Source organism: Macaca fascicularis, chromosome 9 (assembly GCF_037993035.2).
Source record: "Macaca fascicularis isolate 582-1 chromosome 9, T2T-MFA8v1.1".
Lineage (NCBI taxonomy): Eukaryota > Metazoa > Chordata > Mammalia > Primates > Cercopithecidae > Macaca > Macaca fascicularis.
The window spans coordinates 75,112,176-75,254,437 of NC_088383.1; the positions used below are offsets into that span (position 1 = coordinate 75,112,176).

The following is a 142,262-nucleotide window of genomic DNA, read 5'->3' on the forward strand; positions in this document are numbered from 1 at the left end:
TCTCGAGGCGGGGCAGCTAGAGGGACCCTTCCCATCTTCCTGCCCCCACACACTCTATTGGTACCATCTCAGGGTGTGTGGTACCAGCTATGTGAATTCACTTTGTATTCTGTGAGCTGCTTGGGGGCTGAGTCCAGGCCTGATGTATCCCCTTCCCCCAGTGCTGGGCCCATCTGGGGATTAGAGCAGTATTTATTGAATTTCTAGGTATTGAGGACCCTCATGTTGAGGAAGCCTTTTAAGTTGAGGAACTAGGCTGTGCAGATTCGAGCCAGCCCCAGTGGGCCTGGATGCCCAGCCCCTCCTGATTGCAGGAAAGCAGGAACTCATTGGTGCCCCTCCCCAGATTCCCCAGCTCCTGGGTTGGGGTCACTGAGAGGACATCAACTAACATTCATATAAACAGGCGCGAGTAGGGCCTGTGACCATCTGAGCACCTCTGGCAGACAGCAGCCTTCACGTCTAGCCTGCTAAAGGGACATCAGCATCTTTTCTTAGTAAGAAGGGTTTTTTGTTGTTTTTTTTAGAGAGAGGGTCTCACTCTGTCACCCAGGCTAGAATGCAGTGACCCCATTCAGGAGTCACTGCATGTTGAAGTTGCAGCCTTCAACTCCTGGACTCAAGGGATCTTGTTGCCTCAGCCTCCCAAATAGCTGGGATTACAGGTGTGTGACACCTGGCAATTTTTTAAAACTTTTTGTATAGAGATGGAGTCTCACTGTGTTGTCCAGGCTGGTCTCCAACTACTGGCCTCAAGCAAGCCTCCTGCCTCGGCTTCTCAAAGTGCTGGGATTACAGGTGTAAGCCACCACACCCAGCCAAGAAGTTTCATGAAAGAAAGCTATTGTAAACTTTTGCCTACAAGTGTCTCCCACAAAATGCATACCTGAGAAGCTGTGCCTCAGGGAAACCAACCCCAGTGTTGGAAAATATCATCTCTTCCAGAAAGCCTTTCTGGACCCCCAGGCTTTGTCAGGAGTCCCTCTGAGCTTCCAAAGCCCCTCACTCCTCTTTTGATTGTAGCCTCCCAAGGGCATTTTGTGCAACTTTTGTCCTTTACCCTGGAGGTGACCAATGCAATTGGCTGAATGGGTTGTTGAACCAGAGCATGGTTGTCCCCTAAACTATTTGTGTTTTGAAAAATCAGGACTTGGGCCGGGCGCAGTGGCTCACACCTGTAATCCCAGCACTTTGAGAGGCCAAGGCAGGTGGATCACGAGGTCAGGAGTTCAAGACCAGCCTGGCCAACATGGTGAAATGCTGTCTCTACTAAAAATACAAAAATTAGCTGGGCAGTCACCTGTAATCCCAGCTACTCAGGAGGCTGAGGCAGGAGAATCGTTTGAACCTGGGAGGCGGAGGTTGCAGTGAGCCAAGATTGCACTACTGCACTCTAGCCTGGACGACAGGGCAAGACTCCATCTCAGAAAAAAAAAAAAAAAAAAAAGAAAGAGAAAAGAAAAATCAGGACTTGGGAAGTCCTCATCTCCAGGTCCGCCTGTCCCTGGAATGTTCTATGCAGGGCAGGTGTTATGGTAGAAATAGCATCTTGCTGGCCGGGCATGGTGGCTCACATCTGTAATCCCAGCACTTTGGGAAGCCAAGGCTGGTGGATCATCTGAGGTCAGGAGTTCAAGACCAGCCTGACCAACATGGTGAAACCCTGTTTCTACTAAAAATACAAAAATTAGCTGGGTGTGGTGGCGGGGACCTGTAATCCCAGCTACTCAGGAGGCTGAGGCTGGAGAATCGCTTGAACTCTGAGAGGCAGAGGTTGCAGTGAGCTGAGATCATGGCACTGCACTCTAGCCTGGGCAACAGAGCAAGACTCCGTATCAACAACAACAACAACAAAAAAAAAAAAAAAGAAGAAAAAAAGAAAAAAAAAAAAGAAAAGAGACAGCGTCTTGTTGATAACAAACAGTCACTGGATTCTCCAGGCCCAGTTCTAGGGAGGCTGGGGTCTTGGTGTGAGATGCCCGTGCTGGTGCAGGAGACAGAAGCGTTTTGATGGCAGCTTTTCCTATCAAATGATGAAGGAGGGAGACATCGCTGTTGAGAGAGGGGGAGGCAGGCAGCCCCAGCCTTCAGGGGCCTGCACTGGGGCTCTCGGAGAGCTTTAGTTAAAGGTGATGATGGAGTTCCAGGATAGTCTGGTTGAGCCTTAGCAACAAAATGAGACCGTCTTAGTAACAGCAAGCAAGGGAAAAGCCAGGGACCTCCATGTGCCGTTAAGGGAGCCTTCTAGCTAGTGGGATGGACGGCGTCAACAAAATGAATTTCCAAGCAGTTACTGGAAAAATAAAACTGTTTCATGTTTATACCTCAAGGGTTTGAGGCTTCTGGATCAAACCCATTATATTTAAATAATTACACCTACAAATATGTGTTTGTATATGCACAGATCTTCCTAGGAGGCTACAGAAGAATTGTAGCAATTGCCTCTCTGGGAGTGGGGTGGGGACTAGGGACGGGGCGGAGAGGGAAACAAAGTGGAGACAGAGGAAGGAGGGAAATCTACTTTTCACTGATTCTGTTGTCCCTCTTGATTTCTTTTTTTAAAATGGTAGGCTGTATCATTTTCAATTAAAATGGACAAAGGTTTTGCAACTTTGCTGGGCAGTACTAGATGAGGTTTTCCTGTCTGACCTCAAGCTGTCAGCTGGAGTTGGAGTGGATTTCCTCTTCTTAGGGTCCCTAGTGGAGAAGGGGGCACACCTTCACGAGTGACAGGCCTGCAGTGTGCTGGCTGTGACAGGCTGGCAGGTTGGGAGGGTTCTTGTGCCACTGGCTCTGGCCCCTCACTGGGCACCCACACAGCCCCAGGCTGCAACCAGCCCCTTTGCTGCCTTCTCCTGGTTGTCCCTCAACCATTCCCTGGGCTTGGCACAGAAAGGAGGTTTCAAGGGGTGTGGCTGTCACACTCCTGCCTGGAGCCAGGACCCTGACCCCTGCCCCGCCAATTACAGAATTACACCAGCCAGAGGGCTCTCACAGGGTAGCAGGTTTATACCCCACATTTCACAGATGCGGAAACTGAGTCTCAGGGAAGGATAGTGACTCCACAGCATCAGGGCTGGGACCCAGGTTCCCAACCTTCAGGACCAGAACTCTTTGCACCCCACCTGCTGCCCAACCTGATTTTAGGTGAGCTTCTAAGGGACAGTGGCAGGTAGAGAATGAAGGAATTTAAATGGGTCCCCTTGACTCCTGGGGGACCCCAGACTGTCTGCCTGCTTGTGGGGGCTACTTGCATGAAATAGCTGCCTCACGCCTGGCTCTGCCCACTCCTTAGCTGGGCTGCTGCCCGCCCCCTGTATCCCTCCCTTCACCCCCCATCCTCATGAAGCTGTCCCTTTCCTCTTCTTCTCCCTTATAAATCCTTACCCCCAAATCATCTCTGCTAGGAAGGGCATGCTGAATGTGACCGTTCCAGGTCCTCTGGGTCCCCAGGGAAAGATGATGATCTGAGCCTGGGGGTCTGCATGCAGGTGGGTGCCACTGTGCCCTGCCTGCCCCACCTCCTCTGCCAGAGGACAGACGTGGGTTTTCTCGTCTTGGTAACTTTCAGTCTCAGACCGAGCCCACAGGTGTTCCCCATTCCCAGGGGGACAGCTAGGTGATACAGCCACATAGAACCCAGAGCCACAGGTCCCAGAAAGTCAGGGCTGGCAGGGCCTATAGGCACCACATACTCAGGTTGTGAAAACAAGTTCCAAGGTCAAATATATCTGGGATCTCCATTAATATGAGGAGACCCGCTTCTTCTTGCAGGGCCTTTCAGAGCCTTTAACATGCTGATGGGCAACATGACTGTCCAAGATGGGGCCAGAGGGTGCTGTCACCCCAGATTTAAAGAACCTACTCATGGAGCAGGCAATCCATGCTGGGAAATGCTCAGGCCAGACTCAACTCACAAAAGGAAAGACTTGAGGTCCACAGGCCAGAGGGGACCAGCTTGAAATGGGGCCGCTGCTAGTCTTCTTACAACACTTCTGTGCACATTAGAACAACCTCTCCTCGATAGCAAGGTACTCCTTTTATTAGCACAAAACCCCTTTACTGCCATCTGCTGGAAACATCTCAGCAAATACACAAATCTACAACATACATGGGAATGGAGCCACCCTCCCCTTTAGATATGGTACTCTTGCCCAGTGCGTTACCTGCCCAACCATGCCTGGCAGCCTGGGGTGGAGTCATATGATCCCAACCTGCCCATCACTTCCTTTCAGCCTGCACAATAGTCATATATCCTAGGTGAGGTTTCTGAACTGACCCCGCAGCCTCAGCACCCTTGGGGATACTCCCTTCTGAACTCCTCAGAGACGGTCAGGGATGCTGGGGCTTCATCTCTGTGTCATCCCTCTCACCCATTACCTAGCCCCTGGCAGACTCACACGACGAACTCCTGAACAGATCTGGACGCACAGGGACCGGGATCCAGATGCACCACGGGCTCCTCCTTGCTGTGTGACTCTAGGGAAGTCCTCACACCTCTCTGAGTCAGTTTTCCCTTCTATAAAATGAGGCAGTTGGGCTTGCTCATCTCCTGGGGGTCAGATAGCTCTGAACTGACAATGACACCTCCACCTTCCATGGAATTTTGAGAAGAGCAACACAGTCATTCCCAATTACCAACAGGAAGACAGCCAAATGCAACCCAGATTTTATTAGACTAGGAAATATAATTTATTTCATAAAAATTAATTTTGTTACAATAGGAATGCTAAAGGTTATTTATAGGTTGTAGTTTACAGAATAAACAGAGGTGGGGTTGGGGGCCATCCCTGGGGCCCTGCACCCGCCCCTCCCGGGCATATAACCATGTCCACGGACCTGGCAGGGGTCCAGCCCTTTGCCCCACCAAGAGCTCCCTGCACCGAAGCTGCTGGTCACCTCCCCTAAGAGACCCGGCTCAGCTGCCTGGGAGCTGGGGAATAGGGACCAGAGTGCCCTGGAGGGTCCAGGAGATGAGGAGGGTCCCCTGCACCTTCAGGAGAACCCCTACCCCTGAGCTCTGGAGCCGGGGGCACTGTGAGAGAAGGCAGAGGGAGAGGCACGTAGAAGATACACTGACTGACCCTGTGGGCTCAGGGAGGGCGGAAGACAGGCACACCAACCTCCAGACGTCCAAACCTGGGACGCAGAGGAGCACACACACACGCTTGCTCAGGTGGGGACACGTGCACGTGTTCTCGGAGGGACACCCTGATGTGCTCACAGAGAACAGCACAGGCACACACACGCGCACGCACACGTACGCACACGCGCACCCCAGAGAGGAGAGAGAGAGAAACACCTGCGTAAGGGCCCTGCAACCCCCAATGGTACCTGAGCTGCTGCCCACCAGGTACACGCCCTCTGGGGCTACCTCTCGGGTCTGAATTGGAGGAGAAACCACCGATCCCACCCCGGAGGCAGACAGCCTCCACAGACGGATGGAGTCGGCAAATTCTTTCTGGGCATTTCTCGTAGAGCTGGACAGTTTGAACCCTCCCAGGAGGCTCCAGTCAATGGGTCTGTGCTCTATAGGACATGGTGCACATTTCCAGAAGTCAGACTGGAAACGGCACCTGGGTGGCTGGCTGCACCTCATCCGTCAAGCTCCTGTCTTGGGGGCAGAGCAAGCAGCTTCTGAGGGTGGGGCGGGGAGGACAGAAAAGAACAGGGAGGAGGGGCATGGCAGATCACAGGGTCCCCTACGGAAGCCTACAACGGTGTGTCTGAACCCAAAGAGCCTCAGACTGCAGCATTCTAGGTATGAAAAGGACACTGAAGCCCAGAGAAGGCAGTGATATGCCGGAAGTCGCACAGCAGTTTAATGGCAGATTTGCAACTCGATTCCTGGTCTTTGGACGGCCAGGCTACATGTGGACATGTCAGAGCCTGCAAGGGGAATGGCACCCCCTGTCACGGCACGTGTGGTCTAGCCTGGTCAGACTGCCCTCAAAGCCACGTGACCGAGGCCCACACGTGTGCATGGGCTACAGTGACCAGTGAGGCTGAGCCCATGGGATGGGCACTTCGGCAGGGAAAGTGCCCGTCATCTGGCACTTTCCTTCATCCGAGGCAGCATCCTGGTGCCTGGAGGCACCAGGGTTGAGAGCCTTAGTCTCAGCCTCCAGACCCAGTCAGGGTCCAGCCCCTGATGCAGACCTGGCCCTCAGCAGCCCTGGTAGAAGGAATCCTCTCTCAAATCTCCAGGCAAGTCCTCCTCTGCCCACAGCCAGGCCACACCCCAGGGGGCTGGTGGGTGGTAAGAAGCCCCGCGAGCTGCCGAGTCCATGGCAGAGAAGCCAAGCTGCGGACGCTGGCTGGAACTGCAGCCCTAAAACCTGCCCTCCTCTCAGGATATCAGACTTTCAAAGGCCAGGATGTGCTGAGACGGGTCCCAGTGTCTGCTCAGAGGCCTGCTGGGGCACGCCCTAGGGTCACTGCCCGGAAGTGTTGGGGAAGCTGGCACTTGCCCTGCCTGGAGTGCCAAGAGGGAGAGGCCTTTGATGAGGCCTCTGTGCTGGCTGCAAGATCCTTGTCCCAGCCACTGCCAGGCAGTTGCACAGGGCAGAGACTCATCCTGCACCATGCAGGGCCCCTGGAACAGGTTGGGTGGGGGAAGTGTGTGCCGTCCCCTCTACCCTGGCAACCCCACCCACTGGGAAAGGTTATTTCAGATCTCCCAGACCGTGGTGGGGTGGGTAAGAGGAGGGTTATAGGAGGTGCCTGTGGAGATCAGAGCTGGGAAACCAGCTTCTCAGCCTCCTCCTCCACTCCTGGGCATGCAAAGCACAGCCAGGGCACCCGCCTCCCAGCCTCCCACACTGCAGGGTTGACTGACACTGGGAAGCTCCGGCTTCTGGAGCTAGAAAGGACCTCTCAGCCATCACTCTGCTTTACAGAAGGAGAAACCAAGGCTCGGGAAGGGCAGATTCTGGATTCCTGGCCATCAAGAGAGCGTCACCCTGCTCCAGAGGCTGCTGGGCTGAGGATGGGATGAGGGTGTCAGGGCTGGCCCCACCTTAGGGTAAAGCTATCCAGCCCCCAGGAGAGAGATGTCTGTAGAAGACTTTCCTCCCCCACTTCGTCTCTCTGTTTGAGTCCCACTTCTGAGCCACATCCCTTTCTAGGAGCTACCAGACCAAAACCAGACTGGAACATTCTCCCTGGCTCACAGCCGGCCTCCTCTTTCATCCCAACTTTCTTAATCCAGATTCCCAGGAGCCCAGAGGTATCTCCCTGGGGCTGTGGGAGGGAGGGCCCACCCACTCCAGCCCTTAGCACTCCTTGGCTTTACGGATTCAGCATCTGCTTAAGATTTTAGAGGGAAATCTAGCCAGCTAAATCTAGACAGTGAAAACCCTGTCTGACTACTCTCTGCACAACTGGGGAAACTGAGGCCTTGTCAGAATTCAGTCCAAGATGGATTTGTTAGCAGCAAAGTACTCTCTGTTCAGTCTCTCTCTCCCCAATGCACACGCGTACATGTACACACACACACACAAACACACACACACACACACACACACACACACACACACAAACACACACACACACACAAAAACACACACACACAAACACACACACACAAACACACACACACACACACACAAACACACACACACACACACACAAACACACACACACACACAAAGGCACATTCACTCCTGGCCAGAAGTGTGAGTGTGCCCATTCTCATCCACGCTCAAGAAAAGAGTTTTCTATTTTTTTGTGTTGTTTTTCATTTTCTTTTTTTTTTTTTCTTAAAAAGGACTTATCCAAATAATCTGGATAATAAATCATTAGCGTTTCCTAAGAAACTGGGTTTTTCTTTTCCCTTGTGGTTTTGGTGTTTTTCTTCTTCTTTGAGCCTTACTAGCGGTCTGAAGCTTTCTTTCTTTCCTTTACCTTTTTGCTTTTGGACAGGAGAAAGCAGTTTGTCTGAATCGTACTTGACTCTTCAAAGAGGAAAAGGGCGTGGAAGCAGAAGGGGGCTTAGGGAGAAAGGATAACTCAATAAGGGAGGAAGAAAACAAAGAACGGAACTAAAACCCATGGAACTCAGAAGTTGCCAGGCTGAGGGTAGGAGGGTGGAGGGACAGCCTCCTGCCTGCCCCAACCGCCTCCAGAGGCTTCAGCCCCATCTTGGTTCCCGCACGGAGATCTCAGGCCAACAGACAGAGAACGGGGATGGAGAAGGAACTCTGGGCCCTCTAACAACAGAGTACATGGATTTTCTAAGGCTGGTTGTGGTCTGGGGGTTGGGGAAGAGGAGGAGGAGAGGCAACTCTGGCTGCGAACTGGGAGGAAGCAGAGGCCAAACATCCTCATCAGGAGGCTCCCGCAGGCCTCCCTGCACCTGCCACCTGTCAGTCCCTGCCAGCCTGCCGTCCCAGGAGGCTCAGCAGTCCCCGTCAGTGGCCACAGCCACCAGCATCTCACTCTTGCCCATCTCTTCCAAGGCACTCGCCAGGCTGTTGAGGTCCCCATCGTCCTGCTGCAGAGCTTCCCAGAGGTCCAGGATCACACCCGTGGGGCTCGCTTTGGTGGCAAAGTAATTCAGGTACCTGGCAGAGAGAAGGAGGGCACTGAGGTCCCCAAGCACTTAGCTCCTTCCTGGAGCCTGGGGGTGAAGGGGCACAAGGGGAAGTGGGAAGGCTGTGAGCTTTGGTGTCCTACTGTCCTGGGTCTGAATTCCAGCTACTGTGTTGCGGTCTGTGTGGCTCTGGGCAAGTCAGAACCTAGAGCTCAGAATCTTAGTCTCCTTGTCTCTAAAATTAGAACAATGCCAGTTACCTCTCAACAAGATCCAAGATCATATAAAGTAAGGGTCTAGCATTGTCTCTAGCATGTAACTATCTTGTTCATCATCATCGTTATTATCATTGAAAGACACTGGCCCCAAGACAGAATGACCACGTGTAGCATGTGCTCATTCCTCCCACCTGTGTTACCTCCTGCTCCCATGAACTCCCCTGATAGGAGGAACAAAGCCTTAGCCATCTTTGTAAGTCCTACTCATTTCTAGTAAATGTCTTATCTAAAGCATCTGCTCAACGCAAGTTTATTACACATCTTTCAATACATATACTTATTATCATTGGCTTTATATTCATTTATCCAGCATTTGAAGTTCTCCAAAAGAGTTTTGACACCAAAGTGTATCTCAGCCAGTCAGCAAGCATCTCCGGAGCACCTTCTCTGTCCTAGACACCAGGTGCTGACAATGACGGCACCAAGCTGATGCCCTGGCTTTGAGTCTCCTGCTGTTCTGTGAGATGGGCAGGTGGAGCGTTATCCCCTCACAATGGGAAAACAGCAGGGCCTGAGAGTCTGCCCGGCTCGAGGACCAGTGCTCTGAGCATGATGCTCCTTGAGGGAGCAGTACTCTTGAACTTTGCACATCCAATCCCAAGTTCCTGATTTGCCACAAATGGTGGCAAAAGGGTGGCTGGTCTGGGAGCTGGTCTTGGCTGTCAGGCTGCCTGCCCTGCCTGCCCCTGTGAGACCTTGAGGACGAAGGCAGATGGGGGTGGGCTGTGGTTTGGGATACTCACCGGTCCATAGAAAGCTTCTGCGCCAACATTCGCCAGTCATTGCCCCGTGAGTTGGGGGCATCTAGGCTGTTGCATATCTTCTGGCGGATGGACAGCGGGATCTTGAAGGCGTAAGGTCCCAGCTGGGTGGTGACGGCGCTGCCAGGGGCAGAGCAGAGTGTGTCCAGGGAGCCAGCAGGTGTCTGCAAGGGTGGGGACCAAGAGTGAGAGGGGCACAGCGCTGGGCACTGCTCTCCAGCCTCCCTCCCCTTGGACTGTGAGCTCATTGAGCCTTGAGTCACTCCCACCTCCTCTGGACAGGCTCCCACTGTTCAGGCAGGGGCTTCTCCCTTGAAGGGTCGGTTCCCAAGGGCAAGGCCTGCATGGACATCCTCCAGGCCTCAGGGGATGCACCATGCTTACCTAAGGCCCCAGGCAAATGCAGATGCAGCCTCATAGTTAGGAAGCCCCAAGGAGCCCCAGCCACAGTCTAATCCACATGCACCCATTTGTACAGGTGGAAAGTGAAGTCTAGAAAAGGGGAGTGGCCTGCTCATGGCCACATGCCAAGTTAGTGGCAGACCTGGGTCCAGACCTGTATCCAGTGCTCTTCACAATGCCCCACGAGGAGGATCTAGTGCTGTCACCCTGGGTGGCCTGGGATTTAATCTCAATCCAGGTTTATAACGGTTGAGAACCATAGGCCTGGTCCTTGCATCAACCTGGGTTCAAATCCAGTCTTGCCATTGGTGCATAGTGTGCAAATCCTTGCCCTTCCTAAAACCTACGTTCTCACCTCCCAGGTGGGGATCATATCTGTCATGCATCTCCTGGTGCTCGTGAAGATTTAGTGAGATCATGTAAGTTTTCTGGTATATGCCAAGCATGTGAATGACACTCAATCAATACATGATGCTTGTTAGCAAAACATGACCAAATGTCTGCTCAGACTTGGGAGGTGAGAGGGAACTACAGGGGTCTGCGTGCTGCAGCCCAGCCCCAAACCCTAGAGGTGTCCTCTGGCCCTCACCTCCATCAGCATGGTGTGCAGCTGGAATATCTGGCCCCCCTTCCCTCACCTCCGCCAGTGTGGTGTGCAGCTGGAATATCTGGCCATCCTTCCCTCACCTCTGCCAGAGTGGTGTGCAGCTGGAATATCTGGCCCCCCTTCCCTCACCTCCGCCAGTGTGGTGTGCAGCTGGAATATCTGGCCCCCCTTCCCTCACCTCCGCCAGAGTGGTGTGCAGCTGGAATATCTGGCCCTCCCCTTCCACTTGCCGAACGCAGATCTTGCAGGTGAGCTCTGTGGAGGCCAAGCTGTGCCTCTCCAGGGTGAAAGTGCAGTGGAGGGCCTTCTGGCTGCCGCTCCAGATGTGATAGAAGGGGATCTCCTGCAGGAGGAGGGGGTCAGGACCAGGCAGGCAAGGCCAGCCTGCCCTGTCCTCATGGAAATGGAGACGCAGGGAGAGCTCAGGGAGCTTCGGTGGGCAGTTCAGGTCTCTCCACCCAGATGGGGAGAGGTCAAGTGCCCTAAGCTAGCCAGCTGAGTTGGTGTCAGACCCTCAGTTCCAGAAGGGAGCTGAGGCGGGGTACGTGAGGGAAGGAAAGGCACAGGTGTGTGTGTTGGGGGCTGGGGGGCCTCATGGTCTCAGGTGCTGCTGCGTGGGCAGCAGCAGGCTGTGGCTGTCACAGATGAGATGGACAGTCTGCCAGGAGGGCATGCCCTGAAGGGTGGGGAGCCTCTGTGAGGATGAAGGGCACAGGCGTCTGTGCGTGTAGGGATGTGACAGGGCAGAAGTGTTCATGTGGACCCACTGCCCTGAATTTGGGGATGTGCTTGGGGATGGCTGGGAGCCTGGAGACTGGGCTGGGAGAAGACAGAGACAGTGAGAGACCCAGGGAGGCTGCAGGGCAGAGCCGGGAGGCAGAGCCCAGGAGGGAGCTGGTCTTCCCAGGCAGCCCTTAAGTGTTGCCCCTCCCCACCCATCAGCCCAGCCCTCACCTGGTATTTGGCCAGCAGCTTGCTCCTCCAATGGGCGTGGGGGAGGTCATGGAGGGAGAGGCGCAGGTTGTGGTAACTGTCTTTGAACATCAAGGGTTTCGGCTCCTCCACCAAGTAGCCACCCAGAGTCCGCTCCAGGTCCAGCACCTCCTGTGGGCCAGGGGGCATGGGGAAGGGGAACCCATCACACTTGGCCAATGGGCCTCTTCTGCTGCACTCTGCAGGGCAGGAGGCAGGGGCCCATCTGAGTGCGTGGCTGGGCATTTGCAAGAGCTCACAGAGGGCTTATGGTGTGAGAAGATGAATGGATGATAGATGGATGGACAGACAGCGGGAAAGATGACTAGATGAATGAATCCACAGATGATCGTATGGCTAGAGGGACTAATAAATGGACAGATGGATGGATAAACAGATCGATGGCTAGAAAGATAGACAGATGAATATACAGATGGATGTACAAGGATGGGTGTATGAATAGAAAGATGGAAGAAAAGATAAATGAATAGATAGAAGAGTAATGAATAGGTAAACAGATGGGCTGCTGACTGAATGGGTATATGGTCAGATGAACAGAAAGATGGATGGATGGATGAACAGATGGACAGATGGATGGATAATGGATGGAGGGTTGAATAAACAAAGAATGCCATCAGGCCAAAACCTGGTAACTTCCCTCTTGATTTCTATAGCACTCTCTGGCCAAAGCTGGCCATTAGCCAATGCCCCAGGACCAAGAGATCCAGCTGCAGGAGCACTTCCCAGGCACCTCCCACCCATCGCAGGACCACTGACATCTCAAGCCAGTGTCCTCCCAGCAAGGGACACTCCTTCTCCCATGGGCCTCTTTCACCTATGCTGTCTGCAGTGTGGGCTTTGGGACAAGTCCCATGAGTCTGGGAGATGAAGGAGCTGGATGGGGCCAGGGAGCAGAAATGGGAGGTGCATGGAGCCATGGGAAAGGACCATGAGGCACTGAGGAGGGCAGATGGGAGGTGGGAGGGGAACGGGCTCACACACAGCCAAGTATCTGTATGCTTCCAGGGTTACATCAGGATGAGCCTGAGCTCCTGAGAATGGGGGAATGCACAAGGGCTCTAAGGCTGGCAGGGAATAGTGGTGCTAACACAGGGCTCCATACCTGCCATCATCAGGCTCTCAGTACTATAAGACCCTCCCCTCTGCTTCCCTCCCTCCTGTCCCGACCACCCCTCATCTGCACGACCCTTCCTTCACTTGGGGCATGGCTCTCCATCCTTCTACACATGCTAGGAGCCTGGCTGTCAGCCTTAACTTCCCCTCCCACTGCCCATCCCATCAGTCTGTCCATTCCACTGAGCACACACAGCATCCAGCCCCGCCTCTCCTGGCTGCTGTCACTCCCTGTGGCCCAGGGTCCAGCCCCTCTCATCTACCCACCCCAAGTATAGCCACAGGGGCTTTCTAAAGAGCACCTGTGAACAGGTGTCTACCAGGTCCATTCCCCTTCCTGCCGCGTGGATTCCAAATTCCTTGGCACAGGCTCCTGGGAGGCTGAGCCCTGCCCATCTCTCCTGCCCTCACATTCACACATGCCCTATGCCTTTCAGCTGAAACTCATATGAAACGCAGTCATTTCTGTCAGTCTGGAATGCCCTTCCCTCCTCTCTGCTGAAACTCCTACATGTCAGCCTTCCCAGAGACCCTCCCCACCAGCCCAAGCCCCTCCTGGTCTCATGCTCCCTCGGTCCTGGGGCAGACCCCATCAGAGCCTTCAGGGATCCCTGGTCTGCCTCCCACCTCTAACCTGGATCTTGGTGAGACAGGCCCTGTGCCCAAGGCTGTTTCAGTGTGTGAGGGCCGCATGCGTGACCTAATACGGCTGGTGGTGGGGAAGGGTTCCTGGGAGGGCCCATGAGCCTGGGGAGGGGGATGCTGGCAGGGATCATGCAGCTGGCCGGCCAGGGCTGTGTGGGCACCTGCAGCTGGCCCTACCTTCAGTGCTACAGGTGTGTCCTCCAGGCAGTAGACCCGGAGGCTGTACTCCAGGGAGGTGCAGAGGGCGGGGGCGAAGACGGCCAGCTGGAGCCGCTTGACTGCTGAGCGGGAATAGGACTCGCCCGTGAACACATAGGTGCCCAGCTGGTCCAGCAGGATATGGCAGGCCCTGGGCTCCAGCTGGCAGTAGCAGGGTGTGTTCAGGGTCTCCTCATCCAGGGTCACCACCTCCTGTAGGGGACAGCAAGGGTGGGGTAGTGGTCACAGTTATTGAGGCTGGGCCAGAGGAAAAGGGCTTTCTTTTTGCCTCCCTGGGAAGGTTGGGAGAGCTGGGCCAACCTTCACCCTGGCTCCTCACCTCCCAGTGGCCCTGGTGGGCCTGGGTCTTGAGCTGAAAGATCCAGTCACCGACACTGACTTTGGCACAGTGGGGCACGGTGAGGATGACGGGGCGGCACAGCAGGAGGCCTGTGGGTCCGCAGGTCACCGAGGGGCTCAATACTGTCTGGGTCCCTTCTGAAAGCGGGCTGGGGGAGGACACAGGGTAGGAGGGAGGCAGTGAAGAGCTCGGCAAAGGTGCAGGCTCCTGCTGGGCTCCCAAGCCTGCCCAGGGCCCGGGAGGTGGAGGGCAGCTCTTTGCCACTCAGGACTCTGCATTCCCAGAGGTCATGGGGGCAAAGGAGGCAAAGAAAATGGCATGAATCTTGAGGTTGTTTCCAGATTTTTGCTGTTTCACTGCAACATTATCATAGCTCAGAATTCCTTGCTTACATTTTCCAAGGTTGTGTAATCTTGGAAGGTATTCAATAGGTTACGCTAAAGTGCCCTCCAGAGAGCTGGTTCCAATCTCTACTCCCGCCCACGTGCCACAGAAGGCCATGTTCCCACCCTCTTGCCAGCAAGAGGGTATTATCATTTGGAAAAAGGTCCTTGCAAATTCCTTAATAATAATAATAACAATAATAATAAAATCCCAATATACTTCATGTTTTTTTTCATTAGTTTTCTCTGACCGCAAATTAGACTGAACATTTTCTCATAACCTACTGGCCAGTGTGTTTGTGAGACAGTGTGTGTGTGAATCACTTGTTCATATCCTTTGCCCATTTTCACAGTGAGATGTTTACTTTTTCTTATTGATCTACAAAGTCTCTTTACATAGTAAGGATATTCAGCCCTTTGTCATACTTGTAGCCAGCTTGTCAATTGCCTTTGAGTTTTATGATTTATGGTATTGGTTCTGCAAGTTTTAAATATGGACCCAGTAAGATTAATGCTTTCCTTGGAAGACTGTTTGGTCTTAGCACCAGGTTTAGAAGGGGCGCCAGGTGTGGGCATGCAGCAAGGGATGGGAGGAAGAAAAAGGAGCAGGGGCTGGGGCTCTACTCACAGGGTGCTTTCTGCCTTGTTGATGAGTAGATACATCTCGTAGAACTTGCCCTGGGGAATGGCTCCATTGGGCACCAGTAGGCTGACCCCTAGGGAGAGAGGGAGGTCAGCAGGGAGTCCAGGAGCTCAGGAGAACAAGGGTTTGGGAAATCGGCCCCAGTTTGGGGCTGGGAGAGAAAGATATCTCCTGAGCTCCAGGTGGTCACCAGCCAGGGGTGGGAGGGGGTCTGGGGACTGGATGCAAGCAGAGGCCAGGCCACTGACCAGTGCTGGCTTGTCTAGGAAGACAGGGGTCTCTGACATTGCTATGGGGTCTGGAGGTCCAAGTGCCAGCCCTACTCCTAGCTTAGTGTACGGTGTTGGGAAGCTGTTAATTGCTGGCTTTGCAAACTAAGATGGGCGCCCCTGCCCCTCTGCTGCTAGTTCTAGGACAGTGCTTTGTAGGTCTGCTGAACTACATAGTACTATTCTCTCTCACACAACAGAGACACTGAAGGTGGCTGGCCCAAGGTTCCTCTGCCCTAGTGAGGGCAGGCCTGAAGCCTAGCTTTTCTAGTCAGACCTCTCTATTTTATACTCACTTCCTGCCACCAGGCCTCCCTTTCCCCATCTGTGATATGGGATTAGGGCAGCCCTGTCTTCTGCTGGATGGGTGTGGGGGCAGTCCGCAGAGGAGGTGCTGAGGCCAGGCCGACACACAAGCAGAGCAGGGGCTCACCTGTGCCAGGGATGCTGAGCCTCCCACCCAGGCAGCCAAAGGTGCCGCTGACGCTGCTCCCCGGGTCTCGGGGCAGGCCCAAGAGCTGCTGGGAACCAAGGCTGGCGCTGCGCAGGTGCAGGAGGTGGGTGTCCCGGGTGAAATCACTAGGGTATGTGCCCGGCGGCAGGACCCCCAGCAGGTCAGCCCCGTCTGCCAGGCCTGGCCCAGAGCCTGTGGTGCTGGAGCTGTAGACCTTGACCTTCAGGCTGGGTAAGGGGTCCAGCAGAGGAGAGTTGGTCATGGGGATCTTGTCGGTGGAGTCCTGCAGGGCATACACGGGTCCACGGTAGATGCCGGCACTGGCTGTCAGGTCAGGAGGCACAGAGGGGTGTAGGAGCTGCGGGTTGTCTGCAGGAGTGGGGGCTATAGTCAGACCCAGCTGTGCCCCATCTCACTGGCCCAGCTCCCACTGCAAAATCCCACCCAAATGTCCAGCTGTGAAAGGCTCAATTGCTGCCAGCTGCAGGAAGCTTTGGGAATCCCGCAGCCTGGGTCACTCCCTTCCTTCTCTGTAGTTCTCTAATCCATACCCATCCACATAGTTATCTCTATGGAAAAACCCCGGGAGGGAGTCAGGAGCCTGGCTCTGGTCTGGGTACCACCAGAGCCCTCTGGGTATCCTGCCTCTGCCAACCACCCCAGACATCCTCAGGTTCTTACTGGGCCTGGCCGTCTTGAAGTTGACAGGGTGGAAACCACCAGTCAGGGCGGCAGATGAGTCAGTGATGTCTGTGTCGAAGTCACGGCAGTTGCGGCGGTACACCACCACCCCCACCGCCATGAGGATTGCCACGACCACGAAGACAGCCACCACGAGCCCCGCGTACAGCGCCGCGTCCCCTGAGGCCTCCAGCACTGCAGGGACAGGAAGACCACATAAGGGGCAGCACAGACACCAGGCCCTGGGGGAGTCAGGGAGGCCCTGGGTCCCTGGAAAGGGCAGGGCCCAGGGCCAACCAGCACGGTGCTGAGTTCCAGTCTGAGCCCCACCTACACAGGCCGGCAACCTCAGGCTAGCCTTGAACCTCTCTATCAGTAAAATGGGCTCGAAGTCCCTGCCTTACTGCCCTTCTAGTTGTGGCATGAGAAGAAAAGAACAAACATGTTCATGCCATGTGTTAACTTGTTGCTCGCTGCTGAGGAGACAGGGTCTGTGGCTCGGGGCCATGCGGCAACATAATTTGCCCTGTGAGCGCTGGGGTTGAAACCTCTGAGTCTGCAGCAATTTCCATAGGACCAAAGGCCCTGGCTCTGTTAGCTTGGTACGTGGATAAGCTCTTCTGGCTCTGTTATCTTTGTAAGTAGCTGTTCTGAACTCTTCTTCCATTCCATGCTCTGAGGGTGGGAGGTAGAGGGATGGGGAGCTGAAGGAGTGGAATGAGATGCACAGCAATGTGGTGGAGAAGAGGTGGGCATGTGGGGAGAAGGATGGGCCCAGCGAGGTAACCCATGGCCACACTTTCCTCCCCCAGGCAAACATGGCCAGGCAGGAAGCCTCAAGGTCAAAGTGGCAGGGTCTGAAGTAGGGCTCTCTGGTGGGGCTTTCTATAGTGGTGGAATATCCTATGTCTGCAGTATCCGGTATGCAGCCACTAGTCACGTATGGCTCTTGAATAACTCAAATGTGGCCAGTACCACTGAGGAACTGCATTTAAAAAAATTATTTAATTTTAATTAAGCTAAATAAAAGTTTAAACGGCCAAACGTGGCTGGTGGCTTCCACACTGGACAGTTCAGGGAGAGCAAAATTGGCAGCCAAGATGGCTGCTCTTCCCCTTGCTTCCTTCGGGAGCTCCAGCAAGCACCTGTCCACGCACTCCCACCCTGGGGGGCCCTCAGAGAAGTAGGCCTGCTTCCTCTGCCTGGAGTCCTCCACACCCTGCACTTGGGGTCAGCCTGAGGCTTTCAGCAAGGCAGGGCATGGCTCCCAGCCCCGGATGTCTGCCCACTTCCAACTTCTGTCCCCCAGTATCTCTCCTCAGCAGCCCTCACTCTTGGGCTCCCCCTCAGGGCTGGGCTCCTGGCTCAGCAAAGAAATGGCTCCCCCAGCTTGGCTCTGCCTCCTGTTGCCCTCACTAACACTGGGGCCACTTGCCTGGTGATTTACACTCGAATCATCCCCAGCCCGAGCCCCAGTGAGCTCGGCCAAGGGCCTCACTGATTTTATGATTCCAGAACTATCTGGAAATTGTGGTTTAATTACCATGGGCCAATCTGCTCAAGTGGCTTTGCTGCTCTGGTATGACTGCAGTGGCGGTGCAGCCTCTGGGGCTGGAGAGCACGCCCCCCGGAGCTGACGCAGGGCAGCGGGCATCACAGACCATTTGGGAGGCTTGGCCCAGCTGCTGGGGCGGAGGTACAGCAAGGGGCGTGAGGGGGAACTGCAGTGGTGATGCCCCGGCCCTGGTCCAGAGAGGAGGGCCAAGGGCATATGGTTAAGAACACCAGCTTTGGCTATAAAAATATTTGGGTTCAAATCTTTACTCTGCTACTTCTTGCCTGTGTCTCTGGCCAAGTCCCTTCTTCTCTCTGAGACTCAGTTTCCCCTCCTATGAGAGGAAGCTCAGTAGGGTGTCCTAGGGCCTTTCTTTTCTGTCAGCCAAGGGTTTGCCTGTCTGCCGGTGATGGAGATGCAGACACATGCAGTGTCAGGTGTAGATGGTCCCATGGAGGGTGGGTAGGGCGGCACCTTCAGCTCTCCCTGCCCTGCACCCTGATCCCGGGAAAAGCCAGCCAAAGAGAACCAGGGATCCCCCAGAGGAAAGAGGACAGCCATGAAAGGGGACTTACGGTGGCTGTTGGGGTCGCTTAGAGTTTTCTTATCTGTCAAGGGAAATAAAGGGAAAGACAATGACATAGGTGACAGGGAAATAGTGGCAGAGAAGGCAATGGGAAGGATGAGATGAGATGATGGATGTGGTGGGGGGACAGAGGCCCTGAGGACTGCCATGCTGCAGGCTGGGCACTGAGGCATGGAGCCGGGTTTGGGGGACCCTTACATGGCTCCAGAGTCCCCACCCCCAGGGCCCCACCTTCCCTGTGACTCACTTTGCATACACAGGCCATCTGTGCAGTTCTTAGAGTCGAGCAGCGTCCCGCTGCAGTCACGGCCTCCGTTCTGGGGTGGGGGCGCCATGCACTCGCGGCTACGCCAGTGGGCACACTCAGTGCTGCAGGCTGACCACTTGCTCCACTCCGTCCACGCCCCATCAACTGTAAGAGCAGGGCATACAGGAGTATGTGCACGCACAGACATGTGCACGCAGGGACATGTGCACACATAATTACGTGTGCAGAACACAGCAATGCGCCAACACACATGCATGCGTACACACTGTGGAAGGAAATGAGGAACCCAGGACACATGTGTGCCACACAGAGAAATCCACATGATATCCACATAGCCCCATGCCAATGAACAGCCAGATGCACCTGGCAGGTGGACAAAGAGGGTACAGATAGATGCATAAGGTCATCAACACGATACAGCCCAGTGCACAATTTACACACAAAGACACAAACCCAGGGTAAAGAAAAACAGTGTAGGCACAAACATACAACCCAAGGGAGAGAACACAGCACATGTGTGGGGGTAGGGGAGCAGAGGGGCTGCACAGAGAGAGGAATAGGAGGATGGCTGTCAGTGTGAATAGGGTCTGTGGCCACGGTGTGTCTTAACAGTTAGGGGCAAGAGGCTGTCCCTGAGGCTGCCCCTCTGAAACCTTGGCCTGGGGCTGACACACTGACACTGAGAACCCTCAGCTTGGAGGACAGAAGGCCCAGGCTAGAGGGTCAGGGAGAAGGGGCCACCACTCAGACCCTCTGCCTCTATCTCACCAGCAGCCCAGGGCAGCATAAGTCAGAGATCAGAGCATCTCGTCAGCCTGGGCAGCCAGCTGTGGGCTTGGGACAAGCACCTTCTGCTCTCCATGCTAGGGACAGAACGGCTGTCCTGGCTCTGGCACACAATACAGAAGTGGGACAGGGTTCAGGGTGGGGCTGGGCATGGACAAGGCACCTTACCTGGGCAGATGGTGGTGCAGGCGGTCTTCTGGAAGGCCTGGCCCTCGCAGAAGGCCCCTCCGTTGAGTGGGGTGGGGTTGGTGCAGGTCCGGGTGCGCTTCTGCCAGCCTCGGCCACAGCGGTTGGAGCAGGGCGACCACTCTGCCCAGCTGGACCAGCCACCATTCACTGCAAGGCGGCAGCTGTCACCTGGTTGGCCTGGCTCTGGAACCCTCTGCCCTCCCCCAAACCCATCCCTCACCCTGACAAGGCCCCTCTGCCGAAGCCTGGCCTCTCTGGTGAGACCCCATCTGCCTACAGTGTGAGAGACTCAGAAGTGGCAGGCAGAGCTGGGCTGCAACCATCAGCACCAGAGGGGACCCGGGAAGTCACTGTCTATGCCCCACCTTGTTGTAAGATGGCAAGGAAGGTCCAGAAAGGGCTGCCAGTTGCCTAGGGTCATCCCGGGAGTAATGGGGGCCTGGGACTGTGCCTGGAGCTGGAACCTAGTACAGGGCTCTTTCTAGAACTCTGTAAAGTCACCTCAGCTGTGGCTCCACTCCTCCCACCCACAGGGCCCAAGGGAGAAGCAGAGAACAGCTCACAAGCCTGGGCATTGGTCCCTAACTCTACAAGGACAACAGGCCTCTGGGCGTACTGACTGGGTCCTGCCTCAGCCCCCAGACTTGGAGAGAGTTGGTTTTTCTCCTTCAGAGTTAGGCAAGGCATCCTGAGAACTGGGGAGTGCTCCTGGCTGGGAACCCAGGAATGCCCAACTTGGCCATGAATTTTGCTGTGTTGTGACCTTGGTCAATTCACTTCCCCTCTCTGGGCTGCATCCTCCCTACCAAGCCAGGGGTCCCACCTAGCCCCAGGCTCTCCTCCCTCCCTTGACCGTGTCTGCCCCTCCCACTCTGAGAGGCCCGCACCGTAGACGATGACGGTGGCAGTGGTGCTCCGGCGTTTGGCCACGATGTTCTTGGCCACGCAAGTATAGTTGGCAGTGTCTGACAACCGGGCCTGGCGGATGATGAGGTTGTGGTCAATGGTGAGCAGGAAGTTGGTGTCCTGGGTAGGGTCGATGACATCCTCATTCTTGAGCCATTCCACCTGCAAGAGTGGGAGTGAGGGGGCAGTGAGGGCCCAGGGCAGGTCTGACCATAAACAGAAGAAGGGCAGTTCTACCTGGGTCCACACCACGGTCATGGCAGTGAGGCAGGGCCTCGGTGGGACTGGACACTGTACAGCTCCAGGGTTAAGAGCGCCATTTGCCAGCTGGGTGGTCTTGGGAGGGGACTTACCACTCAGGGCCTCAATTTCATCGACTGCAAGATGGAACTGAATAGCACCTACCCCACAGGGATCCATCGTGAGGATTACACGAGTTAGAATGTGTAAGGTGCCGAGAACAGTACTCAGAGTAAGTTGAGTTAAGCTAACTAAATAAGCGCTAGCCAGGAGTATCTGTCTTTATCATTGACTCCTCCCGGCTCTACTAGCCAGGATAAAAAGCCTGGAAGGTCATAGGAAGAACGTCCCCGGGTCTGGCAGACCTGGGTACAAACCCCAGCTCTGCCACTCACCAGCTACCTCACCCTAGGTGGCCACTGGGCCCCTCCCAGCCCTGCTTCCCTGCTGTAGGATAGAATGGTAACATCAGTTTGCAGGGCTGCTGCAGAGACCAGCATGCCAAGTGCCTAGCATATATGGCTAGGGATGTTTGTCTGAGCCCACTGTGCAGAGGAGGGTTTGGGCTGGGAGAGGCTGAGCAATGAGTGCACGGTTTTGGGATCAGACAGGGCTGATCCCAGGCTGGAAGTCAGGCTCCTGACTACCCCAACCGTCCACCCCACTGGGCAAAGCTGAGATGCAGCTCTACTCCCTGGACCACCAGTGCAGGGAGTATGTCTGGAACAGAGGTAAGGATAGCGAGAGAGGACAGGCAATCCAAAGACTGTGTGGTTTCAGGAAGGGGTGACCAGCTCGTTCAGGAAGGGGTGACCAGCTCGTGGGGGAGAACACACTCATACACATGCAGGATAGGACCCTTTGGCATCCAGAAAGCTGGGGCCTTGGGTTCCGGGTGGGGCAGAAGATCGAGACCGAGCTGGAGGTCCACCTAAGGAGCTCCTGAGTTCTAGGGATTTCTGCCCTAGCCACCCCATCTTGTGGGGTTATGCCTGTGGCAGACCCAGCTGGGATCTGGCATTGCTGTATTCTGCAGAGGTGGCAGTTCTCTTCTCTTTGCCAAGCCTCGATCTCATCTGTGAAAGGGGTAGGGCTCTGGGAGACCAGCACCATGGCTGATGGTAAATACGGTGCCTGCCTGGCCTCCGCAGGCATGGCCACAGGGCTGTGCTCAGTGGTCTCTACATCCCCGCTTACCTCGGCCACGGGCACCCCCTCCGGCGGGCGGCACTGCAGGAGAACCTCATGGTCCAGGGGCACCTCCTTGCCCAGAGGCTCCTGATCGAAGTTCTTGCGCAGGTCTGGGAGAAGCGAGAGGGTCCCAAGGCAGTCAGGTGTGGGGAGAACTGGAACCTGATGTGCTACACTGTGGCCACTGGGTGGCAGTGCAGACCCAGGGAACTGTTCATGGGCCCACCTGTCCTTTGCCTGGGAAATTTCCTCTACTCCAAAGGAGGGGCTCACCAGGCAGACTTAGGGGAACAGGGTTCCCTCCATGACTCTGGGATCCTAAGCACATAGTGGCTCAGGATGGGGGAGGAAGCTGCCAGCTTCTTTTATACAGAAGTAGATGAAAAGAGGCCCAGGTTCTGGGTCTAGGAGCCCTCTCTGAGCTGGCATCCATGTGCTGGGATGTCTTTGCCACAGGCATCCTCAGCCAGGGATGCTGGAGGAGGCCCCACAGATGTGAAGTTCCCTCTCCAGCATCCTCGGGGATAGGGAAGGGTCCTGCAGGGACGGGGTGGGGGTCAGGGTGGCGTACAGGCGATGCGGACGTAGGCTCGGCGACTCTTGGTGGTGCCCGCAGAGCTCCAGGCCACGCACTGGCACCAGTAATCCTCCAGCCCAAAGAGCTCCTCCACCTGCTGCCGCGACACCTCAATCTGCACCTCGCGCACCCGCAGGCCTGGGAGGAGAAGAGAGTGCTGTCAGGGGCAGGGGCAAAGCAAGAATGTGAGGCACAGGACACCCAGGCCTTCCACCTCGGGTCCTGCTGGCTCTCTCACCCAAGTGCCCCTTTCCATCCATTCCTCCTGTCTCCACCCTGGCCCAAGCTTCATGGCCACTCACCTGCACATTGCAGTGGCTAACACAAGCCCTCTGCCCTTCCAATGCATCTTCTACCTGGCAGCTAGTGTCATCTCCAAAATGCACAAGTGGTGTGTCATTCCTCCCTGATATGAGACCCTTCATGCGGGCTCTCAGTGGCCTGTAGGGTCATCCCCAGGAGCGGCTCTGAGCTGCACTGTGCATTCACCGTCCCCACCCCACTGCAGCCTCACCCGGTGTCTTCCAGGCTCTCATGTTCCCTGGCTCTGTGGCTACAGAGCCACGGGGCCCTTGCACATCAGTCCCCTGCCTGGAACTCTTCTGTCTCCTCTGGGCCCAGTGGCCTCTCAGTCCCTGCCAGATTTCGGATCAGCCTCACTTCCCGAGGAAAGCCCCCTCCACCCTGCGCCTCCCCCACAGCTCTCCCAGCACTGCTCGGCACTCCCCCCACTGCACCCGAACTTTGTCTATGCAGCAATCACTCCCCTACCCAGCCTCGTCTCCTCCCAGCACCCACCATTAGCTGGACTCAGATTATTTATGGACGCATTCATGTGTTAAATGTCTGTCTCCTGCAGGAGAACAAGATGGGGCTTTGTCCTGCTCACTGCTGTGGCCCAGGGCTTGGCACAGAAAGGGGGCTCAGCACGTGCAGAGGTGAGACACCTGCTCTCCCTGATCACTACTCAGGCCACGTGGGCGTGGAGCTGAGGAGGTCCCTCTTCCAGGGAGCCCCTGATCTCTCAATGGCTCCCTGGTCAGGGCCTGGGAAACTTCCTACATAACAGGACCTACCAGCCTATACAAGGGGGTCAGTAGGATTTCAGTCAACCATCCCTCAACGAAGCCCTCCATGCTCAAGAAAGCAGGGAACCTGCCAGGAATGGGGACATTCATCTGAAGTTCCTCCCCAAAGGTTATAGAGGCTTCTTCCTCCTCCAGGAAGCCTCCCTGACTGCCTTGTGTCTCAGAATTGCTAAAGCTGCTCTTCCCTGCCACAATGTGTCCTATCTCATCCTCTCATTGCACCATGGATTGTTAAGGTACGCACAGCCGGTGGCATGGTGGGTAAGGACAGGGTTGGATGGCTGGACAGGTTTGCGTCCTGGCCCCACCCTCAAACCCCAGCTGGGTGACCTTTGCGAAGTTACTCAGTCTCTCTGAGCCTCGGTTCCCTCATCATAGTAAACTCTCAAGGTAAACTCTAAACAAGTTATGGTGACTACTCCGCCACAGCGCCCAGCCCGGGCCAGACACAAATATACTCTGGCAGGTCATCTGGATCTCAACCAGCTTCTTCTGTTACCTTTGAAGAAACTGAGGCCCAGAGAGGGTAGGTGGCAGGCACCAAGTCCCCCAGCAAGCTGCTGCAGAGCGGTCAGCTCCCTGGCGTCTTTCCCAGGTTAGAGCTTCGTCCCCTCACCCACAACTCCTCTCTGGACCTCTCCTGATGAAGTCACTGCTGTAACTCTCCTATTGTTGAGGAGGATTGGGTCCTTGTGCAGGGAGTCCAGACAGGGGGGACAGCCCCGTCCTGATGGCCAAGGATCTAAATGGGAGGCGGCTAGGGGTTTGCCATCCAGGGAGGAGACTGCTTCAGGGGTGGGTGGCAGTGCCTGCCTGCCATGGCTGCCCGGGGGCTGGCTCCACAGTCAATGCTGCATGGCCCAGGGAGCAGAGCCCTGCCCCTTGCTTACCAGACTGTGAACCTGGAAGACTGGGCCCTTTTAAGGGGGTCATCCATGCAAGGTTTCAGCAGCACCAATAGCTGGACAGAAGGAAACCACCACCAGGGAGGAGGCGCGACACCTCGTCCATGATCACCAGCAAGCAGAGATGCAGGGAGCATAGGACGGGGATCTCCGGTGTCCCAGGCTTGAGGCCTAGCACCAGACTGCCCTCCCAAGCATAGCAATGTCTGGACCAGGACACCCAGGGTTGGGCCGCCTGCCCCGATCTGGCACAAGTTGGTGGGGGGCTGTTCTGCCTCTCCTGGCCTCCAGTCATCCTCTTCTGTTTTCAGGCCTCAGAGAGTGCTAGGGAAAGCCAGGGCTAGAAAGTAGGAGGCTGAAGTGGAATCAGGCCCCACCACTGCCAAGGAAGCTCTGCCCATTATTTGCAGCTAATGGGGACAACAGTGCCCCAATTTCTAGGGCTGGCAGGGCCTGTGTGCCTGGTGGCAGGGAAGTAAGAGCCATGCTGTTATTATTAGTAATAATCACAGGGGTATTATTACTATACTAACGGCCCGTGAGGGGCCCCAGCAGGCACACTGTTCCCTTGCCTTGTCCAGACCTCGATGGCTGACCTCTGATACAGGCCAGAGGAGCTCAGTGGGCAGAGAGGTAAGGACCGTTTGAGAGAAAGAGGCCAAGGAAAGCCCAGAAAGAGGACAGAGGAAGCAGGTGTTTATTGACTGCCTGCTGGGCCCTGGCATGCTGCTCTGTGCTATGTGTGCCACCTGGCTCTACCCTCACCAGGACCTTCAGTCAACTTCCCAGTTTACAAAGAGAAGAACTGGGGCTCAGAGAGGTCGAGTGACTTCCCCAGGGTCACTCAGTCAAAGAGTGGGGGCAGCTGGCAAATATGTGTTGTTTAGTTTCCCCTTAAAAATTCCTTTTTCTGGCTGGGTGCAGTGACTCACACCTGTAATCCCAGCACTTTGGGAGGCCGAGGCAGGAGGATCATGAGGTCAGGAGATCGAGACTATCCTGGCTAACGTGGTGAAATCCCGTGTCTACTAAAAATACAAAAAATTAACCAGGTGTGGTGGTGGGCGCCTGTAGTCCCAGTTACTCGGGAGGCTGAGGCAGGAGAATTGCTTGAACCTGGGGGGTGGAGGTTGCAGTGAGCCGAGATCATGCCACTGTACTCAAGCCTAGGTGACAGAGCGAGACTCTGTCTCAAAAAAAAAAAAAATTTCCTTTTCCATTTTTATATTTTGGGTGAGCATGGGACTCCAACTCTATTGTTTAAAATTATGTTTAAATTGTGGTAAAATACACATTCTATAAAACTTAGCATTTTAACCATTTGTAAAATACGGTTCAGTGACCTTGAGTACATTCTGGAGTATGGTTTTAAGCCTGACTGGTTCTGAAATCTGTGAGCTTTACATGACAAAACAGAAACTAAAGAAGGGGGAAAGAAGGACAGTGACACAGCACGTCAGGGAGACAGTGAGACAGAGAGAGGGGGAGGGAGAGAAAAAGAAAGAAGGAAAGCAGGCACGTAAGGAAAAGAGAGAGGGAGAAATGAGCAGGGAGAGGCAGCGAAATCAAGAGAGCCGAAGAAAGAGAAAGCAAAGGATCCAGACAGAGACGGGAAAAACAAAAAGCCAGGAAGGCTGCCCGGGAGCCCCGAGTCTGGGGTGGGTGGGCTCTGTCCGGTGACTGAAGCGGGGTCCCACCTGCCTGTCTTAAGCCCTAGGGAGGGCTTTTCACCCTGAGGGCTCTGCACTATCAACAGGGACCTGGTGGCAGTGAGCAAGAGCCCCTCACTTAGACTCAAGGGCACCCTGGGGGCAGGCTCAGTTCTGGGAGATATGGGGAACCCCAGGGCTCTGCCTCCTCCCCTGGGAGTACTGAGGGTCCCCCACACATCCGAGAAGGAAGGGACCCCACACTTCCTCGCATTTCCCAGTTTTGGCTGCTCTCCTCTCTCCCTCCAGATTTGGGCTACATCCCAGCACCACTTGAACGGTTATTTACTTAATACTCTCAACTTTTTCTTTTTAACCTAAAACAATTTATTTCGACGCAGGAAATGCCGTATCATTATTGTGAATGGAAACCAGTATCAATTTCCACAAACAGAAGGAACTGTAAAAATAACGATTGCATTGAATTCTGGGTCGGTGCCATGGGGTGCCAGGGCCTTGAGGCAGAAACCTGCCCTCTTTGTTAAACAGGGAGATTGGCAGGTGTTTGGGAGGGCTCAAAAGCCCCCACCTGACGGGAACTTGCTCCCTGACAGAAGCAGAAGGATGGAGAGAAAATGGAAAGGGAGTGAGGGCTCACGGGGCACTCCGTGCTATTGAATGCAGTGGGGATGGTCCCAAAGTCAGGCTGGGACACGTGGCCAGCATTTGGGGAAATGCTAATCCAAGGTGAAGCCCGGGGTGGGTGGTGGGGAACTGAGGACCAGGGGGCACCATGGCTGTGTGAAGTCTCACATGGAGCCAGGCCTGTGCCTCTGGGCCTGGGGTTCCTGGGGGTTCCAGGCACTGGGGTGGGCTTACCAGTGGCCTCATCCAGGCCTTCCTGTGTGACATGGTCGTTCTGGCTAACCCACTCGCCGTTGCACTTGAAGTAGATCTGCGTGGCGGGGAAGGCGCGGCAGCGGAGCTCCACAGGCTTGTTCTTCACAATGTAGGCGTCCTGTGGCTCCTGCAGGAAGTAGGGCAGCGGCTCTGCCGGCGCCGACGGGAAGGAGTCAGGGAGCGCCTCGCTGCCGGAATCAGTGCCTGCAGAGTGAGTGGAGACCTCCATGAGGCTGTGTGCTGGGAGAGCCCTGTGGCACCCCTCGCCCACCCCGGGGACCCACCGCAGATGCAGAGGGCAGGGGAGGCAGAGGTGGGGCAACCAGAGCCCTGCTGGGGACGCAATCTACAACCAGGGTCAAGTCTGGCACTCCTGCGGCCTCAGTTTCCCATCTTGCCCTGCTTTTAAGAGGCTAGGCTTTATAAAGAGCCAGTTCCCGCTCTGAGATGCTGTGTGATTGTACTTCATTACAGATGGAGAGGCCAGGGAGGTCCCGGGAGGGGAGGCAATCTGTCTGGGTGAGGATACCCCTTGGGCACCCCCCAGCGTCTGCTCCATTGTTCCTGCCCGGCCTCTATCCAGTTCCTCATGGTGACGCCACCAGATGCAATGGGCTGGAAACGGGGCTGGGGCTGGAGCTCAAACCAGGCCAGCTCTGCCCTGGAGTCACAGCTGCCCTTTGCAGCCCCGGCCAGGCTGGCAAGCAGGACAGGAGTCAGGGCTGCGGGGCAGGGGTGGGGTGAGCCGGCTGAACCAGGCCTGGACTCCATGGTGCTAGGCCCCTTGCAGGTCTCCTACCCCAGGGGAAGCCCTCCTTCCCAGAAGCCTCCCCACAGAGCTCACCTCCCATGGTCTGTGGCTCTCACCCAACCCTTGGCCTCTTCTCCCAACCCCCACCCCAGCCCTTAGCACAATGGATGAAGAGACTTCAGAGCAGACGAGGCTGTGCCTGTGGCAATCTCCTCCCACGAAGGGGGCCAAATGGAAATCCTGGCCCACCCGGTCTCCCTGGAAAGAACTGCACCTCAGGAGGTGAGACAAACAGGAAGAGGGGTGTGGCCACCGCCAGTGCCCAGAAGTCGGGAAACCGGGCCGCTGAGCTGCTGGTTTACAATCCACCTCCGAAAACGAATTTTCCAGTGCCAAATGCCAAATCATCAGGTGGCTGGGCACAAGCTGTCGGGGGCCTGTCCTCCTCTGCTGACTGCCCAGAGGACACAGTGAATGAAGCTGTGGGGTGGCGCATGGCTGCCCAGCCCCTCCAGCCAGAGGCCCCACCTACAGCCGAGGGAGTGGGGAGGGTGGTGTCCCGGGAGGCCTGTGTGGCCACTGGGATCATGCACTTGTTCTCTGGTCTAGCAGGCCATATTTGGCCCTAGGGAATCCCCCTATAGGCAGAGGGGCCAAGGGGACACCTGGTTTCCCAAGAACAGAAAGTCTGACTATGCTTTCTCTTTGTGGACCAGGAGAGCCTGCTGAGACTGGGGAACTTGGGAGAAAATGCATAAACTATCACCAGCTTGGGGCCTAGGCCCTGGCCAGTGTGTGTGGGGAGTGGGGGTGGGGGAGCTAACAAGATGACACATGACTCCAGCTCCATCCAGCATGTTCTGCAGGGCCCAGGGAGAGAACCTTAACTCCTACCTCGTTACGCCTGATGAGCACAAGAGGTGGACACCCTTCCCCTGTCTCTGGGCTGCTCTGAGGATCCCATGAGATAAACATGCATGAATGCCTAGGTGGGGCCTGGCGCACAGTAGGTACATGTTGCTGCATTGAAAGAACAACTAATGCTTACCCAGCATCAGGTGCTATGTTTGCAGGAATTTAAATTGTTAACTTATTGAATTCTGGCACCAACCCTGTAAGGTATGTTCTATTAGTCCCCAGTTTAGAGATGGGTAAATGGAGGCTCAGGGAGGTTAAGCAACTTGTCCAAGTTCACACAGCTAACAAGAGGCAGATCAAAAGTTTGAACCTGAGAAAAGATTTCACCGTTTGGGCTGTTGTCTCAGACTCCACACCACCTATCATTGATGTAGCTCTGTAACGGTGTGGTGTGTCTCCACACCCGGGAATCCTAATAGCACCCTGACAGTGACCAGAACTCCATAGTCCACAGGGCTCTCTCATCAAGGGGACAGCAAGGCTGGAACTGTCCTCATTTCAAAGCAGAGGAAACTGAAGACCATTCAAATGGTTCGCATGACTTGCCTGAGGCCACCCAGTGAGCGGGCAGCTAATGTGGGAACAGCAAGGCAGATTCCTGAGGCCAGGCCAGGCCAGGGCTCTCTGACACCTGCTTCCCACTTCCAGGTACAGGGACACGTTCACTGTAGGCAAACTGGCAGCCCCCTAGGGCTGCTTGGGGATTTGATGAGATGACACAGTGACTTGATCACAGCCCAGGGAGCTGAACACTGGCTTCCAGTGGCCTGAGAGCTGGTTGCTGTGCACACCCTGAGATGGCCACTGAGGCTTCCCTGCCAGGCCAGGCAGCTCTGGGAGAGCAGAATGGAGCCAGGAGGGCATCTGGGCAGCAGAGAACCTGCCAGACTCCATGCCCACCACTGACCACCAGCATCTTGTCTCCATCTCAGCCCTGAGGGCTGTGGGACAGAGCTCTGCCTTCAGACTCAGAGGCCCCTGGGTCTGAACCAGCCCCTTGCTGGCCTCAGGCAGCTTGTCTTTGAAAGACAAGGATTGAGCCTCCCTCTGGGGGTGGGTCACAGCCACAGGAGAAGGGGCATGGGGGCCCATGGGTGCATGTCATGTGCCTACACCCATCTCTAACAGTACCGCCCCCAGCCCCGGGGTGACAGCTGCCTCTGTGCTTTGCAGCACTGCAGGCTGTATTATGACTTTGTTTTATAACTCTAATGCAGACCATTTATAAAGTGGGTACAGACAGGACTGAGGAAAGCAAACATTAGACATCCATTAGTGCAGCAGGCCCTGCGTCTGGCAGCCCTACCGCCCCACTCTTCCCACCCTGCCCCTCCTCTCAGCCCTGGTGCAAAGATTCAGCTCTGGCCTTGGCAGGAACGCAGGCCAAGTGTCCCCTCTGTGCCTCTCTGTTGCAGCAGCACTGGATGGCTCTTGATGTAGCTGTTGCCCTCTTGCTGTGTCCCTATACCCTAGGTGTCCTGGAGGCAGAGACTGCCAGGAGATACGAAAGAATGAAAGGCCCACCTGAGGTTCCTGCCTGGAGGGACCACGAGTGGACTCTGCTGGCCAGCACACAGTGAATGCAACTTGAGTAAGGGAGTAGGCCGGGCGTGGTGGTTCATGCCTGTAATCCCAGCATTTTGGGAGCCTGAGGTGGGTGGACTGCCTGAGCTCAGGAGCTCGAGACCAGCCAGGCCAACGTGGCGGAACCCCATCTCTACTAAAAATACAAAAATTAGCTGGGCATGGTGGTGTGCACCTGTAATCCTAGCTACACGGGAGGCTGAGGTGGGAGAACTGCTTGAACGCGGGACGCAGAGGTTGCAGTGAGTGGATATTGCACCACTGTACTCCAGCCTGGGTGACAGAGTGAGACTCTGTTTCCAAAACGACAACGACAAAAAACAGTAAGGGAGTAAGTGTGGGGCATGCCAGGGCCTGTGCAGAGCCCTCACTTCTCCCTGGCCCTGGCTTGGGCCCCAGTGACTGAGGAAGGCTTGAAAGGTGGGCTAGATGAGAGCAACCCATGGCCAGGCTGCATAGGTGCCAGCTGGGTGGGAGAATAATGGGGTCTTGGGGTTCCTGGATGCTTACTCTGCCAGGCGCTGCTCAGAGGGTGGTTCATATAAACTCAATGAGCTCCACAATAACCCTAGGCAGAGATGCAGAAATGTTTTGATTTTTAGCATATCAGTAATTTTTTTAGGCTATCCCAAGGCCAAAAAGAAGTCCCTAACAGGAATGTATTAGATCGCAACAGCTTTGTAAATATTTATATTCTGAAATCTTAGGATAAATTGAAAGAAAACATATATTTTTATCCCATTCCTAAATAGCCACAAAGAATTATGAATGGGGATGTGTGCACCCGTCGGGCGCTGTACAACTTCTCAAACTTTGGAATCCGAGTGGACACCACTACTCTTATTGTTTGTCGTGGGCTACTCCCAAATGCCACAATCCCAGCTGTGCAAAGATATGGTGCCAAATAAAGGAAAGCAGAGTGATAGGACATTGAAACTGTGAGCTACTTGTTGGTGCAGTGTCTGACAGCTATCTAGCATTACTGTGTTTCCCACATTGAAAATATCCCACGGCTCCCCTGTGAGGGTGCTGAGGAACCCTGGGATAATTTGGCACACAGTTTGGGAACCACAGGCCTATGAGTTGCATATGATTATTATCCCCACAGTGCAGATGAGGAAACTGAGACCAAAAGTGTTTAAGTGACTGGTATAGAGCTATAAAGCGAGTAAGTGGCATCGCTAGGGGGCAAATTCAGGGAATCTGATACCAGAATCTGTCTTCTGAGCTCTGCTGAACTGGAAATGGGCATTTAAGTCTACTATGTGCTACTCCTCACAACTCTTCCCATTTTACAGATGAAAACGTGGGGCAACAAGGGACATGAAGGGTCACCTGGTCGATGGCAGGAAGCAAGGCTTGAGCCGCGTCTCTCAGCCCCGCCTCCCTGGCCTCTCTGCAGGACTTCCTGCCGCTCTGTCTCTACAGAGGAACCGCATCTAAGATAGGCTCCCCTAGAAGTCTTTGCCTCAGCCAGGCCGGGTCTGGGTTTCCTGCTGGCAGGAAAATTCCCACAGAAAGTGTTTTTTCCTAATAGTAGAACTCATTTGGGCCTAAGCTGCAAAAGTGCAGCCTGCCTTTAAAGCTGCATCCAAGAATGGTCCAGATATCCCGCCAAGAAGCTATGAAAGAGGACACATCCCTGCACAGATGTAACAACAAGACAGTCAAATGAAGGACAGGAAAAATCGCTGGAGGCAGAGGCCCTGGGTTTGCATCCCAGCTGGGGACTGGCACTGCTGTGTGTCTGTTCTCTCCCAGGCCCTGGAGTTTCCGTCTGTCAAATGAGGAGGTTGGCCAAGTCAGTCTCTTAAGCCCTCCTCTGCTTCTAACACTTGGAGGTTTAAAGATCCCTTAAGGGGAATCTGTTCATGTGTGAAAATGTCCAGTTGAGTAAATGTTTTTCTTCAGAAAGCACATTTGCTTAAGTTAGGGTCCCTTTCCTTGCCTTTGCTATAGGGTGGTCTTAAAGCAGAGCGTGGGTAGAACCCGGGGAAGGAGGAGGAGAAAACATTTACCCTTGGGCTCTCCTAACCATGCTCCAGCCTACCCATCCCAGGCCTTAGATCAAAATGACCACCAGCACCTGTGGATGGGACCTCCGAGGGGTGCCATTCAAACTCTCACCTCTAATTTGCCTTTACCTGCACATATGAGGTCTCTATGGAAGTTACTTAAAGGGCCATCTCATCCAATGTCTCCCATCAACTCCTCAGCCAACCTTGACTCACATACCTGTGGGGACGGGGAACTCATCACTGCTTTTCTCAGCAAGGTTCTTCTTTGGACAGACCTAATAGTTAGAAAAGCCTTCCTTACTCTCAGCTGCAATTTGAGATTCCAGCCATTGCTAGAATTCTAACTTTTTTTTTTTTTTTGAGACAGAGTCTTGCTCTGTGGCCCAGGCTGGAGTGCAGTGGCACAACCTCGGCTCACTACAACCTCTGCCTCCCGGGTTCAAGCAGTTCTCTGCCTCAGCCTCCCGAGTAGCTGGGATTACAGTCACTGCCACCACACCCAGATAATTTTTGTATTTTTAGTAGAGACGGGGTTTCACCATCTTGGCCAGGCTGGTCTTGAACTCCTGATCTCGTGATCCAGCTGCCTTGGCCTCCCAAAGTGCTGGGATTACAGGCATGAGCCACCGCACCCGGCCTAGAATTCTAACTTCTAAACTAACTAAACAGCACACTTCCAACTAAACAGTGCACTTCCCAGTCTGGAGCTTACAGCCTGGTCTCCCAGGCGATCTTATCCAAATATTCTCTAGAAGACACATTTTTGCACCCCTCACCTCCATGCTGGCTTCCTTATGGACAAGTTCCTCATGTCACCACCCATTTAAAATGCAGGAGGGTGAGGTGACCAGGCTAGGGTCTAGCGGGCACCTTCCTGCTTCTGGAAAGTCTGTTTGGAGTCAGACAGCTCAAAGGCTCCTTCGCAGTTTTGGTGGCTGCTCCTGGAGGGCAGGGAACACACTGTGCTCTTCCTGGTGTCCCCCATGGGCAACAGGGCGCCTTCTGGGAGTGGAGTGGAGCTGGTTGGACAGCAGGCCCTGTGCCCATCTGTAGGCTTCTTCCCAGGGGTTGGGCCTGTGCAGCGCCTGCTGTGGAGACACAGGCTTGTGGAAGAGGTGTCAGACTCTGACCCATCTGGATGAGGAGTGAGGGCCCAGGAGGCGAAGGGGTGAGTTCAGGACAAATGTAAAGACACTATACTGCTCAGAGGGTCTTCTGAGAGGAGGGGGCGGCTCCAACATTCCTAAGCGAGAGATTGTCACTATTCCCAGGGGAAGCCAGGGAGTGCTATGGCCCCTACCACGCCTCTGAGCCTGGGCCCAGGCTGACCCAAGAGCCAGCAGTCCTGGTTCCAAGCCTCACCCTGCACTGAGACCTTGGGAGGTTGTTTGACCTCTCAAGGCCTCAGTTTCCCCATCTATAAAGAAGTGACTAGCAGTTCCTGCTCTGTCAATTTTGGGGTATTGCTGTGAAAGGTCAACTGAGAAAACAGATGCAAATATCTTTCTTAACAAGCACTGTGGGCTGGGCGTGGTGGCTCACGCCTATAATCCCAGCACTTTGGAAGGCCAAGGCCGGCGGATCACCTGAGGTCAGGAGTTCGAGACAAGCCTGGACAACATGGCCAAACCCTGTTTCTACTAAAAATACAAAAATTAGCTGGGTGTGGTGGCCGGTGCCTGTAATCCCAGCTACACGGGGGGCTGAGGCACAAGAATTGCTTAAACCTGGGGGGCAGAAGTTGCGAGATCTCACCACTGCACTCCAGCCTGGGTGATGGAGAAAGACTCCATCTCCAAACAAACAAACAGGCAATGCAAGTGCCCGGGAGCGGCAGCAGGCAGGAGCTGTTCTCTAGCTGAACTGTGTGTGGGAGGTCAGACACCCCACAGGCCGTTTCCTTGGCCTAGCACCACCTGAGCCCGAGTAGATGAGACACATAGAAAGTCAATGTTCAGAGAGCCTGGAGCCCCTGGAGTCCTGCGTTCTACCGGCTCAGAGAGGGGAAGTGACTAATGCAACACCACACAGCAAATTAACAGCCAAGCTGGACCAGAGCCCAATTGCTGATTCAGGACTGAGGCAGGAGAGCGGGCCCAGAAAGACAGTACAGCCATGGCAGGGTTGTGGGTGAAGGCTTGGGCTCTGTGATTCCCATGCCTGGGATGGAAATTCCTGCCATCCATCTCAGCTGGGTCCACTTCCGGTCAGACCTGTTGCCCAGGGTGGAGACCTCAGAGGGAAGCTGCTGTGGTCTGGTAGGGAAGGCCTTGAAACCCCCACCGCTGGCTTTTGTCTGCAGGCCTGGGACCCCCAGGCTTACCACCAGGGGTGGGCATCTGTAGCCATGCAGGGTTGTGTGTCTCCAGGGCTGACTGGCTCAGGACAGGGAGGGCAGAAGGAGTCAGGCGGGAGGTGAGGACAGAGAAATGCCCCACGCTGGGCACATTTATCATCAGTAATCACAGTCTTTCTCTAGCCCCTGGACACTGGCTGATTCTCCCCAGACTTGACCTCCCACTGCATGGAAAATCTCTCCCATTCACTGTGTGGCTGATGTGCTCAGTGGGGAGCGGGGAGAGTTGGGGGAGAGAAGCCCATTTATTATTATGTTTTAAAAACACACAACCCCACATGGAAGGACCCCTCCCTGGACACAAAGCCCTTCCTCCATCTGGCCCTGGCTCCTTGCGGCTGTGGGGTTCAGGCTGGGGCCCCCTCGGAGGCGGTCACAATGGCCGTTACCGATGACAAATGGGGGCTGGCGGGCTCGAGGGATGCCGAGTCATTCCTAACAAAGGCGGCTCCTCACGCAGCCCTTTTCCCACACCCTCTGCACCCATCTGTGCCCTGACATCACTTCCTCTGCTGCCACAGGAAGCAGCTTCGCCAAGGTGGCCAGCTGGGGCAGGGGCCTGCATCCTGAAGAGTGTGTCCAGCTGCTCCTCTGAAACGTCTCCCTCGAAGGACTGTGGGGCAGGTGAAGGAGTGGATGGGAGGCTGGGGTCGAGGCCCCAGGGCAGGTGCAGTGCTGGGATGAGCCCGGACCCGGCTGTGGGGACCACACTGCTTACAGAGCTGGAAAGGGCACTACGGTCACTGGGTCACTGGCCACCCCGACTCCTACCCCCACCCTCCCTCCAGACCCTTCCTCTGGCTTTGGGTTCCTTTGGCTCAGGCTTGGGGCTAATTTTTGGTTCCTTTTCCAAGTTTCAGGTCTGATGGGGTCACTGTGATAGAGGCCTGGGCCCTGAGACGGGGATATTCTGTTTCCCCTTCTTTTCCCAGACAAGGAGCTCAAAGCCCTCTCATCCACGCTCCTGCGGGTAATAAGCATATTCCTGCACCTGACACTTAAAATCCTGTGTGTTCCAACGAGACAGTGCACATCATCATCAACACAATGACCCTGCAAAGCTGTTCCATTTTACAGACGCGAAACTGAGGCAGAGGAGTGAAAGGACGTGTTCAAGGTCACAGCCACCAAAACCCACAATGGCCCTGAGGGCCCAGCAGGGGCAGCTATTGTTCTGTCCTCTCAGGAGCTCACTAGTTTGCTGGAGGGGACAGGGTCTCAGTTTCCTGACTCCAGCACTTGGCTTCCCTTGCTCTGTGGACCTGCCCCTCCTAAACCGAGATCCAGGGGTAAGGCCTGGGGCCAGCCTGGCCCCCCACTTAGTGACAGGTGGCAAGCCCCCTCAGACACACACGCTCACACCAACAGGCCCACACATGCCCAGCCAGGTTACATCCACAGCTATCTCCAGGGACACCCTGAGAGCCCCGCCCAGGCTGGGACCGTGGCGCCTTTCTCAGGGTGGGCCTGTGTCAATGCTGCTGTCCCCCTAAGGCAATGGCAGGCTCCCCACCTGTGACTCAGACCTGCTATTTTAAAGGTCACCTCTCCCTGACCCAGGGTTGGCATGGGGTGAGTTTGAGCTGCAATCTTAGACTCTACCAAGTGCCCAGTTGTTCAGGTCCCATCTGGGGAGGGTGCCTGGTGGCTCCCTTTCCTTCACCCCACTTCCAGTTCGTGCTGCTGGAGGGACCTGGTGCTGCCAGATGAACCTGGAAGATATGCCTCACACTGCACGACCGCCCCCACCACCTGCTGAGGTCTCCAAGCCCAGGTCTTCCCGCCTGGACCCTTCCTCTCCCTGGGCTCCCTATCTTTCCTTTGCTCCTAAAACCCACTTTCCTCTTAACACCAGAGTGATCTCATAAGAGAGAAACCCCGCCCTCTAGTGGTGTACAGCCTCCTTCGGCTTTTCTGTGCCCCTGGAGAAAGTCCTAAGCTACCCAGAACCCTCCAACCTCATGGACTCACCAATCAATCTTCCTCCCTCCCTCCCTCCCTCCTTCCCTCCCTCCCTTCCTCCCTTCCTTCTTTCCTGCCTGCCTGCCTTCCTGCCTTCCGTCTCACTCTGTCACCCAGGCTGGAGTGCAGTGGTATGATCTCAGCTCACTGCAACCACCTGGGTTCTCCTGCCTCAGCCTCCCAAGTATCTGAGATTACAGGCCACCACGCCCACCTAATTTTTGTGTTTTTAGTAGAGAGGGGGTTTCACCATGTTGCCCAGGCTGGTCTCGAACTCCTGACCTCAGGTGATCCACCTGCCTTGGCCTCCCAAAGTGCTGGGATTACAGGAGTGAGCCTTTGCGCCTGGCCAACTCACCTATCTTTCACTGTGCTCCAAGCCCCACCAGGCGTGTTTCCCTGGGACATGCCTTGCTTGTTCCAGCCTCAGCGCCTCTGCTGGTCTCTTCTTTTGGAGCGCCTCCCCCAACCCTGCCCACACACACATATTCTCTTGGCTGGCTCTTTGTCATTGAGATCCCAACTTAAATGCTTCCTCTCCATCGAGGCCTTCCCTGACCACCCAGTGAAAATGCACTATCCTCCACCCTCCCCGTGCTCTCTCAATGCCTTTTTTCCCCTTGGCAGGCTCACCTCCCTCTGGAATGACCTTCTTTGTGTATGCATTTGTTAGCTTGCTGTCTGTTTCTGGACAAGTCAGCTTTCTGGAAGGCAAGTTCCTCGAGGGCCTGGGAATCTTGTTTGTGGTGTAGATGCGTCCACTGGGGACACAGGACAAGCACTGGGGTGGCAGGTGGAGTGGGGAGAGAGCAGTCAGAGGGGGTTTGGGCAGTGGAGGGCGGGTAAGAGGGCTGACCTGGGCTACAGAAGCCCATCCCTTGGGAAATTCCATGCTGCGGGACTCCACTAACTGATGGAACTTCAGAGACCATCTAATCGCTGCCCTCGAGGATGGAGACCAGAGAGGGTGTGGTCTGGCTTCAGATCACACAGCACCTGAGCAGCAGAGCCAGAAAGAGAAACTGTGCAGCAGACTCCCAGGAAAGGGGCAGGGGGGACTTCATTTTTCTAAACTCCTTTTTTTTTTTTTTTTAAGTGAAAACAGATTTTTGGGTTTATTCTGATTACAAAGGTAAGTAGCCTCATTGTAAACAATCTAGAAAAAAAAAAAGATGAAAATAAAAGCCACCCCATTCCCACCCCAGCTGAGTTACACTGGATGTTGATCCTCTCTGACTTTTTTAGATGCATGAATATTTAGTTACCTAAATCTGGTCTCACCATGTAAGTTGCATATCCTGTGCTTTCCCTTAAAGGCTGTTGACTGAGGACTTTTGAATCATAAGCAGAGCATGCTGGGCATCTCTCTCCGTCTCCCCACCTCCACCCCCGCACGGTCACACGTGTCAGACGGGCGAGGGCCAGCTGGGCTGCCTGCTCCTGCCACGCGTTTCAGGTTGCTGGAAGAGCTGAAGGACGCAGAGCTGGCATGGGGAGTGAGCCTGGCAATGCTGTCAAGTTGGCTGTGTGTTTGGGTTCTGGGCAGGAAGATGCCCAGTGTCCTGTCACTTTCTCCCAGAAAAGCCCAAAATGCCTTGGTACAGTCTTGGGTCTGGGGGCTGCCCGGACTAGGCCAGACAGGGTGCCTACACCCCCATGCTGCCCTGAAAGTCCACGGTTAAGGCTGTTCTTAGAGCACCCAGGGCACACAAATTTCCCCTGCCTCCCTCAGCGCCACACTCTAGAACCGAACAACCCTTCCTTGCAAAGGGGAGGCGACAGCCAAACACATTTCCAAGGGGAAAAACTGCTGCAGTCCTTGCCTGCTGCCTGCTGTCAGCACCACCACCAGGAGGCAGTTCAGACCCTGGGCTATGGGGCCCTCAATACTGCATCCAAGTCCTTCACCTCCAGTCGGGGACCCTGAGGCCAGAGAGGGGCAATGACTTGTGCAAGGGCAAACAACCAGTCTGTGGCTGCAGCGTCACTCCTATCTCGGCATCACACTGGCATAAAGGAAGTCACAGAAGGGACAGAGAACAAGGGGTGGCCAGACTCTGGCCTTTGCCGATCTGTGAAATGGGCATGAGAAGGGGAGGGCAAATGGGAGAGAGAAACAGAGGTAGAGATGGTGCCATGGGGAGAGGGAGAACTAGCCCCTGAGAGTGCCTGGCAGTGGGGGGTGAGTAGAAGGGGTCCTTGGAACTGGGTAGGGGCTTCCCCTTGGAGTTTTCTGAATCTGGAAGCCACCTGGATTCCTGCTCAGTCCCCAGGGGTGAGGGAGGAAGGCAGCCATCTCTGGCCTCTATTCCCAAGGCAGGACTGGGGCTCAGGTTCCATGGGCCGTGGGGAGGGCAGGCCTTGTAGACTCAGAGTCCCGGGAATATCCTGGGGACCTCAGAGGGGTAGCAACTTGCCTGAGGTCACACAGCAGCTAGGAGGCCAAGCCAGGACTGGAATGTGGGCATCCTGGCATGTAGGCCATGGTTCCTGTGTTTGCCTCTCTGGTCCCAGTTCTGGGAAAGACCCCGGCCCTGGGTTTGGGTAAGCAGCTGAGTTGTCAGCGGGTGAGATGTGGGGAGACAGGTGGCACTGGCCAAGGGGAAGGCCTGTGTGGCTGCGCAGGTGCACTTCGAGGGAGGCAGATGGTGAGAAAGCACTCACTCCCATTCATTCATTCATTCATTCATTCACTCATTCATCAAATACTTCCTGGGGGCCTCCTCTTGACCATTCCTGTGGTGAGGCTCAGAGAGCAATGATCAAGCTTCAGTTCCACCAGTGGAAAGCTCACAGCAAAGTTTTAAGGTTAAGAATCCAGACATTGAGACTCCTAGACCAGTGCCCAGTCTGCCTCCAGCCTACCCCCATAGCCATGTAATGGTCCCTTTGCCTGCCCACCCAGCATCAGTGCAAAAATCAATCCAAAGCTCTTTCAGTAGCTCTCTCCTCCTCAGCCAAGGAACCAGCTCACTCCCTCTAGGAAGCAGGCTTTAACTACTTCCACCTTGACGACTATACGGATTTTTCAATCTCCAGGCTTTTATAATCCCATGCGTTTCTTAAGGTGAAATGAGTTGGCGCTGTCAGTGACTCACAAGACAGCCCCGGGCAGCCACTTCCCTCTGGGCCTCAATTTTCCTTTGTGAGAAATGGGACTACTTCTACTTGCTTTGACTGACAGGGCTGTTGGAAACACCAAAGTCAGAACTACAAAAATATTTTGCCACTGGGAAGCCCTAGGCACTAGCCAACTTCTATTACAGGAGTCCCCGTATCTGTGGGGGATACATTCCAAGACCCCCCATGGATGCCTGAAAACTTGAATAGTACCAAGCTGTAGATAGACTTTTTTTTTTTTTTCGATCTGATAACAGAGATAGCCACTGAGTGAGTAAGGGGCGGGTGGTGTATACAGTGTGGACACCCTGGACAAAGGGATGGTTCCCATCCTGGCGGTGGGAGATTCCATCATGCTACTCAGAATCGCACACAATTTAAAATGTGTGAACTGCTGATTTCTGGAATGTTCTGTTTAATATATTGGTGTTGTAGTTGGCCATGGGTAACTGAACTGTGGACAGGGAGACCTTGAGTAAGTGGGGACTATTGTACTCCATTCTCGGGAAGAAACAGTGAGTGGACCTTCCAGGCTGCCGGGGCCCTGGCGAGCCCCACATCTCGCCTCCACCCCTGCCCCAGCCTCCCAGCCGCTGCCTTGGCCCACTCTGTGATGACACAGAGCTGCAAAAGGCTGATGCAAGCTAGAAGGAGGGAATGAAACAGACTCGCGTGGGGCGGATGGAGCACCATCTCCAGCCCTGAGGGACAGCCGTCCCTGCTCCTGCCTGCTTGTTTGCACCTGCTGATGTAATCGCCGGGCCGCCTTGGCTCAGGGCTCGGCCTGCTCCCCATGTCCTCTCAGTGAGCAGCAGAGGAAGGGTGCAAGGGTCAGAGGGCAGGCATCCAGCCGAGGACACCATGAGAGGGCTCCTCTGGGAGGGGCACCAGGATGCCGGGAGGATGAAGCGGAGCAAAAAGCCCAAAACCTGCAGGAGGTTAGCCAAGGAGAAGGCGCTCTGGAGTGTGTGGGACCTGCTTCAATCCCATCCTGCCGCCATTCGCTGGGGGAGCCACCCCCTGTCTCTGAGCCTGGTTCCCCTCACAGCTGCAGGATCTCATGAAATGAGCCTGGTACATGACAGGCACTCCGTTTGTCAGTTCCTTTCTAGGGATTTCTTGAGGAGGATAAGAAAGTATGAGGTAGGGGTAAAAAAAGAAAGGACAGAAGCACGACCCAGTGACAGGAAATACCAGAACACTTTTGGGCCACCCATTCAGTGGGTGACTCTGGGCCCTAGCCTTAGCTCCTGGGGCCTTGGTTCGTTTCTCTGTAGAATGGGTGCACCATCACCGTTCCCACCTCACAGAGACAGTTAGAGGCGAGAGGTGTGAAAGAAAGTGTGGCATCACACTAAGCCGTGTGGTCAGCATAGGGGACCTGGGGACAGCCAGCAGTCGAGGTGGGGTGCTTCACCAAGAGCCTGGGGCTCCCAGAGGCTGGGCAGGCCCTCACCAAGCAGTGGAAGCACAGGGAAGGTGGGGCCCGTCCGCTGTGCTCGATGCCCAGCTGGCCCAGGAGCCTCTCCTTAGGGAGGAAGGCATGGAAGAGGAGCGCACGGCTCCCCTGAGGCCTCCAAGCAGCCGTTGAAAACACATGGGTGGAGGGGAAGAGAGCAAAGACATGCTCCCAAAAGCCGCCAGGTCACAGCATGCAGCCGAGGCCCCCATGAGCCCAGGGTCTGGGGATCGCCGCATCACCACACTGTCATTCTCAGAGCTGGTTTCCCTGAGACAGTGGGGGAGAAAAGTTCTTAGTTCATGCATCTCTTTGGTTGGCATCATAAGCTCAGGGAAGACAGGGAGAGCCCCTGCTAGACAGGGCAGCCCAGGTGGGGAGGAAGTGTCCATCCCAGCCACCCCTGATGTCCTCAGTCTGCAAGGGTTACTTTTGTTACCCGGGCCTCCACTCCTGCCGGGTTGCCTTAGAGAGGAAGCTTCACTCCAGCTGGGATTAAATGGCTTCCCTGGCCACAAAGATCCACCTTTCCCTTTAGTACCTCTTCAGCGCTAGCAGGTAATTCAGGTAATGAGTTAACAGCTACCATTTACAGTGCTAACTAGCTCTCAGGTACTGTGCCAAGTACTTGGCATAATTATCTAACTGAATCCTCCCAACAACTCTTTCTGGTAGGTATTCTTACCATTAGCCCCAGTTTGCAGGCACAGAGAGGTTAAGTTACTTGCCTAATGTCACAGAGCAGGGTTGTCAGCATTTGAATCTGGGTCTCCTTGACTCTAAGTCCCATACTCTTTATTTATTTATTTTTTTTATAGAGACAGGGGTCTCACTATGTTGCCCAGGCTGGTCTCAAACTCCTGGGTTCCAGCAATCCTCCCATTTCGGTTTCCCAAAGTGCTAGGATTACAGGTATGAGCCACGGCGGCCGGCCAAGCCCATCCTCTTTAACCTTGGCGCCAGTGGTACTCAAACCATGGCCTGCACGAGGACCACCTGGAGTGCTTGGTAGAACCCAGGCTCCTGCCCCGAGGTTCTGATTCAGTCGGTGTGGGGTGCGCCTTGAGAATGTGCATTTCTAAGAAATGTCTAGGTGCTGCTGCCAGTCCACACACGGTTCTATGCTCTCTTGCCTCCCGACAGAAACATCAAACGCTTAGTGCACATAATGGTGCTTAACATATGTCAGCTTCCTTTTCCTTAACACTTCTATGATTCAGCTGGAGACTTTTCAAAAGGAGCTGAAGGAATTACACAGCAGCATGGTGCCAGGCTTTAGCTATCTGAGCCTGAATCAGGACCTGCTGTGTGGCAATAACAATAAATGATGGCCATCACCTGTGTTCCTGCAAAATTGCCTCTCCGGGCCTCCATTTCCTTCTCTGCAGAATGGGGTCATAATATTTCTAGCATGGATTAGACACGTTAATACGCACAATGAGCTTAGAGGAGTGCTGGGCATGTTAAAAAGACTTAATGAATAAAAGCGGCATTCTTGTTTTATAATTACCATTGCTAATACCTATATCTTCTATATTATCTCATTTAATTGTTGCAGCAATCCTATGAGGTTGGTATCAATAGCCATCTCTATTGTTTATCCAAAGTTGTGCAAAGTCAGACAGTTACTAAGTGGCAGAGGAAAGATTCTAAGGCAGGTTTGCCACCCCAATGGCAGGAACTGTCCACCATTAGCAAATAGGGATGCCCACACTGACTGCTTCCTCTGGAAAGGATAAAGAATTATTTTCTTATATTTCCAGCAATTCCTTCTAGTTCCACATTCCCCATTCCCTGCCACCCATTTAGCTCAGAGTATATCAGTATCACTGGTGAAGGAAGAATGTCTCAAATGGGGCAACCAGAAGCTGTGTCAGCCACCAACGCTTGGTAACCTTGGGCAGCTAGACTCCCTCCCTGTCTGTCTGTCCGTTTGTCCCCTGGTACCCTACTGGGCACCCCTGTGGCTCAAGGGTTGGCTTGGTGTTGGCTGGCCCAGCCCCTGGGAGAGGGGATGGTCATTTGCTTCTCCTGAGAAGCCCTGCCCCCAAGTCCTCTGGGATTCCAAGTTCAAAACAATAGAGGCTTCAGGTTGACCTTGATGTAAAGGTTTAGTAGGTGGCTAATTTTAGCTGAGAAATACTCGGCATTTTCCCAGCCGCCGTCACTGCCGCACTCCGTGTTGGACAAATGGCCTTGGTTTTCCTCTCTGATTGTTCTCGGCTGGGGGCTGGGGGCTGACTCTAGCTCAGGACAATTCCCTTTGTGTCTGCTTCCGGGTGGCTCTTAATAACTCAGAGAAGGGGATGGGATGTCTGGAGCTCTCAGTTCGAGCTCTCTGGCCCCCTCCCCACTGCCCTGGCTGCCTTTCAGTCATCAGGGGCATCCGGAAAAGTGGCATTTGAACAGGACTTGCTGGACTCCTCAAATCCTCAGGCTTGGAGAGGGAGGGCCAGTGGCCTGAAGGGGCCTCCCTTTGGACAGATGGGAAAACTGAGGCCCACAAAGGGTGTGACTAGCCTGAGGCCACACAGTTCTCTGGCAGAGCTGGGCCTGAGCACCAAGTCTACAGACTTAGTCCTGTGCTCTTTGTATGACAAGCAGGAGAAACCCCACTGCCTCCACCCCAGTGTGGGGACACCTCAGAACGTAGGATGCCCAGGCTGCAAGCCTCCGTGGAGACACCTGGAATACTGCCTTCCCACTCCTACCTGGCTAAACCCTGTTCCTTCTCCAGGTCTCACCTTAAAGGTCACTTCCCCAGAGAGCCCTGACTGCACCCCTCCCACCTAAACCAGCGCCCTGGCTCTTCTTCTGGCATCTCTTTTCCTTATTGCCCTCATTACCTTTTCAAGTTATATACTTATTTGTGTATTTCCTTTAAGGTTTGTGCCCCCATCGACTCTGTGGTCCCAGGGAAGAGGCTCGGTGACAGCCACACAACATTTAACCTGCGTGGGCAGCCAACAATCTGACAGGGTTCTGGGGGAGGGTCCTGGAGCCCTGCTGTGCCAAGTGAGGCCCGGGGGGTTCAGGGGAGTGACTGGGGTGACTAGAGGGTAATCAAGGCTCACAGCGGTGGCCATTTGCCATCAATGTGGACTTCTTCAGACATTCCCAGCAGCAAGACGGCTTTACTGTGCTTTCTTCCTGAACACCATTTCTGGCTGGATGGCACGTGTTTACCCACTGCTGTAACCCAGTGCCAGCCTGGCACACAGTAGATGCTTAATAAATCCTTCGTGCATGGATGAATGAATCTCCTTGGCGGGCTCCTCTAGGTCCTGTTCTCCCCAAGGAAATGGCCTGGATTGGATCTATGCCCCATCTCTCCCAACGATGACTCTGAAAGCAAGAGAAACGAGGAACCCAGGACAGCCCCCCGCCCAACCCTCGCCCTGCCCCATCCCCCCAGCCAGCTCAGAGTCCCTCTCTGCCTACACAGGCCTCCACTGTGGTCTCCCTCCCCCAGCCCACTCCAGCCGGGACCCAGTATGCTATAATTAGAGTCCTCCTTCCAGGCTCCGGTAATGAGGGGGTGTCGGGTGCCAGCCGTAATTACAGCCTGGTTAAAACGAACAGGAGCCACCTCCAAGCCAAATTACAAAGTCTACAGCCGGACTCCCTCCTGCCCCACTCCCTTTTTATGGGGCTGGTTAAAGGAAGGGACCGGGAGTTTATGGAGAAGCCAGCTCAGGCTGGGGCTGCGGTCTCTGGAGAGTTGAGAGCAAACAGTCTGGGCCTGTGTTGCTTTGAAACTATCTTCCCACCTCCCCCCTACCCCGCCCCACCCCCATCCAAATTCCCATCCAAAGCCACGGTCAGAATAGGCAAAGAAGTCAACTGAGGTCTCTCTTCTAACCCTTCTCCAATCTAAGGGCTGGGTGTTCTGTGCCAGGCCTGGGGTCACAGGCTTTACGTAGTTGTATTCAATGGGCACAGCAACCCTGTGGACAGGTACCATTACCCCTATTTTACTAACCAAGGTTCAGTGCTTAAAGTAACTTGTCCCCAGTCACACAGCCAGTAAGAGGCAGATGCAGGGCTCCAGCCAGGCCTGCACAGGGAAAGACTCCAGAGTGTAGGTACACTCCATCTTGCACCCCTCACTGCACTGTGCACAAGGAGGGGCACAAGGAAGGACTCGGTTAATACTAAGAATGATGTGGTTTGCAGGTTGAAGCAGGTCAGAGGTCCAGCTGAGTCCTTCTCTCCCTTTGAAAGATGAAGAAATTGAGGCTCAGATTTCCACTGACGTCTCAGGGAAGGATGTCCTTTGGGGAAGTCAGGGCCAGCATTTGAGAGGTCTTTTCCATGCCAGCTCGGGCCTTGTCAGCCTCAGAATCTCAGGATATTAGAGTGTGCAAGGGCTATAGAGTAAATCTAGTCTAGGGGCAAATGCACGGCCACCTGGCCAATCCTGAGGCTTTGGCAGGCATCACTAATCAAGTGTGGTACATCTGGACAAGGCTTCCTTCTCAGCACAGGACTATACTCAGCCACAACCAATCAAGTGATAAAGATATTCCACCCCCTCCCCATCTGATTAATCCCTATTCTATTCACCCTCACTTAACCCAAGGGAAAAACAGGGTCCAGAGAGTTGGGGTGACTTGCCTAAAGAACTGAGGGGCCCTTATTCCATAATGATAGCCTCTAGGTACTGCCAGCGTGCCACCCTCGGTGCAGCCCTGTCAATTATGGGCTTCCCGAATGGAAAGATTTGGACTCAAGGTCCCATCCTCTCCCTATTCCCACGCTGGCCCCTAGTAGCGAACCAGCCGGCTGCTCTGCTGCCCTCACCAGAAGGTGGTTTTCGTAAGGGCTGCGGGGGTGCAGGTTTGCTCAGCGGCGGAGGTGTCGCAGCGCAACAGCAGCAACCTCTCTGCACGGCTCCCAGCTGCCTGCCCGCCCCTTCCTGGGCCTCTTGGCTGGGCTTCCCTCCCAGCCCGAAAACCTGGCTCCAGCCACCCACTGCCCACTCACCACAATTGGCCTGCAGTGACTCAGTCTCCTTGCTACCTCCTCCTCCCGTCTTCTGGCCCTGGCGTCCCCCAGCTCTTAGGAGCCTCTTCAATAGCGCCTTTGATCCTGGCTGCCGAGGCTCTTTAATGAGGACGGCCTGCTGCCCTCAGCAAAGGGATGGCAGAGAGCAGCTTCTGGGAGCCCAGTGATGATAACAGGGTGAACACAACCCTGACGCCCCCCAGCCTCCCCCAGATGACCAAAGGTCCTGAGCCCAGAGGCCTTGCAGGGAAGGCAGGAAAGCTGCTGAGATTTTTTGGGAGGTGCCTGCCTCACCCAGCAGTGCTGGGCCTGGACTGGAGGGCATTTTCAGAAGGGCACTTTAATTAGGAAACAAGGCAGCCAGCCAGAGGGACCATGGGCCACACCCAGTGCCATTAGAGGCCTCTGTGCTCCCGGGCCCAGCCTGCCTCTCTCGCCTCCACCCACTCCACCTCCTCCCTGGGGTTGCGGGGAAAGGCGGTCCTGAGCACTCCTGCTTGCCTCCCCTATCCGGAGGCCCCTGGCAAGGAATGGAATGCCGGATTTCTCAGGTGTGGTTTCTCCAGCTGAGTTTTGGATGTCAGGCATGGAAACAGGGGCGCTGGAGGCAGCTGGCAAAAGCAGAGAAGCCAGCCCCTGGGCAGCGGCCGGAGCAGTGGCCACCCCCATGCTGGGCCACAGGAAGGAGAGGGCATCAGTGCCTCTGCTCCTGATGCTTCATGCCCCCCACCTCTCTCCATCAGGAGCTACCGTGATGAAGCTCCTGCCTGGCAGCTGGCTTGTTTGTCCCTTAAAGGCTCCAGCTCAAACCCAAACCGTGCTGTTACTGGCACTCGGAGCTGCCCCTATCCAGCCCCCCTGGCTATCTACCCCAAACTCAGGAGGTGGGCAGAACGTACCCTGGAGACCCTCAGCAAGTTGGGCAGGGACCCACGCCCACTGACCGGGCTGAGCCTAGCTATGGCTGAGCTACCGAGCTCCACCCTCTGTCCCTGTGGGGCCTGGGCAAGTCACGGGTCTATATTTCCTCCTCTATAAAATGGGACAATCCACAGGAATCTCCCAGGCCTGTCGTTATGGCAAACAGAGTCACGTATGTGAAGGTACCAAGCACAGGGCCTGACTGCAGCGTTCAGTAAACTCACATGCACCTTGTGTAGGATGAAGTCCTCCCCACAGTCTGCCTGGCTGTGTGACTGGGCTAGCCACTTCGCCTCTCTGAGCCTTGATTTCTCAGTCTTTGAATGAACAGAACACATTCTCTTATGGATGCAGAAGTGCTTCAAAAACTATGAAGGGCTGCCCAAGTCCAAGATTAGTCATTATTCTTTTTGTCTTTCCTTTTTTTTTTTTTTTTTGAGATGGAGTCTCACTGTATCACCCAGGCTGGAGTGCAGTGGCACCATCTCGGCTCACTACAACCTCTGCCTCCTGGGTTCAAACGATTCTCCTGCCTCAGCACCCCGAGTAGCTGGGATTACAGGCATGCACCACCATGCCCAGCTAGTTTTTGTATTTTTAGTAGAGACGGGGTTTTGCCATGTTGGCAAGGCTGGTCTTGAACTCCTGACCTCAGGCGATCCTACTGCCTTGGCCTCCCAAAGTGCTGGGATTATAGGTGTGAGCCACAGCACCCGGCCCAGTCATTATTTTTCTAATGAATGGCCATACTTCACCTCCCTCCACCCTGCCCATGAGGAAAGGCTGGGCCATTCTATCCCAGTTCACCCCATGGGACTCTGGTGACATTGGGCTCACGTGGCCCCACATGGGCTGCCTGCCCCGAGGCTCGGCTCTTCCCTTGTTGCCTGTCAGCTGCCTCCTGGACAGGGCAGTACCTGGCCGGCCACTGAGTGGGGAGGACGAGAGGGTCTTGGGATGCTCAGTTCTTCAGCGGGAGGGTCTTTACCCATCTGCCGGCTCCTCTGCTGGGCTGGGAATCAACTCCTCGGGAAAAGGCAATGTTGGGGCAGGGTGGGGACCTTGGTGACTCTGGGGGCAAGCGGGTGCCAGCTTCAGCAGGGTTGCTTGGGATGTCGCTAGCTGTGTGACCTTGGGCAAGTCCCTTCCCCTCTCTGGCCCTTCCTTCTCTGAAAGGATGCTGCCCAAGGCCATGGCTTGTCCTGCTGCTCTCAGGTGCTCTGGAGTGGGGGTTCCAGGAGAAGCACAGAGAGTTGGCCACACCGCTCAGGAAGGGGCCAGGCTTCCTGGAGGAGCTACAGGGCTGGCCTTGGAGGAGGAATGGGTGGTTTTGGGACCCACAAGAAACAAAAATGGCTGAGACCACTGGGTCTTCAGCCCAGAGTCTCCCAATTTGTGAGCCCTCTCTTCCTGTCCTGGGCTTGGCCAGCAGGTGGGCAGAGACAAGCATGAAGCAATACAGATTCCTCTATCCTAGGAGGGAAGTGGGGGTCTCTGCATCTGTCCTGCCCTGGCTCAGGCTGAGGGCACCCCATGTGTCACTAGAGAGTGAGGGAACCTTACTCAGTGGAAAGAGCCCAACATCCGCAGGATAGAGTCTCAGCATCAGTAACTGTGGGGGCTTCAGGCAGGCGATTTTGTCTCCCTGGCCTTGGTATGTCCACCTGTAAAATGAGCTAACAGTCCCTAGCCTAGAAGATAAGAGGATAAGTAATGCCTTAGCTCCTGTGCACCTGGCATCAGGTAAACTCTCAAAAACAGTTCCCATTGAAAGCACGTGTTTCTTGGACACGGCACTTGAAGCCACTGGCCTGTTTTCCCATCTATAAAGAGGGTATCAGAACATCGCCTACCTCCAAGAGCTCACATATATCAAAGGACTTTAGCACAGGCAGGTGCCTATGCATAGCATGGATTCTAGGTGTTTGTGGAAGCCGCTGAGCCAGATGACCTGGAAGAGTTCCCTGCACACCTGGCCACAGCCTGCACTGGTTCCAGGAGGGGACAGAGGCTCCTCTTTGCCCTACAACAGGCGCAGTTGTTTCCTCACTCCTTGTTGTCAGGCCCCAGATGGCTGCTGGGCCCCCAGCCATGGACAACATCTTCCAAGCCCACACAGCACCTCCAAGGAGCACCTGGTATGTACGTCTCTCCATGGTGAGAATTCACTCCCGGCTGGGGCAGCTCACCACTGAGGCGCTCCTCGGAGATGCTGTGTGGGCTTGGCATGCAGGAGGGAGCTCACCACCCAGCCAGGGATATGCCTTCTTGCCAGGGGCTGTGAGGGGAGCCCATTTCACAGATGGGATACACTGAGGCACTAGCAACCTATGTGACTAGTCTGTGTGAGCCTGGAGGGGAAGGGGGCAAGAGAGGTGCCAGGGGTGCTGAGACATCTGAACTGAGGTGGGCGTCTCTTCTTCACTTTGGCTTTCTCTCAATCTGAACTTCCCTATTCACTGTCTTTTTGGTGCCTCCCACTTACCCTTTGAAGAAGGCATAATAGTCCCATTTAAGAGGGCACAGAGAGAGGCTCAGGAGAGCTGAGTGGTGGGCCATGCTGGCTGGAGGACATCAGTGGAAAGGAGCAAGGTGGGATCCAGGGGTGCTCACCCCTCAGTGCCCGGCAGAGCCCCAGGAAGCACCTGCTGGCTCACAGAGGGAACCCAATGGGGCTGTGGGTTTCCAGGTCCCCCTTAACCCTCCCTTGCCAGGAGGGTCGATGCCAGCTGCTGCACCCCTTCCTCTGGGCTCTGCTGTTGGGGCTGTCCCAAGCCTCCTCCTTAATCCCTGACCCTGACTGTCGTCCCCCTGCACCTTCCCTGCTCTGTGCTCACTCTCCCGCCCGCCCTGTCCAAGGTCTTCCTCTTCACTCCACACCGGCTGCTGTGTTCTTGTAACATCCCAGGGCTCTTCTCTCAGCTCAGTAACCAACATGCTGTGTGACCCTGGACAAGTCCCTGACCCTCTCTGGGCCCCTACTTCCCCATCTGTCATTGAGGGGTTAGGTGAGAAGCTTGGATGTTCTCAGAATATCAAAACCCACACACCAAATGCACAGGCGGGTGTGCTGCTGGGCACCTGCGGCCTTGGGCTCCTGGCTCACCTCTTGGCTCTTTCTGGGGGGCCTGGAGAAGCGGGTCTGGGGACTGGGCTGCCAGGAAGTGCCACCCTCTGCATGCCCGAGTCCCCACCTGGGCTCCATCTGTTCTCAAGAGCCTTCAGCGCCTCTGTCTCTGGCCTCTGCCCAAGTCCTCTCTGTTTCTGAACCTATCCTTGCCCTGAGGCAATGGTGGTTGCCCCTGTCACTGGAACCAGCTCCTGGCAGAATTATCTCCCTCCATTCGAGCTTCCATTAGTCGGTAAGTACACTGGGCCCAGGCGGGGCACTGGGGAGACGCGGCAGCCATAAATCACCATGGCTCTCCTGAGCCCAGTTGCCAATGGCCTGAGAGCTCTGCTGGCTCAGCGGAGGGAGGCTCCCTTCCTGGAGGAGCTGGGGCCAGGGCTGGGAGTGGCTGTGTGAGTGGCAGCAGCGTAGGGGTGTGGCGGGTACTCGGCCACTTACCTGGTCACCTCTGGGGTATGACATTGTGACAGCAGTGCCCCAGCTCCATGTGCAGTGTCACCTGGAGGTCTCCCAAAGAAGGGGCTATGGTAGGGACCTTGACAAGTCATTGCGACTCAGAGCTTACAGATAATTTCCTTATCTGTAAAATGGGTGATCCTACCAATCTCGCAGGGTTCACAGAAGGATCACTGAGACCATGCCCCCGCCCAACCAAAAAAATGTCCAGCACGGAGCCTGCCAGGGAGTATGACTCAATATATAGTCGATTTCCTCCCCACCGTGGGGGCTCAGGCAGGCAGTGGGAGCTGCTTGCCTATGTTTAAAGCCACAGCTTTTACACTATGCTCGTGCCTTTTGTTTTTGGACAGAGACAGCCCTTTTAGCTTTGGATGCAAGCTGCTGGAGGCCAGACAAATCTCAGCAGAGCTTGCAGAAGTCCAGAGCCACTGTTTGGAAAGAGTGAGAATTCAGTCCGGGCTGGTGGAGTGCTTTTGGCTTCCTCCGTGAATGAAGTTTGGTTGAGAAAATTAAATGAGATCACAGGGGTGATATTAAAAGAGCAAATTACTTTAAAGGGCTTCCGCTCGTTCCAGATCTGACTGGGGATGGATGGTGCTAATTATGAACGAGGAGTGGCCTCTCAGTGAATCCTGTCCCTAAAGCCCCGGGGTGTTTCTAAGTTAGGGACCCTGGAAGTGAGAGCCCCAAGCTCCTTTTGTGTCAATTCACATTCCCTTCCCCCATCATCAGTGGGCCTGGTGACACTTGGACGTCTGGGCTGTCTAGGAAATACGTCTTACCACCCTGTGGGTCCATGAACAACTGCTAGGACTTCTGAGAATGACAACTTGGTGATGACACTTGCATCAAACCCACAAAGCAATCTAGCAGTGTGTACGAATGAGGGCGCGTCTTTTTACCTAGAATTCTACTTTTGGGAATCTCTCCCAAGGAACCCAACCAAGCTATGAGCATAGAGATGTTCAATGCAGTGCTATTTACCACAGTAAGACACCCAACAAAGGGATAACTGGTTGAATAAATTAAAGCATATCCCCAATGTGGGTTCTTCTCAGGTATTAATGGCTAATTATGAAGTCTATGTAATTATACAAGAAAGGTTCATGGAATAATGTTAAGTGTAGAGGCCTGAGCATGAAATGAAACATGTAAGTACATGATGACATCATAAAACAAACCTGGGCATGAGCCTGAAAGGAAACTCACTAATATGCAAGTAGTGGTTACATCTGGGTGGGATTAAGGGTGATTATTTTTCAGACCTTAATTCCCACCGTTTGGGGAAATATGGCAACATTATCTGAACTGTATAAACAAACAAGCCACTTCCTGGACCCAGAAATAGTGGGGAAAGGGTCAGTGCCTGGTGTTGTTTCTAAGGGCGCCAGGCTGCTGTTCTGGAAGGAGGGCCAATGGTGGAGGCTCGCCACGTGCACAGCTGGAGCCTATGGGGGCCTGGGTGGTGGTTGTCCACCCTGCTCAGTGCACCTGTTGCCACAGGAAGGCCTCTCTGGGGACGTCTCATTGTTCTCCGGCCAGGAGGAAGATGGGAGGCAGGGAGAATGGCTGGTTCCTAAGCCAGGAAATAAATCTCCTTCCCCCAACCCAGCCTCTCCATTCAGGCCAGCTTATTGATGGGGACCCAGGGGGCCCAAAGACAGTGAGCCGACTTCCCAGGACTCGTGAGAAAACCTCCCCGCGCCAGGCCCACACTGTCTTGTGGACTCTAGGGGCCTATCCGGAGGCTTCCTCTGGCCATTTCCTGGCATTGTCAGGCCTATGCCCCCCACGCCAGCAGGATGCCAGGTACCCATGGTCCCAGAGCCATTTGTGCTCCTCCTGATCTCCACAGAAGGCTGGGGCCCAGGCCCTGAGTCAGAAAGTGGGTAAAACAATGACCACGAGCCCTTTCAGAACTGACGGTCTGTGATGGGAGAAGACTCCCGCCAGCCCCAGTGGGACACACAACCCCCTCTGCTAGGTGTCGGTAGGAAGCCACAGACATTTGCATATACTTTACATGACTTTACATGACTTTACATAACCACCGGCTATAGGGGAAAGAGCACTGAACCAAGAGTCAGACCCCGGAGTCCAGTCCCAACAATACTGCTGACTGGATGTGACCTTGAGCTCATTTTTATCCTCTCTACTAGGCATCAGTTTCCCTCTGTACTGAGTTGGGAAACTGGACTGCTGGTTGGCGAGCGCGGACCTGGCTAAAGGTTGATGGAGTTGACATGATATAGTGAGCAGGAAGGACACACCTAGAACCAGAAGGGGGACCCTGGGACCCTCCACCTTGCAGCGATCCCCACCTTAGCAAATGCTCCCTGAATACTTCCTGGGAGACATGCGTGAACCAGCTTTCCTAGTGTCCTGGGGACACCTACTCCCCTACTGACCACAGGTACAGTGTCCACCTCTCACTCCCAGGCTATGGGGATCACTGGGGAGGGGGACCCTCACACCCCCACCCAGCTCTCCTGCCCCTTCTCCCCTTGGCAGCCCTGGGGAAGCCAGCAGCTTCTGACACCCTGGAAATGCTTTCAGCCAGGAACCAGGGAGCTTGGCAGGGGACAGGGAGACAAAGCTCCAGGTTGCCCTGGGACTGAGTGGACTCAGCACACAGACATACACCCCACCCCCACCGTGGCCGGAACCAAAACAATGCTGGGGAGCAGTGACATCAGATGCCCTTGGCCTTCCCTGCCAGCCTGCCCACCTGCTACAGGTATTTCCAGGGCAATGGACGAGAAGGTGGAAAGAAAGCCTCATTCCCAGGAAGCTGCACTGCTGCTGCTTCTCCTTGGGCATGGTGTCGGGTGAAGGGAAGGACATCCAAACTCAGTTACTGTCTACCCCTGGGCCTGGGCCTTGCAGTAGGGTGGCCAGCATCACTAAGACCAAGCTGTGGGGAAAGGAGGTGGTGGGCCCTGTTAATGGCAGGGCTGTGGCACTTCTGATACTCAGTGCTGGGGAGGGCTGGGCCTTTGGGGTTCCCCCTGAGGTTGGAGTCTGCAGCAAGGAAGTGTGAGAAGCAGAAGGTGCAGACCCAGAGTCCACAGGTGAGGAGGTGAAGTGTGGAAATGAGGGGAGGATTTTAGAGGTCTGAGCTGCAAGGAAGCGAAGAGCTAAGAGGGACGGGGGGAAATGCCTGGGGTCCTGGGAGATGCCCAGTGTCCTGGACATGGGTCCTGGGGCTTGTGCTGTATCTTCTCTCCTCCTGTCCCTTGAGTTCTCTAGGAAAACCCCCTCTTCTCTGCCCTAACCCCCAAGCCTCACCTCCCCATCCACCGTCTACTCTCCTGGGGAGACCTGAACAGACTGCCAGGCTGAGTCAGGTCCTGGGGGTCTCTGGGGATCCTGCTGTCACTTCCTGCCTGCTCTCTGGAATGGACTTCACTGCTACCAATACCTTCCCTCTTCTTGCAGGTGCCCTCTTGCAAGGCAGATCCCCATGAAGGGGTCTGGCCTTGGGCAAATCACTTCACCTCTCTGAGTCTGTTTCCTTCACAATAAGATGGGAGAAATGATGCCTACCTCATAGGGCTAGGGTCGTTCTGAAGAATAAATGAGGCAATGCATACGACAAGCTCGCGCAGTGCCTGGCACATAATAAAACCTGAAAAACTGCTAGTGGCTGTCATTATTAGCAACCTCTCCAAGCTCAGGTTTCTTTCCTCTTTTGTGCAATGCAATACCAGTCCCGCCTTCGCAGGGTAATTGTGAGATGAGAGGAATGAGAGATTTGAAGGCGCTCTCACAGAAGCGGGCACTGAGGCGGAGGGCGTGGCTGCTATTATCTGCAGGGCTCTGGGACTCATGGCAGGACACTTGGTAGGCAGCAGGTCAAACTCTATCCCGCCCAATACAAAGACACAAAAGGGAGCCACCCTCACAGCCTGGTGCTCTATCACACTTCCTGCTGCTCAGGCCCAAAGTCAGCCCATTTGATAGACGGCAAAACAGGCCCAGAGAGGGCAAGAGATCAGCCTACAGTCACCATGAATGATCAGCTATGTAGGGAATAGACCTGGAAAGATAAAACTTAAGATTCAGATACCACTGAAGAGTGTGTTAACTGTCCCTTCACCCCCCTTTAAAGCATGGGCATTTGGAAAAATATTGTAATATATATGTGACACTTATTTTTAACCGATATTTCAAATCACTTTTTTGTTGGAGGACGTGAAGTGGAACATTACATAGTACTTCATTTACTTACAAAGCTGTCACATCTGGTACACTTAAAGAGGCAAAGTCCTAGAAAAGCAACGTCAATTTGAGAGGAAAGAAAATGAACGGCTTGAGGTATACATCCCCAGCCTGTGGGTTTTTTCCCTGAGGGAAAACAACTTAAAGAAAAATAAATATCCTCAATTCTTCCCTGCGTGTGCTTCAGCCTGTGGCACCGAGACTCTCACAGGAGAGGAATTATCTCGGTTCATTCATTCCCCTATGTGGCAAGGGTTTCAGATATGAACAGCGCTCAGGGTCTTTGCAGGAACCGTGTACACTCTGCAACTTTAATCACTTTGTCTGCAGGCATGAGTGAAACAATCTCCAGAGACAGCCAGCATTTAAAAGCAAATTTATTAAAGTAGACACCACCTTCCTGACACAATGGCACATGATGGATTCTTATTTCCCATTGCGGAGCAAATGGAAAATTGCTCTAGCAGATGGGGAGATAAACCATGCTCTGGGGCCTGCAAGTCTGAAGTCCAGGGTGGCTGCCAGAAGAAAATCCAATTTGCCTTTAAATGTCATGTACAGTGTTTCCATTGTACCTACCACCTACTATATCAAAAGGTGAAAGTTTAAAAGTTTAAAAACTGCATGAAGACATATGAAGACTACAGCTGTAGGAACCAGTCTCAGAAAGACACATCATCAGTTTGTCTACCCAGGCTTTGAGGATTCTACCTTCCTTACCTTGACCTCTGACAGGGAAACTCCTTTGGCAGGAGTGAGGATTCTCTAATCATCCAAGCAAGCAGTGGGGTAACCTCTGACAGATTACCCACTCTGAGTCCTAGTTTCCATAAGAATATATTTGGAAGACTGAAATAAAACAGGGATAGCAATACCTTGGTACAACTACTGCCATAGCTGAGCCCATGACAGACATCACTAATCGACCCAACTGAGCCTGATCTGAGTCTCTGAATCAGCACAGCTCCTGAAAGTCATTATTGTCTGTTCAGGGTTGGTAGCAAGAGGAAACCTATTTGCCATCCCTGAACTCAGTGATCTCTAGAAATCCTTCCATCTCTAGCATGCTGTAAGTATTCCCCTCTTCAGCGTCTACTATGTATCTAGATCTATATTAGAATCTATAGGAGACAGAAGTATACTCCCATAGATTACAAATTAGAAAAGTTATAATCTATTTTGGGGTGCTGGGAGCTAGGAGGGTGATAACCCTTCAGGAAATCACTGCAGCGCAGCAACAGCACTTCAGAATTTAGCCCTGGATTTGTTTTGGCATGTGCCCCGCCTGAGAGCCACCACCTCCCCATCCCATACCACAGCAGACATCACTAATTAATGCTGACCTCTGCAAATGAGTCCAGATGTGGCCCTAGATTTCTCAACATGACACCCTGGGCAGTCACCCTCAAACTTTCAAAATAGCCACCTGAGACAAACTGTTTGCACTGCTGCCCTAGATTTTGAGGTACAGGCTATACAGGTCTGGGGAGTTTGGGACTATCAGGAAAGGATTCCTGGGAAAGTCAGGAATTAAGCTGGGACTTGAGGAAGCATCCACACACCCAAGCCAGGCCAGACAGATGAAGAGGAGGAGAGGTCAAGGCTGGGAGAAGGGCAATGATGGGGACTTCCAGGAGGGGCCTAGCTCATGCAACCCAGTAGGGAGTATCCCATTTGGACCCAGCAGAATGGCCGGGGGGTCGGGGTCATCCCTAGGCTGGGGGAAAGGGGTTCTGATGTCTCCCCGACCGGCACTGCCCCTTCATTCAAGGCATCCTGGGGAGCAGGGCCTGGGGCACCACATGGTAAAAGGCCAAGAACAGGCAGGTGGCTCCGGCCCAGAGGGGTTTGCCATGGGCTCCCAGCACCCCTGCCTGGCTCAAGAGTGGTGAGATGGCTGGTGTCATGGCAGTCTCCTGAAGAGGCACAGAGATGGGCACCTGTGGCCACGCACTTTCCACTCAGCAACTCTGGGCTATTCTCCTGAGCCTAAACATATGCTTGGGGAGAGGAACCACGTCCCCATCCCATCCCAGCCAGAACCACAGCCTGAGCACCGGAGTGGGAAGAGGGAAATCTGGGCCCCAAAAGCCCTCATGGCACTGGGATACATGGCCAGTGCCCCTAAGAGGGACCTTTCCAGAAGATTCTATAAGTAATCTATCTGTTCCATGCCCTAACCTCCTGCAGCCTTGGTTTTTCCTTCTGTATAATGGACTACCCCACCAATCAGATATCTGCACTGCCCACTGTGTTACCTGCCTTCTACCTGCTCTGTGCTTTGTGGCTGTGGGAGAGAGATGAGTGTGGTAGGAGGAGCCAGAGACCATGCCAGGGTACTCTCCTGGAGTTAGAAATGACAGCTGGAAAGCCACATGCTCAGAGATGGCTCTGGATCCCAAGGGCCTTGCCTGTATAGCATGGTCTCAGCACAGAGGTGCAAGGTACATTCCACAGGGCCAGGGGCCCATCCCAGTTTAACAAGCTTGGAAAATACACTCACACATAGGGGTATCACTCTCTGTCACTTTTGTCCCCACCCCCTGGGGAGCCCTCAGCCCTTGCAAGCTGGTGTTGGAGCAGCTGGGCCAAGTTTTGAGGGGCAGCCAGGAACTGGCAATCCCAAATGGGTTCCCTTTGGCAGCCTAGCTATGTCAGGGCAAGAGCTTAGGCCATGCCAGGTTACTAGTGCCCAGGCTGCAGGCTCTGAGAAGCCCAGAAGGACTTTGTAGCTGGTGCCAGCCCGCGGCATGTGAGCACGCTGGAGCTGTGGCCATGGTCACGTTCTCATGAGTGCGTTCAACCCTGGGGTCAGGTGCCTGTGTGGGGCTGTGCAAAAAGGGACTGAAAGCTTGGACACAGAATGTGACATATGAATGCCATGCTGGGGCCCAGTAGCCTCTTTGCCAGAGAGAGCTATGTTTGGGATCACCTGGCCAACAGATGCAAATACAAGCATATGCATACATACAGCCCACAGGAAGGAGTGGGGTCAGGTGGCAGTGGAGATGGCGGGTCCGACAGGGTGTGTTTTACATCTCTGTGTGTGTGTGTGTGTGTGTGTGTGAGAGAGAGAGAGAGAGAGAAAGAGAGAGAGGAGCCTGTACCCACTGTTTCAGTGTGCCTGCCTGTAAGTGGGTGCATGTCAATGTTCTCTATGAGTTCAGGCATCCTCTGGTGTGTACCCCTGAGCATGTACACAGGTCTGTGTAAAAGTGCATGCCTAGGAGCCACTTTGAAAACAAAGACCTTGGGCTGCAAAGAAAAATGATGACATTCTTAAGAACAGTGAGTGCGGCAGATATTAGCCGGTCTACTGGGGGTTGTTACACTAACCGTGTGTCCATTCTGCCTAATACATAAATTACTAATGTAAATTAAAGGATAATTGAAGCCCTTTAGGCCCAAATATTTAAATTATTTAACAGGCAGTCAGGAATAGGAGAAAAAGGAAGAGCTGAGTTTAACACCCAAAGAGAAAAGTGCCAACTCAAGGGAAGAAGGGGAAAGTGGGCCCCCCTTCTCCCTGCCTCCCGCTAGCTCGCTAGCTCATCCCCTTCTGGAGGTGCGGGGGGTTTTTCTCCAGGGCGCTGTGTGTATTGCCTCCCTCCTGGCCGTATAGGCTCCCAGGGCGTCCCTGCTTGGGAAAGCGCTGCCAAGGCCAGAGGCAAGGCTGACTACCTGAGAGGTGGGGGCAAGTGGGGGGAGTTCAACTCCTCTTCTGCTCCTCAGAGCCAGGACCCAGGGAGTCCCCAAGACTGCTATCAAGAGCTGAGAGCTGCTACCAGGGACCTGGGTGCAGCATCTCCTTCCCTGAGATACCACAAGCCTGGAAAGGCAGTGCTAGAAGAGAGGCTTTGGCAGAGGGGAGAGAGAAGGGGGCAACTGAGTCCACCCCTCCCCATTATACAGAGTAGGAAAGTAAAGGCCACATAGGAGGAGGTGAATCAGCAGCTTGCCAAAGGCAGATGGGGTGTTCCCATCCTTTCTCCTCTTCCCTGTGGCCTCGAGAGGGGTTTTCCAGGTCTCAAGGACACAAGTAAGACCCCCAAATCACTAGGAAGCCTTACTTCACCTGGGTCCTACATCCCAGGGCAAAGCAAATAAGGAAGCATGTCTTTCTTTAGCCCCCGGTCTGATTTCTATAGAACTTGCTGCCTGGTTTCTCTTTGTTCTATGGCACAGAACTCCCAACCATGCAGAGGTCCCAGTGTGGGTGCTGTGGCTCGCTCACATCCATGCTGGGGCCTGGGGACTGGGGGTGCACAGCTGAGGAAGGCCCAGACTCAGGTTCCCGAAACAGCCCAACTCAGCTGGGACCAGGATGCCAGGTTAAAGTGCAGAGGGTCAGGTCTGGGAGCTCAGAAGGTGAGGCCTCCAGCTGACTGCAACATCTGGGAGCCTGTCCAACTGCGAGGCCTCAGTGGGCAAGAAAGAAACAAGCCAGGCCTGCTGATTCACCTCTCCTTTCCGCATGTTAGCCAGGTAGGGGCAAGGGTGGAGGGGACTGCTGGAAGGCTGGGTAGATGAAACAGTGCCTTCCCGATAGCCATGGCCCTCTCTGTACACTCAGTGCCAATGGCACCTGCTCCAGGGAGCCTTCCCTGATATTCTGGATGTTCACTCTGCAGCCCAAGACGCTGTCACCTCTGAGTGACCTCTCTGTTCTGACTCTGTAGGCACGTTCAGGGCAGGGATAGGCCTTTACTACCTATTGTCTCAAGGAACCTCTGTGAATAAGCTGGTGGTCTATTATTGCTCAGTGACCAAGCTTCCTGGACAATGCTGCTGGGCCTGAACACGGCCCCAGTGAAAAACCCGGGCCATGCACTTCCTCATTTGGCTTGCATTGGAATCTGGGCAAAGGCTGGAAGCAGAGAGCTCCTGGCGCTGACATTCTCCAGGTAGCAGGGGCGTGATCAGACAGGTCCTGGACGGCTGCAGGGTGGGGCTCTGGTCACACAGGGAGTGGGCAAGGGAGTGTGAATGACTCAGTGCCAAGCCCTCCCTGCTTCAGGGAGCACCGTGAACCCAGAGTGTTTAAAGAAGCGATCGCCCCAGAGGGAGCCTGCCGGCTGGTCAGCCGCCCTCTGCTCCCCTCTCTGGCCTGGGGTCTAAGTCTTATTGACACTATGGATATAGTCTCAGCTTTATCTCCTTCAAAGGATGGGTGTGGGATCAAAAGAATGTGGCTGGCTCTGAAAGGGTTTTGACAGATGTGGGGCGCTGGGGTGATTATATTCATTGTTGATCCTTCCTCCTTTCCTTCCATCTACTTATCCAGCCACCCATCCAACTGTCAGTTTGTCCCTCCCTCCCTCCCTCCCTCCCTTCCCTCAACCCAGTCACTCACCAATGCTGTCCCCAATGATTATTGGTGAATGGATATTGAATATGTAGGACTCTGACCCACAGCTTGGTCCCTGTGCAGAGAGGGAGCTCAGAGAGCCCACAAGGTGCTTCCCTGATTCGGCCCTATCTCCCTCAGGTGGGCTCCCCTACCATCCTGGCCCCCCACCCAACCGTGATCTCACCTGCCCCTGGGTGTGGAGAGCCACAAAGCCATCCTTCTGGAAGGAAGCTCTCAGATCCTCTCCCCCTGGGGTCCTCCACCTTGCTGGGACCTCCATGCCCCCTCAGTGTCACACCTCTCCCAGCCTACAGTATACAGCCCCCCAGGCCACGCCAGTCTTGTTGATGAATGATTTCCTACCAGGTCTCCCTTACTGAGGGCAGCCTTCACCAACTGCAGGGCTCCTGAACTGGGGGCTGGTTTCTCCTTAGGCTTCCACAGGCGGGAGTCTTATTTCCCAGCTAAGCTACCAGCTGCCTGAGGACAGCCTGAGCCTCAGTCCTCTGGGGCCGCCCCCACCTCCACCTCCAGTCAGGTGTGCCAGGCCTTCTGCACACCCTCACTGAGACACAGAGAGGAAGGAGCCATGAAGCCCAGACATGAGGAGGGTGCTGGCGGTGTATGGAGCAGTTGCAGCCCCAAGCTCCTTGGGACTGCCCTGAGACCAACAGAGCTGACACGATTTGCTTTATTTTCACAGGAGGCAGGATGACAAGCCGGGTCACATAGGAACGGGAGGACACCAGCTTTGGCACCCCACCTGGGCACCCAGAGTGCCTACAGAATAGACAGGGAGGGCCAGACCCATTTCCAAGGGCAGCTGCGGGTGGAGCAGGGACTCACAGGAGCCCACAGAGCAGATCCAGGACGGGCCCAAACCTAGTGGCCACATGGCACGGCGAGGCTGGCATGGCACCCAGTCTGTGGCCCTGCTGGCTACCAGGGATGAGGTGGTATATTCTCTGGATGAATCCACCCCTTTGCCTCCCTACATCAGAGACTAGCTGGGCCACCTCTCTCTGCCAGCCCACCCAGAAGGGCAGTTCAGACCCCAAGCTCCGAGGGCTCGGGGCCTCTCAATCTGTACTACCAGGCCCTACCGGGATTCTGCTAAGGAAGACCTAACAGAAGGCTCCCCCCTGCCAGACTCAGCCCTTATTACCCCATCAACAAGACAGAGCTGGGCTCATGGTAATTGCGAATGTAGGTGCAAATACCCTGGGATCTTGTCAAAACGCAGACTGATTGTGGTCTGGGACAGTGCTGAGGCCTCAAATTCCTAACAAGCTTCCAGGTGATGCTGGTGGCAGAGCTCTAAGGGGCTCCCGGCTCTAAGCCCTAGCTCCCAGAGAGACAGTGTTATGGAGAGCACACACGTCATGTAGGATAAAAAGAAATCTTTTCAAAAGTGGTCCCCAGGGTTGGGGGAGAGGAGGTCAGAGAAGGGAGCCCGGGGACAATAGTGAATAGAGTTGGGATTATTTCCTGAACTCTGACTCCTCGTGGGAACGAGGTTATGAAAAGCTTTTCTTAAAATGGTTATTATTTAGTGGCCTGTCCAAAATAAACACACACATGCACTGCACGGAGCCAGGCAGGAAGTGAGGAACATCTGGGAGACATCTGGCTGCTGGAGAACTGAAAAGTGGGTTGGGGAGGGCCAGCGGGAGCTGGAGACCGTCTGCGTGCCGTGGTGGCCCACAGTCACACAAGCACGCCAGCACGCCCCCGCCGCCAGCCAGCTCGGAGCACGCAGGCATGCATACATGCACACAGGGTGTTCCCGGGACCCGCAGGACCTCGCTGGTGGCGGCGGCAGATCGCGGGTTCTCGGAAGTGGACATCCTTGCTCTCAGGATCCGCCTTCCCTCCTCCCTCTTCTCCTCTTGGAGGTTGTGATATTTATGACTTGCCTCTCTACGTATGGAAGCTGAGTGTTTTCCTTCCACCTGCTCCCCGGCTAGCCTCGGAAAGGAGCAGGGGCCTGAGTAGGGGCAAACTTAGGGCAAGTGTCCAGGCTCCTCCAGATCTGTGCCCTCTGTAAGTAGGATATGACTCTTCTGCCTGGCTCACTGCAACATTAGAGGCCATTCACCCAACTGATATTTACTGTAAACCTTCTGCAGTGCCAGGCAACATCCCAGGGGCTGGATGTCATCTTAGGAGATTATAACCAAACCTTGACACCCAAGTTTAGGGTGTCGTCATAATGTCTGAGTGGCCCCGGGGTGGGGGGCCACCCTTACCCAACAGGCACTGGCCCAGGATGTAGGGACGAAGCTGCCACCACCCTATGAAGGCCAGAGCTCAGAGTCTCACACTGATTAGGCCTGGGGGCACCCTGCATCATTTCTGTTGTGGGCGTGTTGTGCAGGGAGTTCCTCCAAGGACTCTAAGAGAGCAGGAACCTTGTGTTGCACAATTCTCTGTCCCTGAAGATGCCTGGCCCAGTACTAGATACAGCAGAATAGGTGGTGGCTAAATAAATGGAGAGACCTGGGCTTATACAAAGGGCACAGTCTCTGGAGACAGACACACCCAGGTGCAGATCCTGGCACTACCACACACCAGCTGTGTGACCTTGGGCAAGTTGCTTCACCTCTCTGGGTCTCGGTGCACTCAATTATAAAGTATGGAGAACAATGGTTAGCCCCAAGGGTTAAGCAGCCTGATACGTAAGGTCCTTCACACAGTGTGTGGTATTTGGTTAAAACTCAAGCAATGTTATTATTACAAGGCACAGAAGAGATTTTAAAAGTAGTATTCACCTAATCCCAGCACTTTGGGAGGCCGAGGTAGGCAGATCACAAGGTCAGGAGATTGAGACCATCCTGGCTAACACAGTGAAATCCCGTCTCTACTAAAAAATGCAAAAACTTAGCCAGGCGTGGTGGCGGGCGCCTGTAGTCCCAGCTACTCGGGAGGCTGAGGCAGGAGAATGGCGTGAACCCGGGAGGCGGAGCTTGCAGTGAGCCGAGATTGTGCCACTGCACTCCAGCCTGGGTGACAGAGTGAGACTCTGTCTCAAAAAAAAAAAAAAAAAAAAAAAAAAAAGGTAGTATTCACCAGTGACCTTAGGTGATCCTGTAGCTGTGGCTCTGATTTTCCTCCATGTTCCTTCCAGCCCACCCTGGACTGTCTAGTCCCTCGAACCTTGGCCATTCAGGTGGGGTGGCCTCTGAGGAGGGGATGGCGAAGGCTTCCCAAGGCCCCGGGGGAACAGGGAAGGGAAATCACCCTGGTTGAGAACCTTGGTGTTGGGCACTTGATGGATGGCATCTTCCCAGAAGCCTTCAGAGCTGTGCCATCCAACGCGGTGGCCACTAGCCATATGTGGCTGTTTAAACTTTAATTAAAATGAAAAGTTCAGTTCCTTCATCACCCTGGCCATATTTCCAGTGCTCAATAGCCATGTGTGGCTAGTGGCTACCAGACTGGGCAGTGCCGGCAGCAGACGTCCCCAGCCCTGCGAGAAGTTCCACTGCACAGTGCTGCTCTCAGGGAAGGTGTGACAGCCTCCACTGCACAGATGGGGAAACTGATCCTGAAGCCCAGGCTCTCTTTCTGCTCGGCCCTAAAGCAGCCCCCAGACTCTTTTTCTTTCTTTCTTTTTTTTTTTCCTGAGACTGAGTCTCCCTCTCTCGCCCAGGCTGGAGTGCAGTGGTGTAATCTGAGCTCACTGCAGCCTCCGCTTCCTGGGTTCAAGCAATTCTCCTGCCTCAGCCTCCGGAGTAACTGGGATTATAGGCGTGTGCCACCACGCCCGGCTAATTTTTTTTTTTTTTTTTTTTTGAGATGGAGTCTCGCTCTGTCGCCCAGGCTGGAGTGCAGTGGCCAGATCTCAGCTCGCTGCAAGCTTCGCCTCCCCGGTTTACGCCATTCTCCTGCCTCAGTCTCCCGAGTAGCTGGGACTACAGGTGCTCGCCACTTCGCCTGGTTAGTTTTTTTTTTTTGTATTTTTTAGTAGAGACGGGGTTTCACCATGTTAGCCAGGATGGTCTCGATTTCCTGACCTCGTGATCTGCCCGTCTTGGCCTCCCAAAGTGCTGGGATTACAGGCTTGAGCCACCGCGCCTGGCCAATTTTTGTATTTTTAATAGAGACGGGGTTTCATCATGGTGCCCAGGCTGGTCTTGAACTCCTGACCTCAGGTGATCCGCCCGCTTCAGCCTCCCAAAGTGCTGGGATTACAGGCGTGAGCCACCGTGCCTGGCTCCCCAGACTGTTGAGTGGGTGGGCTGAGGTCCTCATTGGGTGTTCCATAGTCTCACCTGCTGGAAGGCTGGGACACACCCAGTGCTCTGCTGCTGGCAGGGCCAAGCCCAGGACAGAAGAGTGACACCATGGCCCAGTCTCCCTCACCCAGGCACCATAAAGACACCTCCAACACGTGTGTGTGAGATTCTGTGGGCCACTGACCAAAAGTCCAGACCCAATGGTCTGCAGGAACAGATGTGGCAGGAGAGGGCACTGGGCACTCCTGGCCTGCCACGCCAGAGCGCCAACCCTCTGCAGGGACAGCCAGGGTCTCACAGGGACAATGGCTATACAAGGGCCTGAACTGTAGGGTGACCACATTCCAGCTACAAAGTGGATCCCCCTGGAATCTTGGTGTCCACAGACTGTGTTGATGTCTCTAGAGGGTGGATAGGCCCCGCCCAGGGAGGGGGGCAGACCTGACTGTATTGGTGCAGGGCCCAGATGAAGAGGAAGCTGCCCACTCAGCTGCTGGAAAGAAGCCCATGCCAGGCTCTCCTCTCCCTCAGTGGTCTTTCCTCTCTGCTGAACTAGCTCGGGGGACCTCAAAGTACCTCACAATGAGCACTACCACTTTCGGGCCATGTCGTTTTGGGCACTGTGGGCCTCAGCTTCCTCATCCCTACAAAGGAGATCATCTCGCCCAGGGGGAGGTGGGGCGAGGTTACATGTCATAGTAACAGACACAGGGTTTGGACACGCCGAAGCACGCCACAAAGCACGCCACGCAGGAAGGGAGTCACAGGGAGGGCCTGAGACAGACTGCGAGGGAATGCCACGCCCCCCCATGTCCCCTCCCCACTCCACTCCAGGGGGCTGGGGTTGGCCTAGGAAGAACGGCCTCAGGCCTCCACAAAGCTGACCAGCAAGCTGGGCCTCTGTGCAGCCTCTCTGAGCACCAGGCCATGTGTGAGCATCTCATTAGCAGCCAGGGACTGCTGGGCAAGTCTCACCTCCTCCTGCGGTGACTCTAGGCCAGCCCCACATTCCCTCCAGGCTGGAATCACATAGGAGGTGATATACAAGATAACTAACTGCTATTATCTCTATTGTTAGAAGTTTATTATTACTATTAGCCTGGCCTTTACCCACTCTAATGGCCCAGTCGCACCATGATGATCATGCGTCCTTGGGCGGCACTTGGAAGCACTGGGTCTCCACTTGGGCAACGGTAATGGGAGGCTCTTTCCAGTTCCGACAGCCTGTGATTTAAAGATAGAGATCTCCTGGGGAGGTGCCAGGCCAAGTAGAAGACAGGCCTTCTGTTGTGGTGCCAGTTACTACTGTTATTGTTCAAGTCCGGCCCATCCTCCCAGGGACAGAGCTAGATGTGCCCGATAAGCACATTTCCCCTCTCTCTGCAGCCTCCCCCTGCTCAGATAATACCTGTGTTCACCAGGGCCTCTGGCTCACTCCCGGAGCAGACCAGAGCCATGGAGACAGCACAAACCCAGGACACAAGCTAGTCCTCTGACTGGAGAGGGTTGCGTGGCAGTGGGGATATGGGGCATTTGAGGAGGTCTTTATGTGTCTTTACAAGCCAGGTGCCTGGAAGACGTTTCTGCAGGGCTCTTGCTGAAGCTGCTCAGTTACAGGCTCTCTGGGGCGGGGGGGCTTTGGCACTGGCAACCCACCAAGCTTCTCAGGGCTGCTTAGGCAACCTCTCCTCTAGCTAAAGTGAATCACAGCTGAGTCTCAAGACAGGAGCCTTGAGACGTCTGGAGCCAGGATATGAAACCCAGCTGGTTGCTTGACTTCTCTAAGCCTCAGTTTTCTCCTCTGTAAAATGGGGGCCTAGTTCTTGCCTAAAGAGGCTTTGAAGATGAATGGGATCAATACAAGTAGAGTAATCTGACCAGTTCCTGGCATACATGTAGGCTACCATGATGATGGACTCTCAGGCACATCAAGTCCAACAACAACAATAAAATTATAGAATCTTGGATTCCCAGGCTGTTAATTACAAGAAGCTCAGCAGGCCATCCTAAACTCGCCCTTCAGGCAGGAATTCCTATTAAAGTCTTCTTCTTGGCCCTTGGGGACTGGTACCAAGAAGCCTGCCCCATCTTCTTCTAAGGGTCGTCAAAGGAATCTTCTGGCTTCTTAGCCACAGGCATTCTCAGGCTAGACAGATGGACAGCCAGAAATATCAGCTACGCCTCTGCTGTTCCTGCCCCCATCCTCCCCTCAGGTCTTTTAGAAATGAGCCTGAGTAGTGGAGCGACAGTAGGGGAGGAGGAGCAGGCGGCAGGCAGCTGCTGGGCCGGGAGGAAATCATTGCTGGTAGCCTCTGCTCAGCCGTGACCCTAACAGGAAACGATCGTGAGGGCCCCTTGGGAGGCTGGAGTCTGAAGACAGGGCGAGGGATGGGGTTTGGACCTTCCAGGCCTCACCACCCGTGTCCACCCTGCTGGCCCCGCGCCCATGGCCTGCGCCTATCAGAGGCAGGCCACAGCATCACCACCATGGCTAGTCCACCCTGAGAGCCTTCCTTCCTTCTTGGGGTTACTGGGGTCTCCCCTACTTGGAGAAGGGCAATCAGGCTCTGGAGGTTACATGAGAAGAGGAACTGAAGTATCCTTGGTGGTGAGTGGCTGGCCTGGGCCAGTGGGCCAGAGGATGCAGATTTGGGCCGGACACCAATAGCTGCCCAAGTCATCCAAACACATGCAGCAGGCCGCATGGCAGGAGAGCGAGCATGCCCACGGGGGAGGGGGCACAGGTTGGCACATGAGAAGCCTGACTCATAACCTCTGGGGCTCCCTCCTGCAGCAGGGCTTCTGAGGTGGAGAACGGAGAGACCGTGAGGGTAGGTGGGGTAGGTGGGGAGGGAAGGAAGGCTCAGCAGGAACAGCAGCTAACATGTCACCCTCTCTCACCTGCCTGGATCCCCAGCCCAGTCTTTCCTGCTTATCTCTCCTGTTTATTTCGCCTTATTTGGGGGCCTGTTTATTTCTCCATGAGCCCAGGGCCAGTCCCCTCACAGAATGAGCAGCTCCCTGAGGGCAGGCCCAGTGGTTTAGTATATATACAGGGTCCGCCAAATCCAGATGTCTGTGTGCTCACATGCAGACAACAGGAAAACAGGAGGGAACCCTGTGAAGCTGACCGGAGAAATCTGGGCTTCAGGGTCACCCAGGGGCCCTCCGGCACCAGCCACCATATGCTCGGCTTGTAATCTCTGGGGCTCCCACCCATCCAGCAGGGGTGTGTGCCCACTGCCCGCCCCCACGGACGCCCTGCTCTTGCACTGCTGAACAGAGGACTGGGCTCTCCAGACTGAGCCACTGCAGCTAAGCCCCAGAAGCTAACCTCAGCGCTGGGCAGGGCCTGGCATGGACCTTCTGACTGACACGCACAGCCTCCCATAAGGCTGGGACTATTAGTGATGAGGAAACAGGGCCCAAGCAGTTAAGTGATCTGCCAGTGACGCACATGAGGAGCCCCTAACTGCTCGGTCAGGACGGGCGACCCTCATCCCACCCACCTGAACTCGATGGCCACCCTCAGGCCCATTCCCTCCCTGTGCCTGGGGCCTCTGGCCGCCTCAGGCACCCCCTCTTCATAACGAGGTTCTCCTGGGGGCGGGGCGTCACCTTTGTTGGTGTTCCTTTATAGAAAACGTTTCCCCTTCCCAGGGCCGCTGCCAAAACCCACCCCACGACCCCCAATGCCATCCCAGCGCCAGTAATCCACGACCCCAATGCCATCCCAACGCCAGTAATCCACGACCCCCAATGCCATCCCAGCGCCAGTAATCCACGACCTCCAATGCCATCCCAGCGCCAGTAATCCACGACCCCCAATGCCATCCCAGCGCCAGTAATCCACGACCCCCAATGCCATCCCAGCGCCAGTAAGCGCCGGGCACTGAAGTAGCTACTAGCTGAGATGTTTTCTGGCACATTGAGGGAGATGATAAGTCACTCTTTCCTCGGTCACAGGCACCGTGGGGCAGAGGTTGGCTTAGGGTGGCTGGGGGACAGGCCACTCAAACCTGAACCCACCCTTTCTTCCAGCGTCCCAGGACAGCTCAAGGGCAGGGGAATGAACAGGGTGTTACCAGGCCTCCATTTCTAAGTCTGAGCAGGCAGAAGCCTAAACTCCCTCATCTAAAGCCTCTAGGGATTAGCCAGGCCTGGTGGTGCACTCCTGTAGTCCTAGCTACTAGGGAGGGTGGGGTGGGAGATCATTTGAGCCTAGGAGGTTGAGGCTGCAGTGAGCTATGATCGCACCACTGCACTCAAGCCTGGATAACAGAACAAGACCCTGTCTTAAAATAGTAATAATAATTAATCTTCTGAGGATATGTACAAGAGAGTGAAAATGCTGTCCAGGTGTGTAATCCCAGCACTTTGGGAGGCCTGAGGCAGACAGATCACCTGAGGTCGGGAGTTCCAGACCAGCCTGGCCAACATGGTGAAACCCCATCTCTACTAAAAATACAAAAAGTAGTTGGGCCTGGTGGCTCATGCCTGTAATCCCAGCTACTTGGGAAGCTGAACCCAGGAGGTGGAGGTGGCAATGAGCCGAGATCACGACTCTGCACTCCAGCCTGGGTTACAGAGTGAGATGCAAAAATAAATAAATAAATGCAAATGCAAGCATGGAGTGGACGCCTCAGACTTCCAGCAGGACCTATCGCCAATCAGAAACCACAAGACATTCTGAGCGAAGGGATCGAGGACGGGAGTGAGTGTAAGCAGCAAAGCTTGGGGTCACTGGAAACTCTGGGAAGAAAAGAACCACTCTGGAGAAGCGAGCCATGGGCAGGGTGGGCGCTGTGGGGAGTTGGCCCGACTTTCATGACCCTTGGCACCCTCCAGAACAGTTTACCCCTGAGGTCTTTGAGCAACCCCTTCCTGTGGCTCCAAATGGTAAGGAGGCTGGTGTTTCCAACAGGAAACAGGATTTCCACCCAGGGCGGGGACCCCCAGCACCTCTAGTTTTTAATGATCACACTCCTATTTATTTAGTTTCTGAACAGCCCCAGATTTCTGCCTGAGGGAGTTACAGGCTGCTGGGCTATTTGTGGTGAAGTTAATGAGGCAACTCAGTGGAAGCTGCCTTGTCTCCCGCCCGCTTCCGTGGGAAGACACAGGAAGCCCCTTGATCCCCAATGACCTGCCTGACAGGAGCCTTTCCCCACCTTCCTCATCTTCCCCAGCTCCAGGTACCACACCTCTGCCCCCAGGCTCACCTGGCTCATCACCAGTGAGGGAGATGGACTGGCCGAGGTTTTACTGTTGTTTCTACTTGCCTTAAGGTGAACATCAAATATTTCTTAAGACAGAATAAAGGACTTACGAAGTCCTAGTAAAGACCACTCCTGCTCCCAGGAAAGCCACCCCCTTCCCGACCCTATAGGAGCCACAGGCTGAAGATGGAGGCAGGAGGCTTCCAATAACTTCACCGCACCTCCTTCGCACCAGGTGCTGCAGGAACACCTCGCATAATAATAGTTAATGCACTCAGGATTGCCAGCTTCGTGCTGAGGACTTTCAGTGTATTTACTCATTGAAGTCTCACTGCTCTTACCCCCACTTTACAGATGAGAGAACTGAGGTCTTAAGAGGAGACCCCCAGGACACATGGTCAGTAAGAGGCGGAACCGAGTTTCAGACCCAGGCTATCCAACTCCAAAAATGCCCAAGCACTGAGTGAGACTGCTCTATCTCAAAAATCTCATTTAAACCTCATGGAGATGTTAAAGGGGAGATTGCTATTAATTCCATTTTGTGGTTGAAGATGAGGCTCAGATGGGCTAAACTGTTCAGAAACACATGGTTTGGAAGTAGGGAGGGTAGTGTTTGAACCCATGCTGTTGCCAGAGCTTTTCTACATAAGCAGGAGTCTCGGTGACCAGGCAAACAGGGATCATTAGGGAACGTGCACTTGGTCCCCAGACTGGGCCTCTGCTCACAGGCTCTGTGGCCTCTGCTACTCCACACCCAGCCTGGGATCCTAGCTACCCTCTGCCCAGGCAGGCCTGTTTGCCCACCCACCTGCACTTCCTGCCTCTTCTCCAAACCTCTGAATCCCCTGGAGCCCCATCTACACCCCCACCTCCTCCAGGAAGCCTTCCACATCCCCGCTGTGGAGCTCACTCCTCTGAGCTGGAGAAAATGTGGTGTTCTCTTCAGGGGCATGCATCTCCTCTCATTCCTAAGTGCAATTTGGTGAGCTCCTTGCGGGTAGGTTCTGGGTCCCCTGGAAGCGAGGCACAGAGAAGGGAATGATAAATATGGGGGTTCACTGCTCTCAGGACCAGGGTCCCTCTGGCCTCTTGGGGCCTTCACTGGGCCTCCCCATCCATTCTCCCAGAAGAGAAGCAGAGCAGACTTCCTTTGCACAGAGAGGAAACCAAGGCACAGTTAATGGCAAGAGCCAAGGAGTCTCCACTGGGGGCTCAGGCAGGGAAGCCCAGCACCCACGAGTGAGGAGGCCACTGCCAGTCAGGGTGGGGTGGGAGGGCCCTGGGTCCCAGCTCTGAGGAGCTCTGAGAAACGCTTTACGACTTTCTAAGTGGACCTCTGCTGACAGCTTAACAGCCAGCTCCTCCCTGCCCCGGCTTCATATTTACGAGCTGGCTCTGAAGGGGGGCTCAGGAATCCGGCCCACACCACCCGATCCTCAGCCCTCTGGCTCCGGGGCCAGGAAGCCATAAAAAATGATCTTGCATTGCTTCCCTTCCCCCATGGTGTTTTAGGTGGGGCGGGGCGGGCATGGCAACGGATGCTGGGGGCAGGGAAGGTGTAGGGTCTTTAAGGCTACACAAGCACATTCTCACAGAGGGGAACTCAACTGCCCAGGCTCTGGGCAGCAGGCTTTGCCCAGTCCTGGGGATCCCTAGTCTGAGCTGTCAAGGGCTGGACATACTCATACTTATGGGGCACCTACTCCAAACCAAGGTGTCACCTTCAATATCTCATTGAATCTTACAAAAACCCTGAGGAGTTTGACAAGGTTTGGAAAGGTTTTTGGACTCAGATCTCTACTGTTCCCTCCTGCCCCACCAGAAGGCCTCTTCAGTTTACAGTTGAAGAGTGAGACCCAGAGAGGGAAAAGAACTTGCCTAAAGTCACACAGCATATTAGTGGCAGAGTATGGACCTGAACTGGGGCTCCCAGCTCCCAGGGCAGTAGACCCATGATGCAGGCTCCTGACATGCCAGTGGGCAAGATAAGGATGATCCCTTTGCCTTCCACATGAGTCCCTCTGTCTATAGACAGCCCACATGCCACCAGGTGCTCCCTAGGGCTCTCAACAGCTCGGGCACTCTAAGGCTGGAATTCCACAATGGTGCCTGGTCTGAGGCCCAGTTGGTGGGGAGCTGCCCTTCCTTTTCAGGCTGAGGCCAACAGGCCACACCAGCCCTGGCCATTCTCTAAGCTCAGTCCTCAGAGCTGGAGGCTGGGCTCTGGGAGCCCCCTAGGACCCCCCTACCCGTCCCTAAGTGTCCTCCCACTGTCTGGCCTGGGAAGGGCCAGCGTCTCCCACAGGATGTGGCCGTCTGGCTGGCTGAAGCCTCTACCACATCCCCTCTGGGTGCTCTCCAGGCCCAAGGCTGAGGAACGCTGACCACGGAAGGAACCCCACCCTCTGTCCCCATCCCAGCCCACGCTGGCACAGCCTGCAGTCCATATACCCTCTTCTTCCCACTGAAGTGGGTCGGTCCCACCCAGGGAAACCAGTCCTCAGCTCTCTGCTGAGTTCAGGGTTCTGGCTACGGTGGGGGCTCAGCAAATGACCATCAAGCCCCAGGAGGGGTTCGGAGGGGCTGGTGCTAGAGGGAGGTCTGGTGGCTGCAGGCCTCTTAGTCCCACCCCTCCTGTCTTTCTCTGTGGTCTGGACCCCTTCCCTGGGGGCTCCCCTAGCGAGGGGCTGTCTGCAGATAATCAGGGAACAGATTTGGAAAGAAGGAGGAAAAAAAGCACTCCGGCGCCAGACAGGATCCTTATCTTCTGGGGCGGGATATCTGTCAGAGGCAGCGGCAGCAGGGTAGGGAGTCCTGCAATAGAGGCCCGGCACTTGCAGCCAGGCTGGGGGAGGAGGGGCCACCCCGGGCGCTGGTGGTGGGGAGGGCTGGTCTCTCCTTTTGGGCCAGACCAGTGGGAATCTATCTGGCCTGCTGGGGAGGGGATCTGGATGCCAAATCCTGTCCCCTCAATCCAGCTCTTAGGATAGGTCTCCCTGATGTGTTCAGAATGACCCTGGGACCTCTGCAAACAGAACAGAGAAAGAGAGGCCCAGGTTTCCAAGTCTCCCAAGTTCCTAACAAGGCAGCCGGGCCCCCAGACCCAGCAGCCTGGAACTGGCTGGGGGAGTGTCTTAGTCACAAGACTCTGGCCACAAGACTCTAGCTGCATCTAGGTGCTCTCACCTGCAGAATGGGGATGAAACCCCACAGGCCTCTTGCACTGAGCTATGAGTCTTCTCCCTAGAGATTCCATCTAGAAAGTGCCTTGCAAAGGGAAGGTGTGTTCTGCCTGGGGCTTTGGGCCTCTCACCCCAGGGGCTCCCTGCTGGTTCTCACACGGCTTGAGAGACCAAAGGAAGGTCATACAAGGGGCTTTGCTTCTTACGCTGGCCCCCAGGACACTTTCAGTGAAACCCCTCGACATGGTGAAGGTCCTTTTCATAGAGTGGAGAGCAGGTTTTCTGATGGGGCACTGTTTCCCCAGGGCAGTCCATAAACTTTGGGACCAAGAAGCTTTGACTCCCTGGCTTGGACTTCTCTGGGCCAGGCCTGAATCCCAAGAATGAAGCCTCATTTCCATGAGGGCCCCAGCAAAAGCCCCTGGAGGAGGCGGTGTCAAGTGCCGGCCAAGGCCCTAATCAGGCTCCAAATCCAGGCTCTTTTGCCGCTTCCTGGCTGTGTGACCCTGGGCAAGTGGCCTTATCTCCGCCCCCCACCCCCGGGGTTAATCTCCTCATCTATAAAATGAGGACCATGTCTCTTCAGTGCTAACATTTTGTAACTTCACACTTGACCTAACAGGCTCTGCCCCGGAGAAACTCGAACCGTAAAAAGAAGGGAGCCATGTAACACATAAAACTGTACTCGCACACCCATCAGGCAGAGAAGCATCAAACCAAGTGTGCCCGTGTGGCCCGGAGCACCCTGGGGCCAGGTTCCTTTGTGGACCCTGTTTCTAATCTCCTGGTGGCCTCAGCCAAGAGCAGTTGGAGTGGGCTGGCGTCCTGCAGGAGTTGGACCAGTTCATCTCCCAGGGATGGGCTACAGGACGAAATGCCAGCAAGGGTCCTGACACAGAAGGAAAGACTTCTGTCTGGGGCTGGAGATTAAAGGCATACCCCCTGTGCCCCACCTCCAGGTCCCTGTGCCCCACCCCAGCCCCACCAGAACCTGGCTGGCCTGTCTCGCAGCTGCCATCTGTAGGGGCTGGTCCTCATTAGCTGCTGTGGCAGCTGAGGGGCTGGGAGAGGGAGACGCAGGCTGCAGAGCTAGCAACTAAAGCCAGGCTGTGACGGTGGCTACCTCTGGAGCTAGAGTAATGGACTATGGAGTGGGGAGGGGGAGGGAAGGGGGAGACAAGGGAGTATAGAGATGGGTGACAGGCTTGGCCAGTGGGAGAGGCAAAGGTGAGAGCTGGCTGGAGCCACCAGCATCTTCCGGACTGTTATTCTGAGCAACGATTTATTTATTCAGAGGCTAGGGATGCGGCTCAGCATTGGTTGGCTCAATATTTATTACAAATGCATTGACCTTGTACTGTGGACCCCGTGATGGGGCCGCCTCAGGACCCTCTTCCTCATCTCCTCGGTGCCAGGACACATTTGAAAACCTGCAAGGAAGAGCCAAGGGGTCCTACCTTCCTGAAAGACCACCCAGTCCAACTCTCACTTTACCTTTGGGGAAATTGAGGTCTGATGCAGAAACAGCCTTGCTCAAGGTCACAGGACACACTGGTCCTTGATCCCTGCTCGCTTGGCATTTAGGCCATCAGAATGGACAAATGCTGTGGAAGTAGAAATACCCCAGATCACATTCAGAGGGACAGTGACCTGCCCACCAGTCCCCCATCAGGTGCAGACAGAGCTGACAGAAATCTTGGAGTAAGGTCGCAGCTTTGTGTACAAGGCACTCAAGCTCCCTTAGCCTCACTTTCTCCCTCTCCACGAGCAAGGTAATCATGCCCATCTCACAGAGTGGTTGGGAGGACTGCATGAGGACACCCTGGAAACTGTCAAGTCCCATCCCACCGGAATTGGTTTATTCACTGACATGCTGCATGGCAGGCTGTGCTGGGAAGTGAGGCAGGATGGCCATGGGGGACTGGTATCCATCCATGGCCCCCAAACCCCTTCCTTATCACAGCTTCCAAGGCTAGGCAGGAGGCAACTAATAAATTGGCAGTAAGAGTTCCTTCTTAGCCAACTGAAGACATGTAAATGACCCAAAGCAAGGCCAGGGCTGCCAACTGGCGGAGCTCACAGTGACATCACATGCCCGTTCGCTCCAAGCCTTCCAGCAGCTGAGGTCAGCTTGCAGAGCAGGGGCCCCTCCCCCTCCAGCCCCGTGCTGAGCCAAGAGGAGCATGGCACTGCCAGGGCTGGGGCCGGGGCCGGGGCCGGGGCCGGGCCACCAGCTCGGGTTCCACAAGTGCCTCCCTCCTTGTGCATTCCCTCTGCAATCGGCTCTCCTCCACCCTCCCTGACTGCATTTCCCTCATGAACACAAGATTGCTGCTTCTCATATAACACATACGTGGTGGTGTGAACTTCTGGTAAATGAAGATCTTATTTAAAACTGTGTGCTATCAGAGGAGGAGATAAGACAGGTTTCGACACAGCTCAGCTGGCTTGCCAGGGAAAGGAGGTGCTAGGGGGCTGTGCACAGAGCCACAGGCCATTCCTGGGAGTTCCTGAGCAGTCGTCGGAGATGGGCCACAAGGCTCCTGGCAATGCTTTAAACTCATCTACGAGGGTCAAAAGGGGTATCCCTTTTCTTCATCTTTGCAGGAGGGTTCAACAAGGAGGTTCTCCCATTAGAGAATTCAGTTTGCTGTGTGGAACAGAGTGGCTTAACCTCGCAGGGCTTTCCAAGAATGCATTTCCAAGAATGCAGAATTTTGGATCAGAGAGGTCTTGGAGATCCTCAGGTCCCAGGGTCCTCTACCTTAGCTGTACAAGAGGACCACCTGGGGGACTTTTAAAGATCCTGATGCCCAGGCCAGAACCCAAGATCAATTAAGTCAGGATCTCTGGGTGGGACCTAGGTGCCAGGTGATCCCACTGTCCAGCTAAGGTTGAGAATGACCAAGCTAGTCTCTTTTAACATAAGTGTGCAGCAGAATCACTGGGGGTGTTTTGTGAAAATTCGTATGCCCAAACCTGGCCCACAGTCCCTAAACCAGAACCTTTAGGGTAGAGGCCAGGCATGTGCATTTAAAAAAAAAACTCGTAAGATTTTTATGTACAATTGTGGTTTTTCGTTTGCTGAGAACCTGTTCACAAGGACCCACTGTGTGCTGGGGACTGTTCTGAGAATCGAGGGTACATTGCTGAGTGTACACAGCCCGTGCTCCCGGGCTGGGGTGTCAATGCATAATTCTGTATTCAAACAACCATTCCAGATGGCAAGAAGTGCTGGAAGAAGAGTAAAAGAGGCAGGGGACCAGGAAAGGACTCTCTGGGGAGGGGCCATTGGCACCAAGACTTGGACGACAAGGAGCCAGCCACGCCAAGCTCAGTGCGAGAGCACTCCGTCCAGAGGCACGTTTGCCGGTGTGTGAAATGACGACTCTATCAGCGGCCGAGCCCACACTCTTGCCAACCCCCACCTCACCCCCACTGTGTTTTTAGGGTGCCGGGCAGGAAATGCTTGGAAGAGGCCAGTGGGTGTCACAATGGCACCTCCTGCCCCTTAGGAAATTCTTTTTTTTTTTTTTGAGACGGAGTCTAGCTCTGTCGCCCAGGCTGGAGTGCAGTGGTGCGATCTCAGCTCACTGCAAGCTCCGCCTCCCGGGTTCATGCCATTCTCCTGCCTCAGCCTCCCGAGTAGCTGGGACTACAGGTGCCTGCCACTGCGCCCGGCTAATTTTTTGTATTTTTAGTAGAGATGGGGTTTCACTGTGGTCTCGATCTCCTGACCTCGTGATCCGCCTGCCTCGGCCTCCCAAAGTGCTGGGATTACAGGTGTGAGCCACCGCGCCCGGCCTTAGGAAATTCTATAGGCTGCTGGGCTAAGGGGACTTTACAATGCACAGCTGAAAGCTATAAGGAATCCTATGGTTCATTAGTCCAAACCCCTCATTTAACAGACAGGGAAACTGAGGCTCAGAGAGAGGAAGTGATTTGCCTTGATGTATCATCTCTGCTCTGACAGGGTTAAATGGGACAATGACTTCACCATGGAGGTCGCTTGCTACTGTCAAGCCCATTGTCTTCACCCCCAGCCACACCCCAAATCCCTGCTCCCAGGTGCTCTCCATATAAACAACCTGTGTGTTCCAGCCATGGTACAAGTCTGTGACACACCCAGGGAGCTTGAGTGGTAGGAAGGTGGGGAACCCCCACTTCCCTGCTTCCCTGCCCCGTAATCTTTCTGTGGGCGGGAGGTCCTTCGTCCCACACAAGGAAGCCCATGAAAGGTCAGACAGAATGGTGCCAGATAAGGCTATGGAATTTGGAATTTGGTGGGATCTGGAATTTCCCTGATGGGGAAGGCTGGTCCCAGCTGTCCACCCATGGTGAGCATCCAAAGGGAGGCTGTGCCAGGCTCCAGGGATGTGGGGGGAGGCCCACATACCCAGGGCCGGAGGCCTGATGAGGTGGGGAGGGCATAAAAGAAGGTGGCTGGTTGTCTTTGGAAAGCCCCTCCCCAGAGAGGCAGGCTAGGTCCCCAGGTCACTTGGTGGACAGGCCATTGAAAGCAATTTCGACCTTGGCCACGGGCCTGCTCTGCTCAGTCTGATGTCCACCTTTGTGGTGTAGCCAGGAGGGCTAGAGGCTAAGGGCTGCCAGTCTTCAACCTGCTTGGCCTTGGCTTTGCTGTGTGTTCAGGGCTCAACAGCTTCCCTCGCTGAGCCATGGAGTGGAGGTAAGATCCTGGCTCCTGAACAGGCCTGCACCCCTCCTCGCTCTGACCAATCAGGGTAAGGGCCCTCAGGTTCCTTCTAATCACAACTGAGTTCCCCTAGGGAAAGCACGGAGGTAAGACAGGGTGTCCTTGAAGGACAATCTAGAATGGTCTACAATGCTTCTTTTCTTCACCTTTCTGAGCCACCAAACCAAGACAAGAGCAGAGAGGAGGCAGTAGAGTGAAAAGTCAGATGGTAACAGTGTAGGTTAGGAGGTAGCTCTGTCTCAGTTTCCCCAGCCATAAAAGGGCAGTGGAAACACGCCCCCTGATGACTTTGTGGGGCTCTTGAGAAGCTCAGAGTCAATAAGAAGGTGTTTTTGCATGAGTGCTCTGTGCCTGGGAGCAACAGGAATCACCTTGACCAGCAATGGTGGGACAGCCAGAGATGGCATGGGGCTGATTCTCATCACCAGCTCTTACTCAAGCCAAGGGGACACGGGGCCCTCATGCACCCCTTTATAGGGTCTACCAGACTGCCGTTCCTAAGAAGCTCTGAGAACTACACGCCCTGCCCAGAAGCACAACAACTGCCTAGAAGGAGCCTTGGAAAGGAAGTCCAGGGAGGTGAGAGGGAGATGCCCCAGGGTCCCAGGGAATTTCTGTTTAGCCTGCTCTTCCAGCAGAGATCAGGGCCTCTGGGGGTTCGGGCAAGCGCTCTGGTCCAGTGGGCTGTGATGGGAAGGAGGGTGGATGGCTTGATCCACACTTCCGGCGGCCCCTTTCCCTGGAGGGGTCGGACCCTCAGTGGGCCCTGCCCCGCCCTCTGCAGGCTCCTCAGGATCCGGGGGCAAGGTGGGAGGAGGACACTGTCAAGGGTGTAATAAAAAAACTTACTGACTGGTAAGCAGAATTCTCAGGCTTGGAGCAGGACCTTCCGGCAATCATGCCCCCACCATCCTCCCAGGGTCTCCTCCACTCTCTGTAGGAGCTGAGGTCTGGCTCAGCCTCTTTTCCAGCAGACCAGCTGATCTGCCCCTGGGGCTTGTTGCTCCCCATGCACCCACAAACACCCACTCTTCCTGACCAATCCTTAAAATGGCAAAGAGGCTGACTGGGGCTGGCTGACTGGCCTGTGGGAAAAGCCCAGTTCCGTCCATCAATCAACAGCTCTTGAGGGAGACAACAATCACGTCGGTGGAGGAGTCTGCATTTTATAAAGCAGCTCCAAGTGCGATTCCCTCACCACCCAGTCACTCCACAAGTAACTCCAGAGCATCCAGCACTCCCTGGGCATTGAGGGAGGGGCGCAGGGGATAAGGCCCAGTCCCTGCCTCGGGAAGTGGGTGTAGGGTAGGCTCACGGAAGGAGCACTGAATCTGGAGTCCAAAGGCTAGGGCTGAATCCAGATGAGGCCCTGACACTAAAAGCTAGATTAGAGTCGGTCACTTCACTTCCCCGAGCCCCATTTTGCTCTTCTGCTAAGACCTTCCTCCCAGAGTCATCGCAAGGACTGAATGAGACAATGCATACACAATGGCCAAGGTGGGCACAGAGCAGGCCCCGTGGGCGCCCTCGTGGGCTCAAGCCCCCCTCCACAACTGAATGCGAGGCCACAGTGTTTAATGCTTTCCCATCTGGTAAGTGAGAAATGGTATCTCGGAGTTTTACAGTATGTGTTTCTGTAATTCCGAGTGAGTGTTTCAGGGTCATTGTTCTATCTTATTTTGTGAATTGTCTGCTCGTGTCTTTTTTTCCACCTTTCTGTTAGGGCTTGATCCTTTGTTCCTTGGTATTTAAGAGCCCTTTATATACTATAAATATCAGCCCTTCGTCTGTGGCATATGTTTTGAATATTTCTCTCAGTTTGTCAAGTACTTTGTCTTTTGACTCTGTTTAAGGTGTTCTGTGATTTTTTTTTTTTTTTGGTCAAAAATTTAAAAATGTTCATGTAATAAAACTGATTAGTTTTTTTATTGCCTCTAGATCTTTTTTTTTTTTTTTTTTTTTTTTTGAGACGGAGTCTCGCTCTGTCGCCCAGGCTGGAGTGCAGTGGCACAATCTCAGCTCACTGCAAGCTCCGCCTCCCGGGTTCACGCCATTCTCCTGCCTCAGCCTCCCGAGTAGCTGGGACTACAGGCGCCCACCACCTCGCCCGGCTATTTTTTTTGTATTTTTTTAGTAGAGACGGGGTTTCACCGTGTTAGCCAGGATGGTCTCGATCTCCTGACCTCGTGATCCGCCCGTCTCGGCCTCCCAAAGTGCTGGGATTACAGGCTTGAGCCACCGCACCCGGCCTTGCCTCTAGATCTTAAGTCATAGTTAGAAAGCCTTTCCCACCCCCAAGTTTAAAAAGGAATTTGCCCATGTTTTCATTTACTAGTTGTATCGTTGTTTACATCTAGATCCCAAATCCACTTGGAGCTCATCTCTCTGTATGGTGTGAGACTTGAATCAAATTTTACCTTTCCCCACATAGCTACCCAGTAGTCCGAGCACCATCTATTAAAAAGTCTGTCTTAACCGCAGTGACCTGTGATACCACCTTTGTTATATACTGTATTTCCATAGACATTTGGGTCTAATTCTGAACTTACTATTCTCTTTGGTCTATTTGCTAATTCACACACCAGTAAGCACACTGTTTTAATTACAGAGGCTTTACAGTATGTTTTGCTATCTGGTAGGAATAGTTTTACTTCTTCTTTATCCCTTTCTAATGCTTCTAATAGACTTCTCTCATTTAATCACATTCGCTAATGCCTCTAGCGGTGAATACTAGCAGAGGTGAATACTAGCAGGGTATCTATTACTGATCTTACTGAAAGTACCTTTAGTGTTTCCCCATTAATTAAGATACTAGCTTTAGGACTAGGGTATGTGTGTATATAAATATATTTTTATTTATTTTTATTTTTATTTTATTTCAATAGTTTTTGGGGAACAGGTGGTATCTGGTTACATGGATAATAAGTTCTTCAGTGGTGATTTCTGAGATTTTGATGCACCCATCATGTAAGCAGTGCACACCGTACCCAATGTGTAGTCTTTTATCCCTCACCCCCTCCCACACTTCCCCCATCTCCCTAAAGTCCATTATATCATTCTTATGCTTTTGCATCCCCATAGCTTAGCTCCCACTTATAAGTGAGAACATATGATTTTTGGTTTTCCATTCCTGAGTTACTTCACTTAGAATAATGGTCTCTGGCCAGGCGTGATGGCTCACACCTGGAATCCCAGCAGGCTGAGGCGGGCAGATCACCTGAGGTCAGGAGTTCGAGACCAGCCTGGCGAACATGGTGAAACCCCGTCTCTACTAAAAATACAAAAATTAGCCAGGCATGGTGGCACACACCTGTAATTCCAGCTACTCAGGAGGCTGAGGCAGGAGAATTGCTTGAACCCGGGAGGCAGAGGTTGTAGTGAGCTGATATCGTGCCATTGCACTCCAGCCTGGGCAACAGAGCAAGACTCCTTCTCAAAAAAAAAAAAAAAAAAGAAAAAGAAAAAAAGGAATAATGGTCTCCAACTCCATCCAGGTTGCTGTGAATGCCATTATTTCATTCCTTTTTATGACTGAATAGTATTCCATGGTATCTCTCTCTCTCTCTGTCTCATTTAAAAAGTATCCCTTAATTCCTATTTCTTTTAGTGTAGTATTTTATCCAAGCTTTGTTCAGCATCTATGAAGATAATAATATGATTTTGTTTCCTCAGATTCATTAATATGGAACATGATATTAATTTGGCATGTTATCAAATATCATTTGGAACCACTCTTGCATTCCTGCAATAAATCAGATCTGGTCATGATGTTAAAAAGAGAGAATGGAAGGCTGGGCACAGTGGCTCACACCTGTAATCCCAGCACTTTGGGAGGCCGAGGCGGATGGATCACGAAGTCAGGAGATCGAGACCATTCTGGCTAACACGGTGAAACCCCGTCTCTACTAAAAATACAAAAAGTTAGCTGGGTGTGGTGGCGGGCGCCTGTAATCCCAGCCACTCAGGAGGCTGAAGCAGGAGAATGGTGTGAACCCGGGAGGCGGAGCTTGCAGTGAGCTGAGATTGTGCCACTGCACTCCAGCCTGGGCGACAGAGCGAGACTCCGTCTCAAAAAAAAATAGAGAGAATGGAATTGGATGCCGCTGATCAGAGCTACCATCACTAAATACTTTCTCTGTCCTCTCCAAGTATTATCTGATTCCATCCTTAAGGCAGCTCTGGGAAGCAGGCTTCATAATTTCCATTTCACTGATGAGGAAACTGACCCAAACAAGAGTAAAGTTGCCTGGCAAACATCATGCAGCCAGCAAATGAAGGAGACAGGAAGGGATCTTGGGTCTCGGGGATTCCAAAGACCCTAATGATACATGGTTGGTGTTATCTGGCTGTTATTCAGTTATTAAAAATGCTTATGGGCTGGGCGAGGTGTCTCATGCCCGTAATCCCAGCACTTTTAGGAGGCTGAGGCAGGCGGATGACTTGAGGTCAGGAGTTTGAGATCAGCCCGGCCAACTTGGTGAAACCCCATCTCTACTAAAAATACAAAAATTAGCCAGGTCTAGTGGTGGTGGGCACCTGTAATCCCAGCTACTTGGGAGGCTGAGGCATGAGAATTGCTTGAACCTGGGAGGCAGAGATTGCAGTGAGCCGATATGGTGCCACTATACTCCAGCCTGGGTGATAGAGCGAGACTCAGTCTCAAAAATAAAAGATAAAATAAAATAAAATAAAAATAAATAAAAATGCTTATGATCTGATAAGATTTTGGAAAGGGAATATCTCTGCAGGAACTAGGGGGTGGAGGGGAGACTCTGTTTGTCCTAGAAGCTTGAGTGGTCCTCCTCAACCTACCACAGGCTCAGCAGAGGAGCGGTGTGAGGAACTGGCAAGGCGTGGCCAGCCAGGTGTGCTGCCAGCAGGCATATCTGCAGGGTGTCCTGGAGTCTGTGTGGCATGGTGGCAAGCAGTCCTCACGACCCATGTCCCCTTCCAACGTGAGCCTCTCTCTGCCTTGGCATTTACGTCTCAGGCTCTAAACAGTGTGGGAGCAACTCAGAGAGCGAAGACTGGTCCAGGGATGTGGTGGGCTGAGAGGGAACAAAATGCAGACAAGAAAACTCTAACTCTCTACTCCCTGCTGGTCCTGCCTGCCCCGTTTTCTAAGAATGGGCAGCCGGCCGAGGGATTATGTAACTTCTGGTGGGCATGGCAGATGGTGTGCTGGCTCAGACAGCATCAAACCCGGCACTGACACTAACCATCTCTGACGTGGCACCCGGGCCTCCTCTGCTCTGGGATGTGGGGTGTGCGATGGGGTCAGGGTATGGGGACACAAAGATGGATGAGAAGTGGCCAAAACTCTTGTCACTTAGCTCAATAGCTGTGGTCAGCCCCGCATGGGAGAAGCCAGCGAAATGGGCATGTGGGCCCTCCCATCCCTGCCACACAGGCAGCAGTTCCCAGGATGCACCACATAGTCCAGGGGCTGTTCTGTAGGCCTCCTGCTGCCTCAGATCAGCGACCCCTGGGGGTTTGGAGAACAGTTTCTGAAGCACCTCTCTGGGTGTTTTCTCACTTGGCCCTACCTGGCATTCAGCTTCTTTTGTTCCTTTTGGTGATGGGTAAACTGAGGCTCTAAGAAGGTGGGTGAGATTTGCCTATCGCACAGAGACAGATTTGGCCTTAGAGCTGAAGATTCCAGACTCCTAGTCCAGTGCTCTTTCCAAATGTGTACAACAAGGCAGGCTCTCCCCTTGCTGATGACCCCCAGATGATTACCAAGTCACTCCACAGGCCTTCCTGAACTGTACCCACGGTCCTTTACAGCGATGGGCTTTGACGGCTGGAAGGCATCTCAGAAGTCCCTAGGATAACCCCACTCTACCTTATGTCTAATATGCCATGTCAAGAAGGGAATACCAGAAAGAAAGAAGGCGGGTTCTGTGGATTTGGGATCCAGCAATGCAAAATCCTGCTAGAAGGCAGGATCCAGCAATTTGTGGATTTCCCTCTGGGTGGAAAGGAAAGAAAAGTGACCTTTACTGACCATGCCCATTTCCTCTAATGTCCCCACAACCAGTCAGGGGGCACACTTTATAGTGTGGCTCATGAAATTGTAGTTCGTGATGGGGCCAGGACTTGAACTCAGGTTTTCTGATTCCAGGGCAGAACCTCTTCATTTGGACAGAGGAAGGGAAAGGACTAGTCCAATGTCACAAAGCAAATTAGCTAGCTACATGGCTAGGATTAGAATCTAGTATTTTATTTCCAAAGAAAAAAAAGAATCCAGTTTTCCCAATTCTCAACTTGGGGCTTTTTCTGCTGTCAGTGTGTGTGTGTGTGTGTGTGTGTGCCTATACAGAAGTCAGAAGTGGGATGGACCGGGAGGAAAATGTGGGGCTGGATCAAATTTGCAGCAGGGGTCACTGTGCCCAGCAGCCCTGGCTTTCCTGGGCTGCCAGGGAGGAATTCCAAATCAGCCTCTGGCAGAGGCCCCTGACAAGGACCAGTGAGCCACCAGCTGAGGATGGTCACTGGGCCAGGCTTGCTGCTGCCTGGGGATGTTTACTCCCAAAGATGTCAGTACGGGACATGGTGCCACCGAGAGTCTGGATCAGCCAGACCCCATGGCCAGAACTGCTCTCCTGCACCAAGCCCAGATCCTGATAAGAAGCTGGTAGCAGTCACTATAGAGGGCTGAGGCCTGGAGTCAGATCTGGCCATGGCCTTTAGATATACCTGCTCAGCCCACACTTGCTCTCAGGCCTCAGAGTCTGTTGTCCATGCGGTGGGCATTCTCTTGAGCCACAGGAAGGCAAGGTGGAGAGAAGTGATAATGGGCTTGTGGCTACAAGTAGGAAACAAACATTTAAAGTGGCCTGGACCGGCTGTGCCTTACAAGGGCCACCTTGCACATAAGCACAAAGTTTACCAGCCCAGCAGGTGTTGTGCCAGTCTGCTTTCTCTATGTAAAGGGGCCAAGGGCACTTGACTGCAAAACTTGGTTAATTCTCCGTGGCTCCACTGAATTTAGTGAATAAATTCCTTCCAACCTAGGGGCTCTGATCACTGAAGACTTGGCTCTGGCTTCCACCGTGCCGGGTACACAGTAAGTGTTCAAAGAAAGCAAGCAGCAGATAATGAAGGGAGGGAGGCAGGCAGGCAGGAGGGGAAGGCTGGAAGCAAGGGAATGAAAAATCTTCTAATTCTTTGGTTACTCATCCACAGCAGCAGGTCCATGAACAGCTGGGACAAAATCACAGCTACCTCTTGGGTGAGTGAGGTCTGACCATGAGTTGTCATTCATCCGTTCTACAGAGATTTACCCAGTACCTTCCGGGTGCCAGGAACACACACGAGTAAGCAAAATCAGACCCAGCCTCCCTAGTCACCTAGTGCCATGACTGCTCTGCCATCACCTAGTAGTTTCAATCCATCTTGCCTGCCCCTGCTGAACCTGTCTCCCCAACCCTGGAGCCCTGGCTTGGTGACAAGGAAAGAATGCAGGCTGTCCCATCCGACAGACTCCCACCCACCAGAGGTCACTGCTCACTCCCAATCTCACTCTGCCCTGCTGTGTCACAGAATGACCAAAGGTGGGACAGGGATGGGGGAGGGGGCCACGGACAACTTTCCTGGAATTCCTGACTCAATTTCTTGTAAGCTCTGCATCCTGCATGGGTGTCCAGGTCCCCAGCCAGGCAGGCGGACGCCTCTGATCGCATTACAGAACTGCTTTCCTTGGGTGTTGTCTCCTGAAGGCAGTAATGCCTCCTGACACCGCTTGTGGCCTCTGGGGGTTGCAGGCTCCTGGGTGATCTCAGCAGAAGACCCCCTGGGGATGCCTCCTGGGTCAGGGCAGGCCCAGGTGAGTACCAGGGACCAGAAAAAGCAGCCTCTCTCTTCCTGCCCCTCTCCCTGGCTTTCTGGCCAACCTGGAAACTGCCACTTTGGGACCCTCTGTCCCCCTGTTCTGCCCAGAGATGCATAGGGAGAGAATCAGGGCCCAGGCCCAGCCCTAGTCCTATCCAGGGGTCAGCCAGATTGGGGGTGGGGGGAGTGGACGAGGGGCAGGAAGAGAAGGGAAGGCAATGGAAATGCACAGAGCACCCACTCTGCCAAGACTGCATATGTGTTAGTTCACGTCACATCAGCACCTGACGAAGGTAGAATCGTGCCTATCTCATGAATTGGGAAGCTGAGGCACAGAGGGTAAGCCACCTCTGGAAGATTCAAATCCTAAAGCCTGGGCCTTTTCCCACTGTACTAACAGACCTCTGGCCCTGGAAGTCTTGAGTTGCTAGATGATCAGACACGAGTCAGAACCTGAATGTAGAATTTGTCTCCTAGGTAGATGTGCCAGACAGTCCCACCCATACCTTCACGTACACATCCCCTACCAGGGTCACACTCTCCATTTACCCAAAGTCTCTCATCTCTCAAGCGCCAGTTAAGTGCAAACCTTCCCTCTTCCAGGAAGCCTTTTCTGACCACCCAGGCCACAAGAGCTTCTTCCTCTCAACATTGAGACATTTCCCTTCATTCCACCCAATACACGGTGCCCACATGATGATGATAATGATGACGATGATGATGATGATGACAGTGAATGTCACTGAGCACTTCAGAATATGCAGAGCACTTTTACGCATGATCTCATCTATCCCCAAATCTAATGAGATTGGTGTTACTACTCCCATTTTACAAATGAAGGAACTAAGCTCAGAACTAAGCTCAGAGAGGGTAGGCAACTTGCTCTAAGACACACAGCCAGATGGTGGCACTGCCAGGATTTGAACCCAAGTAATGTGACTGCACAGCCTGCCCTCTAAACATCACGCAAGACCCCTCCCAAGACACATACATCTTGGCTCATCTTGAATGGTTGCTCTCTTGCATCACCCTAACCCCCCTTGTACCCCAGCATCACAGGCCAGGCACTTGGCCCATGCTTCAAGCAGCAGCACAAAGCCCATCAGTTCTTCAAGAGTCAGGCCCATGGTTTTTTAGCTTCTGACCACAGAGCTCAGCACTTGCCCAGGCTGAATGAATGGGCATGTGCATCAGGTTTTAGGGTGGGCTGGTGTTCCGATATCCTATGTGGAGACAGGAGTCCTCATTCCCCAACCCTCAAGATTGGCTTCCCCCGGCCTCTGAGAAATGAAGCCATGCATGACACGGGGGCCACGTCTGCAAAGTCTGTCCCTAACACACCCTCAGCAGGGTGTACTTGAGCTTTGGAGTGGATGACAAGGGTGGGGGACCACGGGCCCTTACTCGCACATGCCCAGGCTGCCTCTGCCAGTGGGGCCCTTCTCTACCTCCTGGGCCCTGCTTGGCATCTGGGGTTCTCAGTCTCTGAGGCAGGAGACGCTTATGGAGCAGGAAAAAGGGACCAAGTTCCCAGAGGGTGATTTACGGCTTCGGTGAGAGAGACACCCAGGGCCGCATAATGCATGCAAGGGCATTCCAGTCAATATATTGACTTTCTGGAGAGGCCTCTGTAAACACAAGTGGTTCTGGGCCTCGGCTACCTCTGTTTCTTTCTGACTGCTGGGGCCTCTTCAGATAGAACCAGATGAAAACCCCACATCCTGTATGGATCATCCTTCCACCTCTGCCCCACTCCTTACAGATAGGAAGAGAAACCAAACAATCAGAACGCAGAGAGGGAAAGGCATTTGCCCAAGGTCTCACAGCAAATGAAGATCAAGAGCCAGAGTCTCCTAACTCCTCGGCCAGGAGTGGCTGAGACTCCTGGCCCTGACCTCCCAGCTTTCACTCCCGTTGAGGAAGATGATGATGCATCGCTGGGCTCTCTCTGGGGCAGGCTGCGTGCCAACAGGCCCTAAGTGCTTGCTGTGTGCCGGGCACTGTGCTAAGGGCTTTTCCATACATCAGCTCATGAGACTCTCAAGGCAATTCTGAGGATGATGTTATTACCCCCATTTTACAGATGAGAAAATGGAGGTACAGTCCAGTTAGGTGAGCTGCCCAACGTCACCACGTAGTCAATGACAATGCTGGGAGGCCATGTTAACCCCTCAGAATTCCAATTGGCAATGCCATGCACTCTTCTGCACCTGCAGCTAAGGCCCCGGTGAGAGGTGTGTGTGGAAACAGAGCAGCTGGGGGTTCCCAGAGGTGGTGATGACAAAGGATCTCCCCACCCCTACCCCTGGCAAATGGCTCACAGAAGTGCTAGGCAGAGGATTCCACCGTTCCCCTTCTTACCCACTTTGTGTTCTCTGGTGGGGGAAGGGCAAAGGTAGAGAAATACCTCCCCAAGTCTCCACCCCCAATATGATCCCTGCCAGTGCTTAGAAAGTATTTTCTGGGCTCGTTTCACCTTTGGGAGCCACACAGAGAGATCCAAGAAGAAGGCAGCCTTTTGCCTCCAGGCCCTGCCACAGTCCTAGCCCACAGAGTCAGAAGCAGCTGAGAGGACTCGTGACCCAAGCACACACGTTCAGTTGAACCTGGGATGCTGGGAGGTGGAATGGGCTAGAGGGTCTGTTCCCCAAGACTGGTGTTCACCCCAGGATGGTAAACACCGCAGATGCTAACAGGGGCAAATTTCCCAAGAGTAGGGAGAGGTCGGCTGGCACCCCTGCCCACATGCCCAGCTGGCTAGCCCCCCATCCCATCCTCTCTTCAGGACATGCTCTCAGAAGGACCGGAAAAGGACAGAGTAAAGGTCTGGCACTCATCACCTGCCCCAGGAAGCCCCATGCCTTACAACTTTGGCTCTGCTATGCTCTCCCTTGCATATCATCTGTCACTCTCACATGGCGTCCGCAATGCTCTGAATGCCACTTAACATTTCTAAAGTGGACATCAGCATCCCTTACAGACAGCACCTCCTCGAGGGCTGTGACCAGGGCTGCTTAGGAGTTCTGACCTTGTGATGGTTCATACTGAGTGTCAACTTGACTGGATGGAAGGATATAGAATATTGATCCTGGGTGTGTCTGTGAGGGTGCTGCCAAAGGAGATTAGCATTTGAGTCAGTGGGCTGGGGAAGGCAGACCCACCCTTAATCTGGGTGGGCACCATCTAATCCGCTGCCAGCAGGGCTAGAATATAAGCAGGCAGAAAAATGTGAAAAGAGAGACTGGCTTAGCCTCCTAGCCTACATCTTTCTCCCGTGCTGGATGCTTCCTGCCCTCGAACATCAGACTCGAAGTTCTTCGGTTTTGGAACTCAGTCTGGCTCTCCTTGCTCCTCAGCCAGCAGACGGCCTATTGTGGGATGTTGTGATCTTGTGAGTTAATACTTAATAAACTCTCCTTTATATATATATTAGTTCTGTCCCTCTAGAGAACCCTGACTAATACAAACCTGGGTCCCAGTCCTGCCTCTTCAGCCTCCTAAGTGAAAGCCTCCACCTCCTCGGTGGGTTCTTATAAGGACAAAGTGAGATTGCACATATAAAAGAGTTTTGTAAACTGTAAAGCAACATGCACACCAGGGTCGGGGGAGGGACTGTGATTTTCCTGTAGGCTTCCCTGCTCCGGAACAGTCCATCTTATCCTAGAGTTGAAGTGATGGAAGTCCTTCCTGTGGACAGCCCTGGGAAAGCAGGGAAGCGCTTCTGTGACCAAGAAAGTGGTAAGGACAGTGGAGTCCAGCATGTGTGTGGGTGTGTCTGTCCTCTTTCAATTGCCACCACTGAGAGTTCCAGGCCCCAGCCACGTCAGCCTAAGATGGGGTCCTCCACTGGGGATCCCACCCACTCAAGCTCTGCTGGCCCCTTCTCCAGCAAACTCTAGAGGCGAACTCACTCCCCTTGGGGGAGACAGGCTGAAGCATAAGCTGACCCAGGTCAGAGAGCAGATCTCCAAACCGCAGCTGCTCCCATGCTCTGGGGAAGCTGGGAGTCAACTGCAGGAGACTCCAGGTCTGGGACCCTGGTCTTCCGGGGGGCAGTAGCCCAAGCTGCTGGGCTGGCTTAGGGTCCATCTCTGCCAACTTTCCTCCCCCTGGAGCACTAGGACCCACCTTCATGCAAGCCTGTCCCATCCACACTCAGCAGGGGAAGCTGTCCTCTGCCCTTCCAACAGCAGAGCCAGGCCAAACCCTGCTCACAGTGCAGGTGCGGGGCAAAATGAGGTCTCTTAAGTGCTGACGGGCAAGTGGCCTGTGTCCCATCCCGAAGTGGAATCCCCAATAGAATACAATGGATGGAGCTTCCCATGCCTGGCGGTGACTCACTGTCTCCACATTACACATACCTATTTATACACAAACACACCACAAGTGTGCCCATGTGACATTGCACACTCCCCACATACCCAAACACACACACAGTCTATACACCACACATCCTGAGTTACAAAAGGCACAGCCCTCCTCAAACACGCATCCATCCTGTAGCACACACCCAGTGCATGGCTCGCCCCCACACACACCTGACACCCCAATGCAACACCACACCCACCCTCCCCTCCAACTGCAAACTCCCACCTCCGCCCACCTGCTTAATACACGTTCTCACCCCCCCACACACTCCTTAATACATACTCTCACACCCACAAGCCTGCCTTCTTGGAGAAGCGAGCCAAGCCGTGCGGCGCCGCGAAGGGGTAAGTTGCAAGCGCTGGGGGCAGCCTGTTCTGGGAGGTGAGAAGGAGGGCGGCTCCGCGCACTCACTCGCTAGGCGGTGGTGTTAGAGCTCCCGGGGCTCCAGCGGACCGATTTAGCTCGGCTGGGGAGGGAGGTGGAGATGGGGACTGGGGGTGGGGGGCGCAGGAGAAGGTAGAATCCAGCCCCCCAAGCGGCGGAGATGCTAATCAGGCCGCTTAGTTGGAAAAGGTAAATTCGGGCGCTCGCAGCAGCCCAGCGCTTTTTGGAGAGAAGGAAGAGGAAACAAAAGGGGTGGGGGTGGGGAAGCGGGGAGACGGCTGATTTATGCCGGCACTTCAGCAAATATTTTCGCTGCCATTAGCATCCCCGAAGACCAGGAGGAACGCCACGGGGACCTGTGGCTTAGCGCGCTCCGCCCGGGCTTGTCTGCCCGCGGGGGCGCAGCGGCTGCGGCGGTTCCGGCCGGAGTTACAATCCAGCGCCACCCAACTCCCAGTCGGGGGCCGAGGCCAGCGCCGGGATGCATGGAGCCGGGGGAAAAGCCCGCGGCGCCCCCGGCGGATCACAGACCCTAACGGGGCGGGAGGTGGCGCCCCAGCCCCAACCTCTGTAGCCAACCCAGTGGGTGGGAAGTGCCCATACCCCAGGCCTTCCGGAAAGTGCTCTCTCCTTGTATTATTCTAATTACGGTATTTTTAATTTCCTTAAAAAAATAAGAAACAGAAAAGCACAGAACGCACTTGTTTGGTTTCATTTTGCCTTCACAGCTTTAATGACTCTATTTGTGGAAGCTGTTTAGGAAACTGGTGAGGAGGAGAAGGAGGAGGACGCCAGAGAAGCGCCAGCTCTGGCCTGAGCGCCGGCTTTCTCTTCCCTACCCTCTGGGGGCCATCTGCCCAGGCAGCAGTTTCCATGGGCCCAGGCTCCCACCCCCAAGTCCCAGCCTATGACCCAGCCTCCTCTGCCCTTTCCTGAAGGCGGCAGTGGCCTCCAAGCTGTCTGCTTTCCACCCAACCCCAACTCTGAGGGTCAAAAGACCTCCTGCCTGTGGGCCCTGGGGGAGGGAGGTTCCCAGCACTGTCTATTCAGAATCACTCACCTTGTCTGAGAGCTCTTGGAATGGAAAGGATCCACCTCCCCCCAGCCCATCCCCAAAATCTTAGGCAGTCCACAAACCTCCTTAGAAAACCTCCGTGGCTCAGGGAATCAGGAGGAGGAGGCAGGCCTCATCTTAAGCCTGACACCCAGGAAAAGGGTCACAAGACCTTTGGTCCAGGAGAAACTCAACAACAAAGAGAGGTGGGGGAGGACAGGACACTGGCTCCCAAAGCTTTGAATATAAGTAAAAGGTAAAAACATATTCTGTCCCCAACTGTACAAATGGGTGCAGAGCTCTAAAATGCTAATGTTTATTTGGCCATGCAGCCCAAGGGAGCTTGACTTGGGACCTGTCTCCCTTCCCCAGGTCAGGGCAGTTGCTCAGGAGGCCAATGCTGGGGGTCGGGACAGCCACCTCTGGGCACTTGCCTGGTGGCAGACCTTCGGCTCTGCCCTGTTCCCCTCTCCTGGAACACCTCTCCACCCTCCCAACTCTCAACCTCTTTCCTCCATCCTGCCATGAGTTCCAGTCTAAAGCAGCCATCGAAGCAATATTATCTTTAGCTGCCTGCCTTAAGTGGTGCCTCAATTTCAGAGTCTCAAGCCCACACCCATGATGGTGGGTCTCCAGTCCAGGTGGGATGAAGGAGCTAGAAGCACTAGACTGAGGTTGTGAGGCCTCAGTTCAAGTCCTGGTGCTACCGGTGAGTCCCAATGTGACCTTGGGCAAGTTGGCCTGTACCAAAGTGTCAACAGTTAAATAAGTGGATTGGAAAAGAGGGGAACTGTTTTATCCTACAGAATTCCCTGTTTGCGGGGGAGGGGAGAGAGGTGGAGAGAGATTACAGGAGAAATTGCTCCCCTGCAGTGGTACTTTCACTTTAATGAGAAAACCCATTAAGACACTTGATTTTCCATTTGTTTAAGTGAGATGGGTGTTTGCTACAGTGAGTGCAGAGGGAGACGAGGACAGGCTACCATTGTGTGTGCTCAAGTGCGTGCACACGAGCACACACATGCACACACACACACCAAGCAGACACTACAAAAACTCTGATTTTAATTGCACCTTAAAAAGAAGTATTATCTTGATACCTCAACTCCTTCTCAACCATCCCAGCCAGAGGCCATGGAAAGGCTCATTAAAAGCTCCAGGAAGGACTGAAAGGTGGGGTGGGAGGAGATTTCCAGGGCCAACCAGAGCTTTTGAAGTGGCCTTTTTTCTGGCTAGTCACTTGCTGAATCACCTTCTAAGGGTCTGGGGCTTTATGGTTCCAGTTTTGATTTCTCCACCATCAGACTTTACAGCTTAAAAAAATTCTCAGTGCTGTAAAGGGAGCTCATTCCCATATTCACCAGGGATGGGGTCAGGGTGGGGAAAAGGAGAGAGAGGTGCCTGCCACTTGAGGGGAGCTTGGACACCCCTAGTAAAGATCCATCTCTGCAGGGAGAGCCTCACCTGCCTCAGTTTGTTATGAGGCTCATGGCAGAGGGGTGGGTGGATAAGAATGGGAGGGAGGGTCTGCTGGGCTTGAATCAGCCTGGCTATTGGACAAGAGCCCTTTACACAAGTCTTCAATCTGTGGCCAAGTGAAGGCAAGATTTGGAGAAAGCCAACACTCTGGCCTTGATTTTCCCCATCAGTGAAATGGGGCTTGTGAAAGATCCACTGGAAAAACCCAAAGAACATTCTGAAAGAATGATGCTCTGTGCCTGTGGCATTAGAGAAAAAAGATTGTGTGGGAGGAAGGGACATGTTCTCCCTCCTGAAGGCAGGTTTCTAAGGGCCACACATTCTGGGCAATGAGAAGGCTGCAGGCAGACCCCACCAGTTGGCCCCTCTCCAGGCTGGTGGGCAGGCAGCTCCTGCCGCGCTAAGTAATGAGCACAATTCCAACACTGCTTCTGCTCGCTGGTGAGAAATCAAAGCCGGGTATTAGAGGCCATTTCTGACTGGGCACCATTCGTGCCCAAATCCATCAAAGCCCTGGGCCTGGGGTTTCTTCTGGGGAAGGTGGGGGCTGGATGCTTTGTTAAGCAGGAAATGCAAGCCACCCCCAGCCTTCCTGGCTAAGCCCACCCACCCAGAGAACTATAGGCCAACCAGTCTTGTCTTTCTCCTACTGCAGCCTCTCATTCCTGGTAACCTAAGTATTTATTCCTGATCCCACTGTCCTGCTGGTACAAAAGCAGCTTCCCAAGACACAACCCTGCCCATGTGCCATTTACAAAGACTTCACCCTACCCTTCAATCATCTGCTCAACCCCACTTCAACCAGAAACCAGCACCCCAACCAAGCACCTCCCACGTCTAACTGCACCCTTTAAAACAAGGTTGGACATTCAGCAGCCTGCCTTCCCCCATCCCCATCATTACCTTCCAACTTCAAAACACTGCTTTAAATACCAGAGTCTGCCCAAATCATAATTAAGTTGGATCAAATGGTTGAGTGTTGTAACTCTACTGCACAGGACTTGCACCAGGAAAAAAAAAAAAAAGTGGGGAATGTGCTAAAGCCAAGCTCTCACTCCTGGCCGTGGGAATCACTAATTCCAGAATGAGGAATCTTTGGCTATGGAGGGGGGAAGGGCGGATGTCAACATCGCAGCAGGAGGTAGGAGGTGGGGAGGGCTGCGTCATCTCGTCCACTTTCTGCTCCAGTTTTCCTGCTCCATTCTCAGCCTCAACTCAGAGAGGACTCCGTGCAGGAGTCCCCGTCCCCACCCGGCTCCGGAGCCGAGGCGCCCGGCGGCCGTGGCTAGCCCACTTGCTTGGGTTCAGGTACCAGAGAGAGGCTGGCTCCAGTCAGTCCACAGCCTCCCCGGGAAAACGCAGCCCAGCCAGCGACACCGGGTTCAGTTACAGGACGAGCGAGAAACGTATTCATCCACGGCGAGAGAGGCGGATTAGGGACTTTATTTCAGGAGCCCACCAGTCCGCTGAAGTCATCTTTGTGGGTCCAGAGCGGGCGCTGTACCAAGGAGAGCGCACCTAGTCTGTTCCCTGGACAGCGAGAATGTCAGTGACCCATTTAAAAGGAAACTCCGCAGGATCCCTAGGAACCCCCGCCCGCATCCAACTCACACACGCGCGCGCACACACACACACACACACACACACACCCCAACATTCAGAAAAAAAAAAAAAAAATCCAGACCTGCGGGCCCAGCGATCTCGGGGAAAGCTATGTGTGCAGGACCTAGCCCTCCCCGCGTCAGGAGCCCTGCAAGCCAGCCTCCCCCGGCTGCCGGAGCCCTTCCCGTGTTCAGCAGGTCTTTCGCTCTCTCCCTCTGGTCTGCGGATTCGTGTCCCTATAGCGTGTAAGAGCCTAGGCGAGCCGGGACCAGACTAGTAAGTTACCGGCGTAAGGCAGCGAGCGCACACCTTGCTTATGTAGCCACAGATTTTTTTCGGGGCAGACGCCAGGCGCGCGGAGAGCCGGGGGTCCCCAAGAGGCGGATCCTCCCGGAGACTCAGACCCTGACTCCGACACCCCTTCCAGGGAGAAGAAGGGATCCCTTTCAGGAGCGAGCAGGGAGCTTTCAGTTTACTGTGAACCCCCTTCCCTGCGCCCCCCTCCCGCTATGTGGATGCGCCATTGCCCACTTTGGGAGGCAGTAAAATCTACATTCTAACTTGGGCGCCCTTGCCGCTTTCCCTGCGCGCATCGATGCGACGAAAGACCACCTCAACTTCAGGGTAGAGTGAGGCGCAAGGGTCCCCTAGCCCCGTGCCCCCAGGCCCGATCGCTTCCTACCTGCTTGGCTCAGCCTCGGGTCCCAGCAGAGCAGCAGTGCCAGCAGCAGCGCGTCCCGAGCTCCGCTCCGGGTCCACATGCTCCCGCGGCCCGGTTCGGGCGCCTCTCCCCCGGGGCTGTCTCCCTGGCCCCAGCCTCGCCGCCGCCGTCTTCGCCGCCGCCGCCGCCTCCTCGCCGTCCTCCCCGGCGCCCGGCCGCGCCAGCCCGTGCCTTCCGTGGGGGCAGCGGCAGCCACGCTGCGCGGAGGGCCCCCTGGCACTCGGAGCGCGGTGGGTGCCTGGCGCCGGCTCTCGAACCAGGCTCCGGCGCGCCCCTCTGGCTCCGGGTCTCCGAGCGCTCGCCTAGCTCCGGCGCTGTGGCTCCGAAGTTGCGCGACCGCTCAGTGGCGCTCGCAGCGGCGGCGCCGCGCAGTCCCAGCCCTTGTGCGCGCCTCTCGGAGCCCCGCGGCTGCCTGCGGCTCCGGCGCCCCAGCCGGCCCCAGCCGCCTGCCACAATGCTGAGCGCCGCCGCTCGCTCGCAGGAGTGAGTTCGTCAGCCGAGGGGACCGCGAGCGGCCGGGCGGGGCCTGGCCGGCAGAGGGCGGAGTCGGCAGGGGGGCCTTGAGGGGGAACCCGACGGCCATCTGGGCGCGGCCGCGACAGAGCTGGGGTACCCTGGGGGAGGTTCCTCTCGAGACACTGGGCGGGCGCAGAGCTTTGAAAAACCCGGCCGCTGAAGAATGACTGGACGTGGAGGCGGCCCAATTTTCGCTTGCCCAAATTAAGGAAATCTGGCTTTGAGCCTTCATTTGGCTTGGCCATGTCAGCTTTCTCCTCTGATTGAATGTAGGACTCTCACTTTTGACTCTCCTGTCTGTAGTATGCGCTCTGCCTTCCACATGTGGGGATCTTTCCAAAAAAAGCTCCCAAAATGAGAACACCCAAGTCCTGGTTACGCTGGGGCTTACAGCAATGTGAAGCTGGGTATAGATTAGGATCGTCCTGGCTGGCTCTGCTTGTCTGTATGATCTTCGGCAGAACTGTTAACCAGACCCCTGGAAACCCTCCAGCACTCTGATCCTGGGTTGCTGTAAACCAGCATCCTACGTGACAGTGGGACAGCCATTTTTGCCTCAGTGTAAACTTGGACTCTGCCCCTTACTTGCTGTGTGACCTTGAACAAGTTACTTAACAATTCGGATGCTGCCTTCATCATCATCTGTAAAATGGAGGAAAAGGATAACTATTTCATAAGGGGGTATATAATTAAATGTTTAAAATTGTGTGGAAATTGCAGTGCAATATCAATAATCTCTTTCCAAGATTCTCCCCTCCCAGCCAGTCTGATTCCAGGGGGAAAGTCCTAACCAGCCAAGGGTGGTCCGAGGAGCACGTGGGGACAGGTGAGGTTTGAAGGATGGGCAGTGTCTTGGGATTGAAACCCAGAGAGGTCAGAATAAGGGGATCAGCTAACATAGGCAAAGACCTTCCCTGTGCCAGGCACAGGGCTAAGCACTCTGTATGCATCATGTCAGTTAATTCTCACAATCCTCTGAAGTAAGCACCATTTACATGCCATTTTACAGATGAGGACTTTGCACAGAGGTGTAAAGCCACCTGCCAGAGATCACACTGCTTGGAGCGAATGAGTGACTGAGCAAAGGGGACAGGGGAGATGGGATTGGAAAGAAACCCTTTAAACGGGGGAGCCTCCCTCGAACACCTTCCCTGGGGATGGATTGGGCTGTGCGAAGGGGACTGTCCTAGCTGTTTCCCCAGAGGTGAGGGGAAGGCAGGGCTACCCAGTACCCTCTCCACACACACTCCCCTCACAAGTCCGGGTCTGGAGTATCTGGGGGAGGTCGTGCATGCCATCAGCACATCTCCCTAACTGGGCACCCAGCATCAGGAGGGTGGCAACGGGTGGCCCTGGACTCCCTGGGGGAAGGACTTCCGTCATTGAGAAAGGCTGCTGTGGGGCAAAGGTAGGTTGCTTAGCTTGGCCTCTGACAGCCCAGGCAAGGGCAGTGGATGACAGTCAACAGCTCAGCACAGCCAAACAACTCCACCTTGCAAATACACATGCACAAACACACCTACCCACCCATACACACCTGCAAAGGTACACACATGAAAACATACGACAAAGACACAGGTGCGATGTTTCACCTTCCAGAAACATCACACCTACAAATAGGCACCTCACTCCAAAGACACCCACATACCAAAGATGTATGCCTAAAAAAAGCAAACACACAGGCGCACACAGCTAAAAACATGAATAGGCAGATGACTGCCAAGACAAATAGATATTTAGATACTTAACTACTGCCAGGAAACACATACAGGCACGCCTGTACCAAGACCCACATCTGTCATCCCCTGGATGCAGGCACATGGTCAAGGTTGTGCCTATACTGGAGAGCTCAGCAGGGACCTCAGCAGAGAGGGGCGGCATGCAGAGACCACAGCATGTTCTCTCTCTCTCTCCTTCAGGCCTGTGGGGTATTGGAGATTTTTCTAAAAAGTTCCAGTCTTTGGAACTTTGCTGTTTAGGTGGTAAAGTGTACCCAGCAGGCCTTTCTAGTCCAAGTATCAGGTTTCATGTCTTTGTTTAATTCCTGGCTGCAGAGAAGGGAGACTGACGATGGGGGCAAGCAAAAGGAGGGCATTACCCCCTCTCCTGCCAGTCCCTGCCCCACTTCCCTTCTCAGCCTAACCACTCTCTCAATTCTTGAAATACACTCATGGGAGGTCCTGGGCCCTGCTCTCCCTCCAGGACTCCAGCATCAGGGCAGGGGACTTTGCATGTTGGGAATCTCTCTGTAACTGCTCTGTGCCCCTGCTCCTGTACCAAGTCTCTGACCCTTCTCCAGCCACCTGCAGCTGAGCGGTTGCAGATGTGGTTCCTCTCCAGCCCTGGCATCTCGAGAATGCAGGCTCTCAGCTGAGGCCAGGGTGGGGGCTTCAGAGGGAGTCAGACTCCCCCTGAGCCATAACTTTCCCTGGGATGGGTGAAGAATGTGCAGGGTCCCTGCCCATGGGATGACACATTAAGATAGCAGGATTAAGATTTGCTAGGGTGTTCCCAAACCCAGTGCCATGGGCCTCACAGCAAAGGCGTCCTGCTAGGGTTAAGCATGAGGATGAGGTAGTGAGTTGCTTGAAGTCAGGGGCCCTGTGTTCCCTGTTCCCCACGATATGTCTAGCACTGAAGACAGTTTCTGGCATGGCAGGGAGGCAAGCAACGTTGGTTGAATGGGTACATTAATAAGGCTGGGGAGAAAGGGGTTGATGGTCAAAGGGCCTACAGAGTTGCTATGTGAGACCCACTTTCCCCGGGTCTGGGGGTTCTGAGGCTGGAAGTGGAGCAGGCTTTGTGGCATAGATCTGCTTTGAAATCAGTCCCAGAGCCAGTTCTGACCCTTAGTGGGGACTGCAGATGCTTCCACCGGCTACCCTCACTTCTCTCAAACCACAGGAGTGTGTAGGAAAGAGTTCTGGATCTGGACAGCTGTGGCCCTAGACCTGGGGGCTGTTCTTACCTGCTAGGGGATCTTAAGCCAGTTACTGAAACTTTCCAAGCATCAGTTTCCTCAATTGTAAAACAGGAATAATGACTACCTCACAGGATTAAGAATAATAAGGCCAATAATCTGACTGTATAAAAACTCACTATTTGATAACAATTACGATTTAAAAGCAGCTGTAGGGGCTCCTGGCAGGAGTAGCTGGCGGCTTGGGGTTGACGCCTCCCGCTCCTCCGGGACCGTGTGCGCGAAGGTGCCACCAGGCGGCGCGCTGCCGCTTACGCTTCCCGGTGGCCGCCAGTCTTCCTCCTCCGGCAGTGGGAGAATTGCCTTGGCCCCATCCCACCTGGAGCCGCCCCGACAGGGTCCTTGCCCCGGGTCGTCAGGGTAGAGGGCTCTCAGACGACTCCGTTTGCAGGATCTTGAGTGGGAAGGCTTGGGAATGAGTTCACGATGTCTTCCTTGAGTCGTTCGGTCCAGAACGGACCCCAAAAACCTGGACCCTGGAGAAGGGAAGCGCCTAAGCCTGAAGTCCTTAATGCTTTACCATCTCTTTGTAATAATATTATCAGAGCTAAGGTTGAGTGCTTGCTATGTGCCAGGTAGGATTCTAAATCTCTTAGGCTGGGCGCGGTGGCTCACGCCTGTAATCCCAGAATTTTGGGAGGCGGAGGCGGGCGGCTCACTTGAGGTCAGGAGTTCAAGACCAACCTGGCCAACATGGGGAAACCCCATCTCTACTAGCAATACAATAATTAACCTGGCATGGTGTCGCACTCTGTAATCCCAGCTACTCGGGAGGCTGAGGCACGAGAATCACTTGAACCCAGAAGGCGGAGGTTGCAGTGAGCCGAGATTGTGCCACTGCACTCCAGCCTGGGCGACAGAGTGATGCTGTCTCAAAAAAATAAATAAAAAGTACCATTTTAAACATTTTAAAGTGCACAATCCAGTGGTTTTTAGTATATTCCCAATGCTTTGCAGCCATCACCCCTACCTAATTGGAGAACATTTTTATCACCTCCAAAAGAAACCCCATACCATTAACCCTATTCTTCCCTCCCCAGCCCCTGGCACCCACTAATCTACTTTCTGTATGAATTTGCCTTTTCTGGACATTTCATATAAATGGAATCATACTGTACGTGGCCTGGGTCTTTAAACTTGGACTCTTAACCTCTGCTAAGTACTGTAACAACCTTCTTCTTCCATCCAGCTTCCCCAGTCTTCTCCGCCAACCCCTCCTAGGTCTTCTCACCACTCTTCAGGCAGTGTAAGCAGTTAGCCACAAAAGCCTTGGGCTCAGGCAGATCCGGATTCAAATCTCAATTCTGTTTTGGACATTAATGAATAAATAAGTTATATTTATTGCCTCTGCTGCCACCTTCTCAAAATTCTTTTATTGTGAATTTTTAAAAGGCCATCTTTTCATTTTAGAAGTTTTAGTTTTACAGAAAAATTGCAAATATAGTAGAGAAAGTTCCCATATGCCCCTCAACCAGTCTCCTTAATTATTAACATCTTATATTAGCATGGTACCTTTACTACAATTAATGAACCATTGATACATTATTATGTGCTAAAGTTCATTCAGATCTCCTTAGTTTTTACCTAATGTCCTTCTGTTTTCTGTTCCTGGATCCCATTCAGGATCCCACATGGCATACAGTCATTGTGACTCCTCAGGCTCCTCTTGTCTGTGACAGTTTCTCAGTCTTTCCTTGTTTTTGATGACCTTGACATTTTTGAGGATTATTCGTTGGGTCTTTTGTAGAATGTCCCTCAATTAGGATTTATGCATTTCATAATTCTTAATAATTTGGAACAAGGGACCCTGATTTCCACTTTACACTGGGCCCTGGAGATTATGTATCCAGTCCTGCTTATGCTTTGTGGGGCAGAGAAAAAGCAGGCTGAGCCAGAGCTGGCACTGCAGCAGGCTGTGGCTAGCATGCCCTGGCATTGCCGGGCGGTAGGGTGGCAATGGGGGTTGGGGGGAGCTCAGTGCCCTGATTGGGGGATGCTGGAAGCTAGACCTAGGAGTGAGGAGGATACCTTAAACATGGGAGAGCAAACCACGTGAGCAAAGGCCTAGAGTCAGGTATGTGATGGTATGGTCAGGAGGTGGCCACATCCTCATCCTGCCCCTCAAACAGCACACCACACGGCCAAGAAGGGAAAAATCTCTCCACAAGGGCAAGACCTGCTGTGCTAGAGATGAGATTTGTTCTGTAAGAAACAGGAGTCATGGGTGCTGACTGAGCCAAAGAGAGGCCACACTGGAGCTGTGCCATGGAAGCCTCCTTGCGGCTGGGTGTCAGGGCAGACTGAGCAGGTGTCAGCAAGGTGGCCACTGCATGGTCCTGGAACAATGGGGCCTTGGCCCAGGGATTCAGGTGGCAGAAACTGTGGACTCTGCAGAGGGAGAAAGAGTTCCCCAGATTTGGTGTCTGAGGGAGGGTGGGGACTTAGGGATGGAGGAAGGGAGGGGTGCTGGGTAGAGTGGCAGAGGTTGCAAGGGGAGATGTGACGAAAGGAGGAGAATGGCTGGGCTGGGGAGAGGATGGTGGATTTGGGTTTGCACTTGGTGAGTTAAAGTTCCCTGTGGACTTCCCAGCACATAGCAGTGAACACAGGACTGACTGATGCTACAGGAGTGGTCAGTATCTCAAGAAATAAGCATGCTAATTTATGCTGGGTATATTAGTCAGGGTTCTCCGGATGGACGGAACCTGTAGGATATATGTATGTATATAGGGAGAATAGGCTCACATGCTCACAAGACGAAGTCCCACGATACGCTGTCTGCAAGCTGGGGAAGGGAGAAGCTGGTAGTGGCTCAGTCTGAGTCCGAAAGCCTCAAAACCAGGGAAGCAGATGGTGCAGCCTTCAGTCTGTGGTCAAAGGCCTGAGAGGCCCCGGCAAGCCACTGGTACAAGTCTCACAGTCCAAAGACTGAAGAATCTGGAGTCTGATGTCAAGGGCACCAGGAGCAGAGGTAAGCATCCAGCACAGGGGAAAAAGAAGGAAGCTAGAAGACCCAGCGAACAAGGTTAACCCACCTCCCCTTCCTCCTGCTTTGTTTTGGCCGCACTGGCAGCTGATTGGATGGTGCTCACCCACATCGAGAGTGGGTCTTCCTCTCCCAGTCCACTGTATTAAATGTTAATCTCCTCTGGCAGCACCCTCACAGACACCCCCAGAAACAATGCTATGTCAGTCTTCTAGGCATCCCTCAATCCAATCAAGTTGGCACCTAATATTAACCATCACACTGGGCAACTGTAGCAAGTCAGATACCCGCCAAGAGCTCCATCTGAGTTAGCTCCTTCGTTCTCCATGATTACCTATGAGGAGCTGTTATGATTGTCTCCTTTAAAAAATAGTTATTATTGCTGGTATCTTTTAGGTAGGACTTGAAGCCGTGAGTATGTATAGAAGTTCCCCACCCTTATCTGCGGTTTCGCTTTCCATGGTTTCAGTTATCCACAGTCAACTGAAGTCCAAAAATGTTAAATGAAAAATTCCAAAAACAAAACAATTCATAAGTCTTAAATTCTGTGACTTTCTGAGTGATGAAATCATCCCTTTGTCCATCCCTTTAAAAAATGTGAAAATAGACTTGGTTTCCCTGCTTAGCTAGAAACTGAGGCTAGAGTCAAACCTAGGCAGTGGCTTCTAAGCCTGTATGTTAAACAAACACAAGACGCTGCCTCTCTAAATCCTGTGTGTAGTTCTTTTAATGATGTGATTTCCCACTGATTATCTCAATTGTTCCTAGAGGTTGGTGTTAATCATGGCCCATGACAAAGGAAACCACAGCTCCAAAAGGGAAAATGACTTGTCTAAGGTCAGCTGCTAAGTATTGGCCCTGAGCTTTTAAACGCACATTCTTATGATTAGTCCACATTACCAACCTTCTCTAGGTTCTGCCTGGACTTATGGATAGGGAGTTATCTGTGTAGGGGGATAAAGAAGGGGAGAGGCTACATATAGTCTAACAGGGCTTAAAATAATGAGATAGTCCTATTAAACTTTCTCACTCTCTATTGTTTTAAACATTCCAATTTAAATGTATTCAGGTAAACATCAAGTTATTTTGTCTAATAAAAACATCAGGCCACTTCACATTTGTCTTAAAACTACAGTGATATTCCTTTTGACGTATAAAAATGTCTTTGCCATTTCAAATATGTTCAATTTCAGCACTGTGCATGTGATACTTCCAGTATTGTTCATGTGTCATGGACCATTAATCAAATTAAACACAATATTTATACTATCCAGAGAGTACAAGATAAAGTAAATAATTCACTCAATGGGATTAATATGTAAATCAGCTTTATTTACAAAACACTAGCTCAAGAATTATAATACTGTGAAGCTTTCATTTAGGCAGAAGTGTAATCACTGAAGGTACAGCACTTCCTTAAACTAAAAATGAGAGATAATTAAAAATAAATTTGGAAGACAGACAAAATTCCGACATTTCTTGTTGTGGTTCTGGATTTTCGGTAGCAGGCTCTTTTGAAAGCTGAGTCAGCACTGAAGATAATTCACTAGTATTTTCAGGATAAATGCCAAAGAGATCTTCCAGTGGCAAGTATCCTGAAGGTGATTCACAGATGCTTTCTGAAAGACCAGGAGGAAGAGGAGGTCCCTGTGCTGTGAACTGCCCTCCTGAATACACTGGCTATAAAGATCTTTATTGAAGGAAGAGGCAGAGGAAAGAAACCCTATAGCAAAGTGGAGTGTGTGCCTGTGTGGGAGGAGAGAGAGGTGAAAAACTCTTTTCTGTTGACTTCTGACTCCTTGATGAATGACCGTATGGGGAGTGCCGCTTGTCAGATATCCCATCCTTCTTGAAATTTCAGCACCCAACCTCTGGTTTGGAATATTTAGATTTCTCTTTGTTCAACTCTTTTGTTATCAAATCGATTTCTTCTGAACTAAAAGTTGGATCTGGTTAGCTTTTTATTAGTTTCTTCTAGATCTTCTGTTCCTGATGACTCTTCATCATTGCTGGCATCGTGTAAGCAGGACTCAAAGCTGTCACTGTGGACAGAAGTCCCCCCTTATCCAAGGTTTCACATACCCACAGTCAGCTGAAGTCCAAAAATATTAAATGGAAAATTCCAGAAACAAACAATTCATGTATTTTGTTTTTGAGATAGGGTCTCGCTCTGTCACCCAGGCTGGAATGCAGTTGCGTGAACAAGGCTTACTGCAGCTTCGACCTCCTGGGCTCAAGTGATCCTCCCATCTCAGCCAAGCCTCCTGAGTAGCTGAGACCAAGGCATATGCCACCACACTTGGCAATTTTCACATTTTTTTGTAGTGACATGATTTCACCATGTTGCCCAAGCTGGTCTGGAGCTCCTAGACTCAAGCAATGCTCCTGCCTCAGCCTCCCACAGTGCTGGGATTACAGGCATGAGCCACCGCACCTGGCTTTCAAAGTCTTAAACTACGACTTTCTGAGTAGAGTTATGAAATTTCATGCCATCCCACTCTGTCCCACCTGGGACATGAATCATCCATTTGCCTAGTATATGGACACTGCCTACCTTACCTGCCTGTTAGTAACTTGTAGCCATCTCTGTCATCAGATCCACTGTGGTGGTATCTTAATGCTTGTGTTGAAGTAACTGTTATTTGACATAATTATAGCCCCAAAATACAAGAGTAGCAATGCTGGCTAATTGGTATAATTGCTCTATTATTCATTATTATTCATCTCTTACTGTGCCTAATTTATAAACTAAACTTCATCATAGGTGTGTATGTATAGGAAACAACAGTATATAATAGGGTTCGGGACTATCCAAGGTTTCAGGCATCCACTAGGGCCTAGGAATGTAGACTCCAGGTTAAGTCGGAGGACTACCATGTGTGTTTGCAGAGATATGAGTTCTCTCTTAATATGGCGAAACTTTTCAAGAATTTTTTATTTTCTTTCAATTAATTTTGTAAGTTGTATGTTGAGTTATTTTTAAACAAGTGACAACTTCTGCTCCAAATTGAGAAAGCTGTGAAAAATTCTACGATTGTTGCTCAGAACATTGTCACCCAAGGACATGTAGGAAACAGGACCTAGGCTGATGCTGGCTGGGGAGTGTTGACTGTTGGAATGAGGGGAACCCAGTGGTAGAGAAGGTCAAGGACAGGAAAGTTAAAGAACCAGCATACCCATGTTCCTGCTCTGTGCTTCCTCTTCTCTTTTTAAAAAGTTGAGTGAGGTGTGATCTATATACAATGAAATACACAGGTCTAAAGTGTAAAATTTTTTTTTTTTTTTTTTTTTTTCTGCTCTGTCACCCAGGCTGGAGTGCAGTGGCGCGATCTCGGTTCACTGCAAGCTCCGCCTCCCAGGTTCATGCCATTCTCCTGTCTTAGCCTCCTGAGTAGCTGGGACTACAGGTGCCTGCCACCACACCCGGCTAATTTTTTTGTATTTTTAGTAGAGATGGGGTTTCACCATGTTAGCCAGGATGGTCTCGATCTCCTGACCTTGTGATCCACCTGCCTCGGCCTCCCAAAGTGCTGGGATTACAGGTGTGAGCCACCATGCCCGGCCTAAAGTGTAAAATTCTATGAAATTTGACAAGTAAAGACATCTAGTAACCACAATCCTAACCAAGATAGGATCATTTCCATCATCTCAGAAAATTCCCTTGAGCTCCATCCCAGGTAATCATCATCCTGCAGAGGCAGCCACTCTTCTGATTTCTAACATCATAGATGAGTTTTGCTAATTCCAAAACATCACATAAATGGAAACAGATAATACATACAGTAGTCCTACCTTATCTACTGGAGATGTATTCCATGGCCCCCAGTGGATACCTGAAATTGGATAGTATCAAGCCCTCTATGTATAGTTGACCCCCTGTATCTGCGGGTTCCTAATCCATGGATTCAACCATCTGCAGATCAAAAGCATTTTCTTTTAAAAAGTAATAGAAAATTACAATCAAAAACTGCAAATTTTAAAACTACAGTCTAACTACATAGCATGTACATTGTATTAGGTATTATAAATAATATAGAGATGTTTAAAGTATATGGGAGGATGTGCATAGGTTGTATGTGTTAACTTTAAAAATCATGAGATCTATAAATGTAGAAAAGGCGACTTTTTTTCCTGTAAAAGTTACAGCCTGCAAGGTGGCCATCCTGCAGGCTGGACCGCATAGCCTCAGGCAAAGACCAGAGCCAGGCCCTTCGAAGGAGGAGGGGTTGGGGTAGCAACTTTGTGCAGAAAGGATTGGCTAAATATACATATTCAACAGGTTACAGGGGAAATTATAAATATTCATGAAGGTAGTCCTGAATGCAAACATGCATATAACATACAACCCATGTTCACCTTAGGGTGGACCTTCATATTTAAATGTATTACAATAAGGCCCTATAAATCAAAAGGGAGGCAGGGACACAAAGGCACTCAACACACGGCCTCTGTAACTCAGCCAGAACCAGTCCACGGTGAGTGGTCTCCATAATCAGGAGAAGGTTATTGGAATCGCCTCTTGCCCAATCAAAGCTATAAGCTATGGTGGAACAGGGGCTGGGGTCAGCTACCCAGCATCTGATGGAGCTACAAGTTGTGTTAATCCTGCTTATCTCCAGGCCAGTGCTCGTTTAGCTGCTAGAAAGAAAAGCCTTGTGGCAGTTAGAACATAGCTTCTCCTTTAAGTGTAGGGGGTATGCAACTTAACTCTGCTTGGCATGGCCTGAGGTCCTGTTTATAATTTGTTATCTTATTGCCACAAAGAGTCTGTTCTGTCAGTCTTACAGTCTGTTTTAATATCAATGGTGGTCTGTTGTTGTGTCTAAACTCTAAAAGGGAGGAGATATAGTGAGGGGTGTCTGACCTCCTGTCATTTCCAGGAACTGTTTTTAAGGCTTTTCTGGGGTCCCCTTGGGCAAGAGGGAGTCCATTCAGTTGGTAGGGGATTCAGGATTTTATTTTTAGTCTATGTATGCAAATACTATGCCATTTTATGTAAGGGACTTGAGCAACCATAGATTTTGGTATCCATGGGGGCTGGGGAGGGGGGTGTCCTGGAACCAATCCTCTGAGAATACCAAGAGACGACTGTACTATGTTTTTTCCTAAAGATACATATCTACGATAGTTTAATTTATAAACTAGGGACAGTAAGACATTAACAACAACAAATAATAAGACGGAACAATAACATGCCAGCATCACTGCTCCTGTGTCTTGGGACCATTAAGTTAGAGAAGGGCTGCTTGAACCTAGGCACTTCAATGCAGTACAGTGGATCTGATAACCAATATGGCTATGAAGTTAGTAATGGGTTTGTCACATATATAGGATGGGTATGCTGGACAAGTGGACGACTGAGATTTCATTACACTACTTGGAAAGGCATGCATGCAATTTAAAACTTGCTGGTTGTTTATTTCTGGAATTTTTTTTTCTTTCTTGAGACAGAGTCTTGCTCTGTCTCCTAGGCTGGAGTGCAGTGGCACAATATCAGCTCATTGCAACCTCTGCCTCCTGGGTTCAAGCAATTCTCCTGCCTCAGCCTCCCTAGTAGCTGGGATTACAGGTGTGTGCCACCATGCCCAGTTAATTTTTGTATTTTTAGTAGAGATGAGGTTTTGCAATGTTGGTCAGGCTGGTCTGTCTCCTGATCTCAAGTGATCCTCCCCGCTTGGCCTCCCAAAGCTCTGGGATTACAGGCATGAGCTACCGCGCCCAGCCTGGAATTTTTTTTTTTTTTTTTTTTTTTGAGACGGAGTCTCGCTCTGTCACCCAGGCTGGAGTGCAGTGGCGCGATCTCAGCTCACTGCAAACTCTGCCTCCTGGGTTCATGCCATTCTCCTGCCTCAGCCTCCTGAGTGGCTGGGATTACTGGGATTACAGGCACCCACCACCACATCCAGCTAATTTTTTGTATTTTCAGTAGAGACGGGTTTTCACCATGGTGTCTATCTCCTGACCTCGTGATCCACCCGTCTGGGCCTCCCAAAGTGCTGGGATTACAGGCGTGAGCCATCGTGCCCGGCCTGGAATTTTTCATTTAATATTTTTGGACTCCAGGTAACTGAAACTGTGGACATTAAAACTGTGAAGAAGTGGGGGCTACTGTGTACTTTTCGTCTTCATCTTTCCAAGTTCAATTTGGGTCTTTTTAATGTCTTTAATGTCTCTTTTTAACAAACAGAATACATTTATAAGAACTGTTTAACAATAAAAGAAATGGTAAATTTTTTATTAACTGATTACTCCATAAATCATATTTCCCACTTCTCTTCAGCATGGTAATTTGATTGTCTAGCAGACATTATGAATTATCCTTTTAGGGTGCTGAAAATTTTTGCATTTCTATAAATATTCTTGAACTTTGTTTTGGGACACAATTAAGTTACTTGGAAAGTTACTCAGGTCTTGCTTTTAAGATGTTTTTAGACAGAACCAGCAGTGTTTAGTTGAGAGCTAGTTATTTCCTGTCACTAGGGTAAGACCCTTCTCAGTGCTTTACCCAATGTCCTATAACTGAGATTTTCCAGTCTGGCTGGTGGAAGCAGGCACTGTTCCCAGCCCTGTGTGGGCTTTAGACACTGTTCCCTTGAATTATCTTGAGTTGTTCCTTGCTGATCAGTACCCTCCTGGGTAGTCTATGGGTGATCTCTGCAGATCTCTCGAGTCTCTCCTCTGTGCCATCTTCTCCTCTCTAGTGCTCTGTCTTGCAAACTCCAGATGCCTCAGTCTCCCTGGACTCTCATCTCTATCTCCTCAACTCAGGGTGTCTACCAGGGTCTACCTGAAACCCCCCTTACCCCAGTACCCTGGAAACTCAAACAGTATGCTGGGGCAATCATAGGTCTCCCTCATTTGTTCCCATATCTCAGGAATCACTGTTCTTCACTTTTTGATGCCCAGTGTCTTGAAAAGCATATTTCATATATTTTGTCATTTTTTGTTACTGTTTCACGTGGGAGGGTATATGCAGCCCCTGTTACTGCATCTTGTCTAAAAAGCAGAATTTGTTTTCTCTTATTAGAAATTTACAAATTTACAAGGCCAGGCGCAGTGGCTCACGCCTGTAATCCCAGCATTTTGGGAAGCCATGGTGGGTGGATCATGAGGTCAGGAGTTCAAGACCTGCCTGGCCAACATGGTGAAACCCCATCTCTACTAAAAATACAAAAATTAGCTGGGCATAGTGACACGTGCCTGTAATTCCAGCTACTCCGGAGGCTGAGGCGGGAGAATTGCTTGAACCAGGACCCAGGAGGCAGAGGTAGCAGTGAGTGAGATCGCACCACTGCACTCCAGCCTGGGCTATAGTGCAAGACTCTGTCTCAAAAAAAAAAAAAAAAATTACAAATTTACAGAATTTACAAATTTCTCAATTTATTTAAAAAGAAGAGTATTTTATAGTTATAGCTATCTTCATTCCTTTCCATAGATGTGAGTTTCCTTCAGCCATAATTTCCCATTAGTCTGAAGAGCATCCTCTATCATGTCTTTTAATGTGACTATAATGGCAATAAATTCTTTCATATTCTACTTATCAGAAAAATGCTTCATTTTGATGTTATTTTTAAAGCCTACCTTTGCTGCATATAGAATTGTAAGTTGACAGGTTTTTTTGTTTTTTTAAAACCATGGTAAAAATCTTATTTCATTATCTTCTAGTTTGCGTTTCTTTTTGGAAGTAATGTTATTTCTTACTGTTGTTCCTCTGAATATAATGTGTCATTTTCCCCTATTTGCTTTCAGGTTTTCTCTTTGCATTAGGTATCTATTGCTATGTAACAAATTATCCCCCAAACTTAGTGATTTACAAATTAAACAACTATTTTATAGTATCTGTGGGTTAGGGAATTTAGGAGCAGCTTAGTTTCATGGTACTTGCTTGGGATCTTTCATGAGACTGTAATCAAGATATTGGCTGGAACTACCATCATCTAAAGGTTGAATTGAGATTGGAGGATCCACCTCTAGATGGCTCACTCAAAACACCATTGGCAGGAGGCGGCATTAGTTCTTTGCTAATTGTTGGCAAGAACCCTCATTGTTTGTTTTCTTTTACTATGTGGACCTCTCCATGGGTCTGCTTGAGTCTCCTCACTATATGACATCTGACTTCCCCTAGAGTGAGTAATCTAAGGGTGAGCACAGAGGCAGCCACAGCACCTTTTGTGACCTTGTCTTAACTTACACACTGTCTCTTTTGCTACCCACTTTAACAGAAGGAAGTCACTAAGTTAGACCTACACTCATGGGGGACGAATTAGGCATCACCTCTTGAAAGGACAGGTATCAAATAATTTGTAGATATGTTATAAAACCACCATGCTCTTCATTTTTTTTTTTTTTTTTAAATCAAGTTGACTATGATATGCCTAGGATGTTTTGTCTGTTTTTGACTTATCCTGCTTAGGGTTCACTGAACATCTTAGATCTATAAGTTAATTTCTCTTCATGCAACATTATTTCTTCAAATATGTTTTTTTCTGCCACATTATCCTTTCCTTCTGGGACTCCAAATACTGTACACATTGGATAGTTTAGTATTAATCCACAGGTTACTGATGCTCTATTATTTTTCAATTATTTTTCTTTATCTGCTTTTGTTTGCATAATTGGCATTGATCTAGCTTCAAGTTTCACTCATCCTTTCTTCTGTAGTGTCTAAGACCATAAATGAATTCTTTATTTCAGATAAAATTTTTTTTTCTATTATATCCCTTAGTTCACTTTAGAGTTACTACTTCTCTTCTGAAAAACTCCATCTCTTCACCCTTTGTGCCCATCTTTTTCTGTATATTCCCTAAAATATTTATAATGGCTACTTTAAAGTCCCTTTCTGCTTAAATAACTAGGCTATCTATTGATCTGCTTCTAGTGGCTGTTTTTTCTCTTGATTATAGGTCATATTGTCATTGGTATGTTATAAATGTTTAACAGTCGGCTCTCTGAAGAGGCAGCAGCAGCAAGGCAACAATGCAGCAGCCCTGATTTGTAGCATTTGCCAATTATCATTGTATAAATATTCTCAGTATAGCTGAATTCAGGCTGCCAGCACAATATAGCATGACAGAACAGGCAATTAAGAAAGATATGCACAATTGGCTTTTGTGAACAGAACTGGCTCCAGCACACCACTACGTATTTTCCTACTTCCTCATATATACGAATACTTTTAAAAACTTTATTTGAATGTAGTCTATAAAAAAATAATTTTTCCTTTATTTGTTTCTTTCATAGCACATAAGCATTTTTCTCTGTTAGGTGGCATTTTAGTCTGTTTTCATACTGCTATAAAGAACTGCCTGAGACTGGGTATTTATAAAGGAAAGAGGTTTAACTGACTCACAGTTCGGCATGGCTGGGGAGGCTTCAGAAAACTTACAATCATGGCAGAAGGCAAAGGGGAAGACAGACACCTTCTTCACAAGGCAGGCAGGAAGGAGAAATGCCAAGTGAAGGGGGAAGGAAGAGCCCCTTATAAAACCATCAGCTCTTGTGCAAACTCACTATCACGAGAGCAGCATGGGGGAACCGCCCCCATGATTAAATGATCTCCACCTGGTCTCTCCCTTGACATGTGAGGATTTATGGGGATCATAATTCAAGATGAGATTTGGGTGGAGACACAGAGCCTAACTATATCAGGTGGTTAGGGTGAGGGGCAGATCAACCAGATTCTTCTTGGGTTGAGTTGATTTGTTTTGGGCTTCAGTTTTAATTAGACTGAGTTCCCTATGCTTAACCAACCTCAAGGGCCATGAGCAGCTTTTTGATCTTGTTATGTCAACTGGGGAAGGGTTTGGCTGCAGTTTCCGATGATCTTTTGGCTTCCCTTTGAATTCAAGTCCTAGAAGCATGCCTAGCACCCTGTGATTTATTCATTCATTCTCTCTGTCTCTCTCTCAAAAGCAGGGTGGTGAAACTAAGAGGCTGTGGAGTCAGACTGCTTGGACTGGGATCCAAACTCCTCTCTTTGACAGCTGTGTGACTTTCAACAAGACACAGTTTGTCCCAGCCTCAGTTTCCCATGTGGGAAATGAGGGTGATGCCTGCCTAGTGGGGTTGCTGTGAGGAGGAAATGAGCCAAGCACTGTGATGTGACTAGCACAGCACCTGGCTGTAGGGTAAACACCCCTGACAGCAATAACAAGCATACCCTTAGAATGACCCTGTATGGCAGATGCACCTGAATGTGTGTTCTGAGCTAGGGTATCCCAACGTGGCCAACCAGGAGATTGGTTCCTTGTCTATGAGGAACATCTGAGCCCCTGGCCTGTCCCGTGGCCACACGGGAGATTGAGGCCCTGAGTTTTGGGTTAAATGAAGGTTACCAGGTGGAGGCTGTTAAGGGGAAGGTGTTAAGTGAAAATGTGATGTAAATTGCACGCTGTGTGCAAGCTGTTGCAGTTTTCCTATCCAGCTGCCGCTGGGCTGTGCAGCTACGTTGTCCCAGCCTGCTGCCACTGGGCTGTGGGAAGGTGGATCTCTTTTCCAGCCTGCCGCTGCTGAACTGTTTATGTAAGGTGGTTCCCCTTTCCAGTCCACCACCTCTGGCCTCTCTGTATGTAGGCCCCTAATAAAGTCCCATGCCTCCTTTGCTGGCTCCACGTCTCTTCTTCCAACTTTCAAACCTTGTACCTTCCCTGTTGAGGCTAACAGGGGTTCACCACAGCACTGACACACAGTAGCCTCCCATTAAATGGTGGGTAATCCAGTCCTCTGAGGTCAGAGTACTCCTCTATTATGGAGGGGCTGCCTTAGGCCCATCTCTTGCCAGTGGCAACACCAAAAGGGGGCCCTGTATGGGGCTTTAATTCCCCCATAATTACCTGCCCTTCACCAAAGCCATCACCCAAAATAATACTGCTTGATATGGACAACTGGCATTTTTTTCTCAAGCTTATATAAAAGTATGATGAGGAGCACCAGAAGGGGTTGAATTGTCTCCCCCAGTTGTCTCCTTGTTGATGGTGTGTCTTTGTCTGGGGGTGGAGGCTTTGTCTGTCCTCTCATGGTTGAATCCCCAGCCCAGAGAATAGCACCCACACACAGTAGGTGCTTGGTCAGTCATTGTTGTTAGAGTTGAATTGGAACAGCATGCTGGCTGGGTTAGGAGGCAGGGATGGGGCAGGGGTGGGAGATGAGTTTATAGGGGAAGCTTGGCTGCACTGGGTGAATCTTGTCCGTGTCAGTTGCAGAAAGTTATGAAGTTGGTAAAGTTGGTCTTTGATTCTTAGGCTTTGACTCTCTAGGGTGGCATCCCAATACCATATCTGCCAGATGGCAGCTCCTGCTCACTAAGGTCTTATCTGATTAACTTTCTCTGCCTCTTACAGATACACATCTGTAGTTTAACAAGATCCAAAGGGAACATAAAATACTGAGGATCCAAAGGGAAGTGCTAATGGGATTTCAGACATTGTGAAACACGACGGGAAACATATTTTGGGGCAATTAGTGTGTAAGCAGGTTCTCAAAGCCCTCCAGGTGTGCAGTGACTCACTCCAGACGGGGACAGCTACCTGACGTTCAGACCCACCCATCCCGACCTTCTCATTTGACCAAAATGGTCCTAAATCCCAGAGAGGGGAGTGACTTGCCTGAAGTCAATGGCAAGACAATGGCCTATGCTATTTGGCCCAATCCTTCTGGCTCCCAGTCATTTCTGCGCCTCAGTTGTTTTTCAATCTGTGCTGCCCAGAGAGGGCTAGGGGGAAGGGTATTGAGTAGGAGGATTCTAGACACCCCACCTTCCTCCTTCAGAGAGCTGGTTTATACATTGGGATCCATTTAAAGAAAGGGTTCCATTACTAAATGTTTGGAAACTACAGTGAGCCTGGGTAAGGGGAGTGCATGGGTGGGGACTTTGGAAAGTTGCAGGAGGCTGGTCTCTTTGTGAGGCTGTAGCATCCCTGAGATGGTTTGGTCCAGAGAGGGAATATTTAGTGGGTGACATCTCAGGGAAGACCTTGGTCTATAGAGGAAGAGTATGCTCAGAATCTGGTGTAGAGAAAAAATGAGAATGTGCTTTAGGAATTGTAAAACTTTGAAAAATTGCATTTTTCATCATAGATGTTTTTGACTGAATATATTAGCAAGATAGGTCTATTCCTATAGAGAGACAGATAAGGTGCCCCAAGTGTTCAAAGAGAATAGAGTCTTTGAAGAGAAATGGGAAGCAGATTGTTAGCAACGTTCCCTTACCATCTTGATTTGCAAACCCAGCTTGCCACAGGACAGCCATTTTCTTTTCTTTTCTTTTCTTTTTTTTTTTTGAGACAGAGTTTTGCTCTGTTTCCCAGGCTGGAGTGCAGTGGCACGATCTTGGCTCACTGCAACCTCCACCTCCCGGGTTCAAGCAATTCTCCTGCCTCAGCCTCCTGAGTAGCTGGGACTACAGATGTGCACCACCATGCCTGGCTAACTTTTGTATTTTTAGTGGAGATGGGGTTTCACCATGTTGGACAGGCTGGTCTCAAACTCCTGACCTCAGGTGATCTACCCACCTTGGCTTCCCAAAGTGCTGGCATTACAGGCATGAGCCACCTTGCCTGGCCAGGACAGCCATTTTCTTACTGGGTCTGGGATCCAGCTGCCAGGTGCTGAGAGCTCCTACCTCTGCATGCTTGCACACTCAGGACTTCCCCCCGCCGCCCCCCCAGCTTGCTTTCCCTCTGTAAAGGTGTGGGACATAAGAGCAGATTCCAGGAGAGTTTTCCTACTTGGTAAAGCAGGCACGGAGAAGCCAAGTGACTCTCCCAAGGCCACCCAGCAATTCCAGTCCAGCTCTCCAGCCCCTAGAAACTACCTTGCTTAGAATTTCACCCTTTAGATTCTCTCCTTGTGACAAGGACCAGGTCAAAGATGATTTCAAGGACTGATTAAAATCCTGTGCCATGGAAAGGATCCACAGAAACTGGGGACAGAGAGAAATGTAACAGGCCAGGGAAGCTGATCTGGTTCCTCCCTAGACCTGGGGAAGGGGGATGTGGCCCTAGCTTCCTCTTCCCTTGGGCAAATCTGTGTTGGGCTGGGGAGTTTTGAGCAAAGCTGGGAGCCTGAGGTGGGCTCTATGTGCAGGTAGCCAAGTCCAGACATTTTTAGACAGGAACTAGGGTCGTATTTTACTGGCCTGTGTCTTCCTTCTGTGGCATCAGACCTGACAGGTCTGATGGGTGTCACCTTTGAGGAGCTATCCCCAGCTTTGTGCTCCCCTGGGCGCCCCCTGCCAGCACCAGCCACAGGAAGCTTATAGAGGCCTGGGCCCATGACGCCTGCCCTGGGCCTGCCTGAGCTAAGATTAGGCCAGGGGAAGGGATGTGGGAAGGGTGGGCAATGTCTGCTTTTCATGCCTGGCTGGACCAGGACTTCTCTGGGCACCATAGGGTAGGGGTGGGGGATACCGCAGCCTAGAAACAGAACTCCAGCTCACACATCTTAGTCACAGACTCTAGGCATCTTGAATAAAATAGACTTAAAGCCTTAGAATCATAGCACCTTTTCTTCTAATGTTGAGGTGAACCTAGGGTACTCTGGGAGCACACAGAAGGAGTCCTATTTACTCTTGGGGAGCAGGAAGACCTCCCAGGGCACTTACATCAGAGTCACTTAGGAGCTTGTACAGATTCTAATGCTAAATTCAGGCCAGCATTCAAGACCTTCCTCACTGTCAGTAGGAACATAATGCAAGTCACATATGTGATGTTTTTAATCTGAAGGTATTAATACATACTTTAATGAGGAAATAGTTTCAGTACGTGACAAATCTTCTGAAGCATAAAGAAGACACGAGCGCTTGGCACACATTTTATCAGGCCAGCAGGAGATTGACCACAAAATCTGTCAAGGACAATAGGAGAAAGAAAATTCATGGATGAATCTTAATTATAAGCATACATGTGAAACCTTAGGAAAAGATGAACAAAGTAAACCTGAGTTAAAAAGAAGGTGTAAAATAATAAAGGGTAGAACCAAACAAAATCAGAACCAGACAAACAAAACAGAAAATTCCCAAAGTCAAAAGGAAAATATCAATTGAATAAACACATAACTATACTCAGCAAAAAAGAGAACACATACCACCAAAGTTAGAATTTAAAGAGGTATTATCAGACATATAACATTAAATTTTCTAGTGGCTACATTAAAAAAGCAAAAAGAGTTAAGGTGGAAATAATTTTGGTATATTTAACTCAATATGGTCCACATATTAATATTTCAACATGTAATCGATATAAACATTATTCATCATTATAATGTTCTTTTTATACTAAGTCTTCGAAATTGCATGTATATTTTTACACTTAGGGCACATCTCAATTTGGAGGCTAAATTTTCTTAACTTCTTTTTTTTTTTTTTTTTTAAGATCTCTCTCTGTTGCTGAGGCTGGAGTGCAGTGGTGTGATCATGGCTCACTGCAGCCTCAAACTCCTGTGCTCAAGAGATCCTCCCACCTCAGCCCCCTAGAGTAGCTGGGACCACAGGCACACACCACCACGCCCAGCTAATTTTAAAAAAAATTTTTGTAGAGACAGATCTCGCTATGCTGCCCAGGCTGGTCTCAAACTCCTAGACTCAAATAAGCCTCCTGCCTTGGCCTCCCAAAGTGCTAGAATCACAGGCATGAGCCACCACGTCTGGCTGGATGCTAAGTTTTCATGAGAAATGCTTGATGAGTGTTTAGATTTCATAAAATTTATAGCAAAAAATAGCATGCACATCATTCTAAACATATTCAAAAGTTTTCTAGTAACTGACTCAGTTATCGGTTTTAAAACTTTAATTAATTAAAATTAATTAAAGGTAAAATTTCAGGCCCTCAGTGACTAGCCACACGGCAAGGGCTCAACAGCCACTATGGCACTGGACAGTGCAGACATCACCAGGATCTTAACTTTGCCTCCAGCTGCACGCTCACTGGTGCCCTTTCCTCCTGCCTCTCTGAAGCTCCCTGGTCACCACCTTCCTGTCTCTTAACAGACCATTCCCCCAGGATGCCCTGTCCTCATCTGCACCTCTAGGCCCCGCCCCTTCTCAGATCCCACCTCTTGCAGGAATCCTTCTCTTAAAGGACCACAAAAAGGGCTCCCACCCCCACTCCCATCTCTGAGCCAGCTTTTCATCCATACAGGAGGGGGCTGGAGTAGCTGGGCATCCCCACCCTGACAGTCCCTGCCTCTCACTGGGCCTCTGTCACTTCCTGACCCTATAGCCTGTGAGGACAGTCTGTTGCCGCATGGGAAGTTGGCAGCAGAGCAGGGGCAAGACCCTCCCTTCCCTTTCCCAGATCTCTTCCCATGCCACTCTGCCCCTCACCCTCCTGGCGCTATGCCAAGGCATTCAGGGAGGCAGATACAGTCATGATGCTCTGAGCACTGACGCCATTGCCCTTCCTGACTCCCTTCTCTGGGACTTTTCAGGCTTTGCCATGGGAGGGGGACGGGCCCACAGCCTTGTTCCTCCTCTTCAGAGAGCTGAACTCAGGAGCAGAAAAGGAGCTGCCAGGGAGTCACAGGAGGATGGGTCAAGTCCACCAGAGCTTGCCCAGAGTAGGAACGGTAACTGCTCCGGGAGAGACCCCGCCTCGACTCAAACCCTGAGCCTCCCAAGCACTCTGAGTCTCAGTTTTCCCATCTGCCCAATGAGATCTCCTCATTCTTTAAAGATGGTGACCTTTGAGAGGACAGCAGGGTGAGCTTGCCATATTTAACACACCCCTGGGCTGCCTCTGTTAACCCCCGGAACACTTGCTGACCATGCCCTGGCACGTGTTCTAGATGCTGAGTTCCATCCAGCAGGGCTCTGTGGTGTCCCAGCCTCATAAAGACCCCACATCACCACCTGCTCCTCTCCTGCCAATTCGCCACAAAAGAAGGGCTAGTTGTCTCTGTTCCTCGGTTTCTTCCCCTTGGGAGACTTTTTGCCCCATTCTGTCCTATGAGTTCAATCATTGAATGGAATGATGTTTCCATCTCCTTTCAGAAAACACACTCTCCATCTTCTGTGGCTCCTGCCAGCCAATATCTCCTCAAACCTATCTTTCTGCAGTTTGCATTGTAAAAACAATAGATACGTTACATGTGCATTTCCAAATTGGACAGGTCTATCCCATTCCAGATACAGTCCTATGTCTGTCACATTCCTTCCTCTCAGAAAAGAGTTACATACCCGTGTCAAGATGAGGAAACGGAGACACCCAGTAGAGTGCCTGGCACACATCAGGGGCTTGAGCTGTTGAAGAAGGCATGGATGAGGAGTAGGTCAGAGGGCCCTCTCTTCAGTGTAGGTCCTTTAGGGCACAGAGTAGAAATGTGATAGAAGGATCTAGAAAGGGAGGTGAGCATTTAAAGGTATCTGACATAATTGTTTGTTGTAGCTGTTGTTGTTTTTGAGACAGAGTCTCGCTCTGTTGCCCAGGCTGGGGTGCAGTGGCACGCTCTGAGCTCACTGCAACTTCCGCCTCCCAGGTTGAAGCGATTCTTGTGCCGCGGCCTCCCGAGTAGCTGGGATTACAGGCATGCACCGCCATACCCTGCTAATTTTTGTAATTTTAGTAGAGACAGGGTTTCGCCATGTTGGCCAGGCTGTTCTTGAACTTTTGGCCTCAGGTCATCCACCTGCCTTGGCCTCCCAAAGTGCTGGGATTACAGGCGTGAACCAACATACTTGGCCCTGATATAATTGTTGAATGAATGATCAAATCTTCCCAAAGACAGGGATAGTTCTGCAAAGAAGCCCTGGGCACTGGTCCATGGTGACCACCGACCGGCAGTTGCCAAGGGTATGCCTGATACTGCTTGGAGAAGGACACTGTCCCAGGGCAGGAAGGGCCACAGGAGTATTCCACATCTGATGTGCAATTGCTGTGAAAGTCTGGAAGCATGGAGGTGCCCGCCATGTTTAGTTCTTTTTTTTTAACTTCTTTTTTTTTTTTTTTTTTGAGGCAGAGTCTTGCTCTGTTCCCCAGGCTGAAGTTCAGTGGCACAGTCTCAGCACCACTGGTGGTAGACCCCAGCCTTCCCCTTGAGACTGCAACCTCTGCCTCCCGGGTTCAAGCAATTCTCCCACCTTGTCGTCCCGAGTAGTTGGTACTACCAACGTATGCCACCACACCCAGCTAATTTTTGTATTTTTGGTAGAGACAGTTTTGCCATGTTGCCCAGGCTGGTCTCGAACTCCTGGACTCAAGTGATCCGCCCCCCTCAGACTCACACAGTGCTAACATTTTGAAGTTTTACTTATTATGGGTAGGAAAATAACCCATAATCTCATCACCTCCTTTTGGGATTATGTAAAACAAGATGAGTTAATGTCCTCCTGGCCAGCTCTTACCCAGTCACTGCAGATAACCAAATTCGTAGCCTCTGTTAACAGTTCGGGGGAACGTTTCTCAATCATGTCCTAAGATTATAGAGACAGGTCAATTTCTGTCAACATAATGAAAATATCTATTTTTTAAAACAAAAATAAGTGTATGAGGCCAGGTGCAATGGCTCACGTCTGTAATCCCAGCACTTTGGGAGGCCAAGGCAGGCAGATCAGCTGAGGTCAGGAGTTTGATATCAGCTTGGCCAACATGGTGAAACCCCGTCTCTACTAAAAATACAAAAATTAGCCAGGTGTGGTGGCAGGCGCTTGTAGTCCCAGCTACTTGGGAGGCTGAGGCAGGAGAATCAGTTGAACCGGGGAGATGGAGGTTGCAGTGAGCCAAGATCCCACTATTGCACTCCAGCCTGGGTGACAGAGCGAGACTGTTTTTCAATAAATAAATAAATAGATATATGGATTTTTTTTTTTTGCAACCAGCTTTCTCAGGTTGAAGTATTTGTTTTACGTTGGTGTACGACTTGCTTTTGCACTTACTGTAACACTGATGCTATTCTAAATCAACATGCAATAATCTCCGTCCTCTTTTCAATGCCTACATGGTAGTTTATAGAATTGGAGGCACCATAATTTGCTCAGCCAGTCATCTACCAATGGATGTTTGAGTTGTTTTTAGGCGTGGAGTATGGGTATGAACATAAACAATGCCTCAAGGCCATCTAGGTCAGGTGGCTTTAGGAGAAATGCCATCTCTTAGCCGCACTTGGTGCCCCTGCCACCAGCTTTGTTGTAAATCCCCAGGGGGTTGGAGGCCTGAATAATGAGACTGTGGAGGAGGCAATGCCTTCTTCCCACTGCTGGGGAGGTGGCAGGCGTGTGCAGAGTGGTGGTAGACCGCAGCCTTCCCCCTTGAGACTCTATCTCCTGTCATCGGTGCTGGCCCCCTCCTGCCCTCCTCACCCTAATCTTTCTAGGAGAGAACCAGGAGTGGGCAGGCATAGGAAATCTCTTACCTGGAGCTTGAGGATGAAATTAAAGTAGCATTCTTGTGTCTGGGAAGATGAATTAATCCAGGGAAACCTGGTACCAAGAGAGGGAGATGGCCTTCCAGAAGTCAGAGGGAGTGCTGGGAATGGCTTACGATGGTCCCTTCTGTGGTACTAGTCTGGCCCTGGCCCAACTACCAGCCCAGCTGCTGTGGGCAGATAGAGCTGAGCTTGTGGGGTGACTTGGACTGACCCCCAGTGCCTAAGGAACCGAAGGAGAAGCTGCCAGGCCTGGCAGAGAAGCTTGGGGGGGAGTCCCACAGTCAATGCCCACAGCTACCACTCTGGACTTGGTCTAGGTGGACAGAGGAGATCGCACCATGGTGACATCCCTCCCACCCCCCCCATTCCATAGGAAGAGAGTAAATATTGGGTCGGTGGCCTTCTTTTTCCTCCTCCCCTCTGCTGCGAGGATGGCCCTGGGGTTGCCAAGGAATTGGAGAGGGGATAGGTTAGAAGCATCTAGGGACTTGGGAGGAGGGGAGATGCTATTAAAAATATAATTTGTTATGTGTGTTTTTTCTGATTACAAAAGCAATGCATATTCATTATAGAAAATTTGGAAAATAGAGATAAGCACAAAAAGCAAATAAAACCCCCTTGTAATCTCCCCGTTCAGGGCCAGCCACTCATATATCCAATGTGATGGCTAAGAACACAGGCTCAGGGCCTGAATACTGGATTGAATCCCAGTTCTGCCACTAACTAGCTGTGTGACCTTGGACAAGTGCCTTAACCTCCTGTACTTCCGAGAATAGTAATAGCATCTCTCTCCTGGCATTGCTGTGGGGACTAAGTGAGATGTCTGAAGTTCTTGGCTCAAGTGTTAGCTATGATTATGATAATGAACTCCCTCTCCACCTCCACCTGATGGCCGACAGTTTTCTCAAAATTTTTTTGTTTTGTTTGATACACAGTCACTCCGTCACCCAAGCTGGAGTGCAGTGGTGCAATCTCGCTTCACTGCAAACTCCATCTCCCAGGTTCAAGGATTCCCCTGCCTCAACCTCCAGAGTAGCTGAGATTACAGGCACCTGCCACCATCACTGGCTAATTTTTGGTAGAGATGGGGTTTCACCAGGTTAGCCAGACTGGTCTAGAGATCCTGACCTCGTAATCTGCCTGCCTTGGTCTCCCTAAGTGCTGGGATTACAGGTGTAAGCCACTGTACCTGGCCAGTGTTCTCAAACAGCCTAGCTATAACAGGACTTTGACTCCACCCATTATCTGCCCAAAATTATGCCCTTGAGCTTTCTCCTCTCTTGGAGAAAGGTACCCCCAGTGCCTGGATGTCCGGACACTCAAGGTTGACCTTGACACCTTCTTTGGATGTCAACCCCACCCACCAGAAGTCTTCCAGGTCTGGGAGGAAGCGGAGGAGAAGGACAAAGAAGGAAGATGAGCCAGAGAGGGAGAGAAGAAGAGTGGGGAAGAGATCTTGGCACCCAGGAAAGGGCAAGTCGAGGAAAGAGCAAGCAGCAAGAGAGAAACACTTTTATACACCCTCTTTCCCAGGGGCGAGCATATGCAGACTCCTTCCTGCACCTCGGGTCCACCTGCGCAAGCCCACCACAGCCACCCTCACAGGCACAGTGCAGGATCTGGCCCCAGCCCCCTCAGCCCAGGCCACAGCCTCGCCACTCTCTCTGTCCTGTCGATAATTTATTGCCTGAAGGGTTCACTATCAATAATGCACAGACAATAATGCTCTGCAGCTCTCTGCACAATCATGTTACTCCTAATGTATGCGGGGCTGGGTCCTGACTCCAAGCCTGCTCACCGTTCCTTCCCCGGAAGGACCCCCAGTGGCTCAGGAGAAGAGCGGGGCTGGCCCAGGGGGACAGTGTCAGGCGGGGTGGCCAGCTGCGTCCCTCCTCACAGAACTGCCTCCTCCAAGCCCTGGGGAGAGGCCAGGTTGCATGGTCCCCCAGGAAGGGCCATTTTTCTCCTGCCTCTTGGTTCTAATAGTCAAACCAGGAGGCAGGGGGTGCCCCAAAGCCCACCCAGTGAGTAGCTGCCAGTCTATTTAGTTCTAATCCCACCACCTCACTTGCTAACAGTTTCCTCATCTGTAATGGGACAGCTAACCCCCTCTCCTGACTTCATGCTGGCTTGGAAAGCAGCACTTTGCAAGCTGGCACTGTCAGGACCGATGGCTGGCGGTGGCGATTATTGCCATCTGGGCAGCACCTGCGCCAGACATTTTGGGGACTGGATAGAAGCACAGTGAGGACACAGAAACACAGACTTTGCTCTCAAAGGACTTGCTGTAGGGGACAGGCAGGTAACTGTGAGGTTGTAGGGAGTGGTGGGGGCTGTGGAGAAGTGGAGATGCAGCTCCTATCTAAAATAGGTGCTGACTATTGGACAACAGCAGACAACAATACCACGTGGGTTCATGGGTCTAGTATTGCCACATTTACTTCCCTATCAAGGAGAACTGAGAATGGGGATGTTTATGCAAAAATCTCTTGATTTTTAAACATGGGTTGAAAATTTAAAATATTGATTTACTGGCAAAGCAAATCTACCAGTGGGTCATTCAGGCCCCAGGCCCCAGGCTAGCCTTCAAACTGGTTGTTTTCTCCTTTTGCAGGAAAAGAACAATCCTAGCAGCAGAGAGTGATGGAAGGAGCTTTGGGTGGGGAGTCAGGGAGCCTCAGCTGTGTGAATTGTGTGGCTTCCTTCTGTGTCTCGTTTCCTCCTCTGTAAAATAGGAGTGCTAGACTAGATGGTTCATGAGCTCTTCCTAGCTCTAGGGCTAGTGTGGGAATACGTTGATATTATTCCTAGTTCCAGACAACGTGGCTGACGTCTAGGGGCTTGGCTTTCAGCAGGCGTCACAGGTTGGGCAGTTTGGGGTGTTGGGATGGTGGAAGGAAAGGCTTGGGGGTGCCCCTAAAGGGCAGGGTCACAAGCACAGGCTTCACCAGGGTCTGTAGGACACAGCCCACGGGCTCACTCTTTAATAGTGTCTCATCAGTGGACCACCTGGGTGCAGAGCCGCTTTGGTCTTTGGTAGTGAGGCCACCTGGGTAGGGTCTAAGCCAAGCTCTCCACGGCTAGACTTTGTCTATGGCAAATTGATGCTGCCAACACTAATGCCAGTGGAGGGACTGCCACCTGTTGAGCTTGTTATTTCACTATCATGTTGAAGCCTCACAACATCCCTGTGAGGTAGCATTATCCCTGCATAAGAGATTAAAAAAAAAAAAAAAAGCTCACTAAGGCTCAGAGAGGTTAAGCAACTTGCCCAAGGTCACAGAGACAATGAATGTGGAAGCCATAATTCAAATTTAAGTGTATGAAACTCCAAATCTCAATCCCACACTACACTCCTCTGCTCCAAAGGGGGCATTATTATTTTGAGATGGAGTCTGGCTCTGTTGTCCAGGCTGGAGTGCAGTGGCACAATCCCAGCTCACTGCAACCTCAGCCTCCCAGATTCAAGTGATTCTCCTGTCTCAGCTTCCCGAGTAGCTGGGATTATAGGCATGTGCCACCACACCTGGCTAATTTTTGTATTTTTAGTAGAGACGGGGTTTCACCATGTTGGCCAGGCTGGTCTCAAACTCCTGACCTCAGGTGATCCATCAGCCTCGGCCTCCCAAAATGCTGGGATTGTGGGCATAAGCCACTGTGCCTGGCACCAAAGTGGGTTTTAGAAGGTTCCTGGCATGTGACTTTCATGAAATCTGGAGTGGTACTTGCTCCCATGGCTGCAGAGGGGAGGGAGCTGTGGAGTGAATCAAGCTTGCCTGCTGCGGTCTGCTAAGCTGGGATACGCCACAAGGAACTTGGTGGGGTTCTCAGGTCACCCCTCCTGACCACCCTGATGAAGGCCGAGCAGCACAAAGTACACGCATTATCTGGGGGGACCTTGAGGCCAGAGAGGAGGTCAGTCCTGCGGGTGGCAAAGCCGTGGACTGCGGGGAAAAGCACAGCCCAGCGTGGGGATCCTGGCTCTGCCCTTCTACAACTCCAGATCGTGGCCCAGAGCCTCAGGTGTGCCTCTTTTGCTGAGCTATGGGGTGAGTGCAGACATAGGGCATCATGGAAGCGCCTGGCTCCTCTTGAGCACTTGAGTATGCGTGTGAAGAAAATAGAAGACAAACGTCTTAATCACCATGCCATTTCCCTGCTATCTTGGTTAGGGGACAGGGGCATTGCAGTTGCTACATTACCATGACCCGCACTACCTGATGCTACTGTAGATTGTTGTGGTGACCAAATTTAAAAAAGAAAAGAGGCCAAGTTGAGGCTGTGGTTCTGGACCCCCAGAAGAATTGAAGGTGTGGACATAGAGAAGTGGAGCATGGGAGGCTGGAGTGTGGGACCAGGGCCTGACAGCCTTACCTACACTCCTTGACTCCGTAGTCACCAATGGGCCCATCCTTGGGGACAATAATTTCACCTGGGGAAAGCCAGTCCCTAAAGCTAGGGCTTAAAGGCTGGACTTGTCCAAACCAGGAGCTAGAGGTGGGCGGGTAGGATGGGACCAGCAGCTGGGCTGCCCTGGAGCTGAGCACCTGGGCGGAGCAGGGCAGGTCAGAGGCTCAGGGCCTGAGGCTGAGATGGGGCTGGGAGCCAGGAATCACTTTGAAGGATGCTTGTTAAATTGCTCCTTCATTTCTCATCACCCATCTTAGGCTCATATCACCACTTTGCACCACCAATTTTATCAGAGCAATGTGTTCATGACCCTAGCAAGGGTCCAGTTCTTACCTAATTAGGGGGAACAGGTGAATTAGCACTAATGAGGCCCAGAGAGGTATCAGCATGTGTCCAGGTCACACAGCAAAACTGGGACTTGAATTCAGAAGAAGAAACTCCTCATAACCCTCGACTCCATACCCCCCATTCCAGTTCTCAGGCAATTCCCCTTAAAACGTATGCAATTGCATCTTTCCAGATAGGCCTCATCTGGGAGGGGCCCCGAGGATCTGGCCGCCCCTCTCCACATCTGTGACTGGGCCCCTCCTGCAATCATTATCTGGCTCTTTTCAATGTTTCATCTGTTTTCTATTTCACATCACCCCTGCTACCTCCTCACATTTGAGCTTGGGATCATGAAAAATAGATGTGCTGACCCTGCCTGTCCTTACGCTTTGCCCAGGTTTGGGACTCAACAGGAAGTGATCTTGTTCAAATGTTTTTCCAGTCACTTGATTCCTTGGTCCCTTAGCCCTGCCTGTCCAGCTGGGCTTATCAAAGGATGCTAAGGAACGAAAACAACGATTACCTGAGGAACGTGAGCCTTTTCAAATTATTAGGCACAGGACCAGGCGCAGTGGCTCACATGGCGGGTGGATCACTTGACATCAGGCGTTCGAGACCAGCCTGACCAATATGGTGAAACCCCGTCTCTACTAAAAATACAAAAATTAGCCGGGTGTGGTGGTGTGCGCCTGTAGTCCCAGCTACTCGGGAGGCTGAGACAGGGGAATTGCTTGAACCTGGGAGGCAGAGATTGCAGTGAGCTGAGATCACGCCACTGCACTCCAGCCTGGGCGAGAGTGAGACTCAGTCTCAAAAAAAAAAAAAAACCCCAACAAATTATTAGGCACAGAGAGGCACTAAAATGAGACAGCAATCACGCCCTACTTCCCCTGTTTTCAGCTATGTGTTCATCTGTTGAAACTGCTTGCTGTTGACCCAAGTAACTATGAATTAACCTAAAAAGGCCTCACTGGACACTACGTCCCACACCCTACAGCTTAATGTATAGCCAATTGCTAATCAAGTTATTTCAAGTAAACCAGTGAGAATTCCTGACAACTTTGTATCAGCCTACTCCCTGTCCTCTTATTTTTTTTTGCCTTTAAAAACCTGCCTGTAAGAAAGGCGAAATGGAGCTCATAACCAAGCTTCCTTGGGTCTGAGTCTTGCAGGCAGCTGTCCTCACTTTGGCTCAAGTAAACTCTTGAAATCACATTTTGTGCTTCAGCTTCTTCCTTTTACGTTGACCTTGCTTCTGAGTCCAGCTCTCACCTTTTCAAAGCACGCTTCTGTACATTGTGTATTCCTGGGCAGGCAGGAATTTAGCCACTGGGGCTGAGAGATGCTGACCTGCTTGCCCAAGGCCCCACAGGAACTGTCAATGGTTGTGAAGGGGCAGAAGTCTGGGGCCCCCTTCCTTTCTCGCTGGTCCACCAATATACACCTAAAACCTGCATTTTCTAACAGAAGGGGTTGCAAGGCCCAAGCTCTTTTTGTCACATGGTGGAAGTAGAATCGAGGAGTGAGGGAAGAGGCAGGAGGAAGCAGAGGCTGCCATGGCTGGTACTCAGCTTTGAACACGTCGTGTCCTTCCTTGGGGACCTTCAATGGCTCCCTGTTAACCATGAAAAAAAGCCTAGCACCTCAGTTTTGTAAAGAAGGTCCTTGGGGAAACTGGCTCAAGCCACCTTCCCACCCGCCTCTCATTCCTCCCCCATCTCCAGCAGTCGCAAGGGGTGCTTTACCTTCCTCGGACCCCTGCCGGAGTTGCACCGCCTCTTCTGGGCTTTTGGAAGACTTTTTCCTCCCAATCGAGATAAACGGTTCTCCAGCCAACCAAGGATTCTGCACAGAGAACCCCTTGATTCTGCTTCAATTGCCTTGGGCTGGAGCCTGGGCATCAGCATCTTGACCCGTGACACTTGGTAGCCGATAAGCAGATAAATGATGAAAACAGACCCAGCTCTCACAGGCTCACAGTCTGCCTTAGATTGAGCCTCCCCGGGGTAGCAGAGAGTTTTAAAAGCTTGATTTTGTATCTCATTGAAATATTACCCCATATCAAAATATCTCATAGGCCACATACATATATATACCTGCTATGTACCCATGAACATTTTTTTCTCATTTCAAGTTTATTAAAACTTTAGCAGTACAAATTATCCACATTGCAGATTATCAAAAGATCAACTCAATGCAATCCACATTAAGAAAAAAAAGGACAAACATAAAACAACCCAAAAACAATGAAAAGGAAAACAACCTAAAGGAGATTCATTAGCAAGTCTCTCAAGCTTAAAATTCGAAACAGAATGGAAGTTTATATCACTCACTCATCCACTTTTATCTTCATCTGTTCCAGGGCTTGATTCATAATCAAATTTTTTATTTTTTTCATGTACAGAACATTTTTTTTTAAAGTCAAAAAATATATATCCCGCTGTCCCTGTGAAAGCTGGTGTGGGTGTTTTCCAGAGCTGGGGAGACCCCTTGCCCCACACCAGGTCTGGGGCTGGAAAGAACCCCAGGGGGCCACAGGAGAGTCTCCCCAGGGCCCTCACCAGTGCACATCCCGCCCTTCGCATGGTTCCTGATCACTGCTTCCCTGTCACGTCCCCAACAGGCTGCAAACTCTTCCAGAGCAAAGGGCTCCATCTTTTACCTCTATCTCTTAGCACCAAGCACAGTGCTTGACACTCAAATGGCACTCAATAATAAATGTTGCCTGAACTCATCAAAAATATGGTCCAGTCTCAGCACTCTGTCTGAGGCAAGACAAGATTCAAGGAAGGCAAGTGACTGACAGTATCCCCAAAGGTGTTGGTGGCAAAGCTGGGCCTAGACCCCAGCTCCTGGATTTCCAGGATGTGCTCCACACTCCCACAGCCTCTTCTGCCTTCTTTCTCCCACCTGCCTGGACCCTAATCCAAGAATCAAACAACCAGCACTGCCTTCCCATTCCCAAGAGACAGCAGGACTCCCTGGGATTTGCTGAGGCTCTAGGGACCCCAAAGACCTTCAAAACCAAGTTGGGCCACTCTCATCAGCCAATCCCAAGGAATCAACCCGAAAGTACTAAAGCTATTCCCATGAGCCCAGCTCCACCTGTGCCTTCATTAAAGGGGCGGCACTGGCCCTTTCCATCTCTGGAGGCTCCAGAACAGTGGTTCTCAATGTGTGGGCTGCAGACTAGCAATATTGGAACCACCTGGGAGCGTCTTTGAACGGAAAATTCTCCAGGTCTAGCCCATACTTACTGATTCAGAAACTCTGGGGATGAGGCCCAGCAATCGTTTTTAACAAGCCTCCAGGGTAATCTGATTCACGCCAAAGGTGTGAAACACCTGATCTAGAAGAAGGCTCAGGATCTGGGCCCTATAAAAACCTTCATGCAGCAAGTACCCTGGCTGGGCAGATGGATGCAGGGGCTGCTTGCCCAAGATACATCCTCAGCTGTCCAAACTCTAGGCCAAGACGAGTCTCCAAGGAAGGGCTGATGTGGTCTGTGTCTGGGTGAAACCAGTTAGGTTCTTAGGCTGAGGCCTGCTGGCAGGAACAAACTGGCTTGGGAGGATGGCTATACCTGCTGCATCTGCAGGGGACCCCTGTCTCCAGGAGAACTGTGAGGTTCCACCATCATGCGTACTGCTGGCTGATGGGGATGAAGCTCTGACTGAAGGCTCTGTCCACCAAGCCTGGTGCTCTGGTAGGAGGGGCTGGGCCTAGGGCTGCTTCTCCAAGTGACACCCTCACTCTGGATGGGGTGAAATCAGCTGGCCCGGTGACTGTAATGCTCTTGACTTGGGCCTGGGATAAGGACTGTGTGGAAGCTCTGAGGACCAGCCTGCCCTCAGCATGGGGTTATCTAGGGGCTAGGTCTTGGGGGAGGTGGCTGCTTGCTGGTTCCCCACAGGTCCTGAGGGTTTGTGGGTCTTGGCAGCCTCCCCGAGAGGAGGAAATTGAGGCGCCTCTGCTTGGGGAAGATGGGGTGGATGTGGTGCTCAGCCAGGTAGCCACTAGGGAGAAAGGATTGGGGATGAGACATGTTCTAGAGTGCAGCTTAGAACCCCCATTACTTGATAGAGGATGAAGTGGGAGAGAATGGGGAGCTGGTGCTTGGGGAGCCTCTGGTCTGGGTTAGAAAGAAACCTGGTATTGGCTGTGGAGTATGTGATGGAAAGGGAACCCCAGAGGTGAGCACGGCTATCTTTGTTCAACCCTGGGCTCTGGGTACTGGGCCTGTCTGGGTTCCTGAGCTGGGTGGATTTTGGATGGTTTGGAGGTTGGCTAGGAAAAGAGGCAAGGTCTTGGCCTTGCTCATAGCAATGAGGCCCCTAGGCCCTGCCTCCAGCGCCTGGGAGGGCTGCCCCTGGCTGCTGCCCCCGCTGTTTGGGCAGTGTAGCAGGCAGGATCCTAGAAGAAGTCACTGCTAGACCTGGGCTCATGTACTTTGGCCCTGGTTGCAGAACTGCGGGCTTGCTTTGAGCAGGGCTGGGTTCTGGAAAGGAGACCAGAGTCTTTAAGCAGCAGCTTGGCTGTCTGGGAAGCCAGTGGCCAGGTGCTATGAAATCCCTTGGCAGCCTCTGCAGAACCTGACTCCTCTGGATCGGAGTCTGGCTTGGGCTGCTGGCTTAGGAAGGAGCTAGTAGGCAAAAGCTCCAAGTGCCTGTGTAGACAATATGAGCTTGGTGTGCTCCTAATCTCTTTGGCTTGAACTTGTCCTACTTGGGGATGTTGTCTACTGTCCCATGGTGCCTATGGGAGAGGCCAGAGCCCAGTCCTTGAAGGCCTCCCTGAGTGCAGGAAGTCATAGGGGGGATGAGACCTCGGGGAGAACACCTAGGAGCTGGAGACAGGTTAATCATCCTTCATCACCCCACAGTGACTTCCTGGGGCAGGGCTTCCTAAGACAAGGATGACTAGGATGGGGTCCTACTCAGCTTAAGACCTCTAGTCTAGCAGGGGTGGAGGGAAAGAGGAGAGAACAGACACTGGCCCAGTGCTGAGGGGGAAAGAAGGCATACTGAGCAGTGGGGAGGTGGGTAGTAGAAGCAGCATGGGCTGCAGGTGGGAAGCAGTGAGGATATTAATGTCTCCCTTGCCATGGAAAGAAGCGGGGCTGTGATGAAGACTGGACCCAGGCTATCTAAGGAGGGAGGAGGGGTGGGCCAGGTATAGAGAATGAGGGGCTGGAGTGGGGCTGGCACCAATTAAGTGGCAGCAGCTGGTTAAGTGGCTGTGGAGGAGCCTACATGCCGGCTGCCCTGGCTCCCCGCCCATATCCGACAGCTGAGCTTTGTGGGCCAGAGAGCTCTGCCCAAACTACTGTCCCCACTGCTGCAGCCGTTATGGGGGGACTGGGGTGCTCCTGTCCCAGGACACCTCCTCCATGAGAATCTGTCCCTGTGATGGGTCCTGTCTCTACTGGGCCTTGGGATCCTGTTCTTGTCTCTGCTGCTCCCTCTGGAGGCAGCGTCCCTAGGCAGGGGCACCTCTGTGTACCCCGAGAGCAGCACCTCCTGGCTCTGGCCTCTGAAAGGCTACTTTCTCCAAAGAGCCTCAGCCCTCTATCCAGGGCCACTGATCTCAGTGGTCTTTTTGTTCCTTTGCCTGTTGTCTGCCTTTCTTCAACTTCTTTCTCTTCAAAGAAAAAGTGTAAGAAGGTCGGAGCCAAGTCGCCTAGGGAATGGGGTTTCCCTTCTTTCCCCTCTGGGTCTTTCCACTCCACCTTCAGTCTCCCTAAGCCTTGGGATGTCCCCCTCGGATGTCTCTTCTGAGACCCCTCTCCTCTGGATGCCCATCCTCTGCCTCAGCTGTCCTTCTTGCATGATCTCTGCCCTCTCCTGGGAGATTTCCTCGATCCCGATCTCGGTGAGCTACCCTGTTCCTTGGTTAGATGGGTCCTGTTCTCACAGCAGCTGGATCCTAGCTACTCATGCTGAATCTAGTGTTGCCAATATCCTTAATACCCTTGGCCTGTTTTAATATTTGTGCCTCTGGAATCTGATGAGGTAAATAACGGGAACTAGTTATACTCCTGGTGTCTGGCTTGTACTCCCTCTTCTGGCGGTGTTGTCCACTGTCTAGTGATGCCTATGGGGGAAGGCCAGACCTCAGTCCTTGAAGGACTCCTGACCACAGTGAGGATGAGTGGGATGGGGGTGTGGTGGTGAAAAATGAGCCATAGTGTAGAGCACCTGGGGGTGCCAGCAAGAGCGTTAATACTGCTCTCTACCCCACAAAATGACTCCGCCTCTGCTTTGCCTACTGGGCAGAAGCAGTGACAGGAAGCATCAGCCTGTGACTCTCCAGCCCCGGGGAGAGAGTGGCAAAGGTGGGAGGTTTCCTTGCCTGGGGACTGGAAAGCAGCTCCCCATCTATGACTTCTTAGCTCAGGGTTTTTTTCCCCCCTCTTGAGAACTTGCATAGAGAATGAAGCTCAGGACTCTGCCTGGTCCTGATTTTAGTCTTGAAGACACCTGGCCCAGAGGTGAGTTCCTGCAGGTATCAGGCCCTGTCCCAGTGTAATGGGAGAAGTGGGAGCAGAACTCAAATACCCTGGCCCCTAATCTTCCACAGCTATGCCAGGCTGCTTTCTGCCCCAGGACAGAGCCAGTCCCTAGCGTCAGGTCAAAGCTGCCCCTATGCTGGAGACTTTTGGTCTTTTTCCTCTGGTTTGTTGTCCTCCTTGCTCTCAGCTTGATCCTGGTGGAGGGAGTTAGCGACTGTGGTCAGTCTCCTTAGAGCTAGGAGTAGATCCAATCTCCTTGCTTTCCAAAGCTTTAAAGTACTCATAAGTTACAACTTTGGACTGATTTCATTTTTTGGTAGTCAGTGAATAGAAACAGAGTACTCAAAATGGACCCAGGAAGGCCACGATGAAACTCCTGAATCCATGCTGCTCTCAAAACTGTTCTTTCAGGCTATGTGTTCTTCAAAGCCCTTGCCTTCCCTGCCTTGTTGCCAAGGCCATCTACTCTTGGTCGTCCTTCAGTCTTTCCTTGCTTGGTTTACTTTCTCTTCCAATGTCTTCCTAAGTCACCCTCTCTGGAAGAGCTGTGAGTTCATCCAGACCCACTCCTGGGATCATTTGCCAGATATAAAGACTTGCTGATGGGTATTGGGCCAATGTACAGACCAGAAACGGCTATACTGCAGAAACTCACCTGTGCCACCAGGCCCAGCCCTCTTAGGAAAGATGCCAAGACATTTGCAAGATCCAGAGTACTTAAAAGCGGCTTTTCCTGTTGCAAGCCTCCTAGAGTCTCCTGTCAGAGCTGTTGACCTGTCACAGCTGCTCCCATTCCTGGGCTGGGAAGTGATTCTAGTAACCAGCTACTGAATATGCAGCTTGTCAGCCTTAACTAGGGACTGCTGTGCTCAAGCAAGGCTTCTTTCCACCTTGGTTTTGTGCAGACCTTTCCTCTGAATCTCAACTCATTTCTTCTGACTTTCACCTTTCCTGTGTCCTTGATTCCTGCCGGTTGACCTGCAATTCCATCTGGAATGACCTGCCTTCTCACTAAAGAATTTCCCTCAGTATTAAGTGTGACTGCCGGTAACGTCCTAAGCTTTTGTCTGTCTGTATCTCACATCAACTTCTAAAGGGGATTTTTTGTTGTTGTTAGATATAGAGTTCTAGGAGCTCTCCCTCGGCACTGTTCAGATGGTTACTGTCTTCTGGCTTCTTGTGGGTTTGAGATTAAAAATGATCCATAGTGTCTTCCTAGCTGTTCCTGGGATTTTAATCTCAGTGGTTATCCAAGCTGACATGGCCTATCTTTTATTAATCTACTTGGCTTAAGATTTGAACCTCTTGAGTCTCTGGGTTTGTGTCTTAGTTGGAAAACTCTTGGTCACTCCCTTCCAACTTTTGTCTCACCCTTTCCTCCTTTTGAGTCGGACTCTACTAACTAGGCTACTGCTATGAACCTTCTGGTGTAGAGCAGTAGCTTGTGAGAAGTTAGTGCAGGCATGGAGAAGGCAGCCTCTGACCCTGGTTCTTGCTGAGCCTGTCTCCTTGAGGATGAAAGATGGCTAGCCTCTCCCTGAGCCACGCTTTGGCTGTGATGCTAGGGCAAGCTTGGGGCCACTGCAAAACTCAGCTTTGCACTCAGAGCTGCTCTGGCACCTGGATGGGACTGTTGACCCAGGAGGTGCCTCCGACTGGGAAGGCATGGAGGGGAACACAAGGTCTAGGCCCGGGTCCAGTGCCTCTGGAGACCATGGGAAATGGCTCACTTACCTGCTTGTCTTGGTTTTTCTAGAGAACAGGTAGGGTAGAACAGAAGTCCTGTATGCCTGGTGGGACCCAGCCTTTCAAGGAAGGGAAAAAGGGTTAGCACTGGCTCAGCTAGACCTCATGGGCTTCTTTCTGGGCATTTTTAGGGAAGGAGTCAGATTATAGCATCTGTGACTGAGATCAGAAGTCTCCGGATCAATTCAGGGTGTATCTCTACTCGTGAATGTCCCTAGTCCCTACCCAGGGGTATCTATACCAGACATAGAAGATGGTCCCACCCCAAGGTCACCTAGCTCAGGTTTTGTCAAGGATTAGCCGCCCTCATACCATTGATATACTGTTTCTTGCTCTTAATAGCCAGAGGAAGACTTTCTTATCTAAAAAGACTGGGCTTAATCTCCAAAGGCACTGATACTTCCTAATTCTTACCTTGTTTATCTTGAATCTTCCGCCTTAAGAATTCCTAACTTTTAAAGTCAGATCATAGGTGATCTGAGATGCTGCTTTACTGACAAGAAGGGCAGATTCCTGTTGCAAAGCACAAGGGTCTACTAGGGAAGGGGGCCATGTTGAAGTCTCAGCTGAGACTTATGGCACCATTCTTGGTGACTCCTGGCCATCTGGCCCTCCCTTGCTTTGAGAGGGGCTCTGGGAAATAGTGTGAGGTGTCTCTGGGCCTCAGGCCAAGTTTCATAGTGGCCCCAAGCTGGCCCTAGTATCACAGCCGGAGCATGACTTATAGAGAGGCTGCCCATCATTCAGCCTGTCAAGGAGACAGGCTCAGCAAGAACCAGGGCAGGATTTGAGGTAAAGTAACAGGTATACTTAGAGGTAACTTGAATGGCCTTGGAAGGCACTTAAGCCTTCCTGATATCATCTCAGGGGAGGATGACTCACTGGGCTGAGAAGGCCTAAGTGGCAGTTCTGAACTTGCCTCAGAGTAGGAGGCCTTACAAAGGTCTCTGTTCCTCCTTTGGAAGAAAAGGCTGGCAGAAAATAGCCCAGCCCTGGCCAAAGTGGGAGACCAGGGCTTGGCAGGGAAACCAAGCTGGTTCCCAGGTATGGCAGGAGAGACAGTGATGTGTGGAAAATGGGAAGGCTCTAGAATTCTGCCTCTGGGCAGTGGACAGAACTTGGCAATGCCTCAGATGAAGAAGAACCTAATATGCAGGTGGTCCAGGAATGCTAAGTACATGGTGGGGGAGAAAGACTAACCCAAAACACCTGCTAGAGCTTGGGAAGCCAAGCCCGCCTGTCAGAAACCCTGGTCAGATTTTAATTTCTCTGTGCCCTTTACTTTGGGAATCTTCTACTGCTGTAGTTTCAAGCTCACTACTTCTTCCCTTGGAGGTGTCCAGTCTACTGATCCCATCAAAAGCATTTTTCAGTCTAAGTATCTGACTTCTAGCATTTCCTCAGTCCTTTCTCACAGCTTTCATTTGTTTATACTGTCCATCTGCCCTTGTATGTTGCCTCTCTATTTTAAATTCCTTATCTGATAATTTCAAGGTCTGTCCTGAGTCTTGTAATGCTTTTCTCATGTCTCAGCACATGCTATAACATTCTATGAGCTGGGTTAAATACGTTAGCTGTAGAAGAGACTAGCTTCCTCTGTCCTGTCTGAATCTTCCTAGGAACCCCTGAAGTAGGATCTGTATCTTGGGGCTCACTTGTAATCCACTGGTACACTAGAGCCCTGTTGAGGTGGTTGGGGTAGGGGAGGAAAGACACTGTAGTCTTCTGTGCAAACCTCGGCCCACCCCCTCTTTCCTTTGTGAAACAGGAAGGCTGGAGGGGGTTGAAGCTAACTATCCTTCTCCCAGGGCAGAAGGCTCTAGTAATATCGGCTTCCTCAGAAAATGTCTTCATAATGGAGAGTTGTCTGAACACATCTTAAAATGGTTACTACCCATCCTGGCCCACAACCCTGAAGATCTGAAATAAGAATTTCCTCTAACCCTCACCATAAGAACCTGATAGGTCTCCCGGAGGTAGACCCCACAAATTTATAAGCCTTCTACCATTATGGCCCCTGGAGTTCCTCACTCAAGCTGGTTCAGAAACCCCACCTCCAACAACCAGTCAGTTACCATTCAAGTGTCTTTTGTAAGCTGGCTTCAGCAGCTCCTACAGAAGTTAATCTTGGTTGAAAGTCCACATATTTGCCTGTCTATTTCTGGGTGGCAGTATGTCCTAAGAGAAATTTCTTGTTCAGTGTTCTTATTGGGAAGGGAGTGACCCCAAAGCTCTCAGCACATTGGGGCTAGTGTCCATCTAAGCCTTTCCCTGTTCAGCTGGTCACAGAACATCCCTGCAGTGTTTCCCACCATGAACTGCTTAGGCCTCATATAGCAGAAGGACTGTCAGCTGTCCAGGCTGTGACTTTGGGCCTCTTGGGAGTAGGGGGCCTTCCTTTTAAGTCTGAGACAAACCCATAGCTTAGTCATCTGTAGACCTGTTGCAGAAGCTAGTGCAGCAAGAGGTGTTCTTGCCTCCCACCTAACCCATGGCATAAGACAGGCCCAGTCTTGGGTGTAGCATGCTGACAATACTGGGGCCATGACAGTGCTCACTTGGCCCATTCATGAAGTAGAGGTTCCATGCCAGGAAACCTAAGATGATCAGATGCTGTTGCTGTCCCTGTCAAACATCCTGACATGCCTTTGGATAGGTTCATCTATGATTTTAAATCTGGGATCAGAACCTCCCAGGTCAGTGAAGGCAAGAATGGTTTCTAGATTGGATGGAGTTGGCCTCCTCAGCTTAGTGTCTTCAGAGGATCTGGTGTTCCCTGCCGATCCCACCTCTTCCTGTGCTCTGGGTGAGGCACCAAGCAACATGACATCAAACCAACTTCAAGTACTTAGTTGTTTGACAGCAGGTGAATTTGTAAATGGGTACGGGACCATCTCTTGCTCATGCCATATGTGGATTCACTTTGAGATTCTGGATTCTAGGGTCCAACTGGTATGGTCTAGATGAATCTAGCTATTTCATTAAAACTAAAGTTATTCTTGACTCCTATAGAAATGTCAGGAATGGGCCGGGCGCGGTGGCTCACGCCTGTAATCCCAGCACTTTGGGAGGCCGAGGCGGGCGGATCACAAGGTCAGGAGATCGAGACCACGGTGAAACCCCGTCTCTACTAAAAATACAAAAAATTAGCCGGGCGCAGTTGTGGGCGCCTGTAGTCCCAGCTACTCGGGAGGCTGAGGCAGGAGAATGGCGTGAACCCGGGAGGCAGAGCTTTCAGTGAGCCGAGATCGCGTCACTGCACTCCAGCCTGGGCGACAAAGCCAGACTCCGTCTCAAAAAAAAAAAAAATGTCAGGAATGTATGGCCATCATGAGAACCTCAAATACCAGACAACCAATTTTAGACACTGTGGTCCTAGAAAGCTGGGCCTGGGTCTATAAAGCTTGGGCTCTGAGCCTCTGGGTTTTCCTCCAGGTTCAATGAAAAGGGCTGGTCAGGTTTGGTCATAGGCTACCCTAGCAAAAGGACTGCTGAGATATCTCCTTAATACCTTGGAGCAGTCAGGGATTGCTGCCCCATTCTGTTATTCCTGGGGGGTACTAGAAACTCATGGGTTGTGGGGTGGTAGGGAGTGATGAAATCTCTGCTGGGAAGAGTTCTCTGGACTAAAGGTGGAGCTTTCCCTGCTCTTATAAGGCTGAGGTGGCGTGGCTGGTTTCCAATCTACCTGCTGTGGGTTGAGTTCCCTAGCAAGCAGACTCAGATGGAGATCAACATGAACAAGGTTTATTAGGACATGTTCTTGGACTTAATGCCTATTGAAGAAAAGTGATGCAGGATTGGGCAGGAAAGCTGACTTGGGATGTGGTCTCAACTGAAGCCTCAGCCACCTCGCTGGGGTGCTCTGAAAGTAGAGCACCCATCTTCAGAGCTGTTCCAACTTGGGGCAAAAGGATTAGGCTTTTCTAATGTCATGTGGATCCTTCTATAATTATGGGTGTGGTGGCTCTCCTCGAAGGCAATTCCCAAGGGTGATTGACACTAGACCTTTATACTGATGGCTGGGGTAAGCCCTACTCCTGAGGAAGGATCTAGAAGCCTATCAGTGTCCAATATGCTTCCTGGCCTGTACCCTGCAGTAGAATGCGAAAACCTTGAATCTGTCTGGGACATAGCAAAATGACTGACTGTAACAGGGCCCTTCCGATACTCCCTTGCCTTTTTCCCAACATCTTCCATCCCCATTCACCCTGTTCCCTCGAGCACTGTGTTCTGCCATGCTTATACTGTGGAGTGGTTGGTTGTTAGTGTGCTCATTTTTGTAAATGGCACATTCCTATCACTTCTAGTTAAGCACTTCTGGGACTTAGCCACACTGCTGCTACATAAGTCTAGGCAACCACTTACAGCAGAGTGTGGCATTTGGTACAGATACATGTGCTTGTCTGGCTATGGTGTGAAGAGCTGACATCCTTTCCCCTATGGGCCAGGCACAGTGCTCACACCAGGCAAAGTGCCCAGCACTTTGGGATCGCTGGGGCACAGGCATACTCAAGGTCACTAAGCACAGCTCCAAGCTGAAGGTGTTCATATATCTTCCACATCTCCACTAGAACCTAGACTTCCTAACTTGATAAGTTAAATCATGACCACAAACCTGTGGTTCTGATTGGTAGAACAACATATACTTCACTTGTAAGTCACTTGTCTCTTTTCTGAACTACCTGTTAATATACTTAATGTTACTGGCATTTTAATCTCTCTGTAGGTATTCCCTATGTCTTCTAGATTCTGCCTGCCTTCTGTGTTATCTGACATATCTTCCAATCAAATTCTGATATGACTGGAAGGGAATAGACCTAAACCCTTGTTCTATCGTTTTATTCCCTCATCTCATGATTTTAGTGTTGAATTTCTTAACCTCAGGGTCAAACTAGTAGCCTGAACTTCCCCATATGGAAACTTCAAACATGTATAAAAGTAGAACATTCTAGCTTCTGAAATCCTAACTCTTAGGAGCAAAAGCTAGCTTCCAAGCTTCTATGTGAACATCATGTGGTTTTTATTCCCTATGGGGGAAAATGTCAGATTCTGTTCAAACCAGAGCCTTTTTGAACAGAATCTGTAGCACTTTTTTCCATCAGGGAAAACCAGAATGTCTGTAACCCATAAACTTGGGTTTAGAAGCCACACCCAAAAGGAAAACAAGGGTGAGAGAAAAGATCCTCTGTAAATTCTGGGAAACCCAGAGTTATTGTCTTGAAGTCCCTTGGGATTAACAGTCTGAAGGCTCTTTTGTAATTCCTACCTTGTTCCTGTGCTACAGCCCTCATCAATAGGCCTCACCAGACAAGCCCAGGACTGGGCCAGTGGCAGGACTCCATAGCTCAGTAGCTAGCAATTGACTACAAAGGCAATTGAAGGTATTGGAACTTGCCTCCTTTTCAAAGCACCTGTGGCTTCTATGACTTGGACCTAAGGACAAAGCAGAGACTGGCTACCAGCCTTTTGAGCTCTGACTCCTCCATTTGAGAAGTCCAGCTTAGGCTGACAATGTGGGCTCCTGAGCGGCCAGGCAGAGGTATGCTATGGGATCCAAAGGCCTTGGGAGAACGGGGCCTCCAGCATGTTGGGGTGCCATGGCTTGCATTTAGCTGAGTAGGCTTGGGCTTGAAGCCTTATTTTCTCTCACTTTTCATCTAACTTGACAGTTCTTGAACCAAACACTACCTTGAATTATAAACAGATTCTTGATGCCAGCAACTTCTGGGTGAAATAATCAAATCAAACTAAACAGGGCTTCCAGCTCTGCCTTTGGATCAGTGGTGACTGAGGTACCTTCTCAGCTTCTCAGCTCAGCGGGTGAGAGGGCTGCCTTTCCTGCTTGGCCAGTCAGGAGTTTAGCCATGCTATTTGCCTTAGCTATGGTTCCAGCTTTCCCTAGAACTTAGTTATTAGGATGGAAAGATCCTCTATTAGCTTCTGACTATAACATCCCAAATGCTCCAGCTGAACGCTGGCCTTCTCATCTTGCTTACAGTGAGACCTGTATCTAGTATCTTACAGATGTTTCCAGAGTTTGCCTGTCTGTAAGTATGATCCATTTCAACTAGGTCACAGAAACATGGACTTAGTTTATCTAAAATGTCTTTGGGCTATGTTTTTCTTTGAGCCTTAGGAACTTATTTAGGCATCTTAGACCTGTGTAAGAGTTAGATTTCTATGAGGTAACATGATATAGGACTTGGATGCACTCCATCTGCAGTAAAGAACACATAGATCTGATTCTTCAAAAAGCTTAGTGTTGGAGACTAGACTATCCAAAGGTCTAAAAAATCGGGTCTCCTGTAGTAAAAACAGGCTTACGTCCTTTTTCTTTAATCAATTTCTATGAATGAAGTAGGTTATAAACCTCTTCAGTCTAGAGTGACCAGAAAGGTAAACAGCTCAATCTTCAGGCTACCCATGCCATAAGTATCAAGACAAAATATCAAGCCCCATGAAAGTTTAGTTTTCTTCTAGGTGTACCTAGCGATTGAAAGTGAATACACTAAACTGTCCTATATCTCCCACCACTTGGCCTGTTCTGCCAGCTCAAGTGAGCTAATCCTGTAAGTAGCCAGTAGTAGTGAGCCTTTGAAATAAGCACGTAAACTTAAGATAGTCAGGGGCTATGATGTGGTACCTCCCCTGCCTGTCTGCTTGTTCACATGCAGTAATCCATAACCTGTTTAATGACTGAATCCTTCCTTCACTTTGGAAGTGCTTGAGGAACAGTTTAGAGAAGTCGCAAGAGACCACTTGAAAAGCAAATGAAGGCCACTGAATCAGGTAAGTGTGATGTCTGGGCATGTAACTCCTTCCAGCCTAAATTAGCTTTTGTCCAGTTTTTGCTTCTTAGCAGTTAAACTGAAAGGCAGACTATTTAGATTTGCATTTGAAGATATGACTCTACACAACATCCTGCCTGCCTGAGGTTGGGTGAGATCTTATACTACTTTCATTTGGAGAAAGTAAAATTAGATAATATAAATTTAAAGAAATACACTGCTATAATAAAACAGGCTGGGAGTTTTATAGGTCTTTCCCTGCCTCTTAAAATAGAGGTCAGCAAGCCTTGACTACAAAGAGCCAGATAGTTACTATCTTAGGTACTGTTATAATTAGAAACAAAACTGCTATAATTAGAAAGCATCTGGGTATCTCTGACCATCAGGGTGAGATCTTTAGATAGTTCTTGTACCCCAAGAGTAGCAAAACCATAACTATGCTGGGCCGTGGAACAACTATTGGACTGCTAGGATCTAAAAGATCAGTATAGATATAATAGGACACTCTGGTCTTTGACCTAGCCTTGCTGGCAAATATTAAGGATATTTGGGACGTCTCAGACACCCCTACTTCCAATCTTCCAGTCCAGTCACTGACTTTGAGAGTTCAAAAGCCAATTTAACTTTTGTCTCAGGTATAAAGACACTAGGAGTGCCTATGTTGGGAGTAGTGGTGGCAGCTCTATAAAGTATAATCTTACAAGAAGCACAAGTAAAGCTAAAATGCAGATAGGGACAATGTCAGACCATGTAATAAGTATGGTAGATCACCTTCCTTGTTGACCATGCCACCTTCCCCTACTGATGGAAGACTTATTTTCCAGACTTACCTTCCTACATTCTTATAGCTAAGATTAGAGGCAATTAGATTCTGCCAACTAGATGTGCTTGAAGCTACCATCTAATGGCAAGCCAGTAATGGGGATGGTCTCTTGTTTTCAGGTGTTCTACTATTCAGCACTAGCTTTGGAATCAAAGTTGTGGCAAGGCTTCCGGCTTCCCCATATCCTAAGTCATAACAAAGGTATCAGCTCCTCTGGTGGGCAAGTTCTATGGTGCTACTCTGGCAATCATTCTTGGAAGCCAGATAAACTTGTAATTGCCTGTTCTTAGGAGATCTAGGTGTTAGGATCTAGGGATCCTAAGTCTTAAGGCCATGTTAGGAATACATAGCTATTTAAACAAGTAGATGTCAGACTTCTTGAAGGTCACTCTAGTGGCAAAAACAAAAACGAACAAAAAACCATTGTAGGAGTAAATACAAGTTAAGCCAATTAACCAAAAATGGTGATTAACAATGGAGACTAGACCGTACATGAGTTTAAGACTTTGGTAGAAATGACAGGACTTGGTAACCAGGTCACGGAGAAAAGGAACAAATAAGCCTAAGTATCTGGCAGTCACAACTAAGTATACAAATGCATTGTTATGTGAGTTAGAGAACATTAGAAGAGTATCAGTTGGGATTCATGGGAAAAATTATCCGGACTTGGGTAAGCTTGGTCTGCACTGCCTCTGATATAAGCATCAAACAGGTAATTAGGAGAATAAACTTGGGCTCCCAAGAACAAGACCAGTGCCAGGAAAATAGACTTGGAATCCACTGGCTAGGAAAGATATAGCTATCAAATAACTTCAGTAACTGCCTGTGTGACAATGGGGTACCCTGAAGTGCCCTAACACTTAATGACTGGGCAGAAACATAGGCAAAGGGGGACTGAGAAGCAAGAGATTGCGATGATAAAGCAATCAAAGAGGAGCTTCAAGAGTCAATCCTTGAAGGGCTTAGTAAGGCAAACATAGAATGGAAGCATCTGTCCCATTTTTAGGAACCAAATAACTGGTAAATTGGTGTCCTTAGCTTTTAATAGTAAAAGCAAACTTGACTAAGTAAAGTAATGAAACGGAGTATAGACAACTTATTAACACTTTAAGTTCAGGGGTACACGTGAGGTTTGTTACATAGGTAAACTTGGGTCATGAGGGTTTATATAGATTTTGTCACCCAGGCATTAACTCTACTACCCATTAGTTATTTTTATCTGATCCTCTCCTACCTCCCACCCTCTATTAGGCCTCAGTGTGTGGTGTTCACCTGTGTCCATGTGTCCTCATTTAGCTCCCACTGTAAGTGAATATGCAGTATTTGGTCTTCTATTGCTGAGTTAGTTTTCTAAGAATAATGGCCTCCAGCTCATCCATGTTACTGCAAAGGGCATGGTCTCATTCTTTTGTGGCTGCCTAGTATTCCATGGTGTATATGTACCATACTCTTTATCCAGTCTATCATTGGTCATTTAAGTGGATTTCATGTCTTTGCTATTGTGAAGAGTGTGGCAGTGAACATACGTGTGCATGTGTCTTTGATAGAATTACTTGTATGTCTCTGGGTCTCTACCTGGTAATGGGATTGCTGGGTTGAATAGC

General features: G+C 52.0%; 1 protein-coding gene across 2 annotated transcripts; it reads right to left on the minus strand.

Moving 5' to 3' along the window:
• Window positions 1-4,668: 4,668 nt before the first annotated feature.
• On the minus strand, window positions 4,669-95,696 carry UNC5B (unc-5 netrin receptor B). 2 transcript variants are annotated; one of them, XM_005565595.4, is made up of 17 exons: window positions 95,173-95,696; window positions 27,141-27,365; window positions 22,614-22,757; window positions 22,049-22,152; window positions 20,593-20,773; window positions 19,685-19,852; window positions 18,710-18,874; window positions 18,452-18,484; window positions 16,322-16,516; window positions 15,620-16,009; window positions 14,903-14,990; window positions 13,871-14,039; window positions 13,510-13,743; window positions 11,536-11,685; window positions 10,760-10,924; window positions 9,555-9,736; window positions 4,669-8,564 (listed from the first exon to the last, which is right to left on the minus strand). In XM_005565595.4, the coding sequence occupies exons 1-17, from the start codon at window positions 95,249-95,251 to the stop codon at window positions 8,399-8,401; spliced, it is 2,838 nt and encodes a 945-aa protein (XP_005565652.2). In that variant the 5' UTR covers window positions 95,252-95,696; the 3' UTR covers window positions 4,669-8,398. The 2 variants fall into 2 exon arrangements, with proteins under 2 accessions (XP_005565652.2, XP_005565653.2); XM_005565596.5 differs by lacking the exon at window positions 18,452-18,484 and having other exon boundaries at window positions 95,173-95,384.
• Window positions 95,697-142,262: the final 46,566 nt, after the last annotated feature.

Excerpts from the sequence above, each read along its gene's own strand:
- UNC5B (XM_005565595.4), bottom strand. The coding sequence starts at position 95,251 with ATGTGGACCCGGAGCGGAGCTCGGGACGCGCTGCTGCTGGCACTGCTG. Across the intron at positions 14,040-14,902 it reads AACAAGGCAGAAAGCACCCT|CCCGCTTTCAGAAGGGACCC; the intron begins GTGAGTAGAGCC and ends GTCCTCCCCCAG. Across the intron at positions 9,737-10,759 it reads TGCACACCACTCTGGCGGAG|ACACCTGCTGGCTCCCTGGA; the intron begins GTGAGGGAAGGG and ends CCACCCTTGCAG.